The 144179-nt window shown below is 39.0% G+C and overlaps 3 protein-coding genes across 3 annotated transcripts; 2 read left to right on the top strand and 1 right to left on the bottom strand.

Annotated features, from left to right (window-relative positions):
* The first annotated feature begins 4630 nt into the window (after positions 1-4630).
* LOC117403312 (heparan sulfate glucosamine 3-O-sulfotransferase 5) lies at positions 4631-90650 on the top strand. The gene is made up of 3 exons (XM_034005372.3): positions 4631-5172; positions 85498-85639; positions 86951-90650. Exons 2-3 carry the CDS (start codon positions 85533-85535, stop codon positions 87879-87881), a joined length of 1038 nt encoding a protein of 345 aa, XP_033861263.1. The 5' UTR covers positions 4631-5172; positions 85498-85532; the 3' UTR covers positions 87882-90650.
* An 18351-nt stretch (positions 90651-109001) lies between these two features.
* LOC117403307 (histone deacetylase 2-like) lies at positions 109002-124367 on the top strand. Its single transcript, XM_034005365.3, has 14 exons — positions 109002-109196; positions 117762-117874; positions 117993-118110; positions 118934-119008; positions 119120-119258; positions 119509-119650; positions 120548-120640; positions 120730-120838; positions 121523-121663; positions 122180-122288; positions 122691-122821; positions 123091-123246; positions 123438-123495; positions 123960-124367. The coding sequence occupies exons 1-14, from the start codon at positions 109142-109144 to the stop codon at positions 123988-123990; spliced, it is 1470 nt and encodes a 489-aa protein (XP_033861256.2). The 5' UTR covers positions 109002-109141; the 3' UTR covers positions 123991-124367.
* Positions 124368-138398: 14031 nt separating this feature from the next.
* Positions 138399-142599, bottom strand: marcksa (myristoylated alanine-rich protein kinase C substrate a). Its single transcript, XM_034005373.3, has 2 exons — positions 142036-142599; positions 138399-140419 (listed from the first exon to the last, which is right to left on the bottom strand). The coding sequence occupies exons 1-2, from the start codon at positions 142132-142134 to the stop codon at positions 139643-139645; spliced, it is 876 nt and encodes a 291-aa protein (XP_033861264.2). The 5' UTR covers positions 142135-142599; the 3' UTR covers positions 138399-139642.
* Between the last annotated feature and the right edge of the window lie 1580 nt (positions 142600-144179).

Raw genomic sequence — 144179 nt, forward strand, 5'->3', positions numbered from 1 at the left:
TTTTTTGTCAATCCTTCTAAGACGTTCGCTCATTATGGGATCAAACTGTGCCATCAGCTCTATCTGTCCAAGAAAGTTGCCATTATGGGGCTCAAAAGTTTCTCTGAGTGTCCTCTTAACGCCTGGTTGCGTTCTGCTAAATGGCAAACAATGGCAATTATTCTGCTTAACACAGCACCTCCAGTGCTGTACTTCCAGGGCCTGTAATTCCTGTTTTGCCAGATTTCAGCCTTTCATCTAATTCACGCCAGCTCTGCATATTGGCACGGTGCAATTTGCCCTTTTTATGCTCTTTCAAGTGGCTATGAAGATTTATCCACGATCGAAATCCACTGCTGCTAAGAGCATATCTGGTCCCTCTTTCAAACAGCTTGCAGCAGAAACAAAATACAGAATCACTGCTCACTGAGCAAACTAACCACTTACGATGTATTTTCTCTCAATTTTTTAATTTTCTTTTGGTAATTCTCTTCAGTAAAACGACGTGGGACGTTGTCATCGTTTTGTGGGAAGTCAAAATCCTTAATTTGAACTGGCCCCCTTTTGATCAGTGACATTTATCTTGGTCAGTAAGCTTGTCTGGCCAAAGCGCTGGGTCGTCCGAGAGAATGACAGTTTCACTCACGACCCGGTCATCATTCGATTGTTGTTGAGAGGATTCGGGCGAGACGTCGGCAAGTTCCGCGGCAGGTGGAGCTGCTTCTTCTGAGCTAGTCGCTGTAACGTTATCCGGTAGGTCTGTGCTAACGGTGCTGCTGCAACAAGCTGAGGTGGTGGAAATATCACGAGGAGGACCAACATTTTCCACCTCCTCCTCATCGGTTGATTCATTTGCAGTGTCACTCTTAAAGAAACTAGTGAGCTTCTGCAAACTTTCCTGTCGAGTTTTCGATTCTTTTATCTTCTTTCGTTTTTGAGCTCCGCTAGGATACGTGCGCTTCATTTTGCTAGCTTTTTTTCACTGACTGAAGCTGGCCTAGTTACGATAGCTCAAATGTGTCATGACGCGCGCTGAATTAAATTACCTTTTGTAAATAGATACACGTGCAGACAGGGTGTGTGTGGTCTATGAAATCAAATGTGTATATTATTTTACTTTATCTGAGAAAATAAGGATTTTGTTGCAATTCAGGCTGTAATGTAAGACTGCTAACATTGCGTGGTTTGCGGGTAACCACGTCCCTGTGTGTGATTACTTCACCTACCAGCCCTACTGCTGCCTTCCCCAGTGCACGCTACACTCTCCCCTGCCAGCCTCAAGTCCGCCCTGGACTTGCTAACCAGGATACAGTCCGACTAGTGCGTGCCGGGGTACCTGCGTCCACTTATGACACCAATGTAGCGCTCATGGTTCCCGCAGGCAGGCGCATCACACAGGGCGAGGCAATCCACACACGGGCGGGCGCGAACCCGGGACCTCTCGCACTAAAGCACAGCGCCGATACAGCTCTACAAAAGAGCCGGCTCCTTTGCAAGGAGCGTATATCGGGCTTATGTCTTTGTGTATATATGCCACACAATTAGCATGTAAATATATTAAACACATATATTTACACATATGTGCAAATCATGAAACAACAGATATACGTCATCAGTGGTGTAGTCGAGCTGGAACGTGCCAGGACACCGTTCAGGTAATTTTTTTTCTATAGGCAGAACCTTGACTTAAGAATTAACTTAAGAACGTTTACCGATCTGTTATGAAAATGCAAATATAGCGCCCGACTGCTCTAATTTCGGTGCCTGGGCATCAAATGAAGCGATTTATTTTCTGTCGGGAAATTAGACTTTCCATTGCATACGCACTAAGAACAAGAACGATCCTTCGAAAATTCCAGAAAACACAAAACCACGGTATGATAATACTGTGTGAACGGGTTCTTTTTAAAACACACTTCAAGGGTGTCAATTACGGTAAATTTATTCCAACCACATTTTAAATGTCAATAGAAACAGTAAACGCTTGCTTATACTTTCACTAACTGTGCGGTTTTGGTCTTCCCGGCGGAACATTTCCTGGCAATAGCAGAGTCTGGGAAGACCAAATAGCAGAGAACCTGCCCCAACCAGACTTCACATGACAATTTAATTCTTTCAGTACTACTGGGAGAACCTACTGGTTTTGTTTTTACACCAAAAGATAGCCAGTATCTGGTTCTATTAACGGCCATCAGTTCAAATAAACTCCAATACTATTAAGAGTTATAAAATAAAGAAGAAGATATTTTTGTACTTTTTTACTTTGGGTATGAAAAAAATGAAATATGTGCTAACCTTTATGTTAGATGGAATTGACCTCAAATTACAAGATGGCTGAGTTCCAGACAATATAACACACATTTCAGTGTTAGCATCACCTGCCTGCACCATCTAGTGTCATAGTTATGAGCACTGTGACAACCAACCCTGGTTACCCCTATATGTTTTACACAGGGGACAGCTCAGCTATCCCCACATTGCTTTGTTTTTATTATGACTCAGACGCCTTCAGTAAAATTGACTTCATACTCACACGGCTGATTGAGCTGCACAAGAAAAATGTGCCAATGCATTTTAAATTGACCTGGGAAGTCAAGGCGGCTGATTTAACTTTATCTTGTACTTTCATTCGCGCCTGGCTTCCCCCTGCGTCATAAAATCCGACAAACTACGGTATTGGGCTGAGGTTTTTACATTTTGCTGCAAATATAGTTTGTTTTAAATACTGGAGAAATGCGGGATAAATTATATTACGGGAGCTGTCCGGTAGAAGGGGTCAAATTACGGGAGTCTCCCATGAAATACGGGAGAGTTGACAGCTGTGCTAACCATTTTTTTTTAGTAGACTAAAAATGCTGACGAAGACAGCTGACAGCAAAAGTGCATCCTACGACTGTGACCATAAATACGGGTTTAAAGCTTCTTTGTACTGTACATCGGTCACAGAGACGTGATATATTGTAAAAATATCAAAGGGCATCGTAGTGATTACAGTTCTGCGCCTGTGGTGACCTTATAATCGAAAGGAATAGAAAAAAAATACATGCAAGATAAAAAAAAGAACACCTAAGACATTATTTACCTGCTAGATACTTTCAAAAATTGCCAAATTTTGCTGGAAAAACGCCAATCTGGCAGCACTGGTGAGTAAACTAAAAGTCTTATGCGAGACGCATGCATTACCTGTTAACTGTTACCTCAAGTTCAATGTACAAATAAAGCGTGAGTTTGTATCATTTGTTTCAGAAAAATCTATATTTTAATTGACGTTTCAGTACTTTAAGATCTGTACTCTACTTGTAGGTCTGTACTCTATATGCTATGGTAAACATCCATTATACCTTTTTGACATATAATTACAGAATGTATAGGTTTACTATATACAACTAAATCTGTACCTCAAAACATGTCACAAGAACCATTGTGCTCTACATACATCACACTTGAGAAAAAAAAAAAAACACTTTCTAAAAACTGCTTAAACAATTAGTTTGCTTAAACGATAACATTTGTTTGTTATCGCTACAGTCGGCAATACAAATAATCAAAAAGTGGGACTGGGTAAAACCCAGAACGGAGGAACTCAGAATAAAAGTTTATTTTAGTTATAATAACAAAATGTTGTCTTCATATTTTCTTTTATTGGGAGTCCTTTAAAAATAGTTTTACACATCAAAATGTGCCAGAAGACTATTTACATTATACAAGGTTGGTATATAAACCAAGTCTATTGCATTACACCTAGGCTACAGGTGTGCTTTTGCCCCACCATATAAAACCAAGTCCCCTAAACAACTTCACCTTACCTTGATAGGACTAAGTGTCCCCTATTAAACTGCAGGAGTTTTGTCCCGGAAAATAATTCCTGAAAATAGGAAATGCCAATCAAAGTACCTCCCCTATATGTTCATTTTGCTCATCAAAGTACGTCCCTCAGACAGTAACGTAGGCCTATTTGTTTGCATAAATCCTGACTGATTAATATAATACAGCAATGGCCAAAGAATTGGCCTAGAATTTTAGGCTTAAAGCATAATTTTTAAAAAATACAAAACTATACGAACATAATTTTGATATTTTATATAACATCATGTTGCCTAATCAAAAACTACAAAATGACAAAAGTCTACCGGAAGTCGTAATAGTAGTACAATGTCACATTATTCATTTGGTGTCAGTTTTTTGTTAAGTATATGGAAAACTACAAAGCGGTATGAAAATCAACATGTTAAAGTAACATTATTCTGCAGGTTTCATTAAATTTTATGAAGCACCATTTGTTAATTCTGTAGGGTATGCAGAATCTGTGGCCATAGCTGTACAGTTATTTAGAAATTGTGTATTCAGCCGACGGTTCGTTTCTACCAGTGTTTCATAAGATATATATACTGTATATATTAATCAAGTTACATAATATATATATATATATATATATATATATATATATATATATATATATATATATATATATATATATTAATCAAGTTACAGAATATTGATTGATCATTGTTCTTCATTTTCAAGAACTTCCTGATAAAGCAAAGCACACACAGAAGAACGTCTTTGTTTCTTGGTGCCTGAGAATGTGATTAGCTACACTATGCACCGTTTGCCACCGCGCTCTCTCCTCTCTCTAAACAACACAGATTAACCCGAGCAGCAGGCGCACACCGCACTGCCAAAAGTCTGCATTAGCGGCTCCAAACGCAAGCTCCGAGAGACATATGCACTGCTCAGTGGGAGTGCAGCAAGTTGTAAGACTGTGTGTGTTAGAGGTTTTAATGTTAAGAGAAAAAAACATTATTTGCCAGAGACCGACATATCGGCTAAACGCCTCTATTTTATTCGCTAGCTCTCTCAATTACAAACAACCACTGCACCGTCTGCGTTAAGTAAAAAGCGTTACCTGGCATGCGAACACAATTTACAAGGAGATAAACTGTTTACTGGCTTAAGAACATTCTAGTCAGAGGTAGCCGGAAAAAGGAGAGTATTTTTGAGAAACACAAGGGGGGCTATATCATCAGTGACGCTCGTTTACAGAGCGCGTCTGAGTGCGTGTGTGTAAGCACCTGGTACCAGTCTCTATAGTATAGGGATAAGAAAAAAACAATTCTGAACTCTGTCTCCCTTCTGTTATTGTGCATAGAGCCTGCAAGAGGAGAGCTTTCTCCTGTGGAGGATGCCTAACAGGTAAGAGCACAATTTGTTACAACATTTGTTTGGGGGAATATCGTTTGGAGCCTACAGTCAGCGTTCCCGAGAGCATATATAATCATACCAGGACTTTCTAAGGCTGAAAAATAGATTTTCTTCTTTTTTTGGAGGACTACATACTTTGTCAAAAACGCCTGTGCTACAGTATGCCAGGTGGATCAATGCATCCAGGCTGATCTGTTGGTCTGTGTCAAGGGAAGCGGATCAGAGCGTTGACTTCTTCATTCGCTAGTTATGCTTTGGTGCATTTCAGTGCAATACTCTTCATTGACTGGGAGTTAGGTGTTTGCTACTGAAGAAAACTAGAATTGTGATAGTAATCAGCTGGAATGAACGCGATGTACCTTTGCAGACAAAGTACCTTGGTATAGCTGTCTTCTAAAAAGTGACCGATGTCATATGGAACCAGTCAACCCGTCGCTGTTCTAGATGTAAATACTCTCGGGCAGTGCATGTCGCGGGGTTTGGTACACTTTTGTGGGGTCACATAGGTGTTACGTTATGTTGTCATTGTTACGTTTTGATAAATAATTTTAAGTAAAAAATCACTGTATATAGGAGTCCTGGACAGTTAACAACTCTGATTTGTATGTAAAACAAACACACAAAACAAACAAACAAACAAACAAAAAAAACATGCTGCTGTATATTTTATATTTCAGACATTTTAGAGGTCGTTTTTTTTGCTAGGTAGTTCAGATGGACTTGTTTAAACGAAATATTTGAATTGTTGCCATCGTCATTTTTAAAATAGTATTTACCATACTTTATAACATGTCATTGCTTTGCTATGTTTACATTATACATTGTTTTCATTGGCACACGGTCATATAGATTTAAATAAGTGAATGTCCTACAGTAGATCTGAGTGCAACAGTGCAGACTATTTACTGTAGTGCCACTTTCCCAAACAGCACAAATACCCCAGAGGAATATTCCACTGAGATTAATTCTGCTGACATTATGATGACTAATAAACCACCAGTACTGGTACTGTAGAATATGATTCATGCCATTTATTAGGTGAGAAAATCAATATAATGAAACACAGCTGTGATATGAATCCATGCTGTTTAACATGGTTCTGTGGATCATTTGGCATTATGTTTGTGTCGGTCTCTGAAGTCTCAGGTTTTCCTTTACTAATAGAAGGAACAGGAGTTTCTCACCAGGGAGATTGAGAAGCAGTTTACCAGTTGTAGAAACTGCTTTTTTCTTGCATTAGTTTTACAGTAATGTGTTGATGTGCGTGTTCTCTGTAAAGGTTTAAAGTGTATGTTTGTTATGCTGCTTTGGTTTTCTGGTTATTCGTCACAATACATTATGCATGCCAGTTTTCATGTCATGCGATTGCTTTTTCAATCAAAGTGGTCAATGTACTGAAGAGGGATAAAGAATTTGGGAAAAATAGTTCTGCCACATCTATTAAGACCGAGGAAATAGTGGAAAACATTTGAGTATTTGTTTTTGCGTGTGTGAATTAGCCCATAATAGATTATTTAAGCGGATACATTTATCAAATTACTAAAGTATTTATTTATTAATTAAATATATTAATATTTGCTGTCTTTTTACTGTCTTTATTTTGCTGTCTTTTATATATATGTACTTGACAAAAACAGATTTTAATTAAAAAAAAAATAGTGTACAAGTAGAATGCAATGCACACCTGGTAATATAGGTTATTATTATTTCCAGACTGAAGATTTGTTGATGGCCTAATTTAAGTTGTTATGATTAGAAATGTAATCCTTGCTAATAGCAATGCACACTCATGTATTGTTGCATTTATCTTAATGACACTGCAGGGTTAGACTGCAGGGGCTGTGCGTTCTCAAAGCAAGCCAGCCTGCAGTGACCTTCAGAACAATACTATTTCATCTGGCTGATGAAACGAATGAACTGCAGAGCACAGTACACACTCTCAGAGGCTGATTCCCAGATCTCAGCTGGCTGACAGCAACTTTATAGTGTTAAGGACCAACTTAAAATCAGTGTGCCTACCTATTATTAATGCTAATCATTCTGGTCCCCTATATTGAATATTTTTTGCTTTCTGAACATGGAATATGCAGATATTTCTAATACAGCACTTTGAATATAAATGTTGCTGTTAAGTGCAAAACCACTCCAATAATTTAGCAGTATATAGTGCATTTCACCAGTTGCAAACTTACCAAGATGCAGCTTGTCTTATAAATAATCGTAAAAAAAAGAACAAAATAGTCTAGGCAGAATAAAAGGGGGGAGAGTAATAGTGTTAATACAATGAATAAGATGAAAGGAAATGGATAGCACTCCATTAAACAGCACCGTGGTATTGGTATGAAACACTGGAGCTGTCTTACTACTGGTAATCCTTTCCTGTTTCAGTCATCACATCCTGGAGGAAACTCAATGGGACTCTCAGAAGCATGTGTATTCTCAGTGTAACCATTAACCAGCCCTCCTGAAACACTCTACCCCTATCAGATGTAAGAAATGTGCTCTTTGTGATATTTATTATTGACTTATTACTTACATACACTAGAGGCAGTGTTGCAAGGAGACAGGTTAATGGTTATACCAGATGTAAGACGTGTAACTGACATACCCATAACAAGTTGCCCTTTAAGTCCCATGCTATCTTCTGTAAACAATAAATAAAGCAGCATAATTGATGAAGGGAGTAAAAGGGTCTCAGATGCTGTACTGTACCGTTGTGATCATAAGCTGGATTCATGTGTATAGAATAAAAGGCATGCTCCAGTCAGAAGCCCTTAGCATACTTTTCCTATTCATCAGAATTGTAGCTTCAGGCTTCAAAAAGTTCACTGTATCATTTGGCATTCCATTTGATCAAGAAAAGTGTCCGGACCAATGCGAAAGCACTGCACCATTATTTCTGTGGGAATCATCTGTTATTTATTTGTACAGTACAGTACTTTTAAAATGGCACACAGTAAACAGTATATGTCTATAGTGCTGAATGCTCTGTATTGCATTTGTCATAGTCGTCTTCTGTTCTGAAGGAGGCAATCCCTACAGTATCAAATCTAGACAGCACTGGTAACCAGCCATGGTATTTCATGTAGGTGTGTCACAAAGACGGCCAGAGTGGGTGGCGTCAGACCAGAAGCAGGAATTCACAGACACAGACGGTGGTGATGATGAGCTGAGTGCAATGGCTGCACTCAGCGTTTAATAACAAAATAAAAGGTTTAAACAACGGAATACAAAACAGGACACGGCACTTGCGCCAAAATAAACAGACATACAAAACGGACTAACACTAAACAAACGGTGCACGGACAGACAAACAAACACGGTGAGAACAAACACTTATATTTCCGATCTTATTTTACTTTACGTTTCTCCTTCTCTCTCTCACCCGTTCTCCACTCTCGAACACCCAACCCTGAGTGCAAGAAATGTGCGTCTATATATACTATTGTGCTGGGATTCAATTACTAATTAATTATTCACTTGAATCCCAGCACGTGAATTAATTCTGTGCAACCCCGTGCTCACATATTACATTTAACCAGCACGTGAAGTGATTTGTGCCCTCCTCGTGCCTAAATACAAATCTACACTTTAAATATACGTGAAACACAGACCCGTTTATATCCCGTGTACCAATCTATACACCAACATTAACATACGCACGCATACATACAACACAGAACACACAAATGCACACAGGGGCGGGGCACTTTGCCACAAGGTGACATGGTATTAATTCAATGATCCATTTTCCTAACAAGACAGCTTCCGGCTGGTTTAAAGATGAATACAATTACACAGGAAATGAAGCTGATGCACAAAAACTGAGTCCAGTGTCACAATAAATTAAAGTTAACCATCTCTGACTGTTTTTCATGGCATTCAAACCACAGTTTAACTGCATTGAAAATACAAGTTGATTGCAGTTATTTCATTTCATGTAGTTATAGAGCTGCCAACTGTAGTTGGACTGTTATTAGTACCAAAATTCCACACTGCATTTCCAATACAGGTGTTTATCAAATCACCAGCTAGCCTGGTTCTCATTGTTTTATCTGTCTGTGTTGCTTCCTTCTTATTCCATTATCTTAATGACACATTCAAAATATATTTTTTTACTGTTGCATTATTATACATGAGAAGGTTTTTGGGAGCTCCTGCAATTTAATTGGCTTGGCCAAGTTACTTGCTGGAGGCTTCAGTTTTATCCAGAGATAAAATGCACCATTTCCTCGAGTAATTGATTTTTAAATGCATAATAATGAACTTGTGTTGATAGCTTTGGTGGAGGGATCTCCCCCTACACACACCTCTGTGACTGTTGGTTTTTTATAACACTTAAAATTTGCTTTGCAGATAAACTACGAGGAGAGTTTCTTGGCATAGAATAATGATTTACACTGCACTGCAGAATATTCAGATGCTGCTGTTGTCATCCATAAAAAAGGCATAACAGGCTGTGCAAAAGAAAGAGTAATGGAAAAATAAACAAAATGTAACCCTATAAAACCCACAAAATTAGGCCAAGAATGGTTTTCCAAGACTCCCTTTCCACTCCCTGAATAGTGACCTCAGTGGCACATTTCTACAAAAAAAAAATCTGCTGACTATACTGTATGTTTTATACTTATTTAAAAAAAAAAAAAAAAAAAGCTGTGTATGTCCTTGCTATACTTGGGCCTGTCTGAATCCGCAATTGATCTGTTCTTTAAAACTGGCGCACATTGTTCACAGCATTCTCCATCACTGCTGCTGAAATTGGCCATAAACGAGATATACTGTCGGCACACTATTGATGCACTTGATTCCATGCCATTGTACTAAATCGAAAAATCATTTCTAATTATGTTGTGGACATAAAGCTGATTTATTTAAATCATTTTGCTTTACTTTTAAGCACAGTAATGGCAGATATAATTTAGTGACAGACAAGGGTAAAAAACCCACCCTGTCTCTTCAAAAAGAAAGAAAAACTAAAGCAGCTGAGTAAATGTGATCATGGTTAGAACTGTATATGAAAGTGTCATAAATTCCTCTATTTCAAGGCGAAAGGTATTTTGTCTTCCAGAGCTCACGATTGCAACCTGAGGGCATGTTATTTTCATGTGGACAGGGAAACACATTCATATTTTGCTTTAGGTTCTTCTTTCGACTCAGTTTAATGATCCCTTTCTGGTGGTGGTGCCCGGGCATTCCTGAATGTCGCACTAGAGCTTTACATACTGTCTGTGATGAAACTTGGAGAGGATATTCTTTTATTTATTGAGAGTATCAAAACATAGGTGCTATGAATTGTGTTTTCGGTAAATTTAAAATAATCTTGAAGCAAAGAATTGGTATATTAATTAATTCCACCTTGAAAGGCCCCTAATCAATTCAATTGCAGGTATTTTTTGTTGTAGTTGGAATCAGATCAATGCAGCGGCTCATATTGTGTGATTACTCTACAATTCCCCAGGGCTCATGCAGGACAGTGCTGGATGCCAATACTGCACCAGAGTACTTGTTGCCAGCACTGACAGGATTTAATGGAAGAACTATGGGTTTCATTTCACTTTGCTATTTGTTACCATTAATTCATGGTTTACATAAGGTGGTGGGACTGTCGCTATAGCAACTAGGGCCTAGAACTGTAAACACAATGCTAAATGAATTACCAAGTACTATAGTCTGAAATTCTGTAGTATTGTCTATCCTTAAGATGAACGTACTGTAAAACATGCTTAGTCTTACGTAGGGAACTGTGTTTTATCTCCTGTTCCAGCCATGCATTCTCTGAACGCTGTTACAGTTTGTAGCAGATTCACATCATAGAAGAACAGAAAAAACCCTTGATCAACAATAATGGAATACTTAGCTATTTTGTTGTTAGAAAATGGTCGTGCACATTGTCTTCCTGTGCATGTGAATGCAAGCATGATAGTTGCATAAGTGTAACAATTTAATTTCTGTTGCACTGTAATAGTGTGTAAAGAATCAGGACTGTTTATTTCAATTGTTATAATGCAATTCATTCTTTCCAAACCACTGCCCGCTTCAGTGTCCTTGCTTGCAAATGCACTTGTTTGAGCTTCAAGAGATGACTGTTAAATCTTCCGTTCCAATAAGTATTTTCTGCATTAGTTCTGGTGTTTAAAACCGTAAGTATTCAATTTCTAAGATTCTATCTTGCAGTATAAGAATCTTTGGGATCATTCATATGTCAGAAAGTATAACAGGGTTTGAATTTAATTGTGTGCTGGGGGATTTCCCCCCTATGCTGCAGCCAATGGGGGGGGGGGATTCCAAAATTTTAGGGGGGAACAGCAAAAAAAGGCACTTTTGCATATAAAAAACTATATATATATATACAGTGCCTTGCAAAAGTATTCAGACCCCTGACCAATCCTCTCATATTACTGAATGACAAATGGTACATTGAAATTTCATTCTGTTTGATATTTTATTTTAAAACACTGAAACTCAAAATCAATTATTGTAAGGTGACATTGGTTTTATGTTGGGAAATATTTTTAAGAAAAATAAAAAACTGAAATATCTAACTGAAATAGGGCTTTGTGGGGTAGATATATGGCAATGTTCGTTCATTCCCTACAGAATGAACAAACATTTAACTATATAACATTTCCCTAGCAGTGGGGCTTGAGTTTTAGGAAAGCCAATTGAAATTAAAAAATATTTTATATTTTTATGTTCACACTTATATTTAGTTCTATAATTAGAACACATTTAATGTTTTTCTACATCACCAAATTGTAATTTAAATGTACTGTATTCTAAGAAAACACATTTTCACCTGATGAAGGGACATACAGAAAATTATGTACAGTACTGCAGTGTTCCATTATAATTGCCTTGACTGTTCCAAAAGTTGCCTCATAAATGTTGGCTACTTGCAATGTTTGTGTCCCAAAGGATGACAAACTATGTACTGTATGTACAGTACGGTGGCCACAAAACTACCATTATATTTCTGAATAATATTCATACTCTCCCTTGTAGTGGCATGCATGTTCCAATTTCTTGTTCTCATTACCTCAATGTGTGTTTGCCTTCATTTTAAATTCAGTAATATACTTCAATCCCGAGCAATCAATTGACTGGAAATACATTCACTAAAACAATCTGACAAGTTTTCAGATTGAGTTATTTTTATCATTGTTGTTAAACTGATTCTTTTATACCTCAGCTCTCTGGGATTTGTTGTTTCAGTTTATAATTAGAAAAAAAAAAGATACAACATTTTTCCCTATACAATATTAGGCCAATTTTAAAACACTAAAATAGCAGATACCCAACAGTGGTGCAGGGGTGGTAGCTTAGAACCTTTCTGAACCTAGATCAATGCCAGCACTTTCATCTGTACCAGAGCTGGAGATGAGAGAAGTGACTCTGAGCAGCTTCTTACGAGCAATCACTGGGTCCTTTTCTTCTTCCACATGCAAGTCAGATGCCTACAGATGTAAATTACTGATACCTTCAGGAAACTCAGATAACTTGTAAACCAGTGCATATTTGTATCTATCTTTACAATGTCGGTGTACTTTAATAGCAATCTGCCATATTATTAGTACCCATAGCTGTTATATAGAGAGGGACCCTAATCAGCAGGATGCAGCTCATTGACTGCTGCATGTTGTATTTGATCTGTCTTTGCAGTCCCACTGGGGGCTTGTGACAGAATCAGCTTGATTCTTCCAGTGACAGCTCGGCCTGTGAAAAGAGTGGGCTGCGTCTCCAGAGAAGCCCCTTCCACACCTGCCCGTGTGTGTGCTGTGAGCCCAGGCGAGAGGCAGCAGCCAGCCAACCACAACAGGCAACATGGCACGGGGGATTGAGCAATTCACATGACAAGTGCAAATAAAGAAGAGTTTGAATTGCACTCAGGATACCTTCACCGTGCACCCACTTTTTATACTGACACTACTGTGGCTTTCCTTCTGAGCTTTATGATTTTTTTGCATTTGATGACACATGGCATAGTTTTATATCTTCAGGTTACTGTAGTGGAACTGTAGACTTGAAAGGTTATAGACTTGTATAAGGCGGCACAGTATGCAACACATATTTAGAGCCAGTAGGTTCAGATTTTTAGGACTAACTGAACCATCTCTATTGTCAGACCCCAAGCAGACCTGTATTGTTATTAATTTAAAATATTTCAAGAAAACCCATCAGATGCCGATCATCAGGAAAGATCGTGAGAAATAAAACACAATTCAAATATTTTAATCTTTATATTTAAGATACTTACGTGCATAAATCCCAATCTCAGACGAAGCAGAAACAAAAGCATTGTGTTATTCTTGTGTTAAACAGTTACACAACAGCTCTACAAATCAATACTGTACAAGCAGTATTAAAAAGGAGATGTGTAATGTTGTACAAGGCAAGCATGTAAGGAGCAGCTCCCTGATTACTGTGAAATGACCACATTCTCATATATATATATATCTATATATCTATCTATATATCTATATATCTATATATCTATATATCTATATATCTATCTATCTATCTATCTATCTATATATATATATATATATATATATATATATATATATATATATATATATATATATGCCTACAGGGGGTAAACTATTCCAAGAACCCGATGAAGCATAGGAAAAGAATAATTTCCTTAAGGAATAAATAATAAGATATTGTTGAAAAGCCCTGTGGCGAATGGCCTGCAATGCAGATTTATTATTGTCATGTATGTTTTGTTTTATCAGTGTAGAGCTGAGATATTGTGGGGTATTTAAAACTCAACCACTGACTCCATAAATAACCCCTTGAAAGTCCTGTAAAAATGTGTATTCCAACAGGATTGATGGACATATGAAAAATGCTTAATTGGTTTTTTATGATTTTTTTTTCCTTCAGGGAGCAATATGATATTTTGGTAGCTGGTTAGATTTCCTACTTTCACATCTGGGTAGTGCATTACACTGTTTCCATGTGCATGTCACGTAGTATATAGCCTTAAGACATGTAATAAGGAATGCATTAGCGCCCATGGGGAGGGGGTTTGGCAAATTATAGCAGTTAAAATAATAAATCCTATTCATATTCAGTTTTCTTTCCACAAGTGACTAAATCTTATGATAGCAGGTGTTTTGGTGGAATAGCTGCCAAGAAGAACAATATAAATGTATACATTTCTGATAAATAACAAAACACACAAAAAATACATACAACTAAAGTTTCAGTGTGTGTAAACTCGGAGTCATGGAACCTCAGTGTCAAAATGCAATCCAACTGGAATAACTATTTCAACCCAGTAGACCTGTGTAGATATCTAGGAATGTCTCCATCTAAAATTGCAGACCTTTATACAGCATAGCATTATAAAGATCATGTGTGCCCATAAAGAGCCTATCTGCATAGGTTTCTAATATTACAATAAATCCTTAAAAGTGAGTTCTGTAATGTTGGGATAACGTCATATAAGTGGTTGATGTAATCCAGATCAACTCCCCAGAGCTGTAAAATGTTCTAATATACCCAGTAGTGCCTTATCCCAGCAGGGTATAGGTAGATAAAATGAGCCCCTTAGTACTGAAAGAGTTAAATTAGGTTTCAACCCATCACACTCCCAAAATCTCAAATGTATTTACAATACCCCCCCCATACCGAAAAAATAAATATTCCCTGCATTAACATAATTATTAAAGACATAAAAAAGTATAATTATTTAGTAAATTAAGCAAATGTCAAGTTTTTTTTTTCTTCTTTCTAAACAGTCTTGACATCATGTCATATTTTTTAAATATTAAAATCATTGTGAAAGCACAAACTGTCACTGCAGCTTTGAAAAGCCCTGCTAACATGCAAGCTTAATGCTGTACTTTCAGTAAGTTATTGCTTTTAGTAATATCTATCTATCTATCTATCTATATATATATATATATATATATATATATATATATATATATATATATATATATATATATATATATATAGTAGTGCTGGGAGAAATATCTGAACAAATATTTTTTTTACATGTATTCCGATACAAAAATCAGATGTCCGTATTCGCTACAAATGACAAAAATACCTTGCAGTTATTTACACCTCACCAGAAGTTGCACAACAGTTTAAAAAAATGGCAAATGAAAAAGAGCTCCGTGTGATATGTGAGATTAATATATATATAAAAAAAAACACAGAGTCAACACAGCAGCTATTGAGCCAGCAGAAAGTAAACAAACCAGCTTATGCGCGCGCACTCATAGTGATCTCTATGGAAACAGAACAGAACAGAACAGAACAACGTGGATACAATTTAAAGGTATGAAGTTTATTTTATAGACACAAAAGTAAAATTAAATAACTGTTAAAAACATTATGATTTTATAATGACCTAACAGGATATTAAGTTTATTCGATGTCTATAAAATGCTAATTTAATCTGTCATGGAGGTTATTTTGTTGTAATGTTAATCCTAGTGTCACACACACTAAAAATAAAACACATAATAGGTAGATCATTATTACTTTATCAATTCTTCCAGGGGCTAAAGGTACTCCGCCTATGGCCTCATGCCTTACTACACCCCTGGGCGTGCGGTTATTCTGGCACAACCAACACCCTGGGGTGTCTTATTGCTTACATATATATATATATACACATTTCTGCTATGAAGAGCAGAAAGTAAAGGCTAAATGATTGTGTCTGGTAAATGAGTGCACTGGAACATTGTTCATTTTGACAGCTCACAGCTCTGGGTGGTTTCTGGCTTTGCTGACTTTACAGTCGGGTTCCTACTTCAGTCTTGAGACTTCCGTGAGTCAACTGAGCGACACGACCAGCTACAGTTGAGAAAAATTCCACTGTGTCTGAGTTGCCAGACAGCAGCATGACCTGAGAGACTTGAAATCACTCTGAGCAGCGCTGTGTCATTCAAGTATCTCATTTAGTTTTTTCAGATTGTGCTGTTGTGGACTTTTGGGGAAATCTTTTTCTTAGGTACAGCAACTTTGATAGCAGTTATGATTATTCACTCGACATTGTCCACACAATGACAAAGTGAGATTTCTTACTATACAAAAAAAAAAGGTACAAATGCTTCCAAAGCAAAATGTGTCAATTAAAAGACTTACAATTCTAACATCTGCAACAGTGCAATCTTTGAAAAACTAAACTGAATCGCGAAGCAGGCTTACAATATAAATTTCCCTAATTTTCAACATTAAATATTAGTGACTAATAATTAATGACTATTGAGTGACTAATAATGTTTTTTAATTGGGTCAAAGGCAAGAGATTTGCTGGACATGAACCAGGAGCAATACCTAACAACATCTTTAAGGAGACCTCTACATGCTAAGACACACAGACATGTTTAGCCGCGCCACAGATATCACTGCCTATAATGTGACATGTTGTACCAGATGACATTGATATTAGTATCTAGACTCTGGACCTGCAGCTTTCTCTGCTGATCTAAACGGCAGCATGGCACTTCATTTGGATTCAATCCCTGGATGCTGTGACGATGAAAGGAAGTGTTCATGTAAAAACCTGACCCTCATCCAATCTCAAATGAAAATCATTGTTCAAGACTGGTTTATAAATCAAGGAATAAAACCATCAAAGCCATCAGTAATGCTTTAAGACATGTTTGTGTGCAAATAGAACAAAAACGGGTTGGGAAGCCTACAGTACCTTTTTCAGAAATGAGAATCCACGATTGATGTAGAATGATCATTTATTGATTTAAAGGAAACATTCCCATGCAGATATACAATATGACATTTTTGGCCCATGGCCTTGTCCATAGCAGCTTGTTAGCCACCCCTTGTCGGCGGGCAGGGCAAGTGGCCTTGGACCACCCCAAAAAGGACAAGGCCACCTCAGATTCTACCACCTCGCAGAATAAAAACGCTTGGTGCTCAGGTAAGGAAAACCCCCCTACTCGAAAAACGAGTGAGAGGAAACCTTAAGGAATCCATAGCCAAGGTTAGCCCTTCCTCCAAAAGAAAAAAAAGAGAGGGGAAAAAAACTTCCTAAGGCTAAATTAATTAAATCCATCGTTGAGACCTGCAATAAGATAGCTTACGAAAACCCTGTCTGTGTGATCAAATAATATGCCGCCAGTACTACGGGATTGATATGCCAGGCTTAGTCATTTTTTTTTTTTTTCTGAATCAGGGTGAGCTAACCAAGATCATGCAACAGTCTCTTGACACAGGGGTTGTACCAACAGACTGGAGAATTGCAAACGTAATACCGATCCACAAAAAGGGAGACAAAACTGAACCAGGTAACTACAGACAAGCCTGACGTCTATATGTAAACTTATGGAAACTATAATAAGATCCAAAATGGACAATTACCTATATGGTAACAGTATCCTGGGAGACAGTCAGCATGGTTTTAGGAAAGGGAGATCGTGTCTAACTAACCTGCTTGATTTTTTTGAGGATGCAACATCGACAATGGATAATTGCAAAGCATATGACATGGTTTATTTAGATTTTCAGAGAGCTTTTGACAAAGTCCCCCATAAAAGATTAGTTCTCAAACTGAACGCAGAAGGGATTCAAAGAAATGCATGCACATGGATTAGGGAGTGGTTAACATGTAGAAAACAGAAAGTACTGATTAGAGGAGAAACATCAAAATGGAACAAGGTAACCAGTGGAGTACCACAGGGATCAGTATTAGGTCCTCCGCTCTTCCTAATCTACATTAATAACTTAGTGAAAAGTGTTAAATGTAACCTTGCTACAAAAAGGATATTGCTGCTCTAGAAAGAGTGCAAAGAAGAGCAACCGGAATTATCCCGGGTTTAAAAGGCATGTCGTATGCAGACATGCTAAAAGAATTGAATCTATTCAGTCTTGAACAAAGAAGACTACGCGATGATCTGATTCAAGCAATGTCGACCCAGGGGACTTTTTCAACCTGAAAAAAGAATCAAGGACCAGGGGTCACAAATGGAGATTAGATAAAGAGGCATTCAGAACATTAAATTGGAGGCACTTTTTTACACAGAGAATTGTGAGGGTCTGGAAGCAACTCCCCAGTAATGTTGTTGAAGCTGACACCCTGGGATCCTTCAAGAAGCTGCTTGATGAGATTCTGGGATCAATAAGCTACTAACAACCAAACGAGCAAGATGGGCCGAATGGCCTCCTCTCGTTTGTAAACTTTATGTTCTTATGTTCTTATGTCTAAGGCAAATGCTTTTACTGTGACTAGCACCACAAAAACTACAAATGTGAAGGAATAGGAGAAACAAGAGGAGAAAGTGCAGACATTATCATTAAAATTATTGCATATGGGTTTTCCAGCTGCAAAAAAGACCTATCTTCCCTGTTTGTCATTTGAATGAGGAGAGGGAATCAGGAGTCAAGGTTTAGATGGTATTTGGGATGGGCGAGAAGAGATTGATAGTGGCTGAGAATGAGAAGTAGCAATACAGCAAGGCAGTAACAATTTCCATGAGGGTTAATTTTTTAAACAGGCATAGGTCTTTAGATTTCAGTACAACAGAAACTTCGCCACAATCTAAAATTCTATTGTCGTAAGACTTCTTGGGATGAGTGCAACAGAAGGACGAGATTAACGTCCTTACCTTCCTGGATTTGCGCACAAAGTTTACTGGAAACAAGGGATGAACAAGGCAACAGAGAAACTGATGATTGAGAGTCGCTGCTGCAGATTGCCGTGGAAAGGTTGAAGGAGAGAGGGGCACTGGTAGCATTGCTGGGACCAGGCAGGGTACTTGAATACGGAATTGCTGTAGACCAAAAAGTACTGGAAAGATGAATTATGGCGGGTCTCAACAGTAGAAAGCTGCTGAACTAAAATAGAAATAGTGGATTGTAGTGATTTTAGAGCTTGAAAAATGACTGCATTGGAAATGTCGACGGGCAGGACCATGATCATTTGAAATCCACAATGATGATGAAGCAGCTGGATGAATAGCTTTGGGCGTGGAAGGGTCGGAACGAAGTAGCAAAACAATCAGATCCTTACAGGAAGCATCGGTGTTGTAGGATTATTTCCGTTTGAATAATGTATTCAGAATACGAGGAATTGACCAAGATTTGTATCCTTTATCGGAATCCTGACGGGAAGCCAGCCTTGGAGTTTTCCGCTTGCCGGATCCTGGAGCTGGAGATAAAGCATTCTTGGTGTTTGGAACGCTATGTTTAACGCTTGGAGGAGTCGCCATTATGCAAGGTAAGCCAAAGATACCAAACAATAAAAATTACAAGATTGTGCTTACAAACTAGGCTTTTATAGGGCTGATGATTAATGGGTGGATTCTCCTATTCAGAAAGACAACAAGTTTCCAAGGATGAATTTTCAACACACACTACATTCTAAGCTTTGCATATTGCATAGATGTGCCTGTCCGTGCTGCTAGCTATGCAAAGCCTTAACAAAAGCTAATAACTGATGGTTAAATAAGAATCTGTTTATTTTAACATTATTTAGGAGCACATGGAACCTGCAGTCATGGAGCTCGTGTGCATTTAGATTCTGGCAGGTAGACTGTCTCCATGCCCCTTGGGATCAAAATGTTTCTCTCCCTGAGCAATAAAGATGAGTGCATATCAGTGCAGTGTTAAGCATAGTATGGCAGTGTCTACCACGTCTCCTACTCATTACGCCAATTACTATATATCGCTTCACCTTGTCTTTTCAGGTTGATGACTCAGTAGTCATTTGGCTATGCCATTACTTGCAATAGGACTGGAAGTCAAACTGTAATATCCCTGTTATTTCCTTGTGGATTCAACAACATTCCCCACACAGCTTCCTCGTGCAGGGGGTTTTAGTGCTCTTAACAGTGTTTTGTCACATATTCCTCATTGAATGTTCAAAATCTCAGTGGTCTCAATTATCTAGCTAGAACAAAGGACATGAGACCATTATTTATAGTGTTTGCCATTCAGCAAATGGTCTTGTTTAGTGTGCTCAATGTAGCTCACTAGTATTGCATCAGTCAACACTGTTCTGCTTTCCGTCCACGTAAGAGATGTTTAGTAATTTAAATGCACTTTGTTGTTTGTAACTTCAAGAAAGTTGTGTTTTATATAGCTCTCAGTACTCAGCCCTAACCAGTTTCCATTAGCTCAATTTGCATTTGCATTGTCTTATTGGTATTGACCAGGCTGAGAGATCCTTGAGCCAGTAAATAAGAGTTTAGTGGTGCTGCTGGTGTATGGGCAATTACATTTTTTTAAATAAATCAAATCAACCTGTGTGAGTGGCTTGTGATACCTGCATCCCCTAGGACCCTAAGCATTTATCAACTCATCCACTTTAGACTAATAGCAAGCCCAATATTGTTTTTGATAATAGGATCCTAATACACAGAAAAGTCATCAAAAAGTCTGGGGCTTGCTAGTAGCTTATCACAGGCTTATCCAAAGTAACAAACTTGATGCACTCATACTTTTTATTTGTTATTTTACCAGTTCAAAATTACATTACATTACATTACATTACTGGTGTTTTTTCTTAAATTTGAATTAAAAGGAATATGCATTATTTGATATGTATTACTTAGCATAAGAAAGGTTAGTACATTTTGTCAGTGTTTTTTCTTTCTTCCTGATCAATAATACATTTCTAGACACTAAAATCTAAAATGTCTCTTTTATTCAATTTCTTGCTGAATGTGAAAGATACCCAGACCATAAAAAAATACCTTTTAAAAAGGAGCGCTTGTGGTGAAGCAGGCGAGCGGGAGAAGACCTTGGGGTCAAAAAATGCATTTGTAGGTTATTATAGACCTATGACTCCATGACCTTTCCACATCAGCATTCACACAGCTGTGCAGCAGAATCAACAATTAGTAATCATCACAGCACCTGGTAGCACAAGATACAGTCACATAATCTGGTGAACAGCACTGTGGACAGATAGAGACTCATTACCAAGCCAAGTGTAACATACATCCACAGATCCCACTGTAGATTAACATGTAATTGATAGTAAACCTTTGAAACATTTAATGAACCTGCAAGCGCATGGTGTAGAGATGTGACCCCATTACAGTTTTAAAGCTCCGGTCCCATAATCATGTTCATAGTTAAACATAATTCCCATGCGACTGTTTCCTCAAAGTTTATCCTGTGCGCGCTACTTCAGCGGAAAACAGATCTTTCTGCCACTCAGCTCACAAAGAAACAATTACAGTACGTACAATATCTCACAACACCGATGAAGGCATTAGTCAAAATGTTAAGTTTCACTCTGTAAAAGCTGGGAACAAGGTAATAGTCTTGGTGATAAATAGACAAATGGCTGTGTTAAATAAATAGTGGGAACACAAGAAATAAGATGAGATGTGTATGTTACCTACATTTTGGAGCACAAATGGGGATTAAAAAACCTGTTTATTTGAAATTCCTCCCTTCATCCTCCAGAGATCCCTGCTAAAAAGAATACATAGCTCCAGTCTAAACACTTCATATCTGCAACCGTCCATGTGGTTGGTGGGGAACAGTTTGTGATAATCACCTGGCTTTCCTTCTAATCAGAGGGACATGTCTAGCCTAGTTTCTAGCCTAGTGGCCCTCCTGCTGTGTGCAGTCATGATTCTCATTGCCTAATGCTAGGAATTGAATCATAGTCAGCTCGGATTCTGCCTAAATCTATTGGAGTGGCTGGTATGTTAAACTCATAAGCTTGTTTAAAATATGATATATTTTTTCACCCATAACTAATTAAAACCACTTTCCGATCTCAAGCCCTAAAACCTTCACTTTCCACACGGTCTGATGGTTACAATCCGGTCGGGCTTTCAGGATCAGGGCCTGCCTGAAACGTCTGCTCTGTATCTCACTCTTTCCATGCCCTTCTTGTTGTCATGGTGAATTTATATTTTTGGGCATAGATATGTACAGCTGCAAGGTAATAGAAATGTCATGGGTAAATGTGCCATAAAGCTGAAGCAAAATAACTACCTAAAGTACCTTATACACGACCTGTTTTCCTTAGGTATTTATTTGTGAAAGGTGTAAAATGTCAGTAACTTCATATTTAGAGGGGCTCCCGAGTGGCGCATCCAGTAAAGGCGCTCCGTGTGGAGTGCAGGATGTGCCCTATAGTCTGGACGTCGCGAGTTCGAGTCCAGGCTATTCCTTTGCCGACCGAGGACGGGAGCTTCCAGGGTGCAGCGCTCAATTGGCCAAGCGCCGCCTGAGGGGAGGGAGGGTTAGGTCAGCCAGGGTGTCCTCGGCTCACCGCACACCAGCGACCCCTGTAGTCTGACCGGGCGCCTGCAGGCTTGCCTGTAAGCTTCGCGAGAGCTGTGTTGTCCTCTGACGCTGTAGCTCTTGGGTGGCTGCATGGCGAGTCCGCAGTGTGAAAAAAAGCGGTCGGCTGATGGCACACGCTTCGGAGGACAGCGTGTGTTCGTCTTCGCCCTCCCGAGTCAGCGCAGGGGTGGTAGCGGTGAGCTGAGCCTAAAAATAATTGGCCATTCCAAATTGGGAGAAATTAATAAAAAAATTATTGGCAACGACTACATTAAAAAAAAAAAAAAAAAAAAAAAAACAATATTTAGAGAAGTGCTGCATACTATCAAAAAAGGATATGGTTATGTGATGAGTCAAAGGGGTTTCGGTTTGTAATTAAGCCTCCTGAACTCGAGTCATGTAAAAGTTAAGAGCACCTAATCATACAGGGATTGGTATTCCACTGGCTACAAGGGCGGGGCTTGGCATACAAAAGGGGACGCGCTGCTGAATATTTTTCACTCGGTACAACCTGAACCACTGCAGAGTAAAGAACATACAAGTCTGTCGTCAGCTGGACAGAGACGGCAGCTCAAGAACAGACCAGCGCGCAACTTTTTTGTTTAGATTTAATCCCTCACTAAAATACCCTCAACGTTGTCAGCTGACACGATCACCTGTTCGCACTTTTCTTAGCTGCCTGTTGCTTCTGAATTAATTCAAACTCTGTTTTTGAATATGGATAACCAAATTTACAAGAAATGAATCATGGGTGAATACAGTTTAAAGGAAAATGAGAAAGGCAAATCATCAATTTGGAAAACATTTCAATTACTTGCCGATGAAAACGGACACACTATGGCTAGATATGTCGCCTGTGTCTCATGCAAGAAAGCTTGTGCTTTCAGTAGCCATAAGACAGGTACATCAAACTTATTAAAACATAAATGTGAAACTGAATTGGGGTCATATAACAGCAGTCTGCTGAAGATATTCACCAGGAAATGTGTCACAGTCACACAAGACATGAAGACAACTGACTCAGGAATTAGTGAAGTTATATAAGACCTTTCGAGGTAGTCAGCGGAGAGGGCTTGCTTGCTTATTCACAATGTTTTATTAACACTAATACCATATTCCACAACAGTAGCTCGACATGCTACCCTTGTGGCAGAGAAAAAATGAAAACTAATCTCCACGGAGCTGAAAAAAGTTATTGGCACAGTGGGTGGAGGGGTTGCCAAGTTGTATAAAGGAGTAATTTTTTGGTTATAAAAGGAAACAGATTTTTACTGCAAATGTTCCTTTGCAAAAAGCTTAGACTTTTTTATTTCTGTGTTTCAATTAATTTAATCCAAAGTCATCAATCTGTGGGGCTCTTTGTCATGCTTGCTCACCCAAGCTTGCAAATCCTGATAGGAATTTGTTTGTTCATTGTTTGTTTGGAAGCCCACTGTGGCTTCTTTAAGTACAGTTCGTCTCTGACAGCATTTCAGATTATTTACAAATCAAGATTTGCAGGTAGTGATACACAATTTGAGTAGCTGCTCTTAATCTCAAAAAGCATTCAGAATAGCCAGAAATTATATTTTCCTATTTGTGCAATCAATTAATCCAATACCATTATACTGTTGTTTGGAAAATATGTTTACCAAGTCGTAGTTTCTGACACTGATTTTAGAACAATCCAATTTAGCATGGTCCTAATAGCACTTGTTAAGTACTCTGTAAACATTTCATCTAATAGTTAAAAAGTGCAATATGGGGCTTGTTTTCAAAATATATCCCCACGGACATGAATGGAATACCTGATGTGGAGATCGTTGATATGGATTTTGCCTAACGTATTTGTAATGTTGTCAGACTCCCCCACACTGTATGTACAGTGCACACTCTCACCTTCACACGTCTGTATGCACATATTATAACATCTTCTTATAATACTGTAGGTGTTCGGTGGCTACTTCTATTCATGTTGAGTTTATTTATCATGAAGGCAAATTGTGTATTGGGTTCGGGAGTTCTATCGTAATTTTAAAAGCTTAATAAATGTATAATGAAGTGTTACATACATGGTATACATGTATAATAACTAACAACTACAAACACAAATGACACTTCAAACGTATTTATTTATAGCCTACAATCGTACATACTAAAATACATACAAAAGTAGATGTCAACATAAGAAAATAAATTCCAACCAATATAGATAGACGGCTTACCCCCCCGCCCCATCCAAAAAATAAATAAAGTTACTTTTTGTTTTTTTAAATCTGTGCCGTCCGATTTTTACCCACACACCAGATAATCGTAAATCAGCATTTTATATGTGAGGTGTTCTGAATAAATATACATTCTGCATGACAAAACGCACACTTTTAAATGAAGTTTACAAATTATACACAAAATAGATATTCCCATTATTTTGTATTTCCATTTGGCTGCTGCTCGCAGGTGAGAGAGCTGTCTCACTTTACACTAGTAGTTTCCATAACAGTGAATTATGCTTCCATTCATTTTTATTGATCTCGTTAACATGCATTTTGATTAACAAGTTCCCCTTATTTAGGCGCCGAGACAGGAAGCGATGTACATGACCTGCGACAATTAAGCTTTTTAACGAGAAATGTGATAATTAATGACCTCATCGACTCAATTTCGAAGCATTAACGGATTGATTTAATTAACACATTTCATTCGTTACTATACCACGAGTTCGATACAATAACACTGGTTTGTGAAAATCCTGCCCATACCATCTACAAATATACCATCTACAAATATATATCAGATGATAAAATACCTCATACAGACATTTAGGCTACCTTTTCATCATCTGGTTGACTGTCGTCCCGGTAACACTGACAGCACTGACTTTCTCCACTATAGAGGACCATATGGCCTCTTTGGTAACATAACTGATGTTGTCTGAAGCATTTCCAAATAACTGAGTTTCATGCTGAATGCTCTTAGCCATAAGGACTCTCAGCTCCCCAGAAAACTTTTTCTTTTCTGTGCGCCAAGAGGACTTTGTTGTCCTTCCTTTGACATTTTGTGTTTGGTTTGATTTTCATGCTCCACAAATCTGATACAGCGCCTACTGCTCTCTGTACTCCTAACTCACCTCACCTCTGGGCAGTAAGTGCTGCCGCTAAATAGCCTGATGCCCAGGCGGCGCTCATTGCGACCCTCATTATCATGATTGCAGCTCATTTGTGCATGTTGAATTGCTCTTAAGCTTACATCGGCCACGGTGCAAAATAATTGCCTGGCCGCTAGGCAATTTGGATTTTGCAGCGGCAATTGTTTGCACTGAGCCTTTTCTTACATCAGCACCTTAGAACAGTAAGAGGTCATTCCAAAATACTTTGCTAGAAAGGAAATCACTGCTGTGCAAAAAAGGTAAATCAATTTGGAATCTATTGATTTCCATCCCTCTACCCCAGCCAGTTTTATAGCTTTATTTTTCAATCTACCTCTAGCATTACTTAACCCATTCCATTTTGCTGTTGACAAACGTGTAATTTCTGAATTCCCTGTAGTTAAGTTCCTGTCTTGATCAGATCTTGAGAAGGTCTGGTCTACCAGAAGTGTGGCATTCACAATGTAATTTAAACAAGTTAACAGGTTGAGGATAAGAAATATTCTGTTATAAAGCAGATCGATGGTGTTTTAGTGTGCCAATAAAATATTGAATCCCAAATTATTTTTTAGTATAATTCCTTACTAATATATTTTGACATATCTTTAAAGTGGTAATAAAGTATTTATGAAAGACACATTGTAGAGTATACAAATGCTGCATTTTACATAAGTATTGTACAATAAAAAGACTTTCTGTGGTAAAATGCATTTACAGTAGGTGGTTATATAAGTATTTAGAATGATTAATATACGTTACAGCAGAATTCTACTTATGGGCTTTAAATACTGCAAGATGGGGATACCAACTGGTAATTGTTACAGCTCAAAGTAGGCTCTGATAATATTTTATTAATTTGCATTCCCGAAAGTGCATATTCAGATCACAAATGATCACAATAATGCTACTGCATTGTAAAAAGGATTCATCTTTGGTGGTCTACACATCAATAGAGCCTTTCTTATATGGAGAGTAAACACCAATACTATACTGTAGCTCAAATGACAAGGAACATTGAATGAATGATGATCAAAATAATGTTCATACATGAAACGGTTACAACACTACTGTGAGATCATCCTGTAGGGCAGGGGTCTCCAACCCTGGTCCTGGAGGGCCTGTGTCCCTCCTGGTTTTTGTTCCAACTGTACCCTGAATTACATAAGTGGACCAATTAAATGCTTATTAGAAGCTTAATTGGTCCAATTAATTAGTTTAGTGTAGAGTTAGAGCAAAAACAAGGAAGCACACCGGCCCTCTGAGACCAGGGTTGGAGACCCCTGCTGTAGGGTATTTTTGTGAGGGATACTATAGTAAAAGATGCAGTAAATACTGTGCTTATAGTTTATCTAGTTACTGCTGCACAAACCGATTATTCGGATTGCACTCTCCATAGGGGACGGTCGCTGGTGTTGATTGGGCTAATTTACCATTCAAAATGAAACAAGTGAAGAAACAGCCGCTTGGATTTGTGATGATTGTTGCTGTTCTCAGACTCTGTGGAGAACAGCAAGCCACACAAATCGAAGCAGCTGTTTCACTTGGAATTTTTAATTATCCTGATCAACACCAATGACCCTCACAAGTGGAGAGCGCAATCCGAATAATCGGTTCATGCAGCACTACAGGGATATAAGCATTGTCAACCATATTTAGACCATTTTTTATTACAGTTTTTAAGGAAAGGGCACATCTGACCATAATATGCACCTCTACTTTATATGAGCTATTTTAACGCTGATGCAGAGGTTATCACCAGCTTTATTAAATCTGAGCTGGTCACCAGTGTTACAATAGCTTTCATAAAATAAGAACCAATAACACTGCAATCACATTGTGTTAGATTATTATAAAAGAGGGCACATATTGAGATTTCATCCAAACAAAGCCCAGCATATAAGATTTCCAAAGCTGGCCAGGATGTTTTATAACCTAAGGCATTGATAGAATCCATTTAGACAGGGTTAATATAACACAAGGTCAGCGTTTAAATTACCTCGGTGGGCTTTACCTGTAGCGGTCATTTTCAAGTGTGACCTGCCTGGATTTTATTAAATTTCAATGGCGGTTCATACAATTAGTTCTTCTTTTGAAGATTCTTTTATGAGCTTTCACAATGAATCAATTTTAGGATTCATTCTGAGTTACATGAAAAGCCACAGATTGGTAATGCTGTAACGTTTTATACATTTTCTTCTGTTTACTGATCCCTTTGTTAAGAGATACCAAACTCCTATAGGAATTCTGTGCAAGCTCATGACCCTTTGCAAAACAATAAGCAGTCCTGTCATATCTGTGATATTATCAATACCTGAGAAATAATGCCAAATCCAGCCGCTGTCAACAGCAAACATCATTGAAACCATTTCAGATACTTCATATGTGCAAGATTATACAGTATAAACCCGTATGCAATGGGGACCATGACCTGCAGCGTAACGTCTGCCTTAGTGATGTCAAGTGATTTTTCTTTTTTTAACACGCCTTTAAGATATTTGTATGTTGCAAACCCTCCTCTTACTATCATTGCAAAACCCCCTCTTACTACACATTTATTATTTAAAAATGGAAATAAGGTTACTGATTTTAACATGCATTGTTTTATAGTATGCAGAATTTAGTGCTCAAGTTGACAGTCTGCATCATAATCATGTTTTCATTTGTAAAGAGCTATTCTTTGTAGTTGTGATATATTGCACCATGCCACAAAGACCTTGGCAGTCAGTTTAGCATGTTGCTTGGCTGAGTACATGATTTGATGTTCTCCCCGTTGATGCACTCTGCATTATTTGTCAACACAGCAAAACATTATTTGTTAATGAGTTCTTCATGGTTTATTAAACTAAATGTCAAAACACTTCTGTTGGGATTTTAAGCAAGTTCTCTTTTCTCACTAACAGCAAAACAAGAACTGAAAGTATATGGAAATTACCTAACTAAACTGGTAGTTTACCTGCACTACATTTATGTGCAATTACCAGGCATGAACTTGTCAATTATTAAAAAAAAACAAAAAACAAAGGTGTTTATCTGGTGGAGGAAAAAAGAGAACATATTTCTAATTAAGCAATAGTGTCCCTTGGTAACAACGGCAGTTACATGAGGGCGTTAATGAAAGCCAAAGCCATCTACAGTATCACAACTATTTACTGTTTCTTGTTCTCAAAGAAAGCTTTCTCCAGTGATTCCAGTGTGACAATGAAGTTTGGATGATACCCAAGAAAGCTTGACCGTTCTTACACACATTCTTTTGGTCTGACTGTTTCTGGTATAAAACAGTAATATGCTTGGCTTCATGATTTGCTGTTAAATGCCATTTGCAGCCTAGAGTGTCAGAACTGACCTTACAAAATCTTGAATCTATGGATAAGACACTGTATGACAGAAATGTCATTGAGAAGCATCAACTGCATTTATAATCCCTGTCACCACGGTTTCATTCAGTTAGGTAGTGAGTTTGAGATAAGGGACACACACTTGTTACTTACTGTAAAATGTTCAACATTAAACACTGCTATAAAACTGTTAGGTCGTTTTGCTTTGAAGGTAACACAATTTAGCAAATATTGTCATTTTGAAAGCCTGTATGGGGTCATGACCGTTAACTTTTATGAACCCCACTGCGTCATGAGCCCAAGACCCAATAAATACAAAATTGACTGAGAAATACTATATAGTTACAGCACATCCTTTATAAGTTCTGCCTCCACTGCAATTGGTCTAATGGGATTTATTTTTTAATGAATTAGGTCATTACTGCTATTTTATATAATTTTGATTGTTTATGTAATTTCAACTGTTTCTTTGTTGCGCATCAATATATGGCTTTATTGGATGAATCTACTTTGTTGATAGCCTTATGGCAAACACCTGTAAATAATAATGTTGGAGTGATACAGCGGCGTGTATCACTTGGTATTTGTAATTCCCCGGGTTTGACCCATAACCAAAAGTCCAGTTTTACACACAAACACTAAACACAAAACACAAACACAGTTCTTAGTGATAGTGAATACGTGCAAGTGGTGTAATACAGTTCTCCGTGAAATGCAGGGGTGAAAGTGACGTCCGGGTTTATGCTGGCTTTCGCTACAGCTCCGGATCGTGCAACTGGTAGTCTATTAAAAAACAGACGACAGTTAACAAAACACTAACAAACATCAGACAAAACTCACAGTTCATGAAACAGCACACAGACTCCTTGTAGGTTTTCAACACTAACCATTTACCAAGGAACAGATCACGTCAGCTATGACCCCTATTTATATCCTCGCTCATGACCCCTAGGTTAACGAGCGCATCCGCTCCTCCAATCCTCAGATGCCACACCGTTTACCGTCTGGGTCATTGAGTTTGGATACCGTAGCTGCGCCCCTTTCCTAAATGACCAACTTCCACCTACCCTACAGAATAAATTGTCGTGCCATTTAGTTAAGGGTACTCTGTTCCCGTTACAGTGCCTTCACAGGTGGAGAGGGAGAGCTAACACCAAGCACCATTCGATCTGTCACAGTAGCATAGATGATCTGCAATGGAAATGCTTTAAACTCAGTATAGGTTTCCTCCAATTTCAGCTCCAGGTTGTACTCCTGATGTTATTCTGGATTAGTCTGATTAGAATAGACCACTCTAATTAGCAGTAATTAGCTGTGACACTGATCCAATGCCTGGAAGGTATTATCAGTCACATCATACACAGATATTGATCTGGTCCTCTAGAGTTTAGTACCACTCAGAATGTCTTCATTCTTAAATAGAGGTTCACCAGGTACTGCAAGTATGTGTGTGTGGATGTGGTGGCTGGACTTAATATGGGTGTTAGAAGCTCTTTAGGTAGCCTCTGAGACAGATGATACTGTATAGTTCATAGCCTGTATTTGTAGGGAATCAAATCTATGTGTGTTGTGGTGTGGTGCAAGGCACCATTTGTAAGCGGTCATAATCTTTGGAAAATGCTAGAAAGGTAGCTCAAATTGCATAAAGCATAACTGGCAGTCAGGTTTAACTAATATCTACAGAAGTGTATTTAAAATAACCAAACAACCATTAAATACGTAACTCATGCTTGCAAAAAATGTTTTTCTCCTTAAACCTATGACAAGTTAAAAAAGAGTGAGGTCGTAGTAAATGTATTTACTGAATTTTATAAATGACAGAATGATTGAATCAAATTGTTCCACAGCTTTCAGCAAAAAAAAAAAAATGCATATTGGCTATTAGGCCTACTTAACAAGTAAATTCCATGTGTCTGTGAGAGATGAAAAAGCTGTCAAGATTTTGTTTAATAGCTTGTGATCTGGTGTTAACAGCCACAGTCATTGCTGCAAGTGTCCCTGTTATTTAGTGTAAGGAAGTTTGGAAAGCAAGACTACCTAGTTAAAGTTTGCTTTCCAGCCATCATGCTGATAATGTAGTATTCAATACATTCAGTCCCAAATTAATCCCCACCTTCAAATGTTTTTATTAGTATAAGCATTGGCGTGCTTTGCTGTCCTGTATTTCAAACTACAGAAATCATGCAAAGCAGACGCTGATACAACCCTGCTAGCTACAGCTATTGAACTCTTTATAACAGTTGACTGCTTTTAACAGTCTCTCTCTCTCTATTAGTCTCTGTGGATTTGTCCTCTGTTGCATAAGGCAGAAGCCTTTATTACATTTCCCAGCTCTGGTAAAAGCCTGTATGGGCTATCAGCTCCAGAGTTAGTCACGTATCCAGTCATCTAGCCAGGTTTCACAGAAGCAGCCCTCACAGCCAGTGCCAGTTTTATGTGAGTCCTATGGTAAGCCTCCAGCCTCAGTGCAGGCAGTTGGAAACCTGTCATTTGTTTATGGCTGACCTTGAAGAGAATTCTATTTGGCAATTTATGGCAAATTCTGTTCTAAGCAGTCCAATTTCCAAGATCCACTGTCATTTAGCACGAAACGATCGGTCTGCCTTGAAAGACAATCTACGTTCCTGACAGGCAATCCCATAAAAAAATACTGCCTGGCCACCCAGGTGTCCTTTGCAATTATCAGTAGAAATTAATACTTTTAAAACCTGCTCGTTTTTGAAAGGTAATTGCAGTTTATTCTAGCAGTTTTCTTCGGACATTATGATGTATTGGTTTATGACATTGTCAATATCATAACATGACTGAAGTAAATGGCATTCAGATTATTTTACAGCTATATATAATGACCATACAGTAACTGAATATTCAAAATCTTTCTATGAAAAAGTTAGCTTTGTGCACGCTGAATATACAATCTAAGGTATAATAGCTGAATTAGATTCCAACTGAAGATGACAAAACATCAAAACTGGATAAGAAAATGGCTCTTGGTTCCTTCCTTCTATATTCCCTCTATGTCACAACCTCACACTCATTGCTCTGATATTTATAGTACATTCTGCTTCCCATGACAGTTGATGTTTCCTGTGAAGTAGTAGAACTACAAGCCCACATTTATGCTGCATTTCTAATGTGGTGCCCTAGGTGCTTTATAATCTTGCATATTTAAGCCTCTATAATTAGAAATTTAGGAAAACATGAGCATGCTTACTAATTACTTTACCTCCTCTTCCTCAACCGCCACCTCCTTTTCAGCATGCCTGGGGTGATGGCAGTCAACTGAGAGATGTCTCAAATGGCTAGGCCGATCGCCAAAACCAAGCAAGTAAAAAATGTGTATTATATACTGTCAACTGTTTTTCGGTGGAATTTTTCAAAATTGTGGTCCATCTATGTACTGTATGTGTCAAGCCAGTCAGTGTTTTGAGCTAATTTCCAAGGCCGGTCACTGAGATTTTACTGTTTTTGGTAAGGCCAAGTCAAAGTAATTGTCAAGATAATCTCTAGTTTGAAAACTTATTATCCCAGAGGCAAATGGAGAAACATGGTATTGCTATATTTCCATCGGCAGCAGACCAAGATCAGCTTGAATTGGGATTCTGTCAGTCCCAGTTACACACTGTAACTACGGCTACATTAAACAAATAGCGGTACAACATCATTTTTTTAAATCGTTTTAGAGAAGCAGCCAGAGACATTAGACTACTTTATTTCAGATCATTGAAAAAAAAAGTCATTTATTGCATGGGCTTTACAAAAAGAGCCAGGGGTAGAAATGCAGTTTAACTCTATTTTAGAACGTCCATTCAAATACATCTCACCAGATTTAATACATACTTACAACCTTGAGTTAAGTTTGATACATTTCACCATTCTAAAACTAGTACAATCTGCCGCCACTTTTTTTTTGGTGTTTAAAATATATTTAATTTGGTTCTATTTTTTTCCTAACTGTGGTAGGATCATTGGCCCAAACCAATTCTTCATTGTGGTTTTGACGAAAATATGGCATGAAATAGTGTTGGTGTTGCCCACGTTAGTTATCATTGCAGTCAATCGCCCTCTGGAAAGCAGCTTCAAGGCGATGAACCAGTTGAAAACCATAAGCATGTGGAGTGTCATCAGGTGGTGATGAAGCTGAAGGGGCTGCAAGGTAAATCCCTAGCTCTGAAAATAGCTCCTCTGTAGTTCCATGTTCTCGAATGTACTGCTCACAGATAACTTGTGCTATTGTTGTGGCTTTCTGGTCAGCCATGGCGTAAAGATTGACATATGGTGAAGTGATCTTGCGATGTAGCTCTACCTGCCAGTAGCCACTGGACAGGTCCATGATAGAAAATAAATTTGAGCCAGAGAGTGCGTCGAGGCTGTCATCACCACGTGGAAGAGGATGTGAGGCAGTGATGGTAACCAAGTTTAGTTTTCGGTAGTCAACACACTGTAGGTGTTGTCCATTTTCTTCTCTATTATTACAGGACTTGCCCAAGGACTCTGACTGTCCTCCACTATGTCTTGCTTTCTCAGTTCTTCAACCTCACGGTGGATTTCAGTTTTCATTGCAGAAGAGGTTATTTAAGCTCGCTGACAAATTTCATCAGTAGTCCGAATATTGTGGGTGACTAACTTTGTGTGTCCATAATCTCTTAAGTGTTGACTAAAGACATCACTGAATGAATTCAAGAGCTCTTGATGGTTTTAAATTGTTCAGTGTCAACTCAGAACTGGAAAGGTCAGGAAGAAGGCATGTTTTCTGTGGTGAAGAAGAGTCAATACTCACATGACAAACAGAAGGTTCAATGAACATGTAGTCTTCATGACTAGTGCCTGTAACTGAGTAAAACCTACCTATTTCAGTGACACTGTACAACATTACTGCTTGTAAGGATGGATTAATGACTTTAATATTGACTGAGCCCATGTCAGCTCTGGTTATAGTCAAAGCAAAACCCATGTTTGAAATCAGCATAATAAGGTTCAGAGACTCCGGTATTTCCATGAGGCAGAATGCCTTTACAAGGTGTGTCCAGCTCTGCAGCAATCACCATCTCTGATAAAGCAGGAACAGTGACTGAGGAGGAAACTGCAGCATTGCAAAGTTTAGGAGCATGTTGACAAAGTTTTACAAAAGAAACTGCTTCACTTTTAAACTTGAGATACATGTCCCTGGTGTCAATCACAGCACACTGTTGTACTAGAAAGTCCCAACCTAATATTTCAGGTTTAGAGCAGTTGCGGATTACTTGAAATGAGTGGGAAACATGTTGCTGTCCAATGCTTGTTAACATTGAGAGCGCCAAGTGAATACATCCTATCTCCTGATATTGAGGTAAGGGGGATAAATTGCTTAGCAAGTGGTTTCCTTCTTAGTGCTGGGGTAGACATTCTGAAATCTTCACTCAGTAGAGAAACATCAGCTCCACTATCTGCAAATGCATAAGGTATTTTCAATAACTGGAACAAACTGTGTGGCGACATCAGTCTTGGGGGTGGTATTTCAGTTTTAGATTGTTATGAAACTGGAATAGAAGACTGAATGCTGTTCCTCAGTTATTGGGCCTGCTGTATGGAAGTAGCTGACAATGGGCCCTCATTGCCAACTACTGGTAGTTTCCCTGAGGATTATGGCGAGGCAGGTCAGGTGAACGAAAGCGAACATGTCCAGGGCTTGGAGACCTATAAGAAGCATGTCTTGATGCAGTTCTGTCATGTGAACGTCCGCGATGTCTGTAATGCTCTGGAGAGATAGATAATCCTTCATTATATGAATTGCGCTCTGTATTTCTGTGTCCATAGTCCTCATGTGATCTGGAAAGCTGATCCTTGTGAGCTATTTGTCTATGCGGATCCGGCCTGTAGTGACGACGAGAACTGGGATCCCGGAAATCACCACTGTGAGCTCTGCGGAAAGAGCTGGGATGATAATCATCATAATGCTTGTGTTCAGTCACCACTGTGAGCTCTGCGGAAAGAGCTGGGACGATAATCATCATAATGCTTGTGGTCACAGTAACTATCTCTACGTTTACCCCGATATCTGTCAGCTGAATAATAATCATGGCGCTGTGTGTGTTCTGGAGTAGGGCTACAGTGGCGTGTTAAGCGATCATATGAAGTACTGTGATGTCTCTCACACCTTTGCTGGTGTATTTCCAACTGAAGTTGATCCATATGGTAAGTCAAGCTTTCTAATGTTTTCTGCATTTTAACAATGTCTCCAGAATTGGCAGCATGAACAGCAGTAGCTAAAGGCACAGGGCCAGAAATAGTGGTGGTTGCACTGGTTGGCAAATATGCACTGTGTCTCTTTTACTCTGTCATAGTCTTCTTTTACTGCTGTTGGCAGGCTATCCCAGTAACTAAAAATAACTAAAAACAGCGCCCCCGAGGCATGTGGGCCAAAATCTAGCCAGACTTTCATCATCATTGTTTGGGTAAGCTTCAACAGCAACTTCAAATCTTCTGCACCAGCACAGGAAATCTTCCTTCCCATCACCCATGAAAACAGGCAGAAAATCCACTTTAAAGTGATGTGCAGCAGAAGATTCAGATGTATCCATATTTAACATACAGCAACTGGCTTGTTTTACAAAGTTTAGTTTCGTTTTCACTATGCTTACTTTTTACTTTCTGTTGTCAGATTCTTTTTTTGTCTTTGTTACTTTCATTGTTGTTTATCTTCTTTTTTTATTGTTTGAATTTCATTTATTTATTTACTTGCCTTTAACACAAAACAATGTCCGGCTAAACAAAACAAAAAACGAAAAATTCTCCAAATTCGCTTCCACCAATTTATGTAATGGGTTTAAAAAGGGTAGTGGACCAGACGTAGGTTATATAAGCAGGCCACTTTAATAAAGTATAGCGGGTTTATTACTGAAAAAGGCAAATAAAACAAAGACGTGAAAACTCAAATCAGACTTCCTTTTGTGTTCCACTCTAAAAACTGAACTCTCTTCACAGTCCAAACCAGTTCTATTCTCTGCATCGCCATGATACTTAAGTAAACAAAATACTTAGAAGACAATACTAGCAGTTTAAATATTTATAAGTAAATGAATTATATAAACTCACTGGCACTTTTGTTTAATATATAAAAACTAAGACTGTCTATTAATAATAAAGTTCCATAATGAAAAATAAATCTATCACAATACTATTGATCATTTAAATAATGCTGTATTTACCCCGGTCAAGCAAAGGATGGGCTGTGTGAATGATAATATTTTTTAAAGAAAACCAGAATTTAAAGAAATTACAAGAATCTAAAATTGAAATACGGTCAAATTGAAAACCAAAAATGCACAGCACAGCCCTACACATGAGCCTAGATCTCATTTTCAAATCTATGGTACTTTTTCTATAGAGCATACCTGTTACCTGGGCATAAGCAATCTTAATTGTTTCTTCCACATGTCAATCCCTCCTTGTTGTTTTGCTGTCCTTGAATTTCTTCTGTTTTCCACCTGCTCTGGCAAACAAGACATTTCTCTTTGACTCATCATGGAGTCAGTACAAATCTACGATTATAGAAATAATTAGTGGTACAATCGGCACCCTAATTTCGTATTCGATTATCGTATAGGCATTTATCAACGATAATCGATGCATTGACGTTTTATTTTTCAAAATAAAGAACAAACTTTTTTTTAACAGAAGCTCCAATAACTAAAAACACGGTTGTGCATAATAGTTAAACAAAAAGGCACAACTTGCATTCAAATCAGAACACTTACTAAAAAAGAAATACAAAAGGACTTGAGTTTTTAACAACTGGAAAGAATATGCATGCGTCCGCATCAGATGTCACTTTAACTAACGCGGTTATACTCATACCTAAAACCACCGCAGGCAGTCATTATGACAGTTACATTTTAAACAACATCAATATTAAAATGAAAGACAAGCTATCGGACACAACTCAAAAGTTTTATTCAAGCACATCATATCAAACATCTGCACAGCCGAAACGCCGTATTCAAATGAACAATTAAACATAAAAACATTAAACATTAAACATGTATTTTCTAACTTACCACTATAAAGCACCACCTCAAAAAATCCAAAACTATAAAGAAATAAACATCTCAAAAAGAAACTAGTTTGTAATCAGGTAGATGTACATACAAAACTGTAAAAACAAATGTATTTTTTAATTTACAACAAAAGTAACATATGTTTTCTCTTGCGTGTCTCACTCTGTGTAGCACTGAATCCAGGTTGAGCTGCAGCTTGAATAAAACTTTTGAGTTGTATCCGATAGTTTGTTTTTCATTTTAATACTGGTGTTTAAAATGTAACCGTCATAATGACTGCTTGTGGCGCTTTATGTATGTATAACCGTGGCGGTTCTAGTGTTTACATTGTAAAAATAATAATAAAAATACTATATTTTAACAGAAGTAATTTCTGTCTGAAAAACGTTTTGCCTTAAATTTTAAGTCAAGAAAACGTGAATACAATGCCTACTTCTGATTTGGCTTGACCAACGCGAATGTAGAGGCCTAAAGTGTGTATCCTAGCAACGTGCTACTCTACCGTACTAGCACTAAAAGAAGCGCACTCACTCACCCAAGGCTAGAATGCAAATCGACAACAGGCTTCAAACTGGGTTCTAATTTGATGCATCGATTCAGCAATACATAATCAACGCTCTGGAAATTTAAGGACAGCTGATCAATAAACGCCTCGAGAGCGCGAGCAATTACATCACTGCAACTTGCTAGACAGGAAATCAGAAGACTGGTACTGCACTGTACTTACTTGAGAAATGCTTTATTAATACAAACATCCCTTTATGGTTTTCCAAGATAGGTTAGATTGTGATAAAGTACATTAGGGGTGTGTACTAACTTCAGATAATGTGTGAGGACATTGTTTATTGCTGCTTGGATAAATTAATTACAGTGTAGCTGAGGGACTTACAGTAAGCTCCAACAATAAATCATTTAAGTGCCTTTAATCCTGTTTTTGTCCTTCTTAATTTGTATTACTGCTTTGTTCTGACATTTTTTTAACGTGTATTTGAATACAGTACATTTTTTTGTTTGTTGGTTTGTATGCAGCAGTGTGGAGTAGTGGTTAGGGCTCTGGACTCTTGACCGGAGGGTCGTGGGTTCAATCCCAGGTGGGAGACACTGCTGCTGTACCCTTGAGCAAGGTACTTTACCTAGATTGCTCCAGTAAAAAAAAACAGCTGTATAAATGGGGAATTGTATGCAACAATAATGTGTAAAAAAAATAATGTGATATCTTGGAACAATTGTAAGTCGTCCTGGATAAGGGCAACTGCTAAGAAATAAATAATTATAATGTATGTATTTCAGTGGAATGTGGGAGGTGGTGTGGTCTGGCTGTAATTCAATGAAACTGCACCTGTGTTTTACGTGACAGCTCCTGGATATAAACAAACCTGGGATTCATTTTTTTTTTTTATATAGACAATGTTACGGAATCGTTTTTGCCAAATCTTGAGATGTTTGTGGTTTGATTTGATAGAAATTAGAGCATTTGCTCTGGCAACAAGGATTTGCCCACAACAATGTCAAAGGAGGTGCGCTGTTTCCACAGAAGCACTCAGCCCTTAGCCTATAGCGAACTATACATTCCCAGAAATTAGAACTAGTTACTGTGCCAAATATAAGAATATCTAAAATATTTAAGTACAGAAGGATTGATTGACAGCGAAAAAAAACACACTATTTGCTTAACACAAGAAAAAGTATGTGCACTCCAGCGAGGACATGAAATCAAGCTTGCAAAAAAACAAACAAAAAACGCAGAACATGCACAGACAAGCGCGCGCAATTCAGTGCAACAACCACAACAAACAATTCATTCAGAAATAATATAACTGGAGAGCATACATTTAAACCTCGTCCCCCATGAATTAATTGACTGTAAGGTTGCAATGTTCCGTTTGTTTAAAGCAATCGTCCAGTACAACAAAAACAAATAAATACAAGACGTGGGCTACAAGCTCATTAGCAAAAAATCTGCACATTTAAAAAATAATATCCATGTTAGCTGTCCAGCAAGAAAAAATTATTAAACTGTGTTTATCTCACCAATTTGAGAGAAGTGTAGCAATGAGATCTTCTGAGTTTTAGCATCTAAATTAAAGCTTCATTAGTTTGTAATCCATGCGAAAGATAGGCACAGCAATGCAGGTGCACAGCGGCAGTGTAGTGACTCAAAGCATGTTCAGTGAAATAGAACGAGTCCGTTCTCTCTGAACTGAGTTAACCTGATCTTAACCAAACTTTCTTTCTTTTCAAGTGCTAATACACACTATTAATAAAGAAAAATAGTAAACAAGCGACAGTGAGAAAGCCTCAAAGCTAGGAAGCCCCCCCCCCCCAGCAGACCTGCAGGTGCATTGCCAAGTACTGAATGCATGCCTGCACAGGGCTCCCCTGTGTCCTAAACCCTGCTAGATACAGACAGGGATTGTAGTAACCACACACCGGCCATGACTTTTGCAGACATTAAAGGTTTGCTGATGGGGGCTCCTGAGTGGCGCATCTGGTAAAGGCACTCCGACTGGAGTGCAGGATGTGCCCTATAGCCTGGAGGTCGCCGATTCGAGTTCAGGCTATTCTATTACCGACCATAGACGGGAACTCCCAGGGGGTGGAGCACAATTGGCCAGGCGCCGTCCGGGGGTGGGAGGGCTTAGGTCGGCCAAGGTGTCCTCGGCTCACTGCGCACCAGTGACCCATGTAGCCTGGCGCCTGAGGGCTTGCCTGTAAGCTGCGTTGTCCTCCGACACTGTAGCTCTGAGGCGGCTGCATGGTGAGTATGCAGAGTGAAAAAGGATTGTGTTTTGGGGTTAAATTACTTGAATTACACTTAAGCAAATACGGTAGTTAGAAAAAAAGAAATAGGTTTTGTAACGTAGCCTGTCTGTACTCAGGCTCCTTCGCACCCTGAAACAGCAGACCCAGACACCAAACTTTCAGTTTCAAGCACTTTTTATTATTTCCAGACAAAAAAACAAACAAAACCTAGCTCATACGTAGAGCCCAACTATACTTTCCACCGTCCCTGACTACTCACTGGACAGCTAAGCTGTTTACCAGCCAAACATTTTATTTCACACACAAGTTTAACTTTTAAACAATACCTGTCTCCTTTTAAACACAGTACTTCTCTTCTCATTCCAGCTCCCTTGTGATCTCTCCTAATGGAGCTGCAAGCTCTCTTTTTATAGTATGTGGCTGTTCCCAATTGACACCAATTATCTCGTATGGGAACAGCCACATTCTCACAAGTTTTTGGCAGGGACAGGAATTAACCCCGTCCCTGCCAACCACCACCAAAACACAAACAACACCCACATCAGAGCTCTTGCTCTGCCACAGTATGTAAACAGATTTTTAAAGAATTTCTCCCAAAACGGCAGCTTCATGTTGTTCTACTGATATTAGGTCTTTCCATGGTTTATATGTCAACAAGGTTTTAATTATTATTAATACTTAAATATTGTGTTATATTGTATAGTCTGGAGTAAATCTACCTAGTGTACAGTGGTAATGACCAGGTGATCTAACATGCTGCCACAGTGAGCCATCATCCCTCTGAGCAGCAAATAACCCTGTTCCTCACCTGTCCTTGGGGGAAGTCTGTGCCTTTGTCTGTTTACCTATCACAGATTCAGCCTGCTAGAGTAATGTGCTGAGTATACCTAATGTAATGCAGACTGGTGATATAGCTGGTGATGGTTATGCACTTAATCTCACCAGAAGACATTAATCGTCCTTCCAGTGTCTCCTTCCCTGAGGGAGACTGAGAAATGTCCCTGTTTACACAATCCTTTCATTAAGTGATTAATTTGGTAGTCATATGTCGTGTGGTGTGCCAGCAAAATGTGTGCTTTACATGCTTGTTTTAAAAAACAAAACGACAGTGTTCTGTAAAATATTAGTAAGGCTGTATATTAGAAATAGGCTGAAGAATGAGATGTCATTTTCCTTCGTGGGGTTAACGGTGCACTGTAGTGAGTTAACAGTGCAGGTATCACTTTAAATTAAGATTAGATTGGGATCATGGAAATTGTCCTTCACGTCTCCTATCAGCTTTATAATAGAGACTATAAGTCTCAGATTTCATTTAAGCAACTTTTAATGTGAAAGCAGTGCTTCATTTACATGCAGATGTAAAAGGAGAACACGTCATGCATATTTTACTGGAGTGACCCTGTAAATGTTTCCTAAGTATGGGCGTGGATTAATGGATTATGCAGCCTCAGAAAAACATTTTCATTACTTGGTTTCAGCACCTGAAATGATATGCGCAAGATGGTGGAAATAAGCCCATGGGAAGCAAGAATGTTATTTGTTGGCTGGGTAGACTATTGCCCCACAGGAATCTCCCTCTATTGTTACAACCCAGAACACCTGCTGTGCTTGAAGACAGCTTGGGGAAGTTTAACAGATCTGGGATGTAAAGCCTGGACTCAGTGAATGAAAACAATCATCCGGTTCTTTTTGTATTGGAGATGCAGTGGTTTTCAGAGGTGTAAAGCTCATCCAAACTCTGCTGATAGTAAAGTGCCATTCTTAAATGGTGTAGGTTGTTAGTACTGTCTTTTATACCATAAGCATGTGCCTCAAAAGCTACATTCCAAATGATTCCTATCTTAGTCTGACCCAGCGTGGTTTACTGCAGTCTTCTACTCCAACCCTTTCTGCACTCCTGTAAAGTGAAGTGCAAGGTCATGGTCAGGATAAACATGTCGAAATGGTATTTATATTCCAATCAATGCTCTTTCCAAATATGTTCACACTGTATCAGAGCTATTAGTAATCTGGTCCTCTCACAAGCATCTCAATGTTTAACGAGACATTTGTAGATTAAATAAATAAATACATAAATAATCCTGATTGGCAGTCCAGCATCCTATTAACCATGTCACTATACTTTTTGGTCCAGGTCCTAAATTTTGTTTGAGAATATGGACCTGAATGTAAATATGGAGTTTGTTTTTTTCTCAATGGAGTTTTACAGAAGCAGTGTAGTCTTGTGAATTAGGTTGAGCAATAACTGAAATGTAATGTCTTTTTTTATCCTGATGGTAAAAATTCTTAGAAATGGGCTTGATTCATAATGTCTTCATAGACTAGTTTAGATTGTTTTTACTAGTATTCTACTAGTTTTTCTACCCAAAAAAAACATTCCATTCCATTGTTTTAATTGTGCGTATTTTGATGTCTACATCACTGATAAAGCAGTTTGGGATAGAAACGTGTGCGTGTGTGTGTGCTAGAGAGAGAGAGCGTGACACTCAGCAGCAGAGTGTTTCTGAAAGAAAAACATCAGTCACATTGTCGATTGCACCTGTCAATTCAGTCAAAATGAAAACAATATACTGAGCTGGCTTCTCCTGCACGGATCATTTTCATCAACACGTACTTCTTACATACATAAATCCATGCATGCGTGCAAACAATCAATGATTTGAAAAGATGGAACTTCTGCTTTTAGCTGCACGTATAGAAGGAGTTTGATGTCAGCAGGTAGAAACCCATAATAATGAATTTCAAAATCTATTAAACTATAATAAACTAATTAACAAATATTTACTGGTAGCAACTGCATATCGTGAACCAGATCATTCTTTTAATTATGTTAATAATGTGGGAAAGGGAAAAGCATACCGATTTAGAATTGAAGGGCACAGTATATACTGTATAGCATGCAGATCGTGTACTGACCTACAGACCCAAAGTTTACACAGAGGGGTTTCAGGTTGGTTATCGACTGTGACGTTGAAGGATGATTGCAAAAAAAAAGTCCTGGCATTTGATACTAACTTCAGGCAGTGTGATACTGTATACCAGTACAGTGATTCAGAGCCACTTTATTTCTGGATCGACTCTGTTCCCTTAAAACACTTTGATGAGGCCCTGCTGCCCGGCTGCAGACAAGCTGGAGTCAATACCCAGTCTCTGTCTGTAAAGGAGCACATGTTCCAGACATATCCAATATTAAAAGATTGATTCAAGTTTACAAATACACTGTTTTTGAAGCTTACGGGTAAAGGTTTGAAGGAAGATATAGAATTAAACTTCTGACACTATGATCCTGCAAAACACATTGCAGGATTTATTTTTAACTGCCCTGGTATACCACCTGACCTGGGCACATGATCAGGTAATGCAGCTTTAAAATGTTGCCTTTCATTGCTCAGCAAATACAATGACACTCCATAATTTAAGATGACATCGAAAGACAGCCCTAATGTGTAAGCCATGAGAGAAATGGGAACAGGTTAACTGTGTTGTAAGTTCCTAGTATAGCCAAGTCTAACCTGTACCAAATGTTAACCTGCAGGAGATAGCCACAGGGTCACATCCCAGTGAGATGAAAAAACACTTGTCCTTTAAGCCTTTTATTTCAGCCCTTCATTCCAGAACCTTAGTCGTTTCAGAATGACACTGCAAAAAGTATTTTTCTCCTTTTCCTGTTTTATCTGGTCCCTAATGCATTAAAATGGTATGCCCAAATTGCCAAACAGGTGTGCCTGTACTATTTCAGTCTATGTTAAATGAGGTGGTAAAATTGGATTTATATTGTTGAATGGTAGCATAAAACTGAAGCTGATATTTTCCCCACTATTTTAAATATCTACTGTATTTACCATGATTATGCTGTTTTTCATAACCTTGGTTCGCAAGGCAAAATTATTCATCAGATCATTATAAAGTATGCAGGGCACCTGATAAAGCTGTATTAAACTGTCATAACACTTTATAACCACACACATGATCCTCCACTAATACTACTCCAATAGACTTAGTGTGCTTTTAACTATTCATAACATGTTCTCAGGAATGCTTTAGTTTATGAATACTTCAAATCAAGTTATGTTCAATTGTAAAAATACAGTACACTGGATACAGGGTCCATTTGAAGATGAGGAGTTATGACAGTGTAACGCAGACTTGATGAATCTGTGGTCACATTTACATAAAGCATTACCAATTTAATAGATCTGTTTTATTGTTATAGTGTGGTTATAAACATCACCTTGAGTATTTAATAAAGAAAATAATATGCATATAAAAATCACCTTCTCTATACTCTCTTGCATATAGTTTGGTTTAAAAAACACATTCTTTAATTATTATTATTATTATTTATTAGCAGACACACTTACCCAGGGCAACTTACAATTATGTTTACATTATACAGATATCACATTATTTTTTACATACAATTACCCATTTACACAGTTGGGTTTTTACTGGAGCAATCTAGGTAAAGTACCTTGCTCAAGGGTACAACAGCAATGTCCCCCACCTGGGATTGAACACACGCCCCTCCGGTCAAGAGTCCAGAACCCTAACCACTACCCCACAATGCAGGCAGTTTCACTGTTGGAAAGTAGGATAATGGAATGAAGCTTGGCCTTTCATTGTTTTTATCTGCACCATAGTTCAGTACTGGAAGTGTAGTGTTTACTATGGAATCAGAATATACAGTATATTAACCTACTGTATATATTTATAGAGTTGTGATACTTTGAAACAATATCTGCTTTTAGATTAAACACACTTTTGCAGAAGTGATATTTGACATAATTATAGTCTAGCGTTACATTCAAGTTTAAAGTTTGCTTAACAGTGATTTAGTTGAAAATGTGTTTGCTTCAACAGGATTCTCACTGATTATACTACAGTAATGAAATACATATTGCAATTAAAACAACACTGAAATTAAATCTGGTTATTTGGTTTGTAGCAAATATCGGGGCATAAAAAGTCAGAGACACTGACCAGGGTGTTTTAGGTATGCTGACAACAGTGTCTTCCATTAGTGGGGTGTCAAGATGTTATGTACGATATCAGCATACACAACACTGTTGTAATCTGACTAGATTCACCATTTAAGTATGCATATATACCAACTTTTGAGTTCTTGCTCAAAAGTTCTTAAACCTGATATTGTTAATATTCACAAATACTAATTACTATAGTGGAAATTAAATAGATTTTAAATTAATTTGTACAACTGTATTGATACTTTTTTTAATCTGCTGCGGAAAGGGCAAAAATTAAAGGTCGCTTGATGTCTCGTTATTTTCTCGAGAACTTGTCAATGCAGAGGAATAATGTCTATACTTTGACAGAGGGATATAATTACATTTGAGTTGAATTAAATGGATGAGGGGCACAAGGGGGTTCGATCACTGAGCTGCAGTGCCATAGACAACAAACTGGAGGCACAGACCAGATGCCCTTTGAAAAGAGGGTTCATGGGCATTCAGCAGGGGATCACCAAATTGGTCGGTAGGATTTTCTATAAAATAATGTGATGTAAAAGTAGGCTGGTTCAAAAGAAAGGGGTACAAATTAATTATCCCTAGAGCTGATATAAGAAGTAATTGTCAGTGCATGCTGAGAGTGTCTATTTCCCAAAATGGCAGTCATTTAAATATTATATAACCCATTTGAGTGGTTAGAAACCAAGTGAGATATTGAGAGCTTTTCTGAAGTAATAAAACTGGAAAATAGCAGTTACTCTACTGCAATAAGTGATCATTGTTTGACATTTTGCTTATGGAGCCTGTATGTAAACTATAGAAATCTATACCAAATGATGTTGTATTTTATCATGTTGTATTGTATTTGGGAAGTCCTAGCTGTAAGTTTTTGGGAACGATATAATTGTGTAGCAAATCAGAATCACGTAGTATAGTGAGGAAAGCTATCCTTCAGTTTGAGCTTACTGCCCTTTTTTTGGTATTCAAAAAAAAATGTTTTCTTCTACTTGGAATTAAATCTCTACTACAGTATCTGATACATAACTTTATCTTTTCATCATGCTAAAAACACTCCTTATTCTAAAAAAGATTGACCTGAACAATATCCCATTTCTGACTAATATTAATGAATGAAACTTAATTCTCACACACACTGAAACCATCATTAACTTCTGCTGCAGAAAGTCTTTTGCTCCCCCAACTATCTGCAATTTATCATTTGCAGTGATGCAGTCAGACTTAGTCTAGTAAAAAGTTACACTGTAGGTCAAAAGCACAATTACAATAAATGTCTAACATGATCAAAACTAAAATATATTACATACTGTATTTTGATAGCATTGGAGGTAAAGCACTTCCTTGATATGTAGATTTCAGAGGCCAACCCAAAGGCTTTCTGTGGCCAAATGAAGAGGCATATTGGACCTGTAACCAATGGTTATAACTTAATGTAATGTAGAACATACTGCATTTCATTGCTTTGCATATTGCTTCTGGCTTGTTTTGTGTCTTTAATGAATCTTAGTTTTGTTGAAAAGTAAAACGGTACTTGATGTATTAGTCAGGGCAGGGATAAGACTGCTTGGAGCATGCCTTCTAGCTGTCAGGCACTACCTGGGATCTGCTTTCTGCTGCACCACAGTGGGTTATATAACACAGGCTCTATAAAAGTGGGTATGCTGGATTAGCAGGTGTGCTCAATAAGCATATTTCTTAAGAATACATTTTTTAAAAGATAAATATTGTCCATGTATATATTTTGTAATTCTTTCTGTGAGGCAGGTCCTCTCCCTGTAGCTTTCCTTTTCTTATTTATATGGAGATTGTTGTGCTACTCTACTTGCAGCAGAAGAGGCAGCTCCCTCTGTTCTTTATATGCATAAATAATATCTGGGATGGTCCTCTCTCCCTGTATGCCAAACCCAAATTAGCTGTATGAGGAGGTAAGTTGCATCATACATGGTGCATGTTGAGAAATCTGGTTTTGTTAATGGTTTACACCTTAGATCTGTAATTTTAGGGTGTTATGATTTAGATGGGCAAGTCTAGATCTAGATCTAAACATGTGCTTACAGTATTTGTGGCCATGTACACATACAGTATATTAGAAAAAGACTCAGGAGCTAAAAGGGAAGCTGCCAGCGACACAAACAATCCATTATTCATATACCTTATATATAGTTTTTTTTCATCCCTTGGAACGTGGCTTTCTGTTTTAATCTGTCTCTGCTTCAGCTGCAACATTTATTCCAGTAAAATGTCCTAATGTGCTTATATTAATAATTAATACTAGTAAGCAGAGCGTCACAGCATTTCTCTTCCTTATTTCCTGCATTCTTTTTTCAGACACTCCAGAAGTGGCACATGCATCCACCACAATCTTTATCTGTACAAACCAGTGGAGATTTCCCAGTATGTGTTGTAAAAAATTGTTTCCAGCTGGCGCTTTCATGAAGTGGTTCTTTCTCCCCTTCCCCCATAAATCCCACATTGATAGCCCTATAACGTACAGTACATGTTTGATTGCTATGGATCCCTGGTCAGTTATCAATGGTGGAGGGTAGCTGGTCTAGTCACAAGAACAGGCTTAATAAAATCCAACCCTCATTTAGGCAATCCATAGATCCCTTCAGGGCCTGGTGTGTAAAAAGATTTGATGCATGTACATCTTGTATTGCAGTTCAGTTTCCATACCCAACCATCAGCCACCAAATGGAAAAGAAAATCTTTCCATCACTGGCTGGATCTGAACTGGTGACTTAATATTTGATCTTATTGTAACCTATTAGAACAATGCTCTCCAGAACAAATTCAAACAATGCACATTTGTAAACAAGCCATCGCTGTCTATTATGTTAATCACGCTTGTGGAAAACTACTTTAGATAAGGTAGGTAACTTGAGATGCACTATCTGACAATTACGACCAGCGAGTGCAGATAATGTGCCACCCACAACCAGTCTCATCTGCTTCTGTAATTCAGTTCAGATGTCACTATCTGCCGGTGTCATTCATAAGAACATAAGAACATAAGAAAGTTTACAAACGAGAGGAGGCCATTCAGCCCATCTTGCTCGTTTGGTTGTTAGTAGCTTATTGTTCCCAGAATCTCATCAAACAGCTTCTTGAAGGATCCCAGGGTGTCAGCTTCAACAACATTACTGGGGAGTTGGTTCCAGACCCTCACAATTCTCTGTGTAAAAAAGTGCCTCCTATTTTCTGTTCTGAATGCCCCTTTATCTATTCTCCATTTGTGACCCCTGGTCCTTGTTTCTTTTTTTCAGGTCAAAGAAGTCCCCTGGGTCGACATTGTCTATACCTTTTAGGATTTTGAATGTTTGAATCAGATCGCCGCGTAGTCTTCTTTGTTCAAGACTGAATACAATTCTTTTAGCCTGTCTGTATACGACATGCCTTTTAAACCCGGGATAATTCTGGTTGCTCTTCTTTGCACTCTTTCTAGAGCAGCAATATCCTTTTTGTAACGAGGTGGCCAGAACTGAACACAATATTCTAGGTGAGGTCTTACTAATGCATTGTAAAGTTTTAACATTACTTCCCTTGATTTAAATTCAACACTTCTCACAATATATCTGAGCATCTTGTTGGCCTTTTTTATAGCTTCCCCACATTGTCTAGATGAAGACATTTCTGAGTCAACATAAACCCCTAGGTCTTTTTCATAGTTTCCTTCTTCAATTTCAGTATCTCCCATATGATTTTTATAATGCACATTTTTATTGCCTGCATGCAATACTTTACACTTTTCTCTATTAAATTTCATTTGCCATGTGTCTGCCCAGTTCTGAATGCTGTATAGATCATTTTGAATGACCTTTGCTGCTGCAACAGTGTTTGCCACTCCTCCTATTTTTGTGTTGTCTGCAAATTTAACGAGTTTGCTTACTATACCAGAATCTAAATCATTAATGTAGATTAGGCATAGCAGAGGACCTAATACTGATCCCTGTGGAACACCACTGGTTACCTCACTCCATTTTGAGGTTTCCCCTCTAATCAGTACTTTCTGTTTTCTAGATGTTAACCACTCCCTAATCCATGTGAATGCATTTCTTTGAATCCCTACTGCATTCAGTTTGAGAATTAATCTTTTATGCAGGACTTTGTCAGAAGCTTTCTGGAAATCGAAATAAACCATGTCGTATGCTTTGCAATTATCCATTTTCAATGTTGCATCCTCAAAAAAGTCAAGTAGGTTAGTTAGACACGATCTCCCTTTCCTAAAACCATGCTGACTGTCTCCCAGGATATTGTTACCATATAGGTAATTTTCCATTTTTGATCTTATTATAGTTTCCATAAGTTTAATATAATAGAAGTCCGGCTTATTGGTCTGTAGTTACCTGGTTCTGTTTTGTCTCCCTTTTTGTGGATCGGTATTTCGTCTGCTATTTGCCAGTCTGTCGGTACAACCCGTGTCAAGAGACTGTTGCATGATCTTGGTTAGCGATTTGTAAATAACTTCTTTCATTTCTTTGAGTACTATTGGGAGGATCTCATCCGGCCCAGGGGATTTGTTTATTTTAAGAGCTCCTAGTCCCTTTAACGCTTCTGCCTCTGCTATGCTAAAGTTATTTAAAATTGGATAGGAACAGGTCGACATGTTGGGCATGTTGTCCGAGTCCTCCTTTGTAAAAACCTGTTAAAAGTAATCATTTAATATATTTGCTATTTTTTTTTCTTCATCTATGATTTTGCCATTTGTGTCTCTTAGACATTTAACCTCCTCTTTGAATGTTGTCTTGCTGTCATAATATTGGAAAAACATTTTGGAATTGGTTTTAGCCCCCTTAGCAATATTGATTTATATCTCTCTCTTGGCCTTTCTAACTTCCTTTTTGACTTGTGTTTGCAGTTCCAAGTACTCTTTCTGTGTACTTTGTTTTTGGTCCCTTTTAAACACTCTGTAAATGCTCTGTAATATTTTTTTTTAAATCATCTATTAAACCATTTTGGCCATTTTGTTTTAGATTTAGATTTGTCTACTTTTGGGATGTAATTGTTTTGCGCCTCTAGTACTACATTTTTAAAAAACAGCCATCCTTCAGAGCTTCAAAAGTTAGTGTGAATGTTGTCGCTAACTCATTCTTTTAGGGCACAATCATTTTTATGTTTTTATTAGAGAGATTGATTTAACATAATATGTATTACAAGCAATTGGATTGTGAGCTGTGATTAAATCAGGAATACATGTTTTTCTCCCTCTCGAATGCACTAAAATCCCAAATAGGATTTTTCCACATGAACAAAAATAGTAACTCAATCACATAAATAAATTATCTGTGAGCAAAAGGTGAACGAAAGGAAAAACAAAATGAATTATATACCAGTGCATTAAACTTAAAAATACAGGGTTCACTTTTCTTCTTCTAATTGTAACTCCTTTTAAGGCTTGTTATATGACATTCATAAGAGTGCTCATTCTGTTCAGAGCCCCTTGCTAGTTTTTGTATCCAATTACATTATAGTGTGATGTATCGATAAGAGCTGATCTGGTACTATTTATTATATCCCATTTGTCCCCTCATTATTTGTCTTGCACAAAAGAAAATTGATATTAAGGGTGTGTGCTTTCTTACATAACTAGCTAGGCATGCAAGAGGATAACACATTACATTGTGTCTCGAACTGCACTGTAATAACACAGCAATTACACATATAATTAATCAATGAGACACATCATGTTACCTGCAAGCTGATAGCAACTATAAATGCCTTGTGTCTCCACTTTTGTATTTCTCTTGATTTAGATATAGTAGTAGTATATATGCTAAATGACTAAATAAGTAAATAAATAAATACAGCTATGACCAAAGTTTTGAATCACTTAGAACTTTAAGATTGAGACATAATTAAATAAATATATATATATGAACATAATGTATATATTTTATTTAACTTAATATAATCATAAGAACATAAGAACATAAGAAAGTTTACAAACGAGAGGAGGCCATTCAGCCCATCTTGCTCGTTTGGTTGTTAGTAGCTTATTGATCCCAGAATCTCATCAAGCAGCTTCTTGAAGGATCCCAGGGTGTCAGCTTCAACAACATTACTGGGGAGTTGGTTCCAGACCCTCACAATTCTCTGTGTAAAAAAGTGCCTCCTATTTTCTGTTCTGAATGCCCCTTTATCTAATCTCCATTTATGACCCCTGGTCCTTTTTTCTTTTTTCAAGTCAAAGAAGTCCCCCGGGTTGACATTGTCTATACCTTTTAGGATTTTGAATGTTTGAATCAGATCGCCGCGTAGTCTTCTTTGTTCAAGACTGAATAGATTCAATTCTTTTAGCCTGTCTGCATACGACATGCCTTTTAAACCCGGGATAATTCTGGTTGCTCTTCTTTGCACTCTTTCTAGAGCAGCAATATCCTTTTTGTAACGAGGTGACCAGAACTGAACACAATATTCTAGGTGAGGTCTTACTAATGCATTGTAGAGTTTTAACATTACTTCCCTTGATTTAAATTCAACACTTCTCACAATATATCCAAGCATCTTGTTAGCCTTTTTTATAGCTTCCCCACATTGTCTAGATGAAGACATTTCTGAGTCAACATAAACTCCTAGGTCTTTTTCATAGTTCCCTTCTTCAATTTCAGTATCTTTCAGTATCAAATAAACAGTATCAAATAAACTACAGTATCAAATAAACTACACAATGATTCTGCAAAAGTCTACTTGAAGCCATAATAGTAGTAGAATATTTCAGGTTAGATTTCAAAATGTCAACTTTTTATATTTTTGTCAGTTTTTTTAACACCTCCTAAGAGAACACTTCGTCTATGAGAACACCCTTGTGGTGAAACTGATTTATGCCCAATGTAATGCCCCATCTAAAGGAAAACACGAACTTCGCTTAAAAGAACACCTTTTTGGCACCACTAGCAGTTCGTTCACAACTGATACAGTACTGTTTTTTAACCTGATAACTCAGTCATCATCATCATCATAAATTCAAATGACTTATTCAGTCTTTTCAAATGTGACTTGTCATCACAAGAATGTCTTGAGGCACACTGATTGGCTTATTCAATCTTTCCAGAACCGCCGTCATAGCATTGCCTCGTTTTGTATTCTGATTTCCACGAGTGCACCTCATCGCTGCAAAATGGCATGTAAACAAACTGAAAAATGCACCGCTGTTTCTCTTGCTACAAAAAGTTGGAAATTTTTCGAGCTCCTGAAAAAACTTGAATCAGACACAAGCCACCAAGTAATTTAGTGTTTTCTATTCTGGTAAGTTGCTTCACCATTCTGTTAAATAATTTTGTGTATGTCTTGAAAATTGCTCCTGTACAGCTCAGCTCAGCTTACCCCATCATGCCTACTGACATATAGGGCAGCAACAAAGGTTCTTCATTGTTGGCGGTCCTTGGTAATTCTCTCCATTGAGCCCCAGGATTGACCCATCTGCTTCAGCTCTGCCTCCACAGTTTTGCGACAGGTTGTTTTTGGTCGCCCACCTTTCCTTTGGCCTTCTGGCGTCCATCGTAATGCAATTCTGGTGATGCTGCTGCTTTCCTTCCGGAGTACATAGCCATCCCAGTTCCACCTCCTTCTGGTGATGATGGTTTTCTGTCTTCTTGTTTGAGTTTTTCAAGAAGGTCCTTGTTTGAGATCATTTGAGGCCAGAAGATCTGCATATTTTTTCTGAGACAGGTGGTGTGAAAGCTGGACAATTTCCTAACAATCTTGCCTGGTCACCCACCAGCATTCTGAACCATATAAAAGTGTAGATAACACCAGCTTTGGTATATTTTGAGTTTAGTTTTCCTACTGTATAACTGTGACTTTTAGATCTGTTTCAATTAGATGAACGCTGTTCGTCTATTTCTAATGTCCTTGCCGGCTCCACCATCTCTTCAAATGATGCTCCCAAGGTATGTGAATTCCTCTGTAGAGGTTAACACATGTTGCCCGAGGGTCATAGGCACTAGCTTTGCAGGGTTTACTGACATTACATACGTATTCTTGATACTGAGCTTCAGTCCAACTTGCTGTCCAAAGGCACTGAGCCTTTCAGTTTTTTTCTTGCAGGTGAGCTATTGTATGCGATAAAAGGGCTAAGTCATCTGCATAATCGAGATCTTCAAGATCAGAAAATGGTGTCCACCTAATCCCTCTTTGTTGGTCCTATGTGGATAACCGACATTACACAGCCTTCTCTCACACCGGACTTGACTTCAAAACTGATCTCACTCGGTCCCACAGTACAAGTAAAGTTCTGATAGAATTGCTTTCTGATATTTACCATATGGATAGGGATACCATATAATCTTAACATTTTCTATAGGCTCTCTCTGTGCACGCTATCAAAAGCCTTCTCAAAGTCTATGAAGTTCACATAGAGTTGCCATTGCCACTCAGTACACTGATGATATTACGAAGGGTAAAGATATGATCACTACATCTGCATTTGTTTCTAAACCCAGCCTGCTCCTTCCTAAGGGTATTGATTGCATGATATACATTGCATTATGATCTTACAAAATATCTTACTAGGAACTGAGAGAAGAGTAATTCATAGGAGGCTGTGTGGTCCAGTGGTTAAAGAAAAGGGCTTCTAACCAGGCAGTCCCCAGTTCAAATCCCACCTCAGCCACTGACTCATTGTGTGACCCTGAGCAAGTCACTTAACCTCCTTGTGCTCCATATTTCAGTGCATAGTTCACACACCCTAGTCTCTGTAAGTCGCCTTGGATAAAGGCGTCTGCTAAATAAACAAATAATAATAATTCCTTGCCAGTTATTGCAATCCCGCAATTACCCTTTCTTAGGGATTTTAATTATTGTCCTTTTACACCACTCGCTTGGGACTGCTATGTTCTTTCAAATTGCTTTAAACAGGTGGATGAGGGTGTTGAGGGGATGAGGCTACTTCAGGGTTGATCTTTAATCTGATCCTGTCCAGGAGCTCTTCCATTTTTAGGGATTTATTGCCTCTGATTATCTCCTCCTTTACCAGGGAATCGGTGTTGATGCCAAGATCTTCAATTGGTTCTTGAACATGAGTTGGAAACACTGGTTCTGGTCTATTGAGCATTTCTTGAAAGTGCTCAACCCATATTTTCTCTTATTCCTTTTCATTGGTAAGGAGCTTGCCCTGTTTGTCAAGCACAGGTGTATTTTGGTGTTTCCCGCAGATTTGACGAGTAATGCGGAACACTGCTCCCTGTTCTTTGCGTTGTGCTGCATCCTCTGCTTCGGATGCCAGCTCGTCAGTAAACTTCCTTTTATCAGCTCTTGTTGATCGTTTCTCTTGTCGGTTTATTTCACTGTACTTTTCTTTATCTGTCTTTTAAGCGCTGAGACTTGCATGGCAACACTTTTCTTTTCAGCTTTTTTCTCTCGTCAATGATTTTCCAGGTCTCAGGGCTCAGCCATTCTTTATGGTGTTTCTTTCTGTAGCCTAAAATTAACCTGCCTGTTTCGGTGTATGCTGTAGCAACCTTTTCCCATGCTTCATTAACATTGGAGATCTGTCTTTCTTTATCTTCAGTTCCCTCCTGCACAGTTATTCATTTTTTAACGTGTAGGGGTGCTGTGTTCATTTAATTTGACAGCTAGTTTATTAATGTTAGTTGCCTATTGCTTTTCTCTTACTTATTCTGTTTTTTTATTATGTTGATGCATGTCGTCATAACAAGTAATAAATATTTATTTATTTATTTATCTATTGTGTGTGATGGTCAACTCCGTCTTAAAGAACACTTTGACTAAGAACTCAAGGGGTGTTCTCTTAGCCGGGGACTACTGTACTATGGAAATTTACAAAGAGGTATATAATTCAATATGTTAACGTAACATTATTCAGCAGGTTTCATTCGACTTTATGAAGTAGAATTAGTTAATTCTGTAGGGTGATGCAAAACATTCAGTCATAGCTGTATATATACATGTAGCAAAACATTTTGTCTTTCATTGACATGGCTTGGAAAGGCTAGCGATGTTATAGTCTACGCAAAATGAAAGAAAAAGTTGGCCAAGAGTCACCTGAATCTGGCAGGTTTGCAGACTGTCCAAAATAGTCATATGTATTTTATTTTTTGTTTGGTAACAGGAATAAATGCTACTAGGACAACAGGTTGAGTTAGAATTGAATGTTTTCCCCATACATTACACAGTGTTGACATTTACTGATGTTTTTATTTCAAAGGGTTGAAAAGACTGAGCTCACAGAGAGCACCATTGAATCCCAGGGGTGTCCTTGAACATTTAGAATGACCACTTTAGCCAACTTCCCAGAAGATAAGGTGACAGGTCGCATCCTTGAATGAGGGGTTTCATTTTGGAGAACCCTCCTGTATAAAAAATAAATTCTAGCTGTCATATTGAAAATGTATTATCTCCGAATGTTGGAGCAAAGATAAGATACTGCCCGGATGGTCATATATGACCCTATTTAAAAAAGTCTTCATAAGATGAATTCGGGCCAACCAGATTGATCAAATGAATCCATAGTTAAATGATGTAACATTATTTTTAATGCTGTATAGGAGTTGAAAAAATCTGATCAATAAAAGTTGTCTTTTTATAATAAATCTTCTATTTTTTGTTCTAAAGAGTGGCTGTATTTATTGTCCTGCTGTAAATGCCAGAATATTGTATAGGTAGAAAACGACAGACAAGGAATAATAATGGTATGCAGAGGCACTACACTTCATGACTAGAGAAACGATTTACCCAGCAGAGATTTGATTGATTTTTCATTACACATTTTCATTATTTTTATATCAAAAGGGCAGAATGACAAATGAAATGGCATACTGTATATTGTGCCTTGTCACCATAAAGAAAACTGAAAAACATATTTTAAAAGATGCTTTTCATAACAAATAACTACCTGTGTGTGCCTTTAGTATGTGCTGCTTTTGCATTGGTAGAAACATGTTGTTTAGAACAGGTCAACAAATTCTATCAGACTAAAAAAGACAGTTTGCATGTGTACATAGTGCATGTATATATAGAGAAATATATAGGCCGGTATAATTGAGTGGTTCTAAAGTATATACTGGGTTTGACGTGTTCCTCTGAGGAGAGCACACCGTATACATATTTAATCATACACTGCTGCTTTGCCTTTCATTCTAATTGCTTCCCCCCCCCCCCCCCCCCCCCCCCCCATCTCGGAGTCTTATAGCTCTCTGTAGTACAGTTGGCCTGGCATCCTTCACCCAGTATGTCAATTTATTGAAAACGTGCCTCAATTTAAACATCTGTTTTATGATTATTATAATTACATTTTAAGATTCTGTTTTAAATTTGTATTTTTCAAATTATGTTTAATTCAGATGCTGTTACATTCCAGGATGTCCTTGAACATGAAATTAAAATGTCAAGGTCTTTTTTAAAAAAATATATATATATATACAGTACTGTGCAAAAGTATTAGGCAGGTGTGAAAAAATGCTGTAAAGTAAGAATGCTTTCAAAAATAGACATCTTAATAGTTTATATTTATCAATTAACAAAATGCAAAGTGAGTGAACAGAAGAAAAATCTACATCAAATCAATATTTGGTGTGACCACCCTTTGCCTTCAAAACAGCATCAATTCTTCTAGGTACACTTGCACACAGTTTTTGAAGGAACTCGGCAGGTAGGTTGGCCCAAACATCTTGGAGAACTAACCACAGTTCTTCTGTGGATTTAGGCAGCCTCAGTTGCTTCTCTCTGTTCATGTAATCCCAGACAGACTTGATGATGTTGAGATCAGGGCTCTGTGGGGGCCATACCATCACTTCCAGGACTCCTTGTTCTTCTTTACGCTGAAGATAGTTCTTAATGACTTTCGCTGTATGTTTGGGGTCGTTGTCATGCTGCAGAATAAATTTGGGGCCAATCAGATGCCTCCCTGATGGTATTGCATGATGGATAAGTATCTGCCTGTACTTCTCAGCATTGAGGAGACCATTAATTCTGACCAAATCCCCAACTCCATTTGTAGAAATGCAGCCCCAAACTTGCAAGGAACCTCCACCATGCTTCACTGTTGCCTGCAGACACTCATTCGTGTACCGCTCTCCAGCTCTTCGGCGAACAAACTGCCTTCTGCTACAGCCAAATATTTCAAATTTTGACTCATCAGTCCAGAGCACCTGCTGCCATTTTTCTGCACCCCAGTGCCTGTGTTTTCGTGCATAGTTGAGTCGCTTGGCCTTGTTTCCACGTCGGAGGATTGGCTTTTTGGCCGCAGGTCTTCCATGAAGGCCACTTCTGACCAGACTTCTCCGGACAGTAGATGGGTGTACCAGGGCCCCACTGTTTTCTGCCAATTCTGAGCTGATGGCACTGCTGGACATCTTCTGATTGCGAAGGGAAGTAAGCATGATGTGTCTTTCATCTGCTGCAGTATGTTTCCTTGGCCGACCACTGCGTCTACGGTCCTCAGCGTTGCCCGTTTCTTTGTGCTTCTTCAAAAGAGCTTGGACAGCACATCTGGAAACCCCTGTCTGCCTTGAAATTTCTGCCTGGGAGAAACCTTGCTGATGCAGTATAACTACCTTGTGTCTTGTTGCTGTGCTCAGTCTTGCCATGGTGTATGACTTTTGACAGTAAACTGTCTTCAGCAACCTCACCTTTTAGCTGTGTTTGGCTGTTCCTCACCCAGTTTTATTCCTCCTACACAGCTGTTTCTTTTTCAGTTAATGATTGTGTTTCAACCTACATATTGAATTGATGATCATTAGCACCTGTTTGGTATAATTGTTTAATCATACACCTGACTATATGCCTACAAAATCCCTGACTTTGTGCAAGTGTACCTAGAAGAATTGATACTGTTTTGAAGGCAAAGGGTGGTCACACCAAATATGGATTTGATTTAGATTTTAGTTCTGTTCACTCACTTTGCATTTAGTTAATTGATAAATATAATCTATTAACATGTCTATTTTTGAAAGCATTCTTACTTTACAGCATTTTTTCACACCTGCCTAAAACTTTTGCACAGTACTGTATATATAAATAATTGTGAAAGGGTGAGTGAATGAAAGAATGAATTCTGCTTTTATGTACACAGTAGATAGACCTAATAGCATGGAAGTCATTAAGATCATGAACATTTGGTTTAGAAGCCACCAGTGTTCAACTGCAGCTCTTTATTTCTCCATTCCTAATTAACTCTGAAGCTGAAGTGTTATTATGGTGTGTCACTCATTATGTAAATTAAATGTGCCATATAGTACAGGTACAGGTACTGTATAAAAGGTAGGTCTGTTGGCAAAGTTGTCTGTTGGCAAACGTGCTTTAACAGTTAATTAAATAAAAAAAAATCTCCTCTACAGTGTTTGGAGTCTTAATGCTGGTGTAGAGAGTTGTTGGTGTAGAGTTATGTGTCCATTTTAGCTTGACTGAGATGCGTCAGTGCGGTTCTGCATGAACTCAGTTGGATGGTTGAGGCTCACAGATCAGAAGGGATCTCACATTATTATTGTTCTTCTTCTTATTATTTGTTTATTTAGCAGACACCTTTATCCAAGGTGACTTACAGGGACTAGGGTGTGTGAACTATGCATCAGCTGCAGAGTCACTTACAACAATGTCTCACCCAAGAGACGGAGCACAGGGAGGTTAAGTGACTTGCACAAGGTCACACAGTGAGTCAGAGAGTGAGCCGCGATTTGAACCTAGGATCTCTTGGTTACAAGCCCTTTCCTTTAAATGGGTGCATTAAAGGTGCATTGGGCTTCTTTTGTTACCTTTTTTTTACTTGCACGGTAGAAAAAAGAAAAAAAAACTAAAAATGTAGAATTGGCATCCTTTAATCTTATTTAAAGCTAGTGCTTCCAGAGAAGCATTAATAGCTAGAATGACCTCTGAGAGACTGGCATATGAGTTCTTGGCAGTAATCATGTCTGCAGAGACTTAGAGTTGTCTCAGAAAAAGAATAGCCCAGGAATGTCTGAGCAACCCAAGACTGTCTATATAGCTGGTATTAGTACTTCTAATCAGTGTAATATGAGCTAAACCAAATACAACAGGCCGTTTCAGTGCAGGGGAAAATGCTGTTGACCTGTTGTGCAAATCTCTGTTTTCTCCCTGGGAGGGAGTCCTCTCACAGAGGGACTGCGGGCTTTTACTGTCAAAACATCCCCTCTCATGTTTAACATCGTGCAACGGTGAATATTTCATGGTTTTGTGCAGTTTTATTTGAAAAACAGCCATGTTTAGACAGAGAAAGCACAAACCTATTAGCTACATTTTCTTTGCTAATGTGTCCAGTAAATGATTCACAGGTGTTATATTTCAGACTTGTACACGTATATATTTTTGTTAATAACCCTTTTAATGGTTGTATTGTGTCATGCACAAATTACAAAGCAACATAAACCAATAGATCTTTTTTTTTATTATTGAATAAGTGAATTATAAATAGCGAGATAAATAGTATGGTTATCGGAGTATCACATTACACTCACAGGTTTTCTCAAGGAAATGGCATGCACCACAGACTCTTCTTTTATCATTAACAATGGATGTGATTTCTGTGCAATGTAAAATAGATTTTTGTTGGTAGAACTGTTTTTGATAGAAATATTACACCTAGATTGTGTAGTTGAAAAATGTTGATCTGTAATTTTTTTTTTTTTTTTTTTTTTTCCCCCACTTTAAACTCTGCGATATATTAAATGAAAGATGTTTCTAGAAACATCAGTTCTGGTTAATGTTTTATGAACACATTTGAATATGGAACAGTGGTTTGCTCACTGAAGCCTTAGCTGCCAATGAAACTCTAACAGTTATCCTGACAACACCGTACTCTGAACCAAATACAACAGGCCGTCCCAGGGAGAAAACAGAGATTTGCACAACCCACTTGGGAGTTGAGTACGCCAGAAAAACCTTAAAGAACATGTGTAGGTTTTTGCAAATGAAGACCACAGAATTTCCTTTTTTACATGCAATATAAATCATAGAATATTATTATTATTATTATTATTTATTTCTTAGCAGACGCCCTTATCCAGGGCGACTTACAATCGTAAGCAAAAACATTTCAAGCGTTACAATACAAGTAATACAATAAGAGCAAGAAATACAATAACTTTTGTTCAAGAATATGGAAATGCATGTGACTGGGTACCATAATCCTTTATAAAGCTCATGATCCACAGTCCTTACAATATAAGAAGAATTACATAAATAAATCTCATGGATTGTCTCATCCAATCAGTTTAGGTGCCCTCTGGCATATTACTGGGGGTGCATAACTGTGAAAACCATGAGGCTGGGTCTGGTATTGTTGATTTCTTAGTAAAACACAAGCAGCACCGACTGCATTTCTGGTTCTTTTTTATACTTCACATATCTGTATGCATTGCTGTGATGTTCACTAGGGGCGTGAACAGGACCTATTGCTTTTAATTCTACTCATATCTGTACTCGTAAGACACCATCGGAAGTGGGTAGGGTAGGTAAATGTAATTTTTCATTTTGCAAGCAACCTGTGGTTTCCTATCCCCTCTTCCATCTCCCATGGCTTGGCTCTGCATACTTGTGACTGACAGTCATCACACCTCTAATATTTACCGTATTGGCATTGGAATTGTCTTGACAGCTGAGGAAAAATATTGAAACAACAATCAAACCTATCAGAACTGTATCCACAGCGTTTTTTGACAATGAATGCAATGATCAGGTCTGTCAAATGATATAAAGCACATACTTACACTAGCACTACTGCTACTTATGCTGCTGCTGAGCGTCACAGTTCACACTGGCCTACCAGTGACACTGACTGCTATGGAGAACACTTGTGTGGAAAATGTTTAAATATATGCACTACCTTTTTTATGCAATAAGATCAAACACATGGTTTCTAGTGATGGCACTTGTCTCTAGGATAAAGGATGAATTATCTAATGGCTGCCTTCTTGTTATCCTTGTAACCCACTATATCTGGTTGTGAAATACAATAAAATCCCATCAATCTCCTCAAGTGGATTTTTCAAGTCATATCAAAGTAAATTATTGCCACGGGTCTATGGAAATATATCATATTATTTTTATCTTGATTGTTTAAAATAATTCTCCTTTAAGCCCGGTTTATGGAAAGAAGGTTGGGCTGTACAAAATGGCCAAAATGGTTTAATAGATCAATTAAAAAAAATATTCAGCGAAAAAAGGCACTTTACAGAGCGTTTAAAAGGGACCAAAAACAAAGCACACAGAAAGAGTACTTGGAACTGCAAACACAAGTCAAAAAGGAAGTTAGAAAGGCCAAGAGAGAGATAGAAATCAATATTGCTAAGGGGGCTAAAACCAATTCCAAAATGTTTTTCCAATATTATAACAGCAAGAGAACATTCAAAGAGGAGGTTAAATGTCTAAGAGACACAAATGGCAAAATCATAGATGAAGAAAAAAAAATAGCAAATATATTAAATGATTACTTTTCACAGGTTTTTACAAAGGAGGACACGGACAACATGCCCCACATGTCGACCTGTTCCTATCCAGTTTTAAATAACTTTAGCATAACAGAGGCAGAAGTGTTAAAGGGACTAGGAGCTCTTAAAATAAACAAATCCCCTGGGCCGGATGAGATCCTCCCAATAGTACTCAAAGAAATGAAAGAAGTTATTTACAAACCGCTAACCAAGATCATGCAACAGTCTCTTGACACAGGGGTTGTACCAACAGACTGGAAAATAGCAAATGTAATACCAATCCACAAAAAGGGAGACAAAACCGAACCAGGTAACTACAGACCAATAAGCCTGACTTCTATTATATGTAAACTTATGGAAACTATAATAAGATCCAAAATGGAAAATTACTTATATGGTAACAATATCCTGGGAGACAGCCAGCATGGTTTTAGGAAAGGGAGATCATGTCTAACTAACCTACTTGACTTTTTTGAGGATGCAACATTGAAAATGGATAACTGCAAAGCATACGACATGGTTTATTTAGATTTCCAGAAAGCATTTGACAAAGTCCCGCATAAAAGATTAATTCTCAAACTGAACGCAGTAGGGATTCAAGGAAATGCATGCACATGGATTAGGGAGTGGTTAACAGGTAGAAAACAGAAAGTACTGATTAGAGGAGAAACCTCGAAATGGAGTGAGGTAACCAGTGGTGTACCACAGGGATCAGTATTAGGTCCTCTGCTATTCCTAATCTACATTAATGATTTAGACTCTGATATAGTAAGCAAACTCGTTAAATTTGCAGACGACACAAAAATAGGAGGAGTGGCAGACACTGTTGAAGCAGCAAAGGTCATTCAAAATGATCTAGACAGCATTCAAAATTGGGCAGACACATGGCAAATGAAATTTAATAGAGAAAAGTGTAAAGTATTGCATGCGGGCAATAAAAATGTGCATTATAAATATCATATGGGAGATAGTGAAATTGAAGAAGGGAACTATGAAAAAGACCTAGGAGTTTATGTTGACTCAGAAATGTCTTCATCTAGACAATGTGGGGAAGCTATAAAAAAGGCTAACAAGATGCTTGGATATATTGTGAGAAGTGTTGAATTTAAATCAAGGGAAGTAATGTTAAAACTCTACAATGCATTAGTAAGACCTCACCTAGAATATTGTGTTCAGTTCTGGTCACCTCGTTACAAAAAGGATATTGCTGCTCTAGAAAGAGTGCAAAGAAGAGCAACCAGAATTATCCCAGGTTTAAAAGGCATGTCGTATGCAGACAGGCTAAAAGAATTGAATCTATTCAGTCTTGAACAAAGAAGACTACGCGGCGATCTGATTCAAACATTCAAAATCCTAAAAGGTATAGACAATGTCAACCCGGGGGACTTCTTTGACTTGAAAAAAGAAAAAAGGACCAGGGGTCATAAATGGAGATTAGATAAAGGGGCATTCAGAACAGAAAATAGGAGGCACTTTTTTACACAGAGAATTGTGAGGGTCTGGAACCAACTCCCCAGTAATGTTGTTGAAGCTGACACCCTGGGATCCTTCAAGAAGCTGCTTGATGAGATTCTGGGATCAATAAGCTACTAACAACCAAACGAGCAAGATGGGCTGAATGGCCTCCTCTCGTTTGTAAACTTTCTTATGTTCTTATGTTCTTATGTATTTGCATATTGGAGAAATAGAGCAGATTCACTATTTTCTTTTAAAACCACATACAATACAGCATCAAATGTACCTTCACTTGGCTTTCTAATGACTAATAATGGTACCGTATAGGACTTGTGCACTGACCCAATGCTAATTCTTAAACTTTAAATCAAATTGACCCCATGTGGCATGATCAAAGCATGAAGAGATAAATTGCTAGCAAATCTCAAGACACAGTCTGTTATTGAGATTAGTATCTGTTGTTTTCCTTATTTTTTTTTCCCCCTAACAAAACATTGACCCCGCAACCTAACAGGAAGTCAACTGACTGTAAACTACAATGAACACACTGTTATGCAGGTGTCTTACTTTTAAGTTTTTAATGCACAATCCAGTTTCTTCCATAATCACCCAAGACAGATCTCAGGTTAGGGTTTTTTTTTTTAAGAGCAAACTGACAAAACAACATTGAAGGCAGACTATTGATTAGTACTTAGATTGAAAGCCATACTCTGAAGTAAATGAAAAAGTGTCAAAAGCCTGTATTGATTTTATTTGGGGGTGAAGGAGGGGGGGTGTTGTGGCGGCTGGAGGGGGCATAAATGGCCCAAGGTAAAATTTGCTAGCAATATTACTGCACGTCAGTGAGTGAAATAAGACCCCTTTCTACAATGCTACACATGTCCAGACATTAAATGACCTTTTTGTTTTTGTGGAGTGGAAGGCAATGTTAATATGGGACGCCATGCTGAGTTGCGTTGATTGCCGACAGGCTGTAGTGCACCAAACTCAACAAATGGCCTCGATTGAGGTGGAGGATAACATTGAAACAGTCACGATTCCTTATGCTCGGTAGAGCATATAGCCTGTCACTTGAGATCAAAATAAATCCATGCACTACAAACGCTACAGATATTCTGCAGTCTTCTCCCTGTATGCAGTCTAAAACAATTAGAGCAGTGAAAGCTGTTTTACAGCATGGAGAGCGAGTTTCTCTGCAGATTTAATCAGATTAATACTAACAGCTGAGCTCTGCAGTCTGGCAGTGCTCCGTTATCAATATTCTCAGGAAATATTCAAATGCTTTCGATTTTTAAAGTGTATACAGTAAATACTTCCATGCAAATCAGCTTCAATTGCACTGTGAGCAAAATCCAATATTGCTGAATCCAATGTTCATAATGGGGTGATATCAGTTATTTTTGCCTCCTGCTTTTGTTGAAAAAGCTGCCTTTATTTATTAATTCAAGTTCAGATGCAAGCTCAAATATTAGATGCAAGATCCTACTCCTTAAAATAAGAATGCCTTTTTTGTTCATATTTCCAGTAAAGACGAGTGCACGGTGAGCTACACAAACAGGAGCTTGTTGCTTCAAATCCTGGTCGTGCTGAGTTGCTGATCCTTTTGTTATGGATTGGGACTGGGCTTGGTTCACTCTCTTCAGCATCTCCCACTAGTCAGGCACCCTATGTGTCCGGGCAGAAATTTCACAGACTCAGTAACTTGGTAACATGCATTGTTTAGGTAATCAGCCAATGAAACGAGCTTGCCACTTGACTGTACCTGTGAGGGACAGTCGAATTATGCATGTCAACTTGGGTAGCAAAAAAACTAAAACTTGGGTGAAATTTGTTCAAATGTGAATTTGACAAAGCTACTTTAATTCTCCTGCAAACATCGTAGATTTAAAACAACCTGTGACCAGGCTGGCTGGTGGTGGTGATGTCAAACCCGGAAGAGAATGGACACAGACAGTCAGTACTGCAAGGTATGAAAAGCACTCCTTGTTTAATAATAAATAAACAAACGGTTTAAACAAAGCAAAACACTTACTCAAAATAAACGGCACTGTGGCCAAAACAAGCAGACAAAACAAACAGACACGGAACAAGCAAGTATCGTGCTAGTCTAAACTAGCACGCATAGCAATTGTTATTTTAAGATTGTCGCTCTTGTCGCACGTCTCTCGTTCCACCCTGAACATTAACACTCTGTAAAAGCTGCAGGTTCTTATAGTGGTGGCCGAGAGGTTTAACTAGCTCTCAATTATCTTATTAACCCCACAGCCACAATTTGCACAGGTTTAATAAATCTACATGACCGTGAGCTAATTCAATAATTACTAGCCAACAGTCACGCATTCTCATGAGCCGTACTAAAACAATAACAAATAGTGGCGGACGAGTTTTTGCCCATCCTGTAAGACATAATACATAATAAATCATAATAATACAAGCACATTATATTGGGGTGGGACACCCCGCCACAAAACCAAATTACTCTTTCTGCATAAATAGAATGAGATGCTATATTCTGTTGGGGTGCATTAGCAATAGGACTATAGAAATCTGATGCATTTTTAATTCAGGCTTTCAGAACTGAACATTTCAAACAGATAGTGTCTCAGCAGCGATCTTTTCTCTAAAACTAAAATAATACAATAAAATATTCTTCTTGCATCTATCCAGGCTCCAGCCAAGCGTAAAAATAGGCCCAAAGTCCATAATGATACACCACACAAGGAGAATTACACTCAACTTTAAAAGTTTAAGAAGATACAGTGCTTGATGTAATGCCTAAACACACAGAAATATGCCCTGATATGCCCTCTCTGTGCATTGGTGCCACAGGTTCAAGACTGACATCCTGGACTAAAATGTTGTGAGTTTTAGGTTTCTGTAGTTGTGAATAGTTTTCCCTGTAGAGAATGAGATAACAACATGTGTTTTCCGTAACACTCACCCTTAAAGTTTCCGCTGTTTTTTTTTAATTTGTATTTGTCAGGTAATAATAGGCTTTTCTCTGCTCTCTTGATTTTTGACAGCAGTGACTGGAGCTTTTGTTGTAGATCTTGGCTGTATATCAACATGGAGTTCTGCATTGGCCATGGCACTCCCTTGGTAACATTCATTGCTTAGGTTCAGCGGGTAAAAGGAGGTGATGGACTTGACAGGGAAGTGAGCTTGTTTGTTGATGTCCAGTTCTCAGGATGGATAGGTGGCTATCAGCAAGGAGGAAGACATCCAAATTGGGGATTCAAAGTTTGTAAAACGGATACAATTGAAAAAAAAATTGCATACAAAAATAGTATTTCTGGAAGATTTTAAGAAAGAACATAAAAAAAGGTTTTACTGATTCTAATATTTTGCCTTACTGTTTAGATACAGTAGCCTTCATTTAAAATGTGAGCCAGCCTGTTGCCTCGGTGAGCAAATTTTCCATGGTTTAGTTGAGCTTCTGTGACCTGATTTTCAGACAGTGTATCCCAGCAGTGCTCTTTAACTCATGATGAGAATGTGGCAGGTTTCAGCTGCAATGGGGGCGATGGCTGCCCCCCAAGGGAGGGGGGGAGGTTGAAAACCAAACCCTTCTCTAGTGCTGGTTAAGAGAGCAGCACACTAACAAGCCCAGCTGTTGGGATACCACAGCTGCTCCAGCCAGTGATGACTCTCCCAGCAGGTGTATCCTCTTGATTCCTTAGGGAAGACAATAAACATGGGGAAGAAACTGGCCATGAATATTGCATTGTTGAATAAACACTGACATGTAGCTCGAACTAAGAAAAGTACACATGAAAATACACGTGCAAAAAAAAAAAGCAGATATTTCATGGCAGTGTGGATTAATTACATGTAAATATGAAAATGTCATGTATCAGAAGGGAATAGTGCTGCTTGTCAGACCCACGGTTGCCTGCTCAATAGCGCTAATGGTACAATTAACTCTGATCAGCTCTGATCCCTGAGAATCCTGTTGTGAGATTAGAGCGACAATATGGAGATTAGTGCCTGGGGGAGTCGGCATGGCTGTAGGAATACGACTTATTAATCCTCAGATAAAGCTTTAATTGGACACGGGAGCTCTCATTGCTCCATTGTTAAATGCTGCCAATCCCTGTTGGAATTGGGGAGTTGATGAAGAGAGAGCTGGGGAGAGGCTCTTGTGCAATTATGGCACCCATACAGGTAATGAGCATGCCCTCCAGGAAAATGTAGCTTTCAGAAAACGGTTCCATTTAATTATTTAGCAGCATTGTTTACTCAGTGACACCGTACCTCTTATTGTATTGGGAGCCAGTGTTCTAGCTGTAATGTAGTTACTACTATTTTTTTTTTAATTCATGGATATAATAAATGTGTTGCAAAGAGTCCTTACAGTGACCGGAGGCAGGTTTAGCAGAAAACATCTTGAAAACGTTTCTTAAAAATCACTGTAAGAGAAAAGGCTCATTTCTGCTGTCAGCACTGCCATTAGGCAGAAGCAATTTCCGAGTCTGTTTTCCAAAGCCAAGAGGAGCTGTTGATTAGGGGTTGTCAAAAGTTGCCATCATAGGAATGTAGTGCTATCAAGAGCCTCATTGTGGGGAAATGGTTTGGAAACAGTAGCTTGACATTGGTTTTATTGGTATCCTAGTGTGTCCAGTTGCTATGTGAACTTTTGGGAGTCTTCCAGGCTTTCATACAATTCCTCCTCATGGCATTGGGAAATGGGTTATTTAGCATGATAAATGTGCTGCACTCAAACAATTGGTTGTGACCTCTCTGATCTGGGTTATGGTGATTGTTTTTCCAACCATATACAGCACAATTTTCCTACCATCGAAACTGACAGAAAGCCTATTAACAGACTAAAACTGAGTCAACCCTGCAGTGGAGGCTTCCCTTGACTGCTCAAAACAACCTCTTCAGTTCCTGTATGCATTTAAATGGCAAATGGGATTTTCATTGTAAATCATAGAGGGTAGTTTTGTTTGGTGAAAAATGCACATTCTAGATTATAGCATAAAAAAAGGATGTGTAGGATTTCTAATAAAATAATCCCGATATGCATTTAAATTAGCCGAAGGAATGAGGGAATAAAGGCATCCAAAGTATTTTTCTGAAATAAATATAAACTTTTTTTTTTATTTATTCAGTTTAAATGATTTTTACTTGCATGCAGCACATTGTAATATAGGCAGCTGTTTACTGTACCTTTTACATTTCCAAGCAAGGTGTGTTTCTGTATAAGGTCTTGGTGTTTATAAAGAGGGTTTTTGATTAAGTTGTTTACTTGCTGCTTTTCTTTTTGTTGCAGTCGGATGACATCTAATAAGCAGCGAGAGACAGGCACACTGTTTAAAGTCACATGACAACCGCATGGTAGGACTTCACGGACCACAGCAGATCTCATACTAGTTCATGAGCCTATGAACTATTACAGTGTACAGTTAGCAAATTATTGGGGTATATTATTAAAGGGTACTTCATCAGTAAAATTACAGGTAGGTCTTCCACTGGAGTCATTTATGAAGAGTTCCAGCAGTGGTCATCAGGTGGGACATGCACGTCAGTAGTAAGTTTTTTCAGTTTCCGTTAATTTAATTGTCAGAACGTTGCACATTTATGGTCAGTAATTTATAGTGACATCTGAATCTGCAAAATGAAAGCGCTGACTGGGTATGTTCATATTTGTAACTCTGAATTGCACTTAAAAGAACAATAAATAGATAAGCCTTTCATTCACCTAAAGGTTTGGAAAAGAAACACTGTAGGAGAGTGTGGCAAGCTGGCTTGTGGGGTGACGTCAGACCAGGAAATGAATGAAAATCAACAGCAGACTGCGTATATGAATGCATTGCTTGCTTGGTTATTATAAACAAACAAAATAAAAGGTTTGTTAAACAAAACAGTTTTGTAAAACAAAACAGCATGTGGGCCAAAACAAACATACAAAACACAAAATAAAGTGAACACGTGCGTGTTTTAAATACACAAAACAGTACATTTAAATAATACAACTAATACAAAATAACACAAAACATAATATGCACCGGGGTGGGGAGTACCCTCTCACAGAGAACAACTGCAAGATTGTTGGGGACTGTTATGTAGAAATCAACTATCATGATTATCTTGGCAAACAAACACAACACTGCTTTTCACACCAATCATGTAGGTCATAGAGTTTAACTGCATATAGCAGAGAGGGAGGTGTGTGAGCTGTGGGCTGTGTTATGAGGACCACTGCGCTGGTAGTTACTGAATAGCATCTTGCCACCCATGACCCAAAGGAAATTGAAAACCAAGTATTACTTCATTAGAGAACCATAATTATGAGAGGGCAGCAGTGTGGAGTAGTGGTTAGGGCTCTGGACTCTTGACCAGAGGGTCGTGGGTTCAATCCCCAGTGGGGACACTGCTGCTGTACCCTTGAGCAAGGTACTTTACCTAGATTGCTTCAGTAAAAACCCAACTTTATAAATGGGTAATTGTATGTAAAAATAATGTGATATCTTGTAACAATTGTAAGTCGCCCTGGATAAGGGCGTCAGCTAAGAAATAAATAATAATAATAATAATAATTCAGATGCATTGCAGTGATAACCTCTGGGACTGCAGTGATGCTGGAACTGAACTCTTGGTAACACAATTACTAACCCTTTTTTACTGTCTCAGTTTAGCCAGATTTATCTTGTAGAGATGAATACAGTATTTAGCATTATAATGAGGCTCTAGTGCATTATGAGAGAATATTTCATCTGACTTAGCATGGGCCACAGAGTAAATATAGATATTATCCCTGTAATATATATATATATATATATATATATATATATATATATATATATATATATATATATACAGACATGCTCAAATTTGTTGGTACCCCTCCACAAAAAACGAAGAATGCACAATTTTCTCTGAAATAACTTGAAACTGACAAAAGTAATTGGCATCCACCATTGTTTATTCCATATTTAATAGAAATCAGACTTTGCTTTTGATTTTTTATTCAACATGATATTGTAAGTAAGAAAACAAATGAAAATGGCATGGACAAAAATTATGGGACCGCTAACCTAATATTTTGTTGCACAACCTTTAGAGGCAATCACTACAATCAAACATTTTCTGTAGCTCTCAATGAGACTTCTGCACCTGTTAACAGGTAGTTTGGCCCACTCTTCCTGAGCAAACTGCGCCAGCTGTCTCAGGTTTGATGGGTGCCTTCTCCAGACTGCAAGTTTCATCTCTTTCCATAGATGTTCGATAGGATTCAGATCAGGGCTCACAGAAGGCCACTTCAGAATAGTCCAATGTTTTGTTCTTATCCATTCTTGGGTGCTTTTAGCTGTGTGTTTTGGGTCATTATCCTGTTGGAGGACCCATGACCTGCGACTGAGACAGAGCTTTCTGACACTGGGCAGTACGTTTCGCTCCAGAATGCCTTGATAGTCTTGAGATTTCATTGTGCCCTGCACAGATTCAAGGCACCCTGTGCCAGGCGCAGCAAAGCAGCCCCAAAACATAACCGAGCCTCCTCCATGTTTCACTGTAGGTATGGTGTTCTTTTCTGAAAGCTGCATTTTTTCGTCTGTGAACATAGAGCTGATGTGACTTGCCAAAAAGCTCCAGTTTTGACTCATCTGTCCAAAGGACATTCTCCCAGAAGGATTGTGGCTTGTCAATATGCATTTTAGCAAATTCCAGTCTGGCTTTTTTATGTTTTTCTTTCAAAAGTGGAGTCCTCCTGGGTCTTCTTCCATGGAGCCCACTTTCGCTCAAAAAGCGACAGATGGTGCGATCAGAAACTGACGTACCTTCACCTTGGAGTTCAGCTTGTATCTCTTTGGCAGTTATCCTTGGTTCTTTTTCTACCATTCGCACTATCCTTCTGTTCAATCTGGGGTCGATTTTCCTCTTGCGGCCGCGCCCAGGGAGGTTGGCTACAGTTCCATAGACTTTAAACTTCTTAATAATATTTGCAACTGTTGTCACAGGAACATCAAGCTGCTTGGAGATGGTCTTGTAGCCTTTACCTTTACCATGCTTGTCTAGTATTTTCTTTCTGATCTCCTCAGACAACTCTCTCCTTTGCTTTCTCTGGTCCATGTTCAGTGTGGTGCACACAATGATACCAAACAGCACAGTGACTACTTTTCTCCATTTAAATAGGCTGAATGACTGATTACAGGATTGGAGACATGTGTGATACTAATTAAAGAAACTAATTAGTTTGAAATATCACTATAATCCAATTATTTATTATCTTTTCTAAGGGGTACCAACAAATGTGTCCAGGCCATTTTAGAATATCTTTGTAGAATAAGCAATAATTCATCTCTTTTCACAGCTTCTTTGCTTTATTCTATGACATACCAAAGGCATGCAAGTATACATGATAAAATAGCTTTTAATTTCATCACTTTTCAGGAGAAATGAAGCATTATTTCAATGACCTGTAAGGGTTCCAACAAATTTGAGCACGTCTGTATATATATATAGAGAGAGAGAGAGAGGTGACAGCAGAAATAGTAATCATAATGAAAAATATTTAAAAAAACACACCAAGAAAGCAAATGCTAAGATGTGTTTTATGTCTAGTATTTATGTCTAGTTGGTAGAGGTTCCAGAAAATCAGACTCCTGATGATTAGTTAAATCTGGAAAATGAAAGTGAGCAATGACTCTGCAATACATATGGCTGATTATACTGTGACAGACCTGTGTCATTCCATATAAAATATTGCCTGTTTCACTGCCAAGTGTGTACAACATTGTGATGTAACAGAGGTAATTGATTCTGCTGGTGTCAATGTGAAATTAGAAGAACAACTAAGGACTATATGACTTTTCTTCCTCAATATGAGCAAGAAATAACATTAAAAACAGTTACTCAAAAAAAAAAAGTCTGATTCCTTGACAATAAGCTTGGTGTTTTTGTTCCCAGTATGTCAGGCCATGTTATATATTAATTTGTTGATATACTGTATTTTTCAACAGACATACCTCAACACCTTGGCTTATATCGCATATATTCTTCCATATATCTGGAAAACTGTTTTTGTAATAAAACATTATTTAGCATGAGTTATTGACAGTGGGCCTCATTTACAAAAGGGCACTAAACATTATGGTGCACCATAATTGCAATTAGTGTGCACGTTCATGATATCCGTATTTACTATTACAATTGTATTGATTACACTATGTAACACAATTTTTGTTCCTGGGTAGTAAGTGTTATTTCCTAATTGCTTATGCCTCAAAAGTATAGAAAATGGCTATTATTCCCCACAAACTTTGCTTTTGTGACCAGGACAGTGATATTTTGAAAAGTACCTATTTCCAATGAGAAAACTGGCGAATTTGTGTCTTTTCGTTCACATAAAGTCAGAAAAAAACAACATATGAATCCAAATTAATATGTATTTATACTAAAGTAATACAAAAATGACTACAAAAGATTTAGAAGTGAGTAGTTTTTCAAGATTTACGATTATACTGTAAATCACTTTCACGAATCAGCCCCCAAATGTAGTCTCCCATCATGTTCTCGTTATACTGTCATCGGTAGCGGCATTCAAAGTCCAGTATATCCTGGTGGAAGCGCTCGCCTTGCTCCTCTGAGTACGCTCCCATGTACTTGCCCAGGAAGCTCCGAACCACTGCGACAAAGCTGTTCCAAGCCGCTTTCTCCTTACTAGTGAGCTTCTTGGGGAATTCATTGCACTCCAGGATCTTCTTTATCTGTGGTCCGACGAAGACACCGGCTTTGACCTTTGCCTCAGACAGTTTAGGGAAGAAGTCTTGAAGGTACTTGAAGGCTGCCGACTCCTTATCTAGAGCTGTGACAAATTGTTTCATAAGGCCCAATTTGATGTGCAGTGGTGGCATCTGCACCTTCCGGGGGTCCACCAGTGGCTCCCACTTGACATTGTTCCTCCCCACAGAGAACTCGGTCCGCTGTGGCCAGTCCCGCCTGTGGTAGTGCGCCTTGGTGTCCCTGCTGTCCCAAAGGCAAAGATAGCAGGGAAACTTGGTAAAGCCTTGGAGACCCATCAGGAATGCTACCATTTTGAAGTCTCCTATGACCTTGATGCCATCTCAGAAAAATGCAGATATGTATCCACTTAGGCAGCTGGAACTAAATTGAACTGGTGGGCTTAAGGCCCCTGTATTTATACTACTATTTATATTACTGGAAAGTTCTAGAAAGTTCTAGAAGTTACTCCAAGTTTTACTCAGCACTGAATCTATCTGGAATGTTCTGGAAAATAGGTAAATTTCAAAATATCACTGTCCTGGTCACAAAAGCAAAGTTTGTGGGGAATAATAGCCATTTTCTATACTTTTGAGGCATAAGCAATTAGGAAATAACACTTACTACCCAGGAACCCCAAAAAAAATAATTTGTTACACGGTGTTATCGCGCGAAATAGTGGGCATATTATGGCGCACACTCATTTTATTGTGCCACACTATGGTAATCAGTATGAATATGTGATTGGTATAGTAATGAATGAATGTATTTAAATGAGACACCCCCCCCCCCGCTCTGAATAATGAGATGAGCTTTATTCACACCGTATTTACTAAAGGGCGATAATCGTAGTGTGCACCTTAAAGTGAGTGATAATTAGTTTGTTTGGAAACCAGGCTTTAACCACTGATAGGCGCACTATTTAAACCTATTTTTCCGGTCTGAAATCTATCTGGCATCATGGAGGCATTACTTACATTTTTCAAGCAGTGATAATTACCTGTAAATAACAGGTTATATTAACCGTGAATTAATGTTATAATTTTCTTCATTGGTACATATAATAGAGTAGTTAAATAAAACACTGGACCAGACAAGTTATTATAATTTAAAACTGCCTCCCCCACTAGAAATTCTAACTCCTCTGTGTACTGTTTTAGTTTGCGTTGTCTGTCCCCTGTGGAGAGCTGCGTCTGTTGATCGCTCATTTTTGGTCAATGTAAGCCACCTCCACCTTTCACAATAAGCCACTGACCAAAAGATACACCTGGACTGCTGGGGCTTTTTATATCACGGTGGTCACGGGTAAGTCTTGGACATTATCATGCACATTAAATTGTTACTCACAATACATGTAGTGTGCACGCTATGGTATGTAAATTAGCCAAATAGTGTGCATGTAAATGAATGTGTTCTCTGTTAGTAAATAGGACAGTAAATTTAGATTTATTGTGCACATTAGGCTCACTACTTAATGTGCACGTTACAGATACACTTAGTGCCCTTTCGTGAATGAGGGCCAATATTTGATTCTGAGGTTGTGTGGGGGTGTCTCTCTTCGATTCTGGGGTTGTGTGAGTGCATCTCTCTTCGATTCTGGGTTTGTGTCGGGGTGTCTCTTCGATTCTGGGGTTGTGTGGGGGTGTCTCTCTTCGACTCTGGGGTTGTATGGGGGCGTCTCTCTTCAATTCTGGGGTTGTGTCGGGGTGTCTCGCTTCGATTCTGGGGTTGTGTGGGGGTGTCTCTCTTCAATTCTGGGGTTGTGTGGGGGTGTCTGTCTTCGATTCTGGGGTTGTGTGGGGGTGTCTCTCTTCGATTCTGGGGTTGTGTGGGGGTGTCTCTCTTCGATTCTGGGGTTGTGTCGGGGTGTCTCTCTTCGATTCTGGGGTTGTATGGGGGTGTCTCTCTTCAATTCTGGGGTTGTGTGGGGGTGTCTCTCTTCGATTCTGGGGTTGTGTGGGGGTGTCTCTCTTCGATTCTGGGGTTGTATGGGGGTGTCTCTCTTCGATTCTGGGGTTGTGTCGGGGTGTCTTTTCGATTCTGGGGTTGTGTCGGGGTGTCTCTCTTCGATTCTGGGGTTGTGTGGGGGTGTCTCTCTTTGATTCTGGGGTTGTGTGGGGGTGTCTCTCTTCGATTCTGGGGTTGTGTCGGGGTGTCTCTCTTCGATTCTGGGGTTGTGCGAGTCATACTGAGGTAATAAAAAACTCTATCGAAAGACTGGACTGTTTCTGGAAAGCTGTTATAAAGAAGAAAATACAATTTCCTTTCATTAGTGACTACACTAGGAACCAACTTCAGGTAGGGGAAAGTGGGTTATACTGCTATCCCTTGAGTACAACCAAAGCCAATTTAGCTACCTTCTGTAGATGGACTCAGCTTAGAAGTGTTGGATTGGAGTGCATGTAAACAATGTCAAAAGAATCAAATTATCGCATTACCATGCTGTGAACTGGGAACAGTTTTCTGACTGAAATAAAAGCACTTAGATCGTGGCCATTATGTTACAAATACCATTAAAAGACATTGAGTCACACCGCTATTTATAATAATTTAAATTTAGCTATTTAAACAAACAACAAAAAAACACATGTTATTCAGTCCATTATCATATTGCATATACATGTTTTATTACAATGAGCCCTTTTACAGTAGTTAAAGACTAGAGGCTATACTAAATTAAAGACTGCATAATATTCTACCCAAAGTCTGATTCAGTGTTAAGTACTATAAAACATCAATCCATTTAATGATATTGCTACATGAAGGAAAAATTCAATTTGAACTGATTTCTCTCAAGCATGAGATCCACTAATGCACAAATGAATAAAGCTCTGCTGCAGACATGCTGGTGCCAGAGGACAGTCCAATACAATGGCAGAGCAGCAGGTGCAATAAATAATGTATGTATAATATCACAAGATAGACGGGCTAAAGTGAAGAACTCATGAGAATTTGTCTCAAAGCAGAGACCCGAGCTAAACAGTACAGATCAATAATAATAAACTGAATAGTGCTGAATTATTCAAGACACTTTTTTTTTTTTTTTTTTTTTTTTGCTGAGGGCACTCAGATGATCTGGTTTTGGATAACAGGACAAGTTATTTTTTTCTCTCACAGAACCGATTCATCAGTCATTGTATGCAAGTCGTGGTGGTGTTCAGAACAAACCCACTGAGGAATGTTGCCTTTTTTTTAATTGTAACTGTGTTGAAAAAGATAATGCACAAATCCTTTTGTAGCACACACATAGAAACTAGAAATGAACAACTGCAGAATTTATTTCAAGGGCTCTCTAAGCAGTTTTATGTAACATTTAACATCTTTTTCAGAAAAACAACTTTGTACATTTTCCCTGTGACAAAAATGTTAAGTTGCACGATTGTCCTAAAACACACTGTAAAACTTGAATAACACAGAAGATAAAAATAATTCAGAATTCAAAACCAATGAATTATGACGTCCTTATTTCAGGGATCTGTTTAGTTTCAATCGAAGCTCATAAGTCAGTAATTGGTTCTTTCTTGTCTTTTATAGTTAAATAGAATCGAGATACAAAATAAATTATGCAAAAGAACATTTTTTTTTGTTATTTTAGGAGTGTGTGCAAACATCCTAATGAGTTAGAGAATAATCAGCAATCCCTTACAGAAAAGTTTTAAAAATACCAGTGGGATATCATTATAAACAGTGCTGTCAATATAATTACCTTGCAGCAAACCATGGCATTATCAGTGCAACACATTGCATTAAGAAAAGTAATTCACAGTGGCCCTGAGAAGGTAGCACACTGGCAGTGGTGCACTGCGGCTTGCCATTATGTATTGGTTATTATCATTGTGAGAGCATTGATATGTTCCCACTGGTATCATCCTACAGTACCAAAAGCTCTTTATAGTAACCCCTATGCTGAAAACTAAAGATATTGGAAACATGGATACTCAATATTTCTGTCAGAGTGGTGCCTGCTTGTTCTTACATGATGCTAATGTTTCAGCTGCAATATGGACTAGTCACATTTCTCTGTACATTCTTGATATTATGGCTTTACTGTTAAGGGTAATCAGGGGAAGTGGGCAAGTGTTACCAAAGTATCATTCCAGCAGTATTGTTTTGAGAGTAATATTTACTGAATAAAGAAAGACAACAGGGAATAATTAGCAACAGCGCCTCTGGAGTAGAACATGCTAAAAAATAATCTGTTTGATAGACTCATTAATTGAAGAACAGTTTATTTTTTTATTTTATTTAAGTTCCCACTTGATCATGGTGGCTTGTATTTAGCTTTTTCTCCTATGTGAACTTCAACCAGGACAAATCGACTGCAAATAAGAAAAAAATACTTTGGCTTATTAGTTTGTGTGTGTATATATATATATATATATATATATATATATATATATATATATATATAAATAAAAATTAGTGTCAAAACGGGGTGCGCTTGCCGGAAAGGCTGGCAGCTCCAGCCGTGGCGGTGGCAGCAGTAATGCTGCCTTCAGCACGGGACACTCCGGCCCTCCGTATTCCGGCAGTGAAACTGTTATGGGTGGAGGTGGTCTTTTCACCTCCCCCCCTTGTCTGTAGCCAGCGGCTCCCTCTTCTTGGGTCCGGCCACAGAAATTCTGGTAACAAAGCTGCCGCTTGCAGTAACAACACATCCCCAGACGGGGACGTGCAGGCATCCCTGGACGGGGACGTGCAGGCATCCCCGGGCAGTGGCAAAGCGGGCAGGAGTGGACCCTCGGGAGGCGATGGCCAAGGAGGGGGCAGCAACTCTGCAGGCGGAGACTGGAGCAACAGGTAAGCTCCCTCTAGTGGTGGAGGTGGGAGCAGCAGGTAGTCCCCTGACTCTGGAGACTGGTGCGGCTCTCCCTCGGTCACTGGAGACTGGTGCAGATCTCCCTCGGTCACTGGAGACTGGTGCAGATCTCCCTCGGTCACTGGAGACTGGTGCAGATCTCCCTTGGTCACTGGTGTGGCTATTCCTCAGTAGCTGGAGACTTGGGCTTCCCTTTCTTATGCAGTGGACACTCAGCCTCACCTCTCTTGGGCAATGGACACTCAGACTCCCCCCTCTTGTGCGATGGACACTCGGGCTCCTGTGCTTGCTGCCGGGCAGGCAACTCTTCCCTGACTGGCACACTGGGCGGCAGTTCCTCCTTCACGGGCATTAGTGATAGCACTTTCTGTATCAGGAGCTCTGATTTCACTGTCATTCTCGCCACTGATGCCCAAAATGCTCACACAGTCCACACCATCCTCTTGAACTGTCATCCAGGCAGTCCTTCCAGTGGTGGCTGGGATCACCACAATACACACAAATTGAGCCAGCGAGTAGGTGCTGGGACAGCCAGTCTTCCAGTCTTCTCAGGCTTTCAATCTTGCCATCAAGCCATGGTAGTGGGGGTGCCTGAACTGGGCCTGCTTCTGGAGTGGCAGACTATAAAACTGCAGTAAGTAGTCTACCTCCTCGGGCACAGGTAGTCCACAATGGCACCAGTCAGTTTCCTTTTTTTTTTTTTTTTTTTTTTTTTTTTTTTTTTTTAAACACAAAAGACTTCCTTGTGTGAAGAAACTGTTCGCATTCTCCACCATAGGTGACAGGCGTTCGCATTCTCCACCGGGGTGCACTTGCCACATGCAGGACCATTGTCACTTGTCTTTTTGTGTAAAAGGAACAGCACTCCACAAGAACAGGTAGGTTTTTAAACAAGGCAGGCCTGTGTTTATTTTTAAACACAAAACAAAATAAACAAAATCAAAACCTAACTCCTTCCAGGAGTGCTAACTAAACATTTCAGTTCTAAACTATACCAGACAGCTGTTTACCAGTCATATAAAAACAACATTTATTCAAGTATGTTTCAAACACTAGACCTTGTCTCTGGTTTCAGCTCCCTGGTAGTCTCTCCTAATGGAGTTTTGAGTTTTCTTTTTATAGCATGTAGCTGTTGCCAGTTAGCACCAATTATCCCATTTGGGAACAGCCACATTCTCACATGTATTTGGCAAGGACAGGATTAACCCCATCCCTGCCAACTACCACCAAACACATAAACACCAACACTATTTACAGACAGGGCGGTTGTGCAGACATAGTTAAGGTTTGAAGAAGGTCCTGTTTCAAGTCGATTTTACAACCAGCTCAAAAGGGCAGAAAAACAAGTAAAACTTGTTTTTCATTTTTTTTTTTAATTATTAAGATGCTTTTTCTATACACCTGTATCTCAAAAACTATAGCAAATTAAGGAGCCACGCTCGGCATGCACATAGTCCCGGGGGTATAGATGTGCAACGGGGTATTAATATATTTTGGGGGATCCTAGTTTTACAGAAATTGAACCCCAAACATAACGGTCTGACGTCACTGCTGTCTGACATCATTGCTAGGCAGAGTGACTTGCAACCTTTCCACTGCATTGAATATGGAATATATAGTTAAGCACACACAGCTCACATCTGTGTTTCCGTCTGGATTAACATTGGTAATCAGTGATAATGTTTTATTGTGTTTGTGACTTCATTGCACAGTGAACGTTGTTGTTTGTCATTACTTGAGCACCGCATCACCTTTACACCTGCGCACTGCAAACCACATTGCCACACATGGTTGTTATGTTCAGTTTTAAAACTAACAGTAGTACAGCACCGCTACGTTATGTACTGTTGCAACAGCTACCGTAAATTGAGCCAGGTGGTTTTGATGGCAGTCGCAAAAGAGACATGTGCATCTGTCTGGTTAACATTGAAGTGCCATTCCTGATCACCACTAAATTCAGTCATTGGGTGGAATTCCTTTACCAAGCAGGAGAAAACGGAATTTACAAACTCTGCCAAAGAAGGATTCATTCAAAGGAGGAAGCACACTTACTTAATGTGTGCCACATTATTTAATTTTGATTTATTTACTTATTTATTTTTAAATAAAGGCTACTTATTTTATCTTTTTGGTAAGAAACGATATCTGTGCAATAACTACAGATAAAGCATTCCTATTGGAAGACACACAGTTATTAATGGATCACTGAGTTATCACTGACATAAACCCAACAGGATGTTGTTTTGTTTCCGATTGAGTTCCTGAGAAGAATAGTCTCTGCAGTTCTTATTATTGAGGTGTACTTGCCGCTCGCTGTGTGTTATTGTTTTCTGTAAAACATTGATATCCTATCAGTTAAGAAAAGGCTTCATGCAAAAACTTGTTTTAATGTTGTCTTTATTACGCCGGCCAGAGACCCGCGCTTACAACCGTATTGTCATATTTTCTACATTTTCTTTAAATTCCCAAATTAATAAATCGAAACCCAGGTAGTAAAAAGATACCCGGGTAGCGTCGAATCATGTAAAACCCGACGGGTACCCGGGTTTTCGGGTACCCGTGCCGACCTAAAAACCTGTAGTAGTTTGTGAAGCTTAAAACCTGTAGTAGTTTGTGAAGCTTGTTGGTGGGGGGGGAGTACTGCTGTGAGAGAAAAGCCCTGATGAGCAATGTTGTAGTTATAGTCTTTTGTTCTTCATTCAGAGATATTGTGAATATTGGGCATACCTTCCAGTTGCTCTTTTGCCAAGGTCTTTAGAAATACCCTCTGCCATTTTTCAAGATTTCTTTTTTGCACACCGGTTTTTGATACTGCACTCAGATAGACAAGATTTCAAAGCCTACACCCCCTGGTAAATATATATATTTGAAGCTCTTACTCTTTAATATTAAATAATTTTAGTCGGGCTTTTAATATAGAATGGGTAAGGTTCTGTCTGTGGAAAAGAGGCTGTACAGTAATTAAGGGAGCTGAACCACAGTTTAATAAAAGAGATTTCATTTAACACCCCTTCAGGCAATGCCACTGTCAGGCCATTATCTCCAGGTTCAGTACCACGGCCTGACCAATGTTGGACTATAAATGTGGTTAGGATTTGAGTTCTCCTCAACTGTGCACAGTGGGTGTTAACAGCAAATGGGTTAGAAAACAGAGCATGGCTTAAGGATAAATAAAAGTGTTTGCTTATGTGTCTGCTGTCATCATCTGTATAGAAAAAACAATTATTTGCTTGTGTGTTTTTAATCCGTTTTCTGGCAGACTCAATATACAGTATAACATTTAAAAATGCAAGAAATAATTAAAATATATCACAAATACATCAAGCCCCCAAAAACAGATTGGAGTCCCAAGACAAAAATGGATGGTATTATTTTTTGAATCACTTCGAAATACGCTGTCAAAACTGGTTTGAAATGTAGTAATATATAGACCTAGTCACAAGGAATCTGCACTTCCAGTCTCAACACTGCAGTTCATAGGACAGCTTTGTAAAAAGTGTTTTAAAGGAACAGTAGTGTGTAATCATTCCTGAGAGGTCATGGCTGTTTAGCACCAGACCTTCATCATTGGAGGGGCACTAGTGAAATGGTCCTCTAGTTAAAGACATACAGGTCTGTGGAACTGACACCTGAATTAGCTGAGGTATTCAACCCATTGAGTCTTTTTAATGATCAGATCTTGGCAGATCTAAATACAGCCGCCCTTATCTACACATTGATACTGCCAGTGTTTCTCCCCAGGGACGATTTATTGATCCACTTCACTAAACATCACAAACATCATTAAAGACCATAACAATGAAACTGTAAAGAGTTCAATATTAGAAAGAGGCCCATATTAGAAAGAAGTCCTTATTAGAAAGAGGTCCATATTAGAGCAGGTTTATGAGTTTAAAGAAAACAGCGACTGTTTAGATATTACATTATTATTATTATTATTATTATTATTTTACTACATAATATATATATATATATATATATATATATATATATATATATATATATATATTTGTATTTGTTGTATTTGTAATAAACAGCACATTCCTGAAAAGCAATAAAACAAAAGTCCCCTGTAGAGTTGAGTTGTTTATATAGTACATAACTCCCAAGGGCTTACTCACCCATATTGCAGACAGTCTGTTTGCTGAGTTACTGAACCTGAATGCAATAAAGCTGATGTATAAAAATACTGATGAGCCTAACAAAATCCCAAACTATCACCTTCCCTCTCACTCTCCCATCGCTCCTATAACAATGCTCACTCCATTTATTGCAGGCTACAGTACACAGTGATTCAGTAAACTGTATTTGACAACAGAACACATTATTACACGAATATTATATCAACATTTATGGAAAGAAGTTGTCTAGAACCCTCACATTTGGAGGGAATAAGTGAAAGGAGAGGTTGAAAGCTGCAGTAAGTTAGAAGTACAAAGCAGTGGTACTATTTCAGATGTCTTATTAGCTGCTATGCTAGCCTGTGATGGTCTATAAATTGATAGACGCTTTGGTTTGTGTGATCTATGAATCCCTGACCTGTCATAGGCACTAAAAAATAATGAAAAGCATTTCAATTCAAACCGGCAGTCCACAAAATAAGGTATAGGCCTAAGGACAAAATGTTTGTTTCTGATACTTCTAAGTGATAACATTCCAATTGTATCAGTATTTTATTTCATAAGGCAGCATTGCTTCTGTTTGATAACTGCACACATTGAAAAATACTATATTATATATATATAGTATTATAGTATATATATATATATATATACACACACAGTTGTAATCAAAAGTTTACATACCCCAATGGAAATTTGTAATTTCTAGAAATTTCTCGAAAAAAAAGATTTTTTAGGAAAAATCTTTTGTAGCAAAAGTTTTGCTTTTGTGGATGAGGAAGAAGTTACAAGAAATACAATTGTTTATTTCAACATTTTTTTTGCAAAACTCAAAAAATGCTAATTCAAAAGTATTCATACCCTTTGATGCAATGATAGTATTGTCTACAAGGTGCTAGAAATTTCAATATGATAATTCAATTCAAACCTTTATTTAACTAGGTAATGACATTGAGAACAAGTTCTCATTTAAAATGCCGACCTGGCCAAGAGGCAACATAAATACAACAAACAACAATACACAGACAGTTAGAGACATTACAGCAATACGAAAAAAAACAAAAAAAACTAATAAAATCAGTGTCTGCTCTGACAAGCACATGAAACAAGGAAAAAAGCTTCAAGTCTAGAAAAGAAAGCACCCTCTGAGATAAAACCAGGGAGTTTAAGCCTTGATTGTAACTCATTCCAATCTTGAGCAGCTACATATTGGAATGAGTTATGCCCAACAGCAGTAAAAACACAAGGTACAATTAAACTAATCAAATTGCTGAATCGAAGGTTGTAATAGGAGACCAATATAGTCAATAATTAACTTAAATAGAGGGGTGATTTCCCGATTAGGGTTTTATAAATGATTCTGTACCAATGACATACCCGACATATTGCAGAACCTAATTCTAGAAAAGTCTAGAAAACGCTGGATTGTAGGTGAACATTCTTAGAGAGTATACAAGGGTTAGCATAGGATGCTGTCATTACCAATAAGTCAATATGGCAAAAAGTAAAGAGTTATCTGAAGACCTTAGGCAGAAAATTATTTATTGTCATAAAACTGGAAAGGATACAAGAAGGTTTCCAAGCATTTGAGTATCCCAATTTCAACTACTGTTTCTATTAATCAAGAACTTCTTTCACCATGAACAAGTAGAAGAATTGTGAGGAAGGTTAATAACAATCTGAGATTGATTGCCAAAGATATTCAAAGTGAACTGGCTGCAAGTGAGACTGGGGTTTCCATTTCAACCATAGGTCGAGTATTGCATGGTGAAGGTCTCAATGGTCGCAGGCCAAGGAAAAAGCCACTCTTAGGAAAACGTCACAAGGACAATCGCTTCAAGTTTGTAAAATGGCATTTGAATGATGGGTACGAGTTCTGGTCAAAGGTTTTGTGAAGTGATGGAACAGAAATCGAGCTATTTGGTCATGCTGATAGTCGTTATATTTGGAGAAAGTCTGGTGAGGCGTACAAAGAAAAGAACATCATACCTACTGTCAAGCATGGAGGTGGTAATATCCTTCTGTGGGGCTGTTTTTCCTCTAATGGCACAGGAAATTTAGTTTCAATACATGGTAAAAATGGATTCCATAGCATACCAAAAGATATTGTCTAATCATCTGAAACCCTCCACTACAAAACTTGGTTTAAAGCGCAACTAGACGTTCCAACACAACAATGATCCAAAGCACACAAAATCTACTTCAGAATGGTTAAAGAAGAATAAAATCAAGGTTCTGAAATGGCTTAGTCAAAGTTTCGATCTAAATCTGATTGAGAATCTTTGGTATGAGTTGAAAAAGGCTGTGCACAAGAGAAGTCTTCAGAATTTCAATGAACTGGAACAATTTTGCGTTGAAGAATGGTCACAAATCACTAAAGAATCATGCCAAAATCTCATTGACAAATATCCTAATCGTTTAAAAATAGGTTATTATTGCTAAAGGTGCCTCAACTAGATATTAATTTCATTGTCAGGGTATGAATACTTTTGAATTAGCATTTTTTGAGTTTTGCAAAAAAAATATGCTGAAATAAATAATTGTAGACATCTATTTCTTGTAACTTTCTTTCCTCATCCACAAAAGCAAAGCTTGTGCTGCAAAAGATTTTTCCTATAATTTGTTTGAGAAATTTCTAGAAATTATAAATTTCCATTACACTGGGGTATGTAAACTTTGACTACAATTGTATATATATACTGTGTATATATTACTGTTTAAACATTCTTTATAATGTGACACTAATGAGAGCAGGAATGCCCTAGTGTTCTTTATCATATCCTGGTTCATATTTAAATTTAATCATGCATATAATCTAACCACGAAAGTATTATTTAATACTGATGTCATTTAGTTCACAAAAAACCCCTGGATCACACTGTGGATAAGTAGTGATCCATTGCCCCCTGCTGGCTATGGGCGAGTGCAAGCAGGTTGAATGAAATGTTCATTTTGTTAACAGATCAATGACATTGAAACTATGGCAATTAAAAAAAAACAAAAAAAACATATCAATAATATGTGTCTTGGCGCATCCTTCAAACGAAACAAATAAATCTGTGCTTTCATGTATTAAAGTTCTGGAGCGTTATTTATTTATTATCTAGCTACAGTAGTTTAAACACATTTCATCACACCATTGAAAATTGAAAATTGCCAAGATATCATCTCCTTTGTTTTCGTAGGCCCACCACAAATCAAAAAATACTTCATTTGCAGCTCTAGACGAGTGTGCATTTTGGCAACAACGTGTGTACATTATACAGGCTTAAACTTTGCTTTTGTGATATATGTCATTATTCTTTCTAACTGTATGTAGGCCTATTTTAACCTGCATATGAGGAGGGGATCTGGATTTTAGGTTTTATCTTTTGCTCTTCAAAAAAAAATCACGTTAAACCCATTTTGATGAAACTATAGCTTTAAATTTAAAAAAAAAAGAAAAGCAATGTGATTCAGCATATTTATTAGGGCTGTGCTGACACTCATATTCGGAATTTCTTTTAATAAGTATTTATCGGCAGGTATTAAATAATCCATTTATTAATGTGTTGATTTCAAAGCAAGAAAACCGTCCTCTGATCCGGGGCACTGACATTTTCCTTCCACACTGCCATACGGCAGCAATGAATGGATTTATATAATACCTGCCGATAAATACTTCTTAAAGACCAGTACGAGTATCAGCACACTCCTAGTATTTATAGATATTACCAATGTCTCATCACATGGTTTTAACCTTAAAGAACAATAACCCATTTGATTGAATTGTACAGTTGATTATATATATATATATATATATATATATATATATATATATATATATATATATATATATATATATATATATATATGCCAGGATGATGTGTTGACTCCCGTATTGTATATTAGAATAGATATTTAAAATAAATAGGGACTTTTTTTCTTTAAAAAAAAAAAAAAAAGTGCTCATAACAATTTGGAGTAAATAGCTTGGGGAATCTTGTGGCGTTACCAACTTTAGCAGCCCAGACACTTGACCCTTTTGTTCACTGTGTATTAGGCTGATGTTAAACAGAAACAGTATTGTACACTGTAGATTTATAGCAATAGAGGGGAAACTACATTTATATCAACAGGACTCACATGGGACTAGTTGCCATAGACATAATTACATTAGATCATGGATCTTACTAAAAGCATCTTGGTTAATAGCAAGAGAGTGCCTTAAAAGATTTTGCAAGTGTGGCTTAATCACTTGTAGGAATTGATTGAATGTCTGTTAATAAACATTAGCCTGTCTTTCCCATGTGGTGATTAGTGGTTTATGTGCTCTGCTCCCTGCAGGCTGAAGACGCAGTCCTGAAGATTGATGGAGGGCCATGCTATTCAAACAGCAGGCGTTGCTGAGACAGAAGCTCTTTGTGCTAGGCAGCCTTGCTATTGGAAGTCTCCTGTATCTAGTTGCCAGAGTTGGGAGCTTGGATAGGTCAGTACACATCTTTTCTTCAGGTTGACATGTTTGTAAATGACCTCTGCTTTACATTCGGTTTAACATTGAAGCGATTCCAATACAGTACAGGTGCAAAATACATCTGCAGTGCTGTTGGGTCTGGGCCTGGTTTACACTCTTCCAAATCCACCACTGTAGCAGTCCAGTATACAACGAGAACCTGGAAACCCAGAGTGAGTCACAGACCATGTGGAATGGGATCTGTTTCTGAAGGCATCACTGCACCTCAAACAGAAACTGAATTGAATGTGCTGTCAAATAAATTGTTGTAGAGACCCATATTTTTAAATAGTGCACTACTGTTATGAAATCAGAATGTTGAAAGGAGAGTGTTTTTAATACTTTAATTAGACATTACTGTTCTTGGACGTTTAAATTGTGTCTCCTACTGTAAGGGAGGTCCCGCTGCAGGGAACCTTCTTCCGGACACACCATTGTATACCTGTGTGGGATTAAAGTCCTCTAAATGAATTCATATTCTTGAAAGTTGTGGTTATCCCGGTCTACAGACGGTGATAATGAGTAGCTCCCGAGGGTTCACAGCCGATCCATAGACCTTTACTTCCAGCTTGTTGAGAACCGGAAAATGTCTTTCCATCTCCTCTTTTATAGCATGTGACCAGGGTTAATTAATAACCATTATACATTGTAAAAAACTGCATTTACAAAATTAAAAAGAAACAACAATATAAAAACACTCTTTACCTGTGCAGGGCCTCAGCCCTGCCACAACATTGCACTGTAAAATGGTATTGCTTCGTGATTAGATGGGGGCAAGCTTACAAAGTCTCAGCTTAAATGCATATTTAGTCATTTGTTTCAAGGACATGCAAACAGTCATTTCACCAAAAAATACCCAACACCCACTGGATAATGTCTCAACAAAAATGGAAATGCTAAAAGAAACTGAAATTCAATGACAAATGTCTCGACTATGTTTCTTGAAGACATTGAAAAAGACTTCTAGTCAAAACATTTGTCATTGAATATTTGTTTATTGTATTAATCAGTTCAGCACTACTGAGTATGTATTACTGTGGGCAACTAAAAAATTAAACAAGTTTAACCAAAGAATTGAAAATGGAAATATCATTGGCTGCATTGGGAAATCCATCTAATCTGAAAATACCTCTTGAAGTTAGAATTGTGTAAAGACCCAGCTCAGTTTATCAATATGTAAAAAGAGAGACAGAGATAATGAAATAAATTTGGAATCTGAATCCAAGGTCTCTAACAAGACACATGCTGTCTAATTCTTTCACTTATTCATTTCCTTTTGCTTGACAGGCTCCAGCCTATTTGCCCCATAGAAGGTCGGTCAGGCTCCCACATCTCTGAGCAAATCCCCCTGCGCACCCTACAGTTCCAGCGTGGCCTGCTGCACGAGCTTAGGAAAGGCAACGCCATGATGGAACAGATTCGACTTCACAACCTGGTCCAGCAGCTCCCACAGGCGATCATCATTGGAGTGCGGAAAGGGGGCACCAGAGCCCTGCTGGAGATGCTGAACCTGCACCCAGCTGTGGTCAAAGCCTCCCAGGAGGTCCACTTCTTTGATAACGACCCCAACTACGCCAAGGGCATCGAATGGTACAAAGGGAAGATGCCCTTTTCTCACCCGCATCAAATCACCATAGAGAAAAGCCCTGCCTACTTCATCACTGAGGAAGTCCCAGAACGAATCTTTAAAATGAACTCATCTATCAAACTGCTTCTTATCGTGAGGGAGCCCACGACCAGAGCCGTTTCTGATTACACACAAGTGCTGGAGGGCAAGGAAAGGAAGAATAAGACCTACTACAAATTTGAGAAGTTAGCCATCGACCCCAACACCTGTGAGGTCAACACGAAGTACAAGGCGGTGCGCACCAGCATTTACACAAAACATTTAGAGAAGTGGCTCAAATACTTTCCCGTCGAACAGTTTCATGTCGTGGACGGAGACAGGCTCATAACGGATCCCTTGCCAGAGCTTCAGCTTGTGGAGCAATTCTTAAATCTCCCCCCAAGGATTAGTCAGTTTAACTTGTACTTCAATGCCACCAGAGGGTTTTACTGCTTGCGATTTAACATTGTCTTTAACAAGTGCCTGGCAGGTAGCAAAGGGCGAATACACCCAGACGTGGATCCCTCTGTTGTTACCAAACTGCGCAAGTTTTTTCACCCTTTTAATCAGAAGTTTTACCAGATCATTGGAAGAACATTTAACTGGCCATGAAGCTAAATGTTTACAACAATGACGCTGGACTATCAGATCTTTAAAAAAAAATGTCTGTTGCAAACTACAAAAAAGCACTTTTATTATTAAAATAAAGACAAGCAAATTATGATGCGACCAAATATGAAATGGGATCAATGTTTGTTTTATTTATTTATTTATAAAATATATTGGCAGTTTAAATGTCTAAATTCATTAATATTTTAAGTGACCATTCTAACCATATAACACATATTTACTGTTTAAAATGACAGATTTGTAGATTTCCATTTGTGTCTGTACGTGATTGTAATCTATGTCTTTAAGAACACTTAAGTGTTTATTTTGTAAAAGAAAACATCAGCCCAGATTTTCAACATTTGCAATTTGTAGCAGAAGATAGATAATGTTGCTCATACAACATTTTGAAAAATACATTACCCTCTAAAAACAAACAAAAAATATTTGATCTGCACAAAATAAAGTGTCTTTGTACTAAGACTCAAACACAATTTTGCTTCAGGGCAAATATAGGGCTGTAGACAATTCTGCAGGTTTTTTTGTTGTTGAGAAAAAGCCATGTTAAATAGCAAGTCACCGTTGCTATTTTTAAAATCATTCTGACGTGGGCTGTTTGATAGTAAAATGCATGACAGAACGTTGAGACATGAGCTAAGCTCCACTGGGGGGAGGGGGAGGGGGAGGGGGAGGGGAGGGGGAGGGGAGGGGAGGGGGTACGACGGACAGTACTGGGGACAATATAGATGTATTCATCTACCTTCTTTTTATTTTATTTAGTTTTAACTTAGTCCTTTATTTTGCCTTTCATAGTATTTTATAGTATTATGTCTCTTATTTCAATCTATTCCACACAAGGAACTGTTTACACGAATACTGCTTATCTGAAACTGTATGTCATAAGGAGCAATCAGCAATAATTATTAACACCTGGCATCATAAATAACAAACATTCACCCATCACTTGTAAATCGTAATACATTGTGTGGCAATGACACTAAGCTTGGTTGCTAAAGCATTTTTACTGCTTATTTCTAGCATGTGCAGAAACACTGTATCATGGCCAGCTATTGCAACTAGTTTGTTTTGTTGGTAACTGGCATTCACAGCAAGACCAGGAAGTCAAATTGAACTTTTTGACATATTAAAACAATACATTTTTAAAGTTAAAAAAAAAAAAACACAAAACGATATGATAAAATCTTGTGTTTTAGCTCCATTCAAGCTTTCATAAATACATCTATGGGCTGTTGTTTAAAGAAACGTTGAACATTTTTATTTTCAGGCATCCAGGTTTTATTCAGACAAACACAAAATTGCAGTGACAGGTGGCCGCCGCTAGGCTACCAGCAAGGATAGCCCTAGTGCAGGAGGACATACATAGACATGTTGTAATCAAAAATAATAACTCAAACAATGCAAAACTAAACACAGTGGGAAAACAGCTAAAAACAAGTTTGCCAAACACTGGTTTAGCGCTGCTCCAGATCCTACTCCCTGACACACTAAAGCAGAATCCCCTAAATGAATCCCTACACAGTTCACTCACGCTGGCTCTCCACACAGTTGTGAGGCTGCAAGTTTGCTGGAACTAGAACAAAAAAATAAAAATAAAAAGTCTTTCCAGCTCCTTTTTTATACCATGTGGCTGGGCTTAATTGATTAGTCAATTAAGATCCAGCCACATTCCACACATGGATTTGGCAGAGATAGGTTTAACCCCATCCCTGCCAAACTTAAATTCACAACTTATCTAGTACACACTTAATTTCAATATTTTGAAACTTTACATATACACAACAATACATTATTTACATGTGCAGGGCTTTTGCCCTGCCACAAGGCCTGTATGAGTATGCAACTTATTGATAAGTATTTTGGCAAACGTGAAGAGCATCAAAATAAACTTATCACTATTATAACACATTTATTTTCGAAAAAAATAAGGTATATAAATGATGGACATTGACAAAATGTTTGGTTCTTTTTAATCACTCGATCATTCATCCTTGACCATGACATGCTTGAGTGACTATGACTGAAGCATATGCACTTAATCACCTAATTAGTGAGAGAGTTGATTGGACACAGGATATGGAGTGATTTCAGCTGTTGAATTGTAAGCTTGAATAAAAGCAATAAAGAAAATCACAGAAAAAAAAACAATATGCCATGTCGGTCAAGAGAGCAGCGCCTTCATGCAATCAGCATGTTGGAGGCTGGACCAGGGCAGCGCACTGTGGATCGCCGTCTTGGGTGCTCACAGCCAGCAATTTCAAACCTGGCGAGACGGTATAACCAGACACACTCTGTCAATGACAGACCACAAACTGGGAGACCAAGAGTCACAACATCTGCCCAAAATCGACAGATCATTTTGCAGCATCTTTGTGATGTCAATTGTTAATCAGCACAATAAAAAGTCACTGCTAGTGAATTTTATCCAAATATAAGTGATATGTTTCTTTTGATGCTCAAATATAAGTGATACGTTTCTTTTGATGCTCAAATATACATGATACGTTTCTTTTGATGCTCAGTATATGTTTATATCAAAAAGAACAAGTCCATGCATTTTTTTATACCAACATTACTGATTTAATTGTTTCAACACTTATTTGTGAACTAAATTGTATGTATAATGTGGTTTAAATATTCTTCATTTCTGTGCAAAGAAGTCATTTCAAGAATATGGAAACGGAAACTACAGAAACTAACGCGCACCCACACATTTATCATCAATGTTAATTATAAATGTATTTATCAAACCTGCTTCTTTTGTTTGCTTCATTTCTAAGGATTAGTGTGTTTTTTAAACTTATAAACCAATGTTAAAATATATATTTATTAGCTCTATAAATATATGTGGGGCACTGCTACTTAAAGCAATGAGGAAACTAGCCCATTGTAACACTGAAGTAGCTGACCAAAAAAGGGGTCTTTCTGCTGCTAGTTAATTTTTGCAAATAGCTTGAAAATGCAGACGTTGGCTATGCTTACACCAGACAAATTGGGACACTGTTTGCTTACGATATGATAACATTTTCGTTTTACAACATAGCAGGTGGGTGTCATTGTATTTTAATTGAGGTGGGGCTTAAGCTGAAATTTTATATGGTGTTAACCATATAGCAAAGCAAAATAGCTGTCTGGATGATCACATTTCAAGACACTGGTTGATTCCTGTTCAGAAATATAAGAGTTACAAATATATCTGGCAACCCCTTACTGGTATATTCATATGCATTTAAATTGTAATTACTTGGTCTTAGGATCCAAATTCTCAGTTGAGCTTCTCATATTACAGAGAATGATAAATACTAAATCCGCACCTAATTAGGCCTACCAAAAAAAAGTCTGCAAACTGAGGGGTAGGTGTACTAAGATGGGCCAGTTGCAGCGCAAACATACCGCAATTTGCTTTTTCATTGCTACAATTTGCAAAGTATACATTTTGTCGTATGTACTAAGAGAAAATATGTTCATTTAAATATTTGTTGCATCATCTTAGCGAGATCTCTAGCATTGCAAGAGTCTTGCGACATTTTTTTGAATAAATAATTAAAGGCAGTTTAATCCCATTAGATTCTATAGTGGGGCCCCCACCTTCACCCCAAAATAAAAAATGTGTGTCTATCAAAAAGCTTTTCATAATCATACAGGGTAGCCCCTTGCTAAACCGGATATGTTTGTCCCACATAAGGAGATGTTGGGTTTAAAAAAATACAATAAGATCACACATACATATAGTGCTCAATGTATTTTAAATATAAATAATTGCGACTAATGTGTTTTGGGTAGGTTGCACATTACATTATGCAAAAATATAAATCTCTACAGTAGGCCTATACAGTAGTAAAATCAAATGAATACCTAAATTAATTTTTTTCATTACCCTAGGCTACCGGTAACACAAAATAAATCATGTTGCTGCATTGTAGACCTACACATTGGTGTACAATGCGAATAAAATATTATTTGAAATTGAAACTAAATGATTTTAGAAGTTTTTATTATTATTATTATTATTATTATTATTATTATTATTATTATTATTATTATTATTATTATTATTATTATTATTATTGTTTTAAATTGGCCTACTTAGTAGCCAAGACAATTAACACAAAACAGACCATGGTGCCACATTGACAAATTATGATACTTACAGGAGGACAGTCAATTCTCATTTACATGAATTTCAAGGGACCAGCTACACATTTGGCATAAATGCATAAGCCAAATGTATACTGTCCTTTTTTATTTAGTTTAGTCACTGGTGCAGTGCTAAATTGTGCACAATTACAAACCACCTGCACATTAATAGAATAGGTGTGTTTCCTATTCCTATACAGATGTTCAGAATGAGCTGGAGGGGTTAGTGGCACATGTGTGCAGTGTCACAAGGCTGGCTGAGTGGTGACACGTCAGACCCGGAAGAAACAGACAAACAGAGACAGCGAGGTTGGTGACGCTGAGCACTTGGTTGTGCTCAGCATTTAATAAACAAAACAAGAGAACACAAAAACACAGGACACGGCACTTGAGCCAAAACAAAAAGACAAACAAAACGGACTAGACAGACAAACACGGTGAGCAGATACTTTATCTATTCTTTTTAAATTTAACTTTAGCTCCGTCTCCAATCCCGTTCTCCACTCACCGAATACCCAACCCCGAGTGAGTGCTATGTGTCTCTATATATACTGTTGTGCTGGGATTCAATTACTAATTAATTATTCACTTGAATCCCAGCACGTGAATTCATTACGTGCAACCCCGTGCTCACATATTATACTTTAAATGCACGTGCAGTGATGTGCAATCCCGTGCCTAAATATAATTATACAATTTAAATCCTTGAGCTGCACACACCCATTTATATCCCGTGTACCAACTACAATACACAAACATTTACACACAACACAGAAACGCACACAAGGGCAGGGCACATTGCCACATATACCCCCCTTGTGCGCAGCACACATGGCCTCAACGGCCACCTCCCCCCTTAAAATCCCAAAAGTCTTGCTTAAAGTCCCGAGCCAAAAACAGGGACTTCAAGGGGTTCACAGGCGGCAATGCTGCCAGTAGCCAGGCTGCTGCTACTGGCAGGGCTGTCAGCGTAACTGCTGACAGCTCCCAGGCTGACTCCTTCAGCTGGGGCAGTCCTGGCAGCGGAAAAGCTGCAGGGGCAGGTGGTCCCCCAACCTCCCCCTTCTTCGTAACTGGCAGCTCCCCATGGTGGGGATCCGGCCACAGTACTTCCTGCAGTGAAAGTGCTGCGGTGGGAGCAGGTCTCCAGACCTCCCCCACGATCTCCAGCAGCGAAACTGCTGCTGGGGTTGGTGGTCTCCAGACCTCCTCCCCCTTCTTCGTGGCCGGCAGCTCCCCTTGGTGGGGTTCTGGCCACCGTACTCCCTGCGGTGGCGGTGCGGGAAGCAGAGACAGCTCCTGCTGTTCTGCTCCTGGCAGTGGTGGAGGCAGAGGCAGCTCCTGCTCCTCTGCTCCTGGCAGTGGCGGAGGAAGAGGCAGCTCCTGCTCCTCTGCTCCTGGAGGTGGTGGAGGCAGAGGCAGCTCCTGCTGCTCTGCTCCTAGTGGTGGAAGCGGTGGAGGTGGCGGAGGCAGAGGCAGCTCCTGCTGCTCTGCTCCTGCCGGTGAAGGTGGCGGAGGTAGAGGCATCTCCTGCTGCTCTGCTCCTGTCGGTGAAGGTGTCGGAGGCAGAGGCAGCTCCGGCTGCTCTGCTCCTGCCGGTGAAGGTGGGAGCAGCGTGTAGTCTCCTGGCGATGAAGGTGGGAGTAGCGTGTAGTCTCCTGGCGACGGAGGTGGGAGCAGTGTGTAGTCTCCCCCTTTTGCAGGGGACTGGTGCTGCTCTGCCTCTCTTGCAGGGGACTGGTGCAGCTCTGCCTCTCTTGCAGGGGACTGGTGCAGCTCTGCCTCTCTTGCAGGGGACTGGTGCGGCTCTGCCTTTCTTGCAGGGGACTGGTGCGGCTCTGCCTCGGAAGGGGAAACCAGCAGGCATTCTTCCTCTGCTGGTGGAGATGGGGACAGCAGGCATTTTCCCTCTGCTGGTGGACATGGGGACAGCAGGCATTCTCCCTCTGCTGGTGGACATGGGGACAGCAGGCATTCTTCCTCTGCTGGTGGAGGTGGGACCAGCAGGCATTCTCCCTCTGCTGGCAGCTTGGGTCCTAGGGCTATGGAAGCCCCGACTTCCCTCTCTTTGGGCTGTGGACACACTGACTCCTCCCTTTTGGGCTGTGGATGCACCGACTCCTCCCTTTTGGGCTGTGGACGCACCGACTCCCCCCTCTTGGGCTGTGGCCGTTTGGGCTCCCCCCACTCAGGCGTAGGACCTTTGGGCTCCTCCCACTCAGGCGTAGGACGTTCGGGCTCCTCCCACTCAGGCGTAGGACGTTCGGACTCCTCCCACACAGGCGTAGGACGTTCGGGCTCCTCCCCCATCTCTAGGAAGGTGCAGCTGGCCATGAATCCTCCTGCTGGAGACCCTGCTACCTGGGCTGCTGTTCCACTTATAGCTGCCTCCAGGTAGCTGAGGACCAACTCCACACCTTCCTCCCAGGTGCTTAGGGTGTGTTCCCTCCCATAGGCCTCCCATCGCTCCCTGTCTATCAGCCACAGGATCCGGGTGGCTATGGGCATAGACTGGGCCTCCAGCCCAGCATTGTCCAGGATCCAGTCCCGTAGTTTCCTGGCGTCTTCTGCCATTGTCATTTTTTTTTTCAAAAGAAACTGCGGTACTCTTTCCGGCCTGAGTCTGGGGGGCGCTGTTATCCCAAAGCATTTGCCGCAAAGCATTCCCTAAAAAGTCGGTAACAGCATTGCAATGTTTAGTACATTTCACCCAAGACTTCCAACTCGTTTGCAACTGGTTTGCGACTATTGTGACAGCCGCAACACTTTAGTACATCTACGCCGGAGTGTTTAATGAAAGCCTGTTCCTTGTAATGCCAACTGTGAGAGCATTTTAAATAAATATTATTTAAGTCAACTCGTCAAGCAGCAAAAGACATGTATAAAATGTGTGCATGCACCTTTAGCATTTTGGAATGAGAGTTCTTTGTGTTCTCATCAGTTATTATATGAAGATAATGTGATTCAATGCAATGAGCTCAAACTGAGATCCTCGGCAAAGACTTCCCATGGGCGTCCACAGACTTAATTCTGGGGGGGGGGGGGTGGGGAGGTGTTAAAAAGTAGTTGGGTAACGTGGTTTTGTATTGCAAAATAATTCTTCTAAGCCTCATTTACATTAACAACTCAGACTTAAGCTAAAATCTGATGAAAACCAATAAAGTTAATGTGCCTCCATGGGGGAGGGGGGGGGGGGGGGGTTCTGTTCATAACTTTATTTAAATATAGATGCTCTGAAATCGTATCCTGCAAAGGTGTAAATTACAATAAATAAATAAATAAATAAATGAAATGTGCATAGTGGAGCTTTGAGAGAGTAGCTCATACCCAAACGGCAATGAACAGTGGTAACCCTAGCCTCCATATTGACTCTGATTATCAAATTCAGACTAACGAACGTCAATAAATACAGAGTAACATTGTTTAATCTAATTAGTAATAAGGTACTTTACTCGTCCAGGTTTCTTTGCGCTCCTGGTTGTTTGAATGTGTGAGTTCTTTGACGTCGTGCTGCCTTTCTTTCCCTGTAGTCTGCACACTGAAAGCATAAGTTATTTCCTGTCAGCAGAAAGAAAAAAAAAGGTCCTGCCCAAGAATCTCTGGACAGCCAGCGTGTTATCCTTTTGATCATTATACAGTCACCCGAATGGATGACTCCTCTGTACTGCTGTGTACCACTAACAGAGTTAAGGTTTAAAAATAACACAGATAGATTTTTTTCTCACCGTTTCTTATTTAAGATGTGTAAAGTAAATCAAGATTGGGTCACTTTATATGCATGCTGAGACCAAAAAAAGGTCAAAGGTCAAATTTCAGGGTAATGCCTGTTAACAAGACCAATATCTTATATATTTGTTCTTAACAATTTTTTTTTGTCTGAAAAAGATGCTGTACATTGAATTCTGTTTTGTGAACTTTAGCAAAGACATACCTCATTGGTTTTTACAAAACATAATGCAAAATGTATGCAAATGAGCAAAATGGTAATGATTCTTCACGCACACCTGACCTTTCCTTAGCCCGACCTTAAATTAACATAATATTCATCTCAGGAGTCATTTACTCGCCAGCATCTGTGTTTTCTCCCCTTTTAAGATGACCCTGAGCACTGTTTAATGTGTTTTGGTTTCTGAATTAAAACAGAGAAACTGTTAATTGTGAAATTAATTCGAAGAGGAGAAAAGTCAGAAGAAAACACCGAAAGTCAGAAGCCCTAGTGTGTGTGTGTTTGTACATAACTCGTCTCGACACGTAAGACAGAGAGGATGTCTCTCGGAGAAAATGAGAGGTTGTCTGTTTTTATTTGTTTATTAAAAAAAACACTTAACTGAATATACATTAAAAAAAATGCAACACAGATCTAAAGATCAGTCTATTAAGTTTCCTGAAAAACACTGTACAACTATTGTTTTTTTTGTAAATTCAGATTCCAGGGGAGGGCAAGTGCCCCCTCACCCCCTCACCCACACAATGTAAATGCACATTTCTGAATTCTCGAAAAATCTAGTATGACATCAAGGAATTAAAAAAAAAAAAGAATGTTATGTTCTGGGTCCTCAAAGTCATTGTAAACTTCTGTTTTAGTTGATGTTAAAGTAGTGGTAGAGATTTGTAGAGATTTATAGTGTTATTTGGCATTTGCTGCATAAAGAATATACTTTCAGTACATTAACTGCTCCTACCAGCAACTAATTTGTTTCCTGCTGGTAAAGTGATTTTATTCAATTCAGAAAGTGTGCCTTTGCCTGTGCACTCGTTGTACAAGGGCTCTGTCCATATTGAACGTTATTTTCTGGAGTTTTTGTCATACAAGGAAAAATAATGCTCTTCCAAAGTTTCTATGTCAATTCTGCACTTTTGTTTTAACATAGTTATTAATATAAGTTATTCTGAATTTCAAGTTGCTTTCACACCTGCTTGTCTGCAGGGTAAGAAAAAGAAGATGAAAGAAAAATCTTACTGTGCATATTGTATAATGAATGTAATACTAGTTTCACACTAGGTAATTCTGTTTTGTTAAAAAAAAAAATGTATTGTGGTATAGGGTCCAAGCTATTTTCGCCTGTTTTTTACTCTCACAGTGCCTGAGTAAAAATATTTAAAGGGCCAGGTCGCCAGCGGGATTTTAAACATATAGGCCAACCCTATAGAGTTAATATGGGAATTAATTAAAAAAAAACCTCACTGTAGGCTTGTTTCTGTTCTTTAACATACAACACACGCAAAGTGTTAATGAGTCATTTTAAATAGCGTGGTAAGTAACTTATTTCACATCCAGCTGGTTTTCATCCTGCCTATGTATGTATCATTACTGGAAAGCTGTTAATCAGGGTCTGGTAATTGCAAAATAAATGCAAACCATGTGTGCCAGCTGCATACTGATATGATCTTTATTAATGGGAACATTAGATAGTAATATCACTGCAACTTCAAAGCAAAAACGGTGCTCTTCATCAGTGCTGCTTGCTTCAACATCTTCTACATCATTTATGGGTGGTCAACAACTGAATGGCTTCTGTAACTGCATTCACAGTAATTTATAAGGAGTTTTGAACACCTGATTGATTCAAAACTCTGCAAGGGATATTGAAGAAAAACTTGGAACATGATATTTGCTTTCAATGGATATGGGAATTAGGTAAACAAATTCAAACTGAAATATCAAGAGGAACAAAATAAATGGGCGCTATATCATTTATATGTGTTGTTTTGAGAACATAGGAGTTTTAGTAGAATAATAATAATAATAATAATAATAATAATAATAATAATAATAATAATAATAATAATAATAAAAAATCTTTATTTTTATATAGCGCCTTTCATAATGGACCATCATCACAAAGCGCTTTACAGAGGTAGGCTGTGAACTGTGCATTATATTCTATACTGCACAGGGAGCCAGTATAAAAGAGGCTAAAACGGGTAATATGGTCACTTTTCCTGGTTTTAGTCAGAATTCAGTATTCTGAACGAGCTGTAAGCAAGACACCACACCTTTTGGGATACCAGAGAGAAGTGTATTACAGTAATCAATTCTAGATTAAACAAAGGATGCATTAGTCTCTTGGCATCAGATACAGAAATAATTGGTCTAAGTTTGGCTACATTTCTCAAATGGTTAAAATATACTTTTATAGCTTCCCTAATATAAGTCTGAAATGATAGCTCAGGATGAAAGATGAACCCCACATTTTTCATTTCTAGTTTAAGATTTAATGAGAGATTACTATGGTCGAGCTCATTTAATCCCACATGTTTTAGTTGGTTCTGAGAGTCCACTAGCAAACCTCTGTTTTATCTGAATTTAGCATTAAACAATTCTGAGACATCCAACACGATGTCTGCAAAACAAGCAGCAAGTAACTCCCCAGCAGAAGTATTTCCTGGCTTTAGGGGCAGATATAGCTGGGTATCATGTGCGGATAATATCACCCAACGGTAGCATATAAAATGAAAATAACAAAAGGACCTAGAATAGAGCCCTGTGGAACACCAAAGACAACTTCAGACCTTTCAGATTTGGCCTCCCTAATAGAGAAAAACTGAAATCTAATCGGAAAGATAACATTTGAGCTAGGATAGGACAAGGTCAGGCAGTCCCACTGTGTTTTCAAAATGACTCAATAAGATGGAGTGGTCTACAGTATCAAAAGCAGCACTTAGATCTAAGATGATTAAAACTGATGGAAAGCCCAAGTCAGAGCTTATCAGCAGATCATTTACAACTCTGACAAGGGCTGTCTCAGTGCTATGTGCAGCACAAAAACCAGACTGAAACTTCTCAGATACACCATTAAGAATTAGAAATGGTAAACTGGAGATTGGCCTATAGTTATTTAGGACTTTAGGGTCCAAATTGTGTTTCTCAAGCATAGGCTTTACCACAGCTACCTTAAGTGCTGAGGGAACTATACCAGAGGAAAGAGAACCATTTATAATGTTTAACATTTGTGTATTAATAGCACCAGAAACATATTTTAATAGTTTTGTAGGAATAGGATCAAGAGAGCATGTGGTAGCTCTCATATGCTGAACTAGCGCTGTCAGTTCTTGTAAATTAATCAAAGAAAAAGCCTCCATAGTAGCCTTAACAGTTCTAACTGGAAATATTGTGCTAGAATCCCCCTTGATAGACAGTGTCTGTGGAATCTGATTTCGGATGTCCAGTATTTTATTTTAAAAAAAGTTTAAAAAGTCATTGCAGCTAAGAGAGGAGCCAATGTCAAGGGTGGGGGTATTAAAGGGGGGGGGGTATTAAAGGGGGGGGGGGGGGTAATTAATTTTGTCTACAAAATATGAATCAATATCAGAGCAGATAACAGTGTCAGTGACAGTTACATCAGATTTAATAACACTAGTGGCAGATTACCGTACAGTACTCTGTAAAGTACAGGATTAAATGCAGTAAAATAGGGGGCAGATAAGTGCAAGTAAAGCGCATTAAGGAAGAGTGATAAAGTGTCCAGAGGGAAAAGAGGAGAAGAATTATAAATATCTCTTTAGATTCTCTTCCCACCCCAATACCTAGTTTATTTTCTATAGTATACAAACTATTTATGCTTTGACCTGTATTTAAAAACATATTAGAGTGGTGCATACGCTGTCATGAAACCATATTGATTGTCTACCTTAAACTATGACTTGCCCCATTTATATCCCCTCCCACCCTCCTTACTCGTTTAAATGACTGGATAGGTGGTTTTCAATGTTGGCTGCTAGTATGCCTGCTCCATGATGGTTCAAATGCAACCAAGATGGATGAAGGGATGCATCCGCAAGTGGATTGTGCAAAAGCTGCCACCTGTGCCATCGGTGGCTGGAGCCAGATAACAAGTGGCTAACCACATCATCACGGAGCAGCTGCTGGAGGTGATACAGAGGAGGGCCAGCGCTTGGGTCCGACAGCTGCAACCCAAGACCACCGCGGAAGCAGTTGAGTGGAGGCATATCACGACGCGGAGGCTGCTGATCCTAACCCTTCTTCCAGGTCCGCAACAGAAAAATCCCGGTGCTGTATCCCGGTCCCGTGGGGACTACTGAAGGGTCAGTCCATGACCCCCTCGGTTGGTTCCCAGATGGTCAAAGTGCCACATGGACGCCGACAGTTACACCGATGCAGTATGAAAAACAAGCAGCCTGGTAAATAGACAGTGATTCTAAACTCTACAAGGATGGCTTGCCACTGGGAAAAGGGGATTCAGTAAATGGATCTGTTTTCTTCTGTATAAAACACACATTCTAGCTAAATGCGTACGCAGGTGCTAAACTGATTGATGCTCATCACACGATAATTTTAAACGATCCAGTACTACAGTATATAAAGCTAATACAGCAATGAACTTCACAGACATTGTAAGGGCATGAGTTGTCCTGGTCTCCTGATGTATGAGAATCTTTTGGCACAGCTGAATGGTTTCACTTTATTTAGTAGGTGGATAAATACCAGATATCAAGGCGACACGTCAACAGTGTTCCCGACATTACTTTTGCCTATTTATTCTTTGCTTTTTGCAGATACTGTATATGATAGCATGATTTTGAAAAGACTCCTAAAAGCTGAATTTCTGAAGTGAAATTTTACAAATGAACATGTGGGGTGTGCAACTGCAACTTCTGTCCCTTCTGCCACTGTGAGAAGTACTAATTTGCAGTTGCCACAGTTGCAGAAGGATCCGAAATTGCTGTCACACACGCCTGTGGTCAGGTCTAAAACCAACTCACTTCAAAACTCCCTATTTTAGAAGTGGTCGAAGGAATTGTTGGAATTGCAGGTGTTGCAAATAATAATTGAGCAATAGGGGATGATAGAGATCAAATTAAAAGATATTAAACAGGTAAGACATTAAAGATTCCAGAAATGAAAGATTCCAGAAATGAAGATGGTATAAACAAACAATCTCCTTTTTGAAAACTCTGCAGTATCTAAATGTCATCTATGAAATCCAGTTACAGGTGCAAACCAATGTGTTGTAATTGAAGTTGGTTTCGTGTTAGGGTTATTATCTTAGGGTTGCTTCGTATTTTAATATATACAGTATACTGTAGATTCAGAGCATGCAGGTTCATTGAGGTCGCAGCAAGGTTAATAAAGCATTTCCAGGGCAGGAAGAATGAGAACAAGAAGAAATGTCTTAAGAGCTGAACTAAAATGTTTAACAAACTATAAAGACTTAACTATTTAATACCAATATTTTTTATTTTATTTTACTGATTTAAGGCAGAATTTCATGAGGCGAACAGACTCGGACACATTCAGCTTGTTCGATGTGGTACAGGAACAGGCTAGTCTTTTCATGAAATCAGCTGGTTCTGTTTTTCTGTTCTAGCATCATGGCTGACAGCGATTTGGGGATGCTGTTTGTACATTGTGATTATCTTTATTCAGTCAGAAAGTCCCAAGGAGTATTTATATCATAGCTAATAAACTAAAACATTAATAATATTATTATTATGAGTCAAATATATATAAACAAATCTTGCTATACAGTACAGACCATCGCAGACAGGCTCATGTCATATGCAGACAGGCTAAAAGAATTGAATCTATTCAGTCTTGAACAAAGAAGACTATGCAGCGATCTGATTCAAAATTCTAAAAGGTATAGACTCTTTTCGACCTGAAAAAAGAAACAAGGACCAGGGGTCACAAATGGAGATTAGATAAAGGGGCATTCAGAACAGAAAATAGGAGGCACTTTTTTACACAGAGAATAGTGGAAGACTGGAACCAACTCTCCAGTAATGTTGCTGAAGCTGACACCCTGGGATCCTTCAAGAAGCTGCTTGATGAGATTCTGGGATCAATAAGCTACTAACAACCAAATGAGCAACATGGGCCAAATGGCCTCCTCTCGTTTGTAATCTTTCTTATGTTCTTCTGTAAATCAAGGCTACGTTTATTATAGTTTCCCAGTATTGCAAGTACAGTTGTCATTTATCATAGAATAAAGAAAATCAGTAGCACAGCTGTGGCCAAAAGTTTTGCGTCACTGTAATGGGGGCGAGATCTGTGCTGACTGTCTGGCACATGCGTGGTACTGCAGGAAGGGGGCAGCAGCCTCGTAGATCCGCCTGTCAGTCATGGCAGTGACACAGAGAGGTGGGGAAGAGGGTGTGTTGGCTTTCCCTCTCTCCGAGTGGCTGAGAGGCAGGTCTTGGGGGATTTGAGGAGCATCTCGCTACCGCCATCTAGTGTTGGTGGTGTGAGCGTGCAACCTCAAGGACCCTAGTGCCTACTAAAGGCATAGAGGGTTCTACGACAGTAAGTCGGTAGAACCTGGTAAAAGTAAGCAGGGTAGTCCAGCTAGCCGCAGTACATATATTGGTCAACAAGGCACCTCTGAAGAGGGTCCATGACGTAGCCACACCTCTGGTTGAGTGCGCGGCCACCCTCCCAGGTGGGGGTAGGCCAGCATTAGTATACGCAGTCGAAACTGTGTCCACAATCCAATGGGACAGTCGCTGCTAAGAGAGGGCTTGACCTCTGGTCCGTTCACCATGACAAACGAAGAGCTGGTCAGACTGACGCAGCACTCTTGTTCTATTCACATAGCATCTCAATGCCCAAACTGGGCAGACGGAATTTAATCTCCTATCAGACTCCTTCATGAAGGGAGTGATGGAAAGCCTTTAGTTCCTCTGATTGATTCAAGTGAAACGCTGTAATCACCTTTGAGAGGAAAGCAGGATTAGTGTGCAACGATACCGTTTCCATCGTCCCAAATGCATATGCAGGAACTGTGCATGGACAGTGCCTGTAGATCACTGACCCGCTTAACGAAGGTGATAGCCAATAGAAAGGCTGTCTTCATAGAGAGATATTTCAGCTCTATGGTATCTATGGGCTCAAACAGGGCCTTCGTGAGAGCCTCCAGTACTACGTCTAGACTCCATTTGGGGAGGACGTCCTTTATAGGAGGTCGTCCCTTTAGAAAATGGGTCACCAGAATGAGTGCCCGGGGATACTGAGTCGATGGGAACGTGGCAAGCAGATATGGCTGCTAGGTACACTTTCAATGTAGAGGGAGATTTACCCGCCTCTAGTAGATCTTGCAGAAACTGCAAAATAACTGCTATCGGGCAATACACAGGATCATGGCCTCTGGCCATGCACCAGTTTTGAAAATGTTTCCACTTATAGGTGTACAACACTCTTATGGAAGAAGCCTTAGCGTTCTACAGTGTACTAACTACAGTGTCTGAGAGCCCTAGGGCGGACAGACGGTCTTGTTCAGGGGCCAGACCCACAGCAGGAGTCTGCCCGGCTCTGGGTGCCAGAGGGTGCCTTTCGTCTTGCTGAGGACCTCCATGCGCAGCGGGATCTCCTAGGGCTGGCCCTGCAGCAGCTGGCAGAGGTTCAAAAACCAGGTTCTCCTGAGCCATCTGGGGGCCACCAGGAGAACTGTCGCTTCCTATCTCCTGACCTTCTCGAGGAAGGCAGGGGGCAGCGGTATAGGAGGGAAAGCTTATAAAGGTGCTTTGGGCCATTCGTGCGCTAGGGTGTCGACACCTAGTGGACCTCAGGGGGTCCACAGAGGGCAATGGGTCATCTCTGCCATTCGTGCGCTAAGGCGTTGACGCCTAGTGGACCTTCGCAGCTGCGGAGGGAGAACCACAGGGGGCAATGCGTCATCTCTGCTGCAAAGAGGTTGACCTGGGCTTCCCTGAAGCATTCCCAAATGTGCTGCACCAACTGAGGGTGCAGTTGCCATTCTGACAGGTGAGGACTCTCCCTGGAGAGGAGGTCCGCCGCCCAGTTCACCACTCCTGGGAGATGTACAGCCTGGAGAGACAGTAGGTGCCTCTGTGCCCAGATCAGTAGCCGAAAGGCTATGCGGTGTAACCCCGGGGACCAAAGCCCTCCTTGGTGGTTCACGTACCAGTGACACGTTGTCCGTGCGGACGAGGACATGTTTGTTGCAGTGCACAGGGAGAAAATGTTGCAGCGAGAGGGGGACTGCTCTCAACAAAAAGAAAACACTAGGGCTGTGTCAGAAGGTTCGAAGGTTTGTTCACTAGCCAAGGATTCGAAGATTGTTTTAATCCTTTGAAGGTTCGTCAGACGGGTTCACACACTGTGTTTTTTTTTCTTCCTGTTAACAGAAACTGTTTGACAATATGTGAATACTATAAATCACACATTAAATGTCACTCACATGCAAAATTCGATCTTTTTGATTAGTATAATGCATATTACATAAACAAATGTTGTTATTAAAATCCACTACCAAATCGTTATAAGTAGCAACTCTAGCTGCCGTGTATGGAGCAGGGTATAGTATCCAAAGGCAGTGGGTTCGTACCTCTAGTGGCTGTATTGCTTCAGTAAAATATGTACTAAATGCCTAGTGTATGGCAGAATATGTTTGAAAAATACAAAATATACACTAACACTAATAATTTTAATTTAAAAAACTGAGCACCGTCCGCCCCTCCTGGCTCCATCTTGTGTTACCCAGAGGCAACCCTTTAATTTCTTCATTCGTCATCTCACAGCAAAGCATTGTATTGCGTAAGGTGTAAGCTGTATTGAAAGAAATGTCTTGTAACCCCTCTGCTGCTTTTTTTGTTAAATGACCAGACGACAAAAAAAAGTTGAATGCAAACTGTGCAAGCGACTCGTATCATGGAGGCATAACCAATCTGTGGGGTCACTTGACAAGTGTAGGTTCATATTATTAGTGGGGCTTGCGAAGCAAGAGTCCCCACTTTAAATCTTCGACATACTTCTTCTTCTTATTCTTTGGCACACTACTCCTCTTACACCGTTTAAGCTAGAAACGCTGTTCAAACTTTAAAACGTGTACACTGGTCTGGAATAGTGTGCTTGTATACAACTTTTTTTATATATTTTATACCTTTTAAACTATTAAGCTTTTTGTCCTTTTTGTGTCCATCTTCATTCACTTTATGGGACTTTTTTCAACAACAGTCTAAAGCTCCCCATTGTTTAAAAACTCCCAGACTTCCAACATTCTATTTACTGTAAACGATGTACTTTGACCACTTTCCCAACAAGTAAGACAAAAAGTATATGGTATCTTCCTCTACTTCTCTGCTATTCAAAGATGAAATCGAAACAGAAATAACTTTTACCAAATCAAGAGGTACACCTGTTTTAGTAACCACACCAACTACGTTTTCTGTGAACTTTCAGAAATAACTGCCACTTCGCCCACTTTCCTAACAAGTTAGACAAATACTTAGAGGAAATGAAATCTTCCTCTACTTCTCAGCTATTCAAATATGACATCAAAACAGGAATGGCGTCTACCAATCAAGAGGTACAGCTGTTTAGTAACAGCATCAACTTCTTTCAGTAGGCTACTTCCCACTGTTGAATTAACTGTCATAGAACTGAGAAATTTCAAATTATAGCACATTCTAAGCATTAGACAATTAGTAAACAATGTGACTTTTGACACAAAGCAGCTACTTTGACCACTTTCCCAATAAAGGAAGCCCCACAACTTTACTTGTAAAGTTACCATCTAGTTATTACTGTTATTAATATTTTTAGTAGTAGTAAAATGTGACTGACAACCTACTTCGAACAATGACTGTTAAATAAAGCTTAATCCGCTGCAGTTGGTGCTGCTGCAATGCAAGCTTACTGTATATATTTCAAGCAGACTCAGTTACGTGTAAATAAACAACGTGTATTTTATTTTAATTATAAAAACATGATTACTGTTCGATATAACATATTTTTAAACTATATGCAAATGTTTTATTCCATTTATATGGATTACCTGTAAAATAGGATTTTCGATCAAATATAAACAAGTAGCTATGGTGACGTCACCAATAAATTATGCAAATGAGCACCATCGACGGTTCAAACCTTATTTTGGCAATGTGTTCCGAACCTTCGAAGGTCAAAATGTATCCTTTGTTGCACCCCTAGAAAACACACCTGTTTTTTATTGTTTTTCTTTTTACACACTAAAGGGGCGTTCACAGTGGGCACGGTGGAGCAGTGCCCCGCGGCAAAAGCAACTATTTTCAATGAAGACGGTAACGGGACGTGGAACTCAAACGGCACTGCAGAGCAGCGTGCAGGAGATAAAATAATTTTCAACTTTCACCGTGCCGTGACAAACTACCAGCAGCCAATCAGGGGAAAGTAGGAGGCTCTGTTGCAAGGAAGAAATAAAAAAAAAAAAAATGGAGGAAAAGCTTGTGGTTCTGATTTCTGATTTTCCAGAGTTGTATAATACAACATTAAGTAGGTTTGAAATCTGCCTTCATCAAACCGGAGCTCCTGTATCAGCTGATGATATTCGCCGTACCTTTTTCATTTCTTGAGGATGTCATGAACCCACAGCGATTTTACTTTTTTTTTTTCTTTCTCCAGTAGAGCATGGTGATCGCAATGATCTTTTTTTTGTTTGCTGTTCATTGTTCCAGGCATTGTGTTGTCAGATGCACAGTACCACTGATTGTTGCTGCTTTTACAGTTTCCCCCCCCAAAAGTCTGATATGATGGGATGGCAGTAGTTGCATTTTTTAATCATGTGTATAGGATAATGCTCAATATCAATGTATAATGATGCCTTTAACTCACACTCTCTTTGTCTGTACCCAGCAAACTAGAGAAAACTCAAAGAAAGAAAGAAAATATCTCAATTTTTAAAAGCAACATGTTTTTATTTTAAACACAGTTGTTTGATATTTTGGGTAATTGTGGGGGGGATTATGGTGATGTGTGTGGGGGGGTTAAAATTAGGTTTTATAAAAGTTATAATGTTTCGCTCCTCATTACTTGAAATATATATATATATATATATATATTTTACTAAGCTTTGTGTCTTCTGTATAAAAAGAGTTTTCCCTTGTTGCTGGCATTTATTGTTTGTTGCCTGGCAACCAAAAGTCACTGTACATGCAGCCGTGACAGAGCGGCAGGCAAGGAGGCGGCAGAGGCACCGCCTCCGGTGTGAACGCCCCTTAACACACCTTATGGTGATGCACGCCGTCAGCTCAACAGGAAGGCCAAGGCCTAATGGAGGAAGCGCGCGGTTATTTATTTATTTATTTATTTATTTTTAAAACTGCAATGCAGTAGAAATGTGACACTCGACAGCAAACTGGAGTGTTCTTTTTTTGTTTGTTTTTTGTTTTACTGACAATAAAATCAATAGTAATCGGCGGCCTGTAGGGGCGCTAGGCTGCGCACTGAGGTAGCCCAAAGCCCTCGAATCAACAGCCGGTTAAAGAGCAACGCTGGACTCGCTGGAGGGTGCTTTCTCCCTTTTTTTTAACACTGCAAAGAGCAGAGAAAAAAAGAAGGAACGTGCAGCAAGCTGCAGAGGTTAGAAAGCAGGTTACAATCGCAGAGCGATGTAGGCTGATGAAGAAAGATTTTATTTTTTTTAATCAAACGCAGTTGCGAATGCGTTACATCGGTTGCCGAGTGTCTGATTCCTGGAAAGCTGCAAACCTACTTCCAGCAATTAATTGCAAGGCAACTCACAAAAACTCGAAGAATGAGCTCTAAAAAGTCAATCACAACTGGAAAAAAAGGGTTAGAGTAATTCTCACCACTACTTTACTTACCTGTAGTGACAGGCAAAAGAGACTGAGCGCTCTGCGTAGTGACTATTTATTACCTCGATGAGGCGGGACCGAGGACGTCACTCCGTGGAGGAGCCTATCGGCAGCTTTGATATACGATGCTCAGCGAATACCTGACAAGTAGGCATATCCCCAAAGTATTCCATTTGGCGGTCATCTTCGAATTGAAAGGAACTGGGTAGTTAGCTGTACGTTTGTATTGTTGTGAGGATGTGGGTGCAGGGATTCCTTGGACAGCGACTCTTATGTTTAATTGACTAGTATCCCCGGTGGCAGGGATACAGTGGAGCGTTGTGAAGGTTCTGGGTGTGAAATTATTTTAGACCATAATTCCCGGAGTTTGACCAAAACAGTATGGTGGTCTCAGATTACATGGCAAATCCAACCCCAATACATATATCTGAAAAACCGCTTCTCCAACTATGAATAGCTTTAACAGGTCATTTTAAGAAAAATAAACTGAGGAAAATATAGATATTATGAATGTATTTATGAAATATAGGTGAAAATATTACTGCGTATTACCTTTCAGTTCAGGCGGTGAATAAATGGTGATAGTAATTGTTGAGGTAAGGTGAATGATGGACTGGAGTAACATGACGTTTAGTTCAATTAGTTCCGTTTAAGAATAGTTATTTTTGTTTTGTTTGGGTGCTTAAAAAAAAAAAAAAAAAAAAAAAAAAAAGAAGCAGCTGCGCGAGCGCAACGAGAGCCGTGGTTGTATGTATGATACAACTGTATTTGGTTTTACTATATTTTTGTAAATAAGTTGTAAATATATATATATATATATATATATATATATATCGGAAAGTTTTCTTCTTTATATTAATAGTATAAAGGTCAAGAATGAGTTATTTGGAAGAATTTTGTGTTTTTAAGTGTGTGAGTTAAGTGTACTGTACCCGTAGTTGAAATCCAAAAAACATTTGCAAATTAAGTAATTAAAACCTAATTTAATTTTATAGAATATTATTAATAGTTAAAACATAAAGCAAATGAGAAGCAAGTTTACAGTTCTCTAATATATATATATATATATATATATATATATATATATATATATATATATATATATATATATATATGAGAACAATCTCATTATATGTAACTAAAAAGTAGAATTTTTTAATAACACATCCGCTAACCCTCAGCGGTGGTGTAGCTTTTAACCTGTGTTTTTCTGTACGGTCCAAAGCAACTCCCAGGCAGCCGGTTCTACCATTCACTTAACTAGCGAATGACCGGACATCATTTTGTAATTTGTCAGAATGTATTTAATTAAAAACAAAATAAAAATATAAAACATAAACTTGTCTAACAATAGCTTTAAAAAAAATCGATACATATTTCTACAGCTAGAGTTTAGTTTTGTGATCGTGAGTTGGATCACCCCCCTAATGTCGCAGTTGCGCCGCCCCACGCCCCAGTTTCTTTCTCTTTCTTTTCTCGCGCTGCTTATTTCAGCTGGTGTTTGTATGTGTATCCTGCAATCGGACAACACACAAAAAACGAGCGAATAAACAGTAATGGCATACACGCATCAGGGAGGAAGTAAGAAGAAAGTCTGCTACTACTACGATGGTAAGTAAAATACAATAAAAAATAAAAAAAAACGCAGTTTTTTCCTCCACTTTGAGTGTTAACATTGCTAATTTGGTTTTACTGATGCACGAATGTTAGTGAGGATGATGATGATGAGGAGGAAGATGAAGGACTCTATTAGGAGGGTGTCTTTTGTAAAACGAACTGCATTGTGATATATACCTGCTTTTACACAAGTAATAAATAAAACAATTCTGACCAACGGTTTGTTGGAAACTAAGTTCATGATTTAACTTTAACCTGCGTGCAGTTGTCTGTGTGTTAGTAGTCGTACTTATGCAGAACATTACCAATGGCATTTGCACTGCAGTTCTTAGAATGTTGTATTTGTTTTAAGAATCGCTCTAGGCTGTTGAATCGAAACAATTAATGCATATGTGAATCTTTTGAAGGGTTGTTTCAAGGCGTTTTGCAATAGAATATTGAAAAGTTGCACTGTGTGTTCTTAAAACATTCATTGCCGCCAAGGCCTTTAGTGGAGAAATCCAAATTGTATGAATTACTTAATTGCGCATGCTCGTCTCCATCAAAAACGTGGGGTGCGTTCAAGATACTCATTCGCCGGCTGGATTGTAGCCAAAGTCTGTGCAGACGGAGCGTGGACAGTTTGGGTACTGGAACTGCAGAAGAGCAGACTGAGGGTGAAATGGGATGCTGTTAGAATTGCATATCAGCCAGTTATACCACTTGTACCTAGTAAGATACAGATACATGGAAAGCTTGTTTCATTCACTGAATCATCTTTAATTAGACACATACATACGGTGATACAGTGTTCAACAATAGCCATATATATATATATTCTACTAAATTTAACAGAAATGGTTTGCTTCATCATTTTCTGATGTACTAATTTTCCTTATGCATAAGTCTATGCTGGCAGAGCAAACAAGGGCAGAGGAAAGCATCCACATACAAGTTATTATGAAACTATTAATTTAAACATATATGTATTTGTATTATTGGTGCCATTGGAAGATTTTTTATTTGTAATAAGTTAATACAAAATACCTTTTGGTCATTTGCAATGATACTTTTAGGAATTGTAATATCAATGGCATTGTATAGGCAGTGATTGTAGGGGTGTACTTTAGGGTTTCTGTCTCTAGTATGTCATTCACGACTAGAAGGTGATTTTTATGTTATTTACACCTCCTGACTAGGTGGCAGTAGCAGGTTGAGTGATGACCGTATGTGGTTACCGGTGCCCTTCTGTCAGTCAGCGCTCCTCTGTTGTTTTGAAGCCGCAGCTGTTCTAGCGCAGCAGCTTTTAGAAGCTGCATGATCTGTGCAGCCGCTACAGTGTCTGCGTGACCTCTCAATCCAGCAGAGGTCAAGCAGACAGCGAACTTGAACGGTTTCTACACAGAATGACAAGAGTCTGTGCTGTGAATGCACCCACTGAGACTTTTCAGGCAGCATCTGTACTGCAATTTGCACATTTGTTTTCTATAGACCAGGGGTTTTCAACTGGTCAGTGTTATCAGATCTGAGGTTTCTGCTCAGGGCAATCTGGAGGTAAATTTTAGAGGATTTTCTGGAGGTTTTTTCCCTGACTTCCATAATGTGCAAGTCCTTCCTTTACTAAGATGACCGATGCGCTGTAAAATCATGTCTGCAGGCAGCTGCAATCCCTGGTTGCTACAGATTTACTTTGACTACCACAACATAGGATCACTTCATGTGCAGCGTGTCACAGATGGTTTTGGCACGTCCCTTTTGTGCTATGTCATTAGATCCTTATACATGTTAGACCTTGGTTGGAAGGGTGTGCGGTTCTTTGATGGACCCAGATTCAGTTAAAATGTTTTTGCCCACTGACGATGGGAATGAGAATGTAAAGATGGGAGCCCAGCTAACAAGATTAAAGTTTTTGCAGGTATCCAGCTTTTAAAGACTGTCACTGCAGAAACTGACTCACTGAGAGCAGAAACTGACCCAAGACTGTCGCAGCTACTGGAAGCAGGCTGATCTTTGGGAAACAAATTGAACATTTGTGAAAATGCAGCAAATATTTGACTAATGTGTTTTAGAAAATATTTTTAGCAGTTGTACAAAGGCCTGTCATGGTGTTTGCAGAACCAGTCCGAGCTGAGCCTGGCACAGAGTTTGAATCCTGTTGGGAATGTTCCGAGTTATTAGACATGAATTGGCTAATTAAAACTAACCTTTATTGATTGAAATAATATGATCTACTCTTTGTCAATAATTATAGTAATACTGTATATACTTTCAAATAGATCTGTAAAACCAGTATAAAATATTATTAGCAGTCTATGAAAGCACCTGCTGGAAGGAGTCAAACTTGGCAGGCTCTTACCATAAGGCCTTGTTAGCATATTCCAGTTTTATGAAAAAAAGTGGCCAGTTTCTTTTGTTACTTTACTTTCATTACTTTCGGATAACAGAAGGTAGGAGTATTAGAAAAGGCTTCTCATATTAATCAACACCAAAAATTGGCTGAAGGCTAGAATGTCAACACCTGCTTCAACTGGATTTTGTATGAACAGAGAAAGGGGTCAGACTTAATTCAGTAAAATAATATTACCATTTCTAGGAGCAACTGTTACACTGAAGTAGCTGAATTAGAAATGCATGTTATAAAATCATTTAAATTTAAACTGTTATACAAATAACATTATTATTGTTGAAAGAACATATTGTAGTTAAAAACGAAAGAAGTTCAGTACTTACTGACACTGTCAGAATATTGTAAAACCAGCATAAATAAAATTGCAGCAAATTCTGAACAGGTTACAATGATTTGAACTAAGAAAACCGAACAAGTGTTAATGTTAGAAAAAAAGCTTGTCAGTGTGCCTTTGTTATTAGTGCACATACACTCGAGGAAGCCTGTAACCTTGAAAGAAGCAGGTATCTGGGGAAACTAAACACGGAGGCTAGGTAGTGCAAATTAGCAAAAACAAAAGGACAACCCTTTTTAGACAGAACGATATTTGAAACTAAAAAAAAACTATTTGATTTTATTTGATTGTGTTGTTACTAAGCATAGAGGTTTTAAAGAAATATTCTGATCTAATAATAGTGACAAAACTCTCTGAAGAGAAATAATATGTTTGAAGTATTTTGGTCTAATAAGAAACATAATATTTAAACTAACAAGTGTTTTTGCTTGTTTAAGGCTCTACTGTAATACAAATAGACTGAAAGCAGGAGTGAGCATTTAATTTAATCAATTTAAGAATTAGTTCAGTTTCTCCAACTAAACAAAAAATCTTTTAGACATTACAATATCCATTAAATTAAAGAATATAAATGTTTAGTTTATATAAATGTTTTACTGCAATAAAAAAACAGGAACTGTAATATTAGACAAATAAAGTGTAAACTGTATTCAGTAATTTTAGTGCACAAAAAACCTGCAAAAAAAAGTCTTGCCCTTATCTGCTTGCAAGAGGAGCTGTGCTAGCTATGGAAGGTTCTTTTTGTCAGTCAAAGTGAGATTTACTTGTAGTCCGCAGTTTTGAATCCAAGGTCTTTCTACGATAAGAGAACTTGGCAGTCATAGCGAGCATTCCACGAATTATGGGAGTTGGGTCCAGTATCAATTCTTATCAAATAAGTAGCGACTTTCTTTGGGAGAAAACTGACTTCATGGAGTGAATTTGGAGATAAGCGGTTTCAGAGAAGATGATGTTTGAATTTTGATGATATTATGTTTTTATGGTAATTTTATGTCATTAATCAATGTGGTTGCCAAACCACAGCACCAGTCGGCTTCATAGTAACAACAGTTAATCATGGACTATCCCTCAACATGTATAGCAATTTTCAAAACTCTGTAGTAAGCGGTTTCCGATACATAGGCGTTTTAACAAATTCCGCAAAATCCAATATGGCTGCTGAACCATATGACTTGCGCAAATCTGCTGAATATCACCGACTATCATCCATAGGCATCTACCAGTGTACCGAATTTCGTGAGTTTTTGAGCATGTTTTGGCAGAAAAAAATAATAATCCTAACAAAAACAATAGGCTTCCCCAGCCTACGGCTTGGAAGCCTAATTACAGTAATCCGTCGTGTATCCGCCCGTCACTCATCCGCCCTACCCGTTTACCCGCCATGATCAATCGCTTCAGCAACGTTAGTTTATTACTGAACAGAGAAGATTAGTTCAGAGATTGTAGATCCCACCAAAGTTTTTGTACACTGTGTTGTATGTGCTCCGTGTGCAACCATTGCTGGAAGTGTCACGTGAGCTGTTGAGTGTGTTGACTTGATTTGTAAATAAATCCTGTTCTCCTGCGGGGGGCTATCAACTTCAACCTCCGTCTCGCTCTCCTGCCTGTCACTCGGCAGCGAATGCACGCACCCACACTGCAGACGGCTGCTCTGTCACAAGCATTAATACCCTGCATCTTTCTAAACAAGGGATTTAGGGGAGTTCTCTTATAAAAGCTGAATCTCAAAATAATAATTGTGTGAATATAATGTACCGCCGTCCCTTTTCTTTGCAGCGCCAGTAATAAAGTTGCTGACAAGGTGAGTGTCTTTTATTTATTAACCACAAACAGCTGTAGCTGGCTTCCAGTCTCACTCTGTAGGCAGGTACTGTTTAAACTGTCACACACTTTTTTAACGCCTCCTCCTCCACCATTCACACACGGAGCCATGCAATCTAACTAACCCCATTCACTCCCGGCTGCGCATACACACTCGCATGCATACCACTTTAACAATACACACAACGCATACAACACATAACAACCACAGCAGCGGGTCTTCTGAGCCCCAAGTCGCTACAATAATAATTGTCACAGCTGTGTATAATGGTATTTAAAACAGGATTCATTTATCCGCCTTTTTACATATCCGCCCTTACTCTGGTCCCACGGCATATGTGACGGATTACTGTATAAAAAATAAAGAAAATGCAATAATAAAATTATACCTTACACAAATGCAATGTGTGTTGTGAGAGGGTAATTCAATAAAAAAAACACAAATACATTTTTAAAGCCAAGTCGTTTATCACAATTTCAATATGTATAGCAAATGAAAAATAAAATTAATCCAGTAACTCCAACAAATCGTTTTTGGGATGTCGGGAAAGGATGATTTTTTTGTTTGTTTGTTTTGTTTAGAGCTATACAGTATAAATCAAAAAACCACCCCCCAAAAACCCCTAATAATTACTGTGGAATCCTAGAGAGAAATTGGGAGAGGTGAAAAAAACATATAACCTCATAAATAAGTCAATAAATACTAATCAAAATATAAAAAAAACAAAATGTGGAACAGGGAAAAAAAATTCTGATCTGAAATATACAATGAAATAATAAAATCTGTCAATTTTAAAAGCTTTTTTGGCGAGTCACGGTAGAATTATATAAGAAAAAAAATTAAATGGATAATAAAATTATATCCTATACAATTGTGTTGTGAGGGAAGAGGAGAATTCAGTAATAAACAAAACAAAACACAAGAAATGTCAAAGCCAAGTCGCTTTCACAATTCCAATATATTTTTACATATTAAAGTTTTTTTTTATTTATTTATTTATTTATTTTTAAATGGAGCAAAAGAAAAATAAATTCAAACCAATCAAATTGTTTTTTAGGATATGGGGACACAAGTCTGAGATACAAGGTTTCACACGCAGTAACTATATACAAAAAACATGTGGGTCCTAATGTTTTTTTTTTTGCTTTCACCACTTTTATCACTGAGTTTACGGCACTGGACGTTGTAACTACAGTACCTCCCACACACTCGATACATTACAATGGTGTGGTGTGATCAGAGTCAGGAGCAGGAAGCATCTTCCTCTACCGCCAACATTAACAAAACAAGATGAAGAACAAATAGTCAGATGTTACTTCAAAGATGATTTCATGAAGCACAGCTCGATTAAAACAGTTACTAATCACAAAGGTAAACAGTTTTTTTTTTTTTTTATCAATCCTCATTGAAAAGAAAAAGTTACACACAGGTTGTTTCAAATTTATTCAGGGTGTTTCACAGTACAAGCCAAGCCACTAGCGTTCAAATAGGCTGTAAATTACATTTAACATCTGCATCACATCAATATATATTTTATCCATGTAATATAATGAAATTAAAACCACTGACCTAATATGTTATGTATTAACTCCTGGATGAGCGACCCCGAGAAAAATGGCAATCCAGCTTGTTTTTTCTTTTTTTTTTAAAACCATGTTTTTAATCATGACGTACCAGGTACGTCCGTAGCACAGAAGAGGTTAAAAGAAAAAGTGAATCACATTTTTTTGTGAAGTAAAAAAAAAAAAAATAGTATAAGAAAAAAACGCTATAGTTTTAATAGTGTAAATGTTTGATTTGAATCAAATAAAAATTGAGAACCCTGTCCCGACCTTACAAAAGACTCCAGTACTGATTGGTGTCAAAAGTGTCTTGTCTTTCATAATAAATCAAAAACAATAGTTATAACAATTTGTGAATTTAACGATTCAGACTTAAATACTATTTTTTTTTTGTGAACCCGGCGTGACAAACCTACCGGCATAACAATGCTGGACACCAGTGTGGAATATGTTGGAAAACAGATAACCACATCAAGCCAGTATTACAAAGATGCAATTAAAAAAAAAAAAAAAAAAAAAAAGGTTGGTGATTGTCGTAAAATACTGGATAAGGTATTACTGAAAAGCACAGACATTTAACACAAACTGTGGTATGGATGTATCATATTCTGACATTCACATGAATGGAGAGTAGTTCATTAAAATGTTATTTTGGATATAAATACCGGTAAATTCTATTTAACCCTTTGCGGTCCATTGTCGGACCTGGTCCGACATTGCAATTATTCCTATCCGGTCCATTGTCGGACCCTGTCCGGCATAATAAAAAAAAATGTAAAAAATGGGTTTCTAGTCGTTTTTTCTCCGGAAAAAGCCAAGAAAACCATTCAATGGCCGAGTGGGAGCGACAGGAGCCGAGACAAGCCGAAAAAACAAAACAAAATTTAAAAAAGGCGTATCTCATGAATAGTCATGCCTGCCCCTGGCATCCCATATGGGCGGTCATAAGGAAACGAGCTGTCTGATACTGCATCAGCGCACAGAGACTATCACAGACATTTGCAGAGCTTTTTTGAGATGTTATAGTAATAAAATAATGGCTTGGATTGCATTATTGAGGAGTTTGGTGATAAAACGAGTGATCAGGAGATGATTGATCTGTATGTACGACTATTATTATTTATTTCTTAGCATATGTGAAAGCGGTAGCGAACAAAAGGGTGAGGTGGGACTGGAGATGCCTAGTGAGTGCTTTGTTGATATGCAGGGCCTTTTAAACCCGTTTGACTGTGAAAAAAGAAATACTTTTAAACAGCGCGTCTAAAATTAACTGCACGTGTGAAAATAAATTGGACCTGACGCGCACTTAATAAATGGACTGCAAAGGGTTAATAAGAGCTCAACAATACACATTTTATAAAATATTTTAAATAAACTTAGTAAATTAGGATTTTTTGTTGTGTAATTATTGACACCGTATATAATGTGCAGAACCTGCATTTTGGTGATCTGTAGCCCCAGTATGCAAGAAAAAACCATACCAATAGCATATTTTAAAAGCATATTCCATTTTCAGTGAAATAACACCTTGAAAACATTTAACAAAGGACTATCTTAGCTTTAAGGTGCATGTCACAAATGCCAGTTTTTTTTTCATGACTTTCTGTCAAGATTTTTAAATACTTAAAGTAAATAATGCACTTATGTTTTTTGTGTGTGTAACGTACCAAATATTAAACATTAACCTCAATAAAATACCCTTTTGTAATAGTTAAACTTGAACAAATGTTACAGCGCCTATTGGTACCAAGTATTGGAGTCTGACCCAGATTTATTTTTAAAGTTTGGCGCAGTGTCTCAACTCTCTCTTCCTCCTCCTCGGATCACCCTCTCCCATTCGTCTTTTGCCATTAGCTGATATCCCAGCATGCCTTTCTTTTTAAAGGACTACAGTCTCTATACATGACATAACCCACCCAATATCTCATAACAAGCAATGTGCTTTTTATATTTATTTAGTTGTTATAATTGGTGCAATACCCTAAAACAATCGTAATATTTTTAAATAAAAGTAGACGGTGAATCATGCCAGTCGTCGGCTTATTTTGAAAACCCTGATAAACAGTAGTGCTGTTGGTCGCACGGTATGCTTTGTTTTTATTCACACACCCCAGTGTCTAGTTTTTATAAATCCTTTTAGCAAAGCATTTTCCAGTACTAGTACGCTAGGGGCTTAGTGATGCAGAAAGCTGGGCTAATATACCTGTCCTGATGAGTACGGCTGAAGTTTGGTTGTCTCTGCACAAATGTCTTTAAAAGGCCATTGAGTTGTTTGGTCTTATTAAAAAAAGACAAATCATTTGTAAAGTTAGATGATAGGTCTAGCCTGTTGAAATTGCAGTTCAGTTGGGTGTGTAAATAGAAGAGTTGCCTCATATGTACTGTTGTGAAACACTGCTTCATGGAGGATTCTCCCCAGCAGCTACTGTATTAACCTGCAATGCTTTATTTTTAGGTGACGTTGGAAACTACTACTATGGACAGGGTCACCCTATGAAACCTCACAGAATACGCATGACTCACAACCTTCTGTTAAACTATGGCCTTTACAGAAAAATGGAGATATACGTATGTTTTATTTTTGCAATATAATTTAATGCATACTGTTTGTTTGAACATTTATTCATTTTATTGGATTTTTTTTTAAAAATGTAATTTAAACAGTCGTTGCATTTGCTTTTTCCAGAGACCTCACAAAGCTACGGTGGAGGAAATGACAAAGTACCACAGTGATGATTACGTCAAATTCCTCCGATCCATAAGATCAGAAAATATGTCTGAATACAGCAAACAAATGCAAAGATGTAAGCATGTATTGCAATCTATGATGTTATATTGGTAACAAATAAATGCTGTTCATGTGCGCAAGCATTTATGGCTACGGCAGTGTCTGCACTGTATAGCAGAACCATATCCTATTCTATAAGATACAATACCGTCTTAATTGATGGACCTCTGGTGTGTGCTATTTACACACATTAGTGCCAGCTGAACTGTATAGATCAGGGGTGCCCAGTCCTGGTCCTGGAGGGCCAATGCCCTCCTGGTTTCTGTTCAAACTGTACACTAAATTGATTAATTGGACCAATTAAGCTTCTAATAAGGGCTTGATTGGTCCAATTAAGTAATTTAGGGCACAGTTGCAACAAAAGCCAGGAGGGCATCGGCCCTCCAGGACCAGGATTTGGCACCCCTGGTATAGATAGACACTGGTCAGTGCTCATTGTGTTATTGGTCTAAAACAACCCTTAGCTGGACAGAATGAATTCAGTTGCAGAAAATATGGTGCATTTGGGGAATTGTTTCACTTTTTACATGCTATCATTTCACGTCAAACAGCCTGCCCAGTTTAACCAAGTAAAAAAAAAAAAAAAAAAAGCAAGAGATTACTAGCATTATACTACCATTAACTCTATAAACACTCAGCGTCAGGAATTAGAACGTTGGTAACACTGCAGTCGCATCGCTACTCTGAGTCAGACGTTGTTTTTGTAAATTCATCACAAATATCAACCTTCATAACTCGCTGTGTACGTTTCCATCGTTGTCAATGTTCAAGTTGTGTCTATTTGGAGTGCAGTTGTTTCTACAGCACCCTAAACCGTTCTATAATGTGTCCTTCCATAGTTAACGTTGGTGAAGACTGTCCTGTGTTTGACGGATTGTTTGAGTTTTGCCAGTTGTCCACAGGTGGCTCTGCTGGTAAGTGTTGAAACAATTCATCCATTTGTTTATTCGTGCTTGTATGATACAAGTGACAACATGAAAGTATAGAGTGTATAATAATAATAATAATGTCTTGTAACTCTTAAGCCGGAGCAGTGAAATTGAACAGGCAGCAGACTGATATTGCCGTCAACTGGGCTGGAGGACTTCACCATGCTAAGAAGTCTGAGGCTTCAGGTTTTTGCTATGTGAACGATATTGTCCTTGCCATCCTCGAGCTACTCAAGTAAGTGCTTTCAAAGGACCAATTTGAAGTTGTGACATTAACATGGATGTTTTAACCTTTCAAAAAACCCGCAAGTCTTTTGTCTCAAAGTAACGTGATTAACATTTTTTGGACTAATTTATAATAATAAATGTGTAGTTTTCTGCCTTTTTTAAACTGAACTGTACATCTGTAACTTAAGCCAGTGTGTTTATTATGTTGGTCTAGTGGTATGCAACTTGTGTTTATCTTTTTATATTTAATCTTTCAGATATCATCAGAGAGTGTTGTACATTGATATCGACATTCATCACGGGGATGGTGTTGAAGAAGCGTTCTATACGACAGACCGTGTCATGACAGTTTCATTCCATAAATATGGCGAATACTTCCCCGGCACTGGTGACCTGCGGGTAAGTCAGATTTATTGTTGAATTGTCGGTAAGCAAAATAATCAGTCACACTTTATTTGTCAGCCCAGGTTGGCACTTGTTCAGAAGGAGATACATTGGTGTATGTGTTCTACCAGTGTCCCAACTTGTCCTTTTCTTGCTCGAGCCAAGATCTAAGAATTCAGACTTTCTTGTAAGTTGGGTAGTCCACTTAAAATAATGTGTTCCTGTTTTGTTATTATGGATACTTGTTTCAGAAGACAGTTGGTCACTGAATTAAGCATTCCTGTGCGGGGAAGCTGATAGTTTTGTAAATCCAACAGCACTGCTTTTTCAGTTGCTCATATCACATACACCATTTGAGAAGTTATGGAAGCGATTGTTATGGAATCGCTTCTGATAAAACCTGAATGGTTCCCTTTACATTGGCCTGTGAACTTATATGCCTAACGTCTTGTGGTCCTTGACTTTGTGGTTTCTGAATGAAGACCCAGTGCCTTTAGATACTGGCTTCATACGTGAGTAAGTTTTAATCTACGGCCACATTAGAGATACACACCATGTGCTGTCTTTTACACTGGTGGAAAGCAGCTGCATTCTATTATTCTGTCAATAAACCTCCATTACAGATGCTGTCCAGCAGAAACAAACTGTCTTGCTTCCATGTTAACTTCTTACCATAGCAATGCTCCAGATCACATGCATTTTCACCCATCCTTTTTACTTCGTTTACAGAATATTCAACCAGAGATGTCATTCCCCTTATGCCCTCTTTTTTTAATCCCTTGTGTTAAGGGGAATAAAACTCACAGTATGCACTTGTAAATACAGTAGGAGTTTAATTCACATCGCAATAAACGATTAGCTTGTTGCAACTTTTATAAAAAAAAAAAAAGTCTTTCATTTTTTACTTCACAGGATATTGGTGCAGGGAAGGGCAAATACTATGCTGTCAACTATCCACTGAGGGACGGCATAGACGACGAATCATACGAACGGATTTTTAAGCCTGTAAGTATCAAGTTAATTTTCGGAGCATGTATTTGCTTTTTGCAATATATCTTTCTACACCTTTTCTTTTTGTTTCCTTCTCTGTGTAGGTATTGTCAAAAGTTATGGAAATGTTCCAGCCCAGTGCTCTGGTGCTGCAGTGTGGAGCAGATTCACTGTCTGGAGATAGGCTTGGATGCTTCAATCTCACAATTAAAGGTAAGCCATTGTGTGTGCACGCCCGTGCATGCAGAGTCCAACACAAAAGAGAGATTTAAGAAATAAATACATAAGCAGCAGACAACGTTCGTATTCTACACGAACAGGACCAAAGGTTGTGGTTATAGGACCATTTATTCATAATTTCACAGTAAATTAATAGCAATCTTCCTGAGCGTGTGGAAGGATTGGAATAGCAAAGTCAGTTTCACATGACAATAATCCTGCTTGTCACCAAGGATTTGACATAAATCTGTGTTCATTTCTATTCACCAAAACGGTAATGTTAGTACCCTTCCCAGCAGAGTATCTGCTGCCTCTGCAATCAGAGCACTGTCAAAGACCAGGCAAGTGTGCTCTTTACAGCAAAACCTGGCCAATGGGAGGTGTCAATTGACCAGAAGTCAGAGTGACTGTAGACGTTAGGGCTAGCCCTTAAGAACTGACAGTAAGAATCAGAATGCAAGCCCTGGTGTGGACACACAGTCCCCCTGGTGGAAGCATTGGAGCAGTGCTGGGTTAGATCAATAAATAGTGCCTGTTATTATGAAATAGTTAAGTTTATTGTCAAACTTTATTTTTTTTTATTATCACAACAGTGTGTTGTTGTGTATAATGTTGCAAATGATTGTGTATAAATGATTGTGTATAATGTTGCAATGATTTTGCTTGATGCATTTCCAGGTCATGCTAAATGTGTCGAGTATATGAAGACTTTCAACCTGCCCCTGCTGATGTTGGGAGGAGGGGGCTACACAATTCGAAATGTTGCTCGGTGTTGGACATACGAGACCGCTGTGGCACTAGATTCAGAAATTCCTAATGGTATGTTGGCTTGGGGAGCATTATGAGTTTTGTACATTTTCCGTGGGCATGCTGTTGTGTTCGTCCAGTCAATTGGTCCTTATCCGCACCTGAGCTGTGTTTTTAATGTGCACTTTTTCGGTGTTCCCCCATTAGGTCACAATATCAAGGTGTACACTAAGGGCCTCCTTGTCATACAATTTCTCGGGTGCTGTGGTGTCTGTTTTAACGAATCACTGCATCCCACAACCTTCCTCTTTAGCCAATCCTCTGTTTTTTCTAATATGTTACACACTATTCTTATCTATGGAAGAGAGAAGGAGAGGGGGTTGTGCATGTATTACAGCGATAAAGTTCAAATTGAGATAGCCCCAAATTAATTATGTCTACTACTTAAATATCTATTGTATGCAAAGCTCTTTCAGTTGTAAAAATAACTGTTTATTGTGGGTATGAGTCTTCATGTACCACCAATTGGAAAAGACATTAACTTCAGCTGGTGACAATTCAAATCTGACTGCATTTCCTACTTTTTAGAGCTTCCCTACAATGATTATTTTGAATACTTCGGGCCAGATTTTAAATTGCACATCAGTCCTTCCAACATGACAAACCAGAACACCCAAGAGTATTTGGACAAGATCAAGTAAGGATTATTAAGGTTATCCTTAATTGCAGTGATTTATTTCCTAATGTCTAGTTTAATTAGAGGAGGGGGTGGGGGTTGGAGGGGGTGGGGGTTGGTCGGTACTATTTTAAACAGTTTAAAGTTTACTTGAGTGTTATTTTTTTTATAGATTTTGTTTAGTCACCTTTTAGAGCAAGGTACTCAATATAATCTGGGGATATAAGAAATGTCACTCTCTTTTTACACATGTACAGAGGTATGTTAGCGCTGATCTGTTGGTAGTGAATGTCTGTTGGTAGTGAATGTTGGTAGTGAATGTTGGTAGTGAATGTTGGTAGTGAATGATCATGTCGTACATATCTGAATGTGATGGAACTAGCAAGTGAAGGTGTTGCTGTGCTTGCACTTTCCTCTCTGCAGGCAGCGCTTGTTTGAGAACCTGCGTATGCTGCCCCATGCCCCAGGAGTTCAGATGCAGGCTATTCCAGAGGACGCCATTGCAGATGATAGTGGAGAAGAGGATGAGGAAGACCCAGACAAACGCATTTCAAGTAATTTCTAGCATCCAGTGCTAGTAATGTTGGCTAGGTTACTTAAATACTTGCATCATGAGTTTTTAAACCCACTTCATAAGGCTTAATTAAGATTCTTTGTTTCATATATGTGCACGTGACAATTGCAAACCAATGCTCAGTAATTCAATGTGAAATTTTCCCGTTAAGTTTGACCATTGATGCTGCAGCCCATCTATTGGTTTATGTTCACCAAAGATGAATGTATTGCAACTTAACATTACTGTAACCCTTTTGTCTGTTTTTAGTCCGAGCATCTGATAAAAGAATAGCCTGTGATGAAGAGTTTTCTGACTCTGAAGATGAAGGAGAAGGTGGAAGGAGAAATGTTGCAAATCACAAGAAAAGTGCAAAAAGGGCTCGAGTAGACGAAGACAAGAAGGAAACGGAGGACAAGAAAGCCGGTTTGTATTCCGTTTGCGACTAGATTTAGTGCACAGCAAATGCATTCAGATTGTGGAATGAAAAGTTTTGAAAGTGGAGTCGAAATACTGCACACTTTTTTTTTTTTTTTTATGAATTCGGTTTTCTACAGACCGTAGCACTGTCTGCAAACAAGTTCATTTGACTCCTGTCTGTTTTGTGTTTAATACAGAAGTGAATGAGGAAGATAAATCTAAAGATAGTGGCTCAGAAAAGACAGATGACAAAAGGTAGGTGTTTCATACATTCACTTCTGTATAAATATAGGTTTGCTGTTTGTTTCTGAAAGAACGTAATTGAATGCCAGCTGTGAAAAATGTTTGTGTAATCGGGTTGGTGGTGATGGTGGTTTATTCTAAAATATTATGTCAGACAGAGCATGTTTTTTAAACGTTTTCTTTAAGATTTATGTGTTTTTAATAATGACTTGCGGTCTTTGAACAAGTATGGATAGAATATAGTTTTTAATGCTTGGATAAAGATCAAAGCCATTAACTGGAAGGATCTTTCCTAAATAGAAACTTAAATTAGTTACCCAAATATATTGTAGTCTTGATGTTTAAAAATGCCTCTGCCTTTCACTGATACCTGAAACCTTGCATGAGAGATTGACTTCCTCTAAACAATACAGCACATTTGTTTGTTTGGCTTATATACTCTGTATATGACCAATTTTCATTCTCTTCACCAACAGCGTTAAGACAGAGCAACCCAGTAATGCTTGAGACTGTGAACTGCTATTGCAAGTAAGCCATGGGAAAAATGAAGAACTGAAGACTTGTTTGCAAAAGAATGGACCTTTTTTTAAAAAAATAAAACTTTAATATTTATTTTGCAGTGTTTTTTTTGTTTTGTTTTTCAGATGTGTTTAGAAAGCAGAGGAGAAAAAAGGTTCTCTTATAAAGAAGGCTAAGATTTTGTATTGTAATTGCATTAAAACCTCTGCAATTGTAAGGGTAAATTGTTTTACAAGTGTGCATTTTTTCTTACCTTTTTATACCTGTTTGTATTTAAATGTTACCAGACCAGATGATAACGTATGCATACTAAATCTGTTAGTTTGCTTATGCATTTCAATAAAACTTTTTACAGTACAAACAAATCGACTTGCTTGAATCATTGAGATCAGCTGTGTGAAGCTTTTGTAACACAGCTAAGTGGGGTAGCTTTGCATGCTTAAACATGATACAATTGACAAACTAAAAATACACATTTCTTTCATGTCATTTTCAGTGACAAAGGTTTAAAGTAGATTTCTTTTCAATGCTGCAATGTCTTATAAAATATGGAAACAAACCTACTAGTCAATGTTTGTCATTGAATTATTACCATTTTTTCTAAATGTAATATTAGTGTTTTAATAGTTATTTTGGCAATTTTTTTTGCAAAACTCCAAAAATGCTAATTCAAAAGTATTCATACCCTGACAAGGAAAATGAAATTAACCCTTAGTGGTCCATTTATTCAGTGCGTGTCAGGCGCGTCACGTCCAATTTATTTTCACACGCGCAGTTTATTTTAGACGTGCTGTTTAAAAGTATTTTTTTCACAATAAAACAGGTTTAAAAGGCACTGCATATCAACAGGACACTCAGTACTGCATCTCCAGCCCCACCCCACCCCTTGTTCGCTATATTTTTAAAATGCCTCTTAATAATAGTACATAACGATAAATCATCTCTTGATCACTTGTTTTATCACCAAACTCCTCAATAATGTGATCCAAGTCGTTATTACTATAACATCTAAAAAAAGCTCTGCAAATGTCTGATATTCCTTGAGTGCTGGATGTGGAAGCAGCTATCTTGTTTGTTTATGTCCGTGTTTTCTATGTGGTGTCGGGTCTATCAGTATTCATTAGATACGCCCTTTTTTTCCGGCTTCTCTCGGCTCCTATCGGTCTCACTCGGCCATTGAATGGTTTTCTCTGCTTTTTCCGGAGAAAAAACAACTAGAGACATGTTTTTTGCGGCTTTTTGATGATGTCGGACAGAGTCCGACACTGGACCGGAAAGGGAAAATTGCGATGTCGGACCAGGTCTGACATAGGACCGCAAAGGGTTAATAGCTAGTTGAGGCACCTTTTGCAATAACAAATAATTAGGATATTTGTCAATTAACTTTTGGCATCATTTTTTGGTCAAAAATCACTATTCAACGCAAGATTGTTCCAGTTTATTCAAATTCCGAGGACTTGTCTTGTGCACAGCCTTCTTCAACTCATACCAAAGATTCTCAATTGGATTTAGATCGGGACTTTGACTGGGCAATTCCAGAACCTTGATTTTATTCTTCTTTAACCATTCTGAAGTAGATTTTGATGTGTGCTTTGGATCGTTGTTGTGTTGGAACATCCACTTGTGCTTTAAACCAAGTTTTGTAGCGGAGGGTTTCAGATGATTGGCCAATATCTTTTGGTATGCTATGGAATTCTTTTACCATGTATTGGAACTAAATTTCCTATGCCATTATGGTGTTCTTTGTACGCCTCACCAGACTTTCTCCAAATGTAACGACTATCCGCGTGACCAAATAACTCGGTTTTTGTTTCATCACTCCAAAAAACCTTTGACCAGAACTCATACCCATCATTCAAATGCCATTTTGCAAACTTGTCCATGTGGCGTTTTCCTAAGTGGCTTTTTCCTTGGCCTGCCACCATTGAGACCTTCACCATGCAATACTCGACCTACGGTTGAAATGGAAACCCCAGTCCCACTTGCAGCCAATGAGTGTGGTGACGGTACCATGAGTTGTATTTCTTGATAATTAAGAAACAAGCTAAAATTGAGATACTGAAATGCTTGGAAATCTTGTATCCTTCTACAGCTTTACTATTATTATTTATTTCTTAGCAGACGCCCTTATCCAGGGCGACTTACAATTATTACAAGATATCACATTATTTTTACATACAATTACCCATTTATACAGGTTTTTACTGGAGCAATCTAGGTAAAGTACCTTGCTCAAGGGTACAGCAGCAGTGTCCCCCACTGGGGATTGAACCCACCACCCTCCAGTCAAGAGTCCAGAGCCCTAACCACTACTCCACACTGCTTCCCTGACAATAAATCATTTTCTGATTAAGGTCTTCAGATAGCTCTTTACTTTTTCTCATATTGACTGGTAATGACAGCAATCATCCTATGCCTAACCCTTTTATACTCTAAGAATGTTGACACACAATCCAGCATTATCTAGAATTTTCGAGAATTAGGTTCTGCATTATGAGATTGAAATTTCTAGCATCTTGTAAACAATACTATCATAGCATCAAAGGGTATGAATAGTTTGGAATGAGCATTTTTGCAAAAAAAAATATGGCTGAAATAAATAATTGTATCCATCTACTTGTAACTTTTTTCCTCATAAGAACTTTTGGTGCAAAACATTTTTCCTAAAATTACTTGTTTTTGAAAAATGTCTAGAAATTTCAAATTTCCATTGGGGTATGTAAACTTTCGACTTGTGTGTATATATTGGATAGATACCTGAAGTATATACATTTTGAATTGTTTAAGGTGTTTTAAGGTGAATTAAGTTTGGTATCTGCAGTCACAATGGCTGGAATTTGAAAGGAATGTTATAATGTACTGTGTTTTCCAATCCTGTAGGAGGCATAAAACTGATGCAGTTCATTATGAATGAGAACATCTTTAAACCCCACTTGCAGCCTATCAGGAGGGATTTGGTTTGTTGTAATTGGAGCCATCTCCTGCAGACTCATCAGTCCTTTACAAACCACAGTGGATCAGCCACAATTACTGCGCTACTTTTTAGATTCTTGCAATAAACCAATTAAGATATACCATGTTGGGTTTGGTAACAAGATACTAATATACATTGTGCCTTCTTTCAAATAGGAATGATGTGCTTTGACAAGTAAGAGCTTCATATTTATAACAGTTAATTGTGTAACCAGATGTTTTGCTAAAACCCTTTGATAAAGTATCAATGTTATCTACATAGGAAAGTAATTTAGTAGTTGTACCCTCAGGCCTTAATCCTTATATCCCATTACACTTCCAAATTACTGCAGCTAAGGGGATCAAATGCTAGAATAATTGGGAGTGGAGATAATGGACATTCTTGATGAGTTCACCTGTGCAATCTGAATGGGTCTGAGAACCCAATAGATTAAGAATTGCTGAAACAAAATACTGGACAGTTACTTATATTAGAATGCAAAACTGAATGAACTGATATAAAATGTTCTATAAGATGGCTAATATGTTTAGTATTATGAGATGTGATAGATATTAAAATATATTGTCACATGCCTAATAGAACAACATGCCTTATAATGTGCAAATATCAATACACATGTGGAAAAATAAGAATATTAAAGTTAATTTTTTGCAGAATGTACCTAATGGAAGTTTAATTAAAGATGGAACAACATCCATAAAATTCACATCTTATAGACCCTTGTACTTTGGCTATGAAATTACATATAAAGGTTTTTCTTAAATCTTTTTGTCATGGATTCTGAGCCAATGATTGCTATATCCTAAAATAGCCAAACACCAATTTAACAAATTTGGATTCAGCATCCTGTTTAAGTATGTCATATTTAAAATATTGAAATACATTTTCAATAATATTATGGTGGTGTTTTTTTTTAGCTGCAGATTTGGTGTAACATACAGATGGCCGGTGTAATTTGTAAAACTCCCACAAGATGGTGCTGTATGACAATAAATAGATATAACTAAACCATACATTTGGTGTAGTCTCATAACTAACCTGATTTACATCTTAAATTATTTACAACTACCTTATTGTTTTTGCTCTTGTTTTGCTCTACATTTTTAATTCATGGTATTAATCTCTCATTCTCGTGATTGTAATGCTCATGATTTCCATTACACGAGAGTAGATGTTAAAACTTCATGCTGATTTGAACTCGGCTCTCGTCAAGATAAGCACCAACTAAGACGTAGCTTTACAGTAAACTAATGTGATCCATCTGTGTCTCCATCCATCTGCGCTTCCTTCCATATAATGATGTAAATATCTTTCTGTCTGGTGTTGATGGCTAAAATGTAATGCTGGCTCCAGGGATCAGCTTATTGCCTCCCTAGCGCATCAGCACACACAACGGCTGTGATGCTGGCTCCGGGGATCAACCACAGTGCGGTCTCCCCAGCGTATCAATAGCCAGTCCTGTGTCAAGTACAGTATCTGGCTTTATTTAAGCAAATATCTGATGTTACACATGACTCCCAAAGTGTACATCACCGCAAACCCTGTACACAATTCAGAACTGCGTGGTCCTCTGGCACAAGTCCTGGATAAAAGCAGTAAAATACTGAACAGTTGCTTCCACCACAGGGGGACAAGGGAAGAGAAGGAGCGAGCACGGGAGGAAGCAGAGTGAAGAGAAGGAGCGAGCACGGGAGGAAGGAGAGTGAAGAGAAGGAGCGAGCACGGGAGGAAGGAGAGAGAAGAGAAGGAGCGAGCACGGGAGGAAGGAGAGTGAAGAGAAGGAGCGAGCACGAGAGGAAGGAGAGTGAAGAGAAGGAGCGAGCAGGGGAGGAAGGAGAGTGAAGAGAAGGAGCAGCACGAGAGGAAGGAGAGCGAAGAGAAGGAGCAAGCACGGGAGGAAGGAGAGTGAAGAGAAGGAGCGAGCACGGGAGGAAGGAGAGTGAAGAGAAGGAGCGAGCACGAGAGGAAGGAGAGTGGAGAAGGAGCAGCACGAGAGGAAGGAGAGTGAAGAGAAGGAGCGAGCACGAGAGGAAGGAGAGTGAAGAGAAGGAGCAGCACGAGAGGAAGGAGAGTGAAGAGAAGGAGCGAGCACGGGAGGAAGGAGAGTGAAGAGAAGGAGCGAGCACGGGAGGAAGGAGAGTGAAGAGAAGGAGCGAGCACGGGAGGAAGGAGAGTGAAGAGAAGGAGCGAGCACGGGAGGAAGGAGAGTGAAGAGAAGGAGCGAGCACGAGAGGAAGGAGAGTGGAGAAGGAGCAGCACGAGAGGAAGGAGAGTGAAGAGAAGGAGCGAGCACGAGAGGAAGGAGAGTGAAGAGAAGGAGCAAGCACGAGAGGAAGGAGAGTGAAGAGAAGGAGCGAGCACGAGAGGAAGGAGAGTGAAGAGAAGGAGCGAGCACGGGAGGAAGGAGAGTGAAGAGAAGGAGCGAGCACGGGAGGAAGGAGAGTGAAGAGAAGGAGCGAGCACGAGAGGAAAGAGAGTGAAGAGAAGGAGCAGCACAGGAGGAAGGAGAGTGAAGAGAAGGAGCGAGCACGGGAGGAAGGAGAGTGAAGAGAAGGAGCAGCACGAGAGGAAGGAGAGTGAAGAGAAGGAGCAGCACAGGAGGAAGGAGAGTGAAGAGAAGGAGCGAGCACGGGAGGAAGGAGAGTGAAGAGAAGGAGCGAGCACGGGAGGAAGGAGAGTGAAGAGAAGGAGCGAGCACGAGAGGAAGGAGAGTGGAGAAGGAGCAGCACGAGAGGAAGGAGAGTGAAGAGAAGGAGCGAGCACGAGAGGAAGGAGAGTGAAGAGAAGGAGCAAGCACGAGAGGAAGGAGAGTGAAGAGAAGGAGCGAGCACGAGAGGAAGGAGAGTGAAGAGAAGGAGCAGCACGAGAGGAAGGAGAGTGAAGAGAAGGAGCGAGCACGGGAGGAAGGAGAGTGAAGAGAAGGAGCGAGCACAAGAGGAAGGAGAGTGAAGAGAAGGAGCAGCACGAGAGGAAGGAGAGTGAAGAGAAGGAGCGAGCACGAGAGGAAGGAGAGCGAAGAGAAGGAGCAGCACGAGAGGAAGGAGAGTGAAGAGAAGGAGCAGCACAGGAGGAAGGAGAGTGAAGAGAAGGAGCAGCACGAGAGGAAGGAGAGTGAAGAGAAGGAGCGAGCACGGGAGGAAGGAGAGTGAAGAGAAGGAGCGAGCACAAGAGGAAGGAGAGTGAAGAGAAGGAGCAGCACGAGAGGAAGGAGAGTGAAGAGAAGGAGCGAGCACGAGAGGAAGGAGAGTGAAGAGAAGGAGCGGGCACGAGAGGAAGGAGAGTGAAGAGAAGGAGCAGCACAGGAGGAAGGAGAGTGAAGAGAAGGAGCAGCACGAGAGGAAGGAGAGTGAAGAGAAGGAGCGAGCACGGGAGGAAGGAGAGTGAAGAGAAGGAGCGAGCACGAGAGGAAGGAGAGTGAAGAGAAGGAGCAGCATGGGAGGAAGGAGAGTGAAGAGAAGGAGCGAGCACGGGAGGAAGGAGAGTGAAGAGAAGGAGCAGCACAGGAGGAAGGAGAGTGAAGAGAAGGAGCAGCACGAGAGGAAGGAGAGTGAAGAGAAGGAGCAGCACAGGAGGAAGGAGAGTGAAGAGAAGGAGCGAGCACAGGAGGAAGGAGAGTGAAGAGAAGGAGCAGCACGGGAGGAAGGAGAGTGAAGAGAAGGAGCGAGCACGGGAGGAAGGAGAGTGAAGAGAAGGAGCAGCATGGGAGGAAGGAGAGTGAAGAGAAGGAGCAGCACGAGAGGAAGGAGAGTGAAGAGAAGGAGCGAGCACGGGAGGAAGGAGAGTGAAGAGAAGGAGCGAGCACGGGAGGAAGGAGAGTGAAGAGAAGGAGCAGCACGAGAGGAAGGAGAGTGAAGAGAAGGAGCGAGCACGAGAGGAAGGAGAGTGAAGAGAAGGAGCGAGCACGAGAGGAAGGAGAGTGAAGAGAAGGAGCAGCACGAGAGGAAGGAGAGTGAAGAGAAGGAGCAGCACGAGAGGAAGGAGAGTGAAGAGAAGGAGCAGCACGAGAGGAAGGAGAGCGAAGAGAAGGAGCAGCACGAGAGGAAGGAGAGCGAAGAGAAGGAGCAGCACGAGAGGAAGGAGAGTGAAGAGAAGGAGCAGCACGAGAGGAAGGAGAGTGAAGAGAAGGAGCAGCACGAGAGGAAGGAGAGTGAAGAGAAGGAGCAGCACGAGAGGAAGGAGAGTGAAGAGAAGGAGCAGCACGAGAGGAAGGAGAGTGAAGAGAAGGAGCAGCACAGGAGGAAGGAGAGCGAAGAGAAGGAGCAGCACGAGAGGAAGGAGAGTGAAGACAAGGAGCGAGCACGGGAGGAAGGAGAGTGAAGAGAAGGAGCGAGCACGGGAGGAAGGAGAGTGAAGAGAAGGAGCGAGCACGGGAGGAAGGAGAGTGAAGAGAAGGCATAACAAGTCGGCCAGTAGAGGATGAGCGGAGACGGCGAGAGGGAATATAAGGAGACACGAGGGACTGGAGATAGAAAGGGGCAGTATGATGAATACAGCGATAGGCAAGAGCAAGGGTCTTAAATTGTATGTGAGCAGAGACAGGTAGCCAGTGGAAAGTGAGAAGCAGAGAGGTAGCGTGAGAGTAGCGGGGTTGGGAGAATACCAGACGACCAGCAGAATTTTGAATAAGGGGACAAATAGCTGAAGCAGAGAGACCAGCGAGGAGAGACTTACTTAATCCAACCTACAAAGAACAACAGCTTGGACCAGGAGCTGAGTGGAATAAGTAGATAGAAAAGTGCAGATTCTATAGATGTTAAGAAAGAAATGACAAGTACTTGTTAGTAAAGAGATGTGTTGAGAATAGGAGAGGGAAGGGTCCAAAATAACACCTAGGTTTCTTGCAGAAGGAGGAGAAAGATTGATAGCATCAAGGGAGCATCAAGGGAGATAGAGAGGTCAGAGAGAGGAGAAGTAGAAGGAAAGTAAAGGGGGTTGGATTTAGAAAGGTTGAGTTTGAGGTGATGTGAATCCAAGTCCAAGATGAGATTGCTGAGAGACAATATGAAATGCGAGAGGAGATATGGGAGTCAAAGGAAGGAAAAGAGAAAGGTCTGAGTATCTTCAGCATATAGGTGATATGAGAAGCAAAAAGAGGAGATACAGACGTGCTCAAATTTGTTGGTACCCTTCCACAAAAAACGAAGAATGCACAATTTTCTCTGAAATAACTTGAAACTGACAAAAGTAATTGGCATCCACCATTGTTTATTCCATATTTAATAGAAATCAGACTTTGCTTTTGATTTTTTATTCAACATAATATTGTAAATAATAAAACAAATGAAAATGGCATGGACAAAAATGATGGGACCGCTAACCTAATATTTTGTTGCACAACCTTTAGAGGCAATCACTGCAATCAAATGTTTTCTGTAGCTCTCTATGAGACTTCTGCACCTGTTAACAGGTAGTTTGGCCCACTCTTCCTGAGCAAACTGCTCCAGCTGTCTCAGGTTTGATGGGTGCCTTCCCCAGACTGCAAGTTTCAGCTCTTTCCATAGATGTTTGATAGGATTCAGATCAGGACTCATAGAAGGCCACTTCAGAATAGTCCAATGTTTTGTTCTTATCCATTCTTGGGTGCTTTTAGCTGTGTGTTTTGGGTCATTATCCTGTTGGAGGACCCATGACCTGCGACTGAGACAGAGCTTTCTGACACTGGGCAGTACATTTCGCTCCAGAATGCCTTGAGATTTCATTGTGCCCTGCACAGATTCAAGGCACCCTGTGCCAGGCGCAGCAAAGCAGCCCCAAAACATAACCGAGCCTCCTCCATGTTTCACTGTAGGTATGGTGTTCTTTTCTTTGAAAGCTTCATTTTTTCGTCTGTGAACATAGAGTTGATGTGACTTGCCAAAAAGCTCCAGTTTTGACTAATCTGTCCAAAGGACATTCTCCCAGAAGGATTGTGGCTTGTCAATATGCATTTTAGCAAATTCCAGTCTGGCTTTTTTATGTTTTTCTTTCAAAAGTGGAGTCCTCCTGGGTCTTCTTCCATGGAGCCCACTTTCGCTCAAAAAGCGACGGATGGTGCGATCAGAAACTGACGTACCTTCACCTTGGAGTTCAGCTTGTATCTCTTTGGCAGTTATCCTTGGTTCTTTTTCTACTATTCGCACTATCCTTCTGTTCAATCTGGGGTCGATTTTCCTCTTGCGGCCGCGCCCAGGGAGGTTGGCTACAGTTCCATGGACCTTAAACTTCTTAATAATATTTGCAACTGTTGTCACAGGAACATCAAGCTGCTTGGAGATGGTCTTGTAGCCTTTACCTTTACCATGCTTGTCTATTATTTTCTTTCTGATCTCCTCAGACAACTCTCTCCTTTGCTTTCTCTGGTCCATGTTCAGTGTGGTGCACACAATGATACCAAACAGCACAGTGACTACTTTTCTCCATTTAAATAGGATGAATGACTGATTACAAGATTGGAGACATGTGTGATACTAATTAAAGAAACTAATTAGTTTGAAATATCGCTATAATCCAATTATTTATTATCTTTTCTAAGGGGTACCAACAAATGTGTCCAGGCCATTTTAGAATATCTTTGTAGAATAAGCAATAATTCATCTCTTTTCACAGCTTCTTTGCTTTATTCTATGACATACCAAAGGCATGCAAGTATACATGATAAAATAGCTTTTAATTTCATCACTTTTCAGGAGGAATGAAGCATTATTTCAATGAGCTGTAAGGGTACCAACAAATTTGAGCAAGTCTGTAAGTGTACCTGGTGAGCGGGTATAGAGTGAGAATAGAAGGAGTCCTAGGACAGATCCTTGAGGTACACCTGTAGAGAGAGGGTGAGGAGAAGAGAGAGAGCCATGCCAAGAATCGTGAAAAGACTGATTAGAAAGATAGGATGAAATCCAGGCAAAAGCAGTGCCTGAGATTCCTAGATCAGAGCGAGGAAAGGAGAAAAGCATGATTGACAGTGTCAAAGGCAGAGGCGAGGTCAGGGAGAATTAGAATGGAGGAGAGAGAAGCAGCACAAGGAGAGAGTTAGTTACAGAGAGGAGAGAGTTACATAGAGGAGAGAGTTAGTTACATAGAGGAGGGAGTTAGTTACTGAGATGAGTGAGTTACAGAGAGGAGGGAGTTAGTTACAGAGAGGAGGGAGTTACAGAGAAGAGAGAGTTAGTTACAGAGAGGAGGGAGTTACAGAGAAGAGAGAGTTAGTTACAGAGAGGAGGGAGTTACAGAGAAGAGAGAGTTAGTTACAGAGAGGAGAGTTAGTTACAGAGAGGAGAGAGTTAGTTACAGGAAGGAGGGAGTTACAGAGGAGAGAGTTACAGAGAGGAGGGAGTTACAGAGAGGAGAGAGTTACATAGAGGAAAGAGTTAGTTACAGAGAGGAGGGAGTTACAGAGGAGAGAATTAGTTACAGAGAGGAGGGAGTTACAGAGAGGAGAGAGTTACAGAGAGGAGAGAGTTACAGAGAGGAGAGAGTTAGTTACAGAGAGGAGGGAGTTACAGAGAGGAGAGAGTTAGTTACAGAGATGAGGTAGTTACAGAGAGGAGAGAGTTAGTTACAGAGATGAGGGAGTTACAGAGGGGAGGTAGTTAATTACAGAGAGGAAAGAGTTACAGAAAGGGCAGAGTTAGACCCTGTTCACACTATTGGGCCGGCACTGGGCCCAGGGTTGCCCCATATTTAGGTCTGCAACCCCATTCACATTTGTGTTTTTAAGGCGCCTTTGCGCGTTCACTTATATGACTGAAAAGCAGGACTAAAATGTGGTGAACTGCTTTTTATTTTGGAATGACAGCCTGCACTCAGAATGGAAGAACTACCGGGATATACAGTAATCCTTTTGTAGCAGATGTTAATAATGATTTTTTTTTTTTCAATGCAGCACAGTAGCAATTTTATGGTATATATTATTGACTATTTTGAGTGTAACGGGGTGACAGTCTGAGTTTACCCCCACCCACAATCACATTATTCTCTCAAGCACACGAAGGTATTTAGAACGCGGGAAACAGCAACTTGCTAGTGTTGACAGGTATAAATATTTATTTTCGTAATGGATACTTCACTCAGTTTGCAAATGACTAACAGGTTGTACACAATGACTGACATTCACAAGACAAGCTCACGACTCACTACCTAATACTACTGCTCCCTGTAAGGAAAGACACAGCATTAAATAATGTTAAATACATTACACGTTTCTTCTCATTTATACGTATTTGTTTAACCTGCATGAATAACGTCTTTGTTTACAAACACGATCGTTGAACTGTTCTGTTGTTTACTCGTTATTATTATCATTGTTATTATTATTCTCTAGTCCCTAACCATTACCAGTAAAGACTGAACATCAGCATTACACCTTCTCTTCGAAGATTACCCAACATATGGCTATAACATTTTAACTTCATTAAGGGAATCACCGTAATCTAAATACAGCAATACACCATCACATATCAACAACATGCACAATACATAATAAACCACTGCTCTGGTGTGTGAGAGAGTTAGTTGCAGAGAGGAGGGCGTTAGTTAGAGAGGAGAGAGTTAGGGTGTGTTCACGGAGATCATTCTGTGCAGAATCCGACCCATTTAGCCAATGGGTGCGTTCACAGAGATCATTATTAGAAGACAATTGGCTAAATTGGTCAGATTCTGAACAGAATCTGCGCAGAACGATCTCAGTGAACGCACCCTTAATTACAGAGAGGAGGGCGGTTTCTGTGGAATGCACAGGACGGAGCCTGGATTGAAGCGGATCGAGCAGAGAATGTTTGGTGAGGAAGGAAGCCAGCTGATGGTGCACAGCTCTCTCAAGGGCTTTAGAGAGGAATGGGAGAGAGACAGGGAGGGTGATAGTTCTGGGCAGAAGGGTCAAGAGAAGGTTTCTTGAGAATGGGGGTATTAAGAGCAATTTTGAAGGCAGAGGGATAGGTACCAGAGAACAGAGAAGTGTTAATGAAGGAGGAGATAAAAGGAAAAAGCGTGAGGGTAATAGATTAGAAGAAGTGAGAAGCAATGGGATCCAGTAGTAGCCTGGAGTCCAGGATTAAGGAGCAAAGGTCAGAATCAGATATTGATATGAAAGGTGAAAGTGAGGGTGAGATCAGGTGGGGAGGGGATAGGTGAAGATGGAGTGGAGATTAGCTTTGGGATATCAGCTACCTTTGAACAGAAGGCGGCTAAATCATCAGAGAAGGATTGGGGAGAGGGTGGAGGTTTCAGGAGCAAGGACAATGTGGAGAAAAGTCTGTGAGGGTTGTTAGAAGACAGGATGAGATCTTCATAGTATGAATGTTTGGCAGTGAGCGTTGACGAAAAGGAGGAGAGCAGGGAACGGTAATGATCTAAATCAGAGGGGAATTTGGATCTCTTCCATCTCTGCTCAGCAGCATGTAAAACAGTACAGGATGAGAGGAGTGCACAAGACAACCAGGTCTGGGGAGGGGCAAAGTGAGCAGGGTGGGAGACAAGAGGACAGAAGGAATCAAGAGTTGTGGTGAGAGATGAAGAAAGAATCCTGGTAGCCAAGTCAGCTGAAAGCAGGACAAATGATTTACTAGGGAGGCTGTGTGGTCCAGTGGTTAAAGAAAAAGGACTTGGAACCAGGAGGTCCCCGGTTCAAATCCCACCGCAGCCACTGACTCATTGTTTGACCCTGAGCAAGTCACTTAACCTCGGGTGAGATGCAATTGTAAGTGACTCTGCAGCTGATGCATAGTTCACACACCCTAGTCTCTGTAAGTCGCCTTGGATAAAGGCGTCTGCTAAATAAACAAATAATAATAATAATAATAATAATAATAATAATAATAATAATAATAGGAAAAAGGGAGAGAGCAGAGGAAGGGAAGGTTGAGGAAAGGGAGCAGAGATTGTAGCAAAAGGAAGGGGTAGAAATAGAGGGTAGGGAGGATAGAAGTGAAAAGGAGATGAAAAAAGTGATCAGAGGAGAAGAGGGGGGCAATAGTTGAGGGATGGGAGAGAGCAGTCTCTAAAGAAAATCAGGTCCAGTTGGCGACCAGCAATATGAGTAGGCAGTGAATGGGAGAGTTGAAAAGAAAAATAATGAATAATTAAATCTTTCTAATTCCTGTGACTGGAGTTGAGAAGTGTACTCTGTGGTTTCAAATACATTATATTTGGTGTGGAAGATATCATTTTTTGCATTAGCCGCCATGGCTGTTTTGACCGCCAGTATACTGGCGTAGCGTGCTGGGGTCATGTGACTGCAATAGATTAATTGACCCAATGCTTGGTTTCCGAGGCTAAAAGCAAACATGTACAACCTGGGAAGTGAGTTCTGTCCTTGAAAATCTATTCCTACCATTTCTGCTGCTAGAAGGAAACAGAATGAAAGTGCTTAAATCATAGTTCAGTAAAGTTAAAGCAACAGTAGTAGAAAGTACTGTTCAACTGACCCATTCAGAATTATATGAAAACTGATGAATCAAAGCAAACCAGTTACTGTCTCTTGAAAAATAGACCAGTCATTTAAAAACCACAGGCCATTTAAGTGGTCCCTTCTGTTAATATGATTCTTTAGGAGGATTTATGTGAATGCAATTTGACTACTTTAAAATAAGAAGGAAACTAGCAACACTTCCAAGAGTCAACTTCTGCTCCTCTTTGGACAGCAGGAAGTTTCTTTGCAGGTTTTAATGGCTACACCTTTAAGTGGTTTAATCCTGTGCTGGAGTTAAAATCTGATCCACTGTAAAGTTGACTTTATAAAGCTTTACTTTATACCAAATCTAATGATTGCAGATGACATATTTAAACAATATTCACACACCATCATGTTATTTTCTTGATCATTGTATTGTATTTTTTTTTTCTTGAAGTTGTCAAAATAAGGAATTATACAATATAATCATACTAAAACAATTCTAATTACACTCAAATCATTTGAGGTTTTGAATGTCAGGCCAACGTTGATTTAATGTAATTTTAAATACTGAATGCTGGACACTTGAAAAATAAATCTGAAACGTAGTCCGACATATCTATTTGATTATATTTTAGAGTTTTATTGGCCTAAAGGGTATATAAATGTACATATAAAATGGGCCAAAATGAGAAGTTACCAAACATGTCCTAGAAAACCCTTCAAATTAAATAATGTTATGCAGTATAACATATTTCAGTCTTTCTTTTAGAGAATTCAGTTTGGTATGGGGGACTTGGCCCAAACCGCTTCAAGCTGTGCTAATGCTTGTTCAGCTGTGTTATTAAATATGATCATATTTAAAAGATGAAGGTGCTTAGCTAGCTTTCTATGAGTATAACGCTACATGATCCGAGTCCTTTAACCCACCCCTGTACCTTTATTGTATGTTCTGATGCAATTGTTACATTTAACTAGTTCTGGGACAGAATATTTCAAGTAGCTAGGTAATGTTCAGTAATGAGTGTACATTGCATTAAGCAAGAAATGAGACCAAGCTCGTCATTGTCAAATTTTATTCACATTTATTTTTGCTTTGTGTGCTCACAGAAAAATCAGAACACCTTTAGCAGAGGAGTTTAATAGCAATTTGTTTTGTAAGCAAACTTACATTCCATTTCTAAGTCAAATTGGTCAAAGCTTCTCCAGTATTTACAAAAGAAAAAAAAAAAAACAAGACAAGATGCTGCACAACATTGCATCTGAGATTTTTTCTTAAATCGTCAGACTACAAAAAAATAATAATAATAATAAACCACGCATTGCCTGCTGTAATCAAAACATACCACGGTATAAACAGGAACCATTCCACTTATCACAGCTTTGTTGAGTTTAAAATGTTTTTTTAAAAAGGTCTTCCAGGATGACTTGTTTATTATTTTACAAAAATAAGCAGGGTGGAAAAGGAGCTGCAAACTTCATGTGCTTCTTGATATCAAGATTTCATTTATACAATAATCACAGTTAAAAACACCCTGCTGGTAATACATAATTACACTTTATTAAAGGTCATAAAGCCAGCAATAAACAATAAAGCCTATACAACTTGTATTTCTACTTAAATCACCGAGTGGTACAGCTAATATGAGAGAGACAGAGAGAGAGAGAGAGACACAGAGAGAGAGAGAGAGAGTCCTAAGATTTAAATGACTTGCTAAAACTATTTCTTCTGGGAATTGATTTTATTCACTTCTCCTTGTAGTAAAAAATGACTTAGTGTTGTAAACCTTATGGTACACTTCACAAAGACTTTTTTTTTTTAATTCTTAAAGACCAACATCTGTGGCACATTTAGGCACAGCTACAAGGCCACTTAATTGTGGCTCCCCATCACTTCATTTTACACTTGACACCCCTTAAACCACCTCCTTCATACCACGGGCATGTCCATCTATTGACAAGTACACATTTTGTATTAAACAAAAAAAAAAAAAAAAAAAAAAAAAAAAAAAAAAAACCAAAAAAAAAAACATTAATACTGATGGAAAAAAAAAAACCCTACACCAATTTTTTTTTTTTTTTTTTTTAAAGCCGCTGACTTCACTGCCACTTGGAATGGTAATATTGGAATGAAATGGGTTTTGTGGGGAAAAAAAAAAAACACACACAACAGCTTTAAAAATATCCCTGGTTGTAGACAAGTTCTCCAAAACCAGTACCTGGCACCACGCCAACAAAACAAACAGACATGGAACAAAAGTTCCGATTATCTTTTCTTCCCTCTTTCTGTGGGGTTTCAAGCCCTACTCTGCAGCAGCAGCAGCAGCAGCCGAGGCCTCAGAGATGGACTCGGAAGGAGCTTCTGGTGTGGGGGTGGGCTCTTCTGCTTTTGGTGCTTCCTTTTCAGTGGACTTTGCTTCAGGGGCAGGAGCTGCCTCTGCTGGTTTCTCCTCTGCTGCAGGCTTTTCTTCTGCAGGTTTGGGCTCTTCAGCTGCAGGGGCAGCTGCTGCCTGGGTCTCCTCCACTGCAGGCTTTGCTGGCGCGGTCTCTTCAGATTTGGCCTCTTGTGAAGAGCTAGTCTCCTCCTTTGTCTCCTCTGTGCTGGTGGAAGGGGCAGCAGGTGCAGCCTCCTCCTGGGCAGGCTTGCTTTCCTCTGTGCTGGTGGTCTCTGGTGCCGCAGCTGCCTCGTCCTTTGCCTCCTCTGTGGAGCCAGTTGCCCCTTCATTCTCAGCCCCCTCTCCGGTCTCTTTCTTGTTCTTCTTGAAGGAGAAGCCGCTGAGTTTAAAGGACTTCTTGAAGGAGAAGCGCTTCTTTTTCTTTTTGGGGGTTTCGCTGCTGGTCGAGGGTGTGGCCCCATCCTCTGCCCTGGAAGAACCCTCTCCTTCAGCGGGAGAGGCTGCCTCTGCATTCTCCTTGCCTCCCTCTGTGCTTTCCTTGTCGGCAGCAGCCGCCGCCTCAGTTTTTTCTGCTTCCTCTTTGGGACTGTCCTCAGCTGGGGCACTTCCATTTGCCTGAGCCTCTTCCTCCTTCCCAGCTTCTGCTGCCGAGGCGTCACCATTTACTTTCACATGGCCGTTCTCCTAAGCAAAGGGAAACAAAACGGGGAATTATATTTTGTATCTACACGTTTAATATATATATAAAAAATCACACACTAAATGTATCACCAAAACCAGTTTAAGGATGTAACCTTTAGTCAAGCAGCATTGTTCTGCAAAAAGCAATACCTCTGTTAAACACATGGGGCAACAGACCACTTTACTCCCAATAAGGCGTGTAACAGCCTTCATTTTCACTACAGTCAATTTAAAAAAGCCACACTAATACAACCTCCTCTCCCACAAGAAAAAAGGTATGTTAGACTAACAAGGGTGTAGCTCAACCTCCATCCCTCAAAATGGACCAACCAGTTTTTAGAATAGGAGTGGGGGTGTAGCACAAAAAAGTCAATAGATAAATACATTTGTAATCAGTACATATATTCAGCCATGGGGAACACGGGTCCTTCCCTATTCCAGACAGCAGAAATTATTTTGTGGGTACCATGAAATGCGAATATATGCCAAGGCTAAAGTTTCTCCACTGGGGGGCGATGGTATACAACGAGAGCCACCAACTACTATAGCGCCAACCCAAAACGGCTGCTCATTAAAGCATCAGAACGTGCCAATAGTATATATTCGAACACTTACGTACACACCATTATCACCTAAGATCTACTTTAAATATTTTAAAATGTTATCCCTTTAAAAAAAAAAGACAATACATTCTGTCACTAAATTGTGCCTAGATGCACTACTGTAGCCGAGCATCTGGAACAAAAGGCGTGGCAACAAGACTAGCAAACCGTTGTTGCTAATGAGCAGTAGAATTTCAAACATTCAGCATTTTCTAAATGCATGCTACAAAATTATATAGTCCCATTTTTTCACTCCCCTAGATATTTTGAAATGTATCCAAAATGACCCTCGCACTGTGATAACTACAAATTTACATTTCACACACTAATCTTAGAAGGTTTTATAGATTTACCACAGCAATTAAAATAAAATAAAAAGAGAGAAGTCTGCGTGACAATAACCCTGCTGAAGAGAGAACCCTCGCAAAACGATCTGGTGAAAACCGTGATAACTATCATCGACCCGTTTTGTGATTGGCAAATAAACCCAGTCATTTTATTTGTAATAAAGATTCGTTGAGTCTTTGCATTGATAATGTTGAGGCTGGCGTCCAAAGCGACATGCCTTTGTTGGCTCCAGCATCATTTCAGACAAAGCGCTATTTGGAGACGCGCACACATTAGACACCATGCCACACACAATTCGAAAAATTACATTCTTCACTATGGTGAACTCAACGTACACGTGTATCACATAACACATTCAAATAAATACCAAAAAAACATGCGGGTTCACAAAAAGTACCACTGCAAAACAAGGATACATAATTGATTTAAGTCTCTTTCCTCTACATTATTAAAACACTGCCAACTGCTACTTGTTAAAATGTGAATACCAGTATTGCTGTTCGTTTCACAAAAGAGACACATCTTTGTTTTATCCCTGTTATTTTCACGACGCGCCGAATTGATTCGGATATGGCTCCCAGCAAAATCACTCGGTGCGCGCCGTTGCAAAACATCCTTCAATTAAATATACATTAAAAACACTCTACTTCGAATTTAAACTCGCTTTACCTGTCCGTTTGTCTTTGAAGGGGAGGCGGCAACGGCTTCTCCCGGTTTTTCAGCAGCGGTTTCGCCTTTCGCAGCGGTCTTGGAGAATTGCGCTCCCATGCTTTCTGACCAACAAAGAAGCTGAACTGATCCAAACGGGAACAAAGACTTCAGCGTCTTACTAATAATATACAAGATCTGTAGAAAGATCCCCTTTTAAAAGTTTACTCTGCAAGTAATCAAAGTCTTGACAAAAAGCACTAAATGGGTATTTCTCACAAAAACCGCCTGCCAAGTTGAGAGAAGTAATAAAAATCCCAGGTTTGTTGCTGTAAGGGTGGAAAATGGAGAAATCTCCCTTGTTGCTAATAAGATGCGGAGTCCAACGCCCAAGTGCCCAGATGAATGGGCTTTCCAAGCGATGACGGCATCCGCACTCATCCCCAGCCAATCAAGAAGCTCACACACAAATAGGGCGAGGCATCGAATGCGAGCGAACAATGGAGCCTGCAGATTGTTACAAATCTGGAAACATTAACCAGACCCAGCTAGTGATTTCTTGAATTAACCAATTTAATAAAACAGAGTGGAAATGTGTATAGATAACATATTGTAATCAGATCTATCGCTTAATGTGCGAAAGTTTTTTTTTTTTTTTTTTGTATTAGTGTGCCCATGTTTTTTTTATACCCCATTTCACTTCTATTGTGCTAAATGCAAAATGGCATTTGAATGATTTAATTGAAGCTAGAATCATCTACTTAGTTTATAAGATTTGATTTAATCATTGATTAATGAGTTATATTGAAACCAGCCCGTCTCAAACAAGGCGTGTCTCAATTTAAGCAAGACCAATATTTGCTCTCAAGGGTTAATTTACAATCAGCGGCTGCACGCTACTGCAACAATGTAACAATGTGCTTAAAGAAGATCAAGATAATGGAGGATTGGATCAATAACATGTTTTTATTCTCATTTTAGATGTGTGTGGTTTTTTTTTTTTACAGTTCTTAAAAAAGTTGCATTTAAATAATACAATAAGCATTTAGTATTTTTTTTAAAATTGTATATTTTTACAATTGTTTTATTAACACACTGTACAGAACATCAACCACCAGTTGCCTCAACGTGCTCTTCTTATTGAATGGTATCAACATACTATTCTAGACTATACTATTTCACCAGCCAGTGTGCTGTTTGGCATTATTATTATTATTATTATTATTATTATTATTATTATTATTATTATTATTATTATTATTATTATGTCTTCCGTTTATTTTGTAAACGAAACCGTTTGTCTAAATGTATACACATTTACGTACATAATTTTTGTATTTTTGGTCATAATTCAACAATAATAGCAATAGCATGATATGCCTTTTTTCCCCGAGGCGCAAACTATGATATAATAATGAAATAATAACAGAAAGAATAGAAAGAAGAAACAAGCAATCGAACGAGCAAATAATATTGAAGTGTCCAGTTATGTCCTCCAAAGCAAAAGGGGGTAGGGAGGAGCGACGCTGATAGTGATACCGCTGACAGTGATACCACTACATTGGCAATATAAACAAGGTATGGCCTGTAAAAGGCTTTCATTTCATTCAAACGACAGACAACACGTTTCATCTATGGGTGATGCTTCCACCCCCCCTTCCAGTTTTCAAGTTATGGAATTTATTTACGAGGAAGGAAAGGCTCTGTTTGGCGGGATGGATTCTCAAATAGAAGACTGTCTTTCTCTGGTCCAGTCGCGGAAATCATCTGGTTTCCATGGTGATTCGACTAGATGAAATGCACCCAAGCAAGGCTGAGCCAAGAGAAAGGAGAGAGAGGAGGGGTGAGAACTACATAAAAAAGCCTTTCCCCACACCGACGATGCGCAACAGCAGCTGAGAGCAGGCGAGGGAAAACAAAGACCAGAAGAAATGGAAGGGGGGATAACAGGATGGGAAAACAGATGAGCCAGTGTGTGTGAGAGAGAATGCTTGCAAGAAAAAGACAAAGTAGAAAAGCCAAGAGCAAAAGGATCCGAATCAGTCTGATATGAAGAGAGAAAGATGTTTGAAGCAAATTACTTTTAACTTTTAGTTTCTTCTTGAAGAATGAATTACTATTCTTTTTTAACAAGAAATGGCATTCTGGAATAATAACATGGATTT

This window comes from Acipenser ruthenus, chromosome 5 (genome assembly GCF_902713425.1).
Source record: "Acipenser ruthenus chromosome 5, fAciRut3.2 maternal haplotype, whole genome shotgun sequence".
NCBI classification, from domain to species: Eukaryota; Metazoa; Chordata; class Actinopteri; order Acipenseriformes; family Acipenseridae; genus Acipenser; species Acipenser ruthenus.

Bases quoted from the DNA above. Each gene is read 5' to 3' on its own strand.
- marcksa (XM_034005373.3), bottom strand. From the start codon at position 142,134: ATGGGAGCGCAATTCTCCAAGACCGCTGCGAAAGGCGAAACCGCTGCT. The intron at 140,420-142,035 runs GTAAAGCGAGTT...CCCTTTGCTTAG, and splicing joins CTTCAAAGACAAACGGACAG to GAGAACGGCCATGTGAAAGT.
- LOC117403307 (XM_034005365.3), top strand. From the start codon at position 109,142: ATGGCATACACGCATCAGGGAGGAAGTAAGAAGAAAGTCTGCTACTAC. The intron at 109,197-117,761 runs GTAAGTAAAATA...CTTTATTTTTAG, and splicing joins AGTCTGCTACTACTACGATG to GTGACGTTGGAAACTACTAC. The intron at 123,247-123,437 runs GTTTGTATTCCG...TGTTTAATACAG, and splicing joins AACGGAGGACAAGAAAGCCG to AAGTGAATGAGGAAGATAAA.
- LOC117403312 (XM_034005372.3), top strand. From the start codon at position 85,533: ATGCTATTCAAACAGCAGGCGTTGCTGAGACAGAAGCTCTTTGTGCTA. The intron at 85,640-86,950 runs GTCAGTACACAT...TTTGCTTGACAG, and splicing joins AGAGTTGGGAGCTTGGATAG to GCTCCAGCCTATTTGCCCCA.